The sequence below is a fragment of the Nothobranchius furzeri genome, chromosome 3, assembly GCF_043380555.1.
Source record: "Nothobranchius furzeri strain GRZ-AD chromosome 3, NfurGRZ-RIMD1, whole genome shotgun sequence".
Classification (NCBI taxonomy): Eukaryota; Metazoa; Chordata; class Actinopteri; order Cyprinodontiformes; family Nothobranchiidae; genus Nothobranchius; species Nothobranchius furzeri.
Window position 1 is genome coordinate 74,730,261 of NC_091743.1, and position 144,179 is coordinate 74,874,439.

The 144,179-nt window shown below is 42.0% G+C and overlaps 4 protein-coding genes and 1 long non-coding RNA gene across 12 annotated transcripts in view; 3 read left to right on the top strand and 2 right to left on the bottom strand.

The window, feature by feature from the left end:
• The first annotated feature begins 7,412 nt into the window (after positions 1-7,412).
• raly (RALY heterogeneous nuclear ribonucleoprotein) lies at positions 7,413-119,671 on the top strand. Of its 2 annotated transcripts, none has more exons than XM_015958437.3 (9): positions 7,413-7,528; positions 88,967-89,287; positions 103,657-103,729; positions 105,066-105,113; positions 105,408-105,565; positions 106,789-106,911; positions 111,042-111,205; positions 111,344-111,391; positions 117,308-119,671. In XM_015958437.3, the coding sequence occupies exons 2-8, from the start codon at positions 89,032-89,034 to the stop codon at positions 111,386-111,388; spliced, it is 867 nt and encodes a 288-aa protein (XP_015813923.1). In that variant the 5' UTR covers positions 7,413-7,528; positions 88,967-89,031; the 3' UTR covers positions 111,389-111,391; positions 117,308-119,671. The 2 variants fall into 2 exon arrangements, with proteins under 2 accessions (XP_015813923.1, XP_015813924.1); XM_015958438.3 differs by having other exon boundaries at positions 117,315-119,671.
• On the top strand, positions 14,824-17,283 carry LOC139068999 (uncharacterized). The gene is made up of 2 exons (XR_011520229.1): positions 14,824-17,011; positions 17,098-17,283. It is a non-coding gene; the product is annotated as an uncharacterized lncRNA (long non-coding RNA).
• LOC139068998 (spectrin alpha chain, non-erythrocytic 1-like) lies at positions 17,533-22,733 on the bottom strand. Of its 7 annotated transcripts, none has more exons than XM_070549947.1 (12): positions 22,224-22,733; positions 21,606-21,759; positions 20,629-20,751; positions 20,341-20,558; positions 20,152-20,256; positions 19,963-20,067; positions 19,855-19,887; positions 18,875-19,782; positions 18,671-18,762; positions 18,279-18,590; positions 17,972-18,184; positions 17,533-17,889 (listed from the first exon to the last, which is right to left on the bottom strand). In XM_070549947.1, the coding sequence occupies exons 3-5, from the start codon at positions 20,636-20,638 to the stop codon at positions 20,221-20,223; spliced, it is 264 nt and encodes an 87-aa protein (XP_070406048.1). In that variant the 5' UTR covers positions 20,639-20,751; positions 21,606-21,759; positions 22,224-22,733; the 3' UTR covers positions 17,533-17,889; positions 17,972-18,184; positions 18,279-18,590; positions 18,671-18,762; positions 18,875-19,782; positions 19,855-19,887; positions 19,963-20,067; positions 20,152-20,220. The 7 variants fall into 7 exon arrangements, with proteins under 7 accessions (XP_070406048.1, XP_070406047.1, XP_070406046.1 ...); XM_070549946.1 differs by having other exon boundaries at positions 21,454-21,759; XM_070549945.1 differs by lacking the exon at positions 21,606-21,759.
• Positions 119,672-132,004: 12,333 nt separating the features above from the next.
• On the top strand, positions 132,005-139,916 carry LOC129153411 (uncharacterized). Its single transcript, XM_054732679.2, has 2 exons — positions 132,005-132,639; positions 132,751-139,916. The coding sequence occupies exon 2, from the start codon at positions 133,379-133,381 to the stop codon at positions 139,259-139,261; it is 5,883 nt and encodes a 1,960-aa protein (XP_054588654.1). The 5' UTR covers positions 132,005-132,639; positions 132,751-133,378; the 3' UTR covers positions 139,262-139,916.
• Positions 139,917-140,267: 351 nt separating this feature from the next.
• The window catches only part of asip1 (agouti signaling protein 1), a 19,120-nt gene continuing 15,208 nt past the window's right edge, over positions 140,268-144,179 (bottom strand). Inside the window, exons 3-5 of the mRNA XM_015958435.3 lie at positions 142,912-143,083; positions 142,740-142,789; positions 140,268-140,826 (exon numbers count right to left, since the gene is read on the bottom strand). Of these exons, the coding sequence (XP_015813921.1) occupies positions 140,662-140,826; positions 142,740-142,789; positions 142,912-143,080 (384 nt within the window). The 5' untranslated portion in view covers positions 143,081-143,083 and the 3' untranslated portion in view covers positions 140,268-140,661. The remainder of the gene's footprint in view (positions 140,827-142,739; positions 142,790-142,911; positions 143,084-144,179) is intronic.

The following is a 144,179-nucleotide window of genomic DNA, read 5'->3' on the forward strand; positions in this document are numbered from 1 at the left end:
ATGGAAGGTGTATGACCAACAGCCACAAACCCGTATACCTCTTCTCCAAGCTATGGAGGACACATGTGGAGATATAGCAGCTGATTTTTTTCATGGCTGGAGTTGCCATGCTAGGAGATATTTCCCCCGCTGCTTGGCCAGGGACAACATTGCTTGTGATGTGGATGAGGCGCTGTGGCCAGACCGCAACAGAAGAGAGGATGCAGCATAGTTTTCTTTTTTACTGTAACTGTACACAGTAAATTCTTCTGTTGTATGTAGTTTATGTGTGCAACTTTGTGTTGGATGGGAATGGGATAAACATTGTATACAATGTTTTGTGGGAAAAATAAAATAATTTCTACCATGTATTTGTGTGTTCAGAGTGTAAAAACAATAGTCTGAAATAACAACACATGCATGTATTTACTGTCTGTAGTAAGTGTAACACTGAACCAGAAAGGCTTTAGTCATTATGATGAATGGAGAAGACGTGTTTTCCATTCATCATAGTGTTTTACATTGAGCACATAAGTGTTCTGCTGGTTCTTATAAATGTCTATTCACATGATGGTTTGTGTGTGTCATTTGACAACAAAATCACACTGTGAGGAAAAATAACATTGTTTTGAATGTGAAGTTTCATTTAGCAGGTTAATTGAGGGGTTTTGCCCATTGTGAGTGTTTTTTTGGATTTGTGTGTAGAAACAATTGAGAAAAACTGTAATAACTACACAGTCTCTTTAAAGAAGAACAGAAATCCATCGAATAAAGTTAAGTTCACAAATCATGCTAAAGAAAAACCACAAGAAACACAATAAAACAATTGTATTTTCCAGAATTTGTTCTATTTGATCCTGAGAGTTTGAATGATCGGTCTTATAAACGTGCTGTAGCAGAAGTGTAACAAGAAGTTATGATGAGGAGCAGACTCTGGTTTATTACAACTCATAAAAGTTTAATTCCAATCCTGAAGCAATTAATCATTTTACATGCATTAAAATCAACAGTAACTGATGGTTTTAGTAAAAGAAAAATATTTTTTATGCCATAAAATTTGACTTCACTGTAAATTTTGGAGCAAATAAAGTAAAATATGACTTTTTACATCAATGAAGTTAAAATATATAGAGCTGTAAAGTCCTGCTGGAGATATAAGACGGTGTTGGGAGAAAAAGGCCAGATCCAGAACCGTTTCCGCGGACTGTCTGAGGTGATTTAATGTCATTACTGAAGCTGGAGCCATTAACTAGGAATAATAAAACAGTCATAATAGTTTTTTCCTGAGAGAATGTGTGTGTGTGTGTGTGTGTGTGTGTGTGTGTGTGTGTGTGTGTGTGTGTGTGTGTGTGTGTGTGTGTGTGTGTGTGTGTGTGTACGTGTGTGTGTACGTGTGTGTGTGAGATCAATCGATCGCAGTGAAGAACGTAGTCTGTTCCTTTCAGAGATTCGACCGAGCAAAGACGAGTGAAAGAGAATGTGGCATAAAAACAGACGTCTATGTTCCTGAAGTCTGTAAAAGCAGAGCTGATTCATTGTGTCGTTAAAGGTTTCTGTGGTGACTCGTCTCACATGTACTTTGTGCAGATTTTTCAAATATTTCACTCAAATCTTCATCATAATGAATGCAAATGTGTTTAAAGTTAATGGAAATTCTCCTGGTGGAAAATGCCAGCATATTATGCTTTTCCAAAGCAGAAACGTACAAAAATGTAAGATTTCTTCAGCCTTCAGTTCTGACATGAGATCAAAATTAGATAAAAACTGTTGTGATTTGCAAACTTAAAGTTGTTCTCCTTTTATGTGACAGTAGCAGACGTCCATAGAAAGTAAAAGTAATTTTACGTCACATATTGCTTTATTTCAGGATGCTTTTAGTATTCTTTTTTCATTTCTACATCCATGGGTTGGTGATTAAATGAAGCTATTAGGCTCTGACTGATCCCCCCCGAGTCTGGAACAAAGTCCGGAGTCAGGAGAAGATTTTTAGACCTTCAGGAAAATGTTTATCACCTTTTAGAAAATGAGTGGATTGTTTTTCTTTGAAGTCCGTTATGAGTCAGTTAAAGCTAATGCGTCTACCGGTCTGTCGTGGTGAAGAGAGAAGTGAGCCAGAAGTCGAGGATCCTGACGTTGCAACCCTCACTCATGGCCACGAGCTTTGGGTAGTGACCGAAAGAACGAGATCGCGGATACAAGCAGTCAAATTTTCTCCGCAGGGCGGTTGGGCTCTCCCTAGGAGATAGGGTGAAAAGCTCAGTCATCCAGGAGGGGCTCAAACTAGATCCGCTGCTCCTCCACATCAAGAGGAGCCAGTTGAGGTGGCTCGAGCATCTAGCTAGAATGCCTCATGGATGCCTCCCTGGTGAGGTTCTCCGGGCACGTTGAACTGGGAGGAGACCTGAAGGAAGACCCAGGACACGCTGAAGGGGCTATCTCTCTAATCTGGACATTTTATCAGTCTTCTTGCTCTCTGTATAATTACAGGGCTTCTTCTTCACTTTGTGAAACCATGGAAACATTTGACCTCAGCTTTTAAGGTCGTGGCATGACCTTGTGTGTCCTGGAGCGCTCAGGATGGAGGAAAAATGTAGAAAATCTTCAAACCTCATGAAGAAACTGAACTCTGGATGGATCACAATCATGAGTGACTGTGAATATAAAAGCAAAAGGATAGTTTTAGTCTTTTTTTGTTACTTCCGCATGAATTAAGTAACTTCAAGGTCCAACAGTAAAAGAATTTATTTCTTAAGAATTTGAGAAGTTTAACTAAAACTTCTCATTTTGTGTAAAAATAACTTGAGTAAAGTGATGATAAACTAGCGATGCTAGAATGCATGATGCTGTGTTATTGGGATTTGCGCAACAGACACGGACAGGCCCTTTTTTGTTGGAAACATGAATTTTGCTCACAGAAATCCTTCATCTTTCCGTGGTGTGTCGGATGGCTCTTTATGCTCAGCAAGGTTAGATGTCTTTGAAGATGATGAAGTAAAGCAGGAAAAAGAGATTGTGTGTGTGGGAATTCTACCTGAGCTTATCAGTGAACGTGTTGTATGGAAAGGTCAGCCGGAGAAAATTAAACTGTCACGTCGACGCGAGCAAAGCGAAGATGCGGCAAGACAATCAAAATGTCCACGTACAATATGTGCTGTTCTCGTGTGTGTGTGTGTGTGTGTGTGTGTGTGTGTGTGTGTATGTGTGTATGTGTGTATGTGTATGTGTATGTGTGTGTGTGTGTGTGTGTGTGTGTTTGTGTGTGTGTGTGTGTGTGTGTGTGTTTACATTATTTCTGTTGTCACAAAGCAAGGCATGAATAAAGCTTTGAAATGCAGCAACAAAAGGTTTCAGCTTTTATTTGCTGCTCATAAAAGCAGCAAAAACTCAGACAGCACTTCCTGTTCTTGAGTTCAAGGGTCTTTCATTTATTTTAGTAATGCTGGCAAATCAAGCTTTTTATTGTTCAGATACAGATTCTGTTTCAAATTCATGTTATTTTTGTCTCCTGACAGGAATATTTTAAATGATTATATCTGGTGTGAAAATAATCATTTTTGATGAGATTTGTTTGTATTTTCTCATGAAAACAAGCAGCATCGGTCATGAGTGTCAGGGCTGAATGATTATGTCAGTTAATGTAAAGTAAGATTACACATGTAAAAATGAAATTACTGCAAGCAAATGAAATCTTAAGAGATCCAGTGAGTGACTGTTTAATTTCACCAATCTCAGTTAAACCCCAATCATTATTTAAGATCTAAAAATGGATTCAGATCCTATGAAAATCATCACTTTTAGGCTTGATTACATTCAATTTCAACCAAAATTTTTATTTTCCCACCTAAAAAGAGCTCATGGAGGACCACCCAACTGCTGATGGCTGACGGGGGTTTTCAACCACACGTGGTCTTGAATTAAGTTGCAAATGTTTTACTCAGTTAGAAAAGGTCACCTTAAAGGTTGGTTTATGCTTGACGCATCCGCGAGGTCCGCACGGCTCTGCGCGAAAAAGTTGCGTCATTTTAACAACCACGCCCCTCCACCGCGTGCAAAATTTTGTAACCACGTGGACGGTCAGACGCGGAAAAACATGGCAACCTGGCAAGAACTAGTATGGCAGAGGTTCGTAAATACAGACATTTGTATGATTCAGCTCTCAGAGATCACCGTGATCAACATGTTGTTAATAATTCTTGGAGAGAAGTAGCTCGCACTGTCGGAAAAGACGAGGACGCTGTTAAAAATGCTGGAATGTCATGCTGTAAACAGTATTTTTTACTTCTACTATGGTGTAGTGTTGGATGCATGCCGTAGAGCTCCATGCTGCCCCGATCCATTTGGGAGAATATTGGCTCACCACAGAGACAAGCCGCATGAACCATAAACGCTGCGAGTCGTGAAGCGCGTTCCATCCGCGAGCCGCATCACCAAGCGGAAAGTGAATGTATCAAGCATAAACCAAGCTTAACGCTGCTTTAGTGAATCTACAGAACAAGCTAGGTTTTGAACACAAACACAGTCATAAAACAATCACACCTCCCATTGGGTGTCTTCCCTGAGAAGACACCCAATGGGAGGAACCATAAACCCACAGTTCAAGAGGAAACGAGATAGTTCTAAACAGCAGTCGCCGTTTTCTTAGTCTAAACGTTTTGTTGTGTGTGACATCAAATGGTGTTTTTCTTTTTGGGACTCTGGTAGTTTGTCCTTAAGTTTTATTTGTGTATTTATTCAACCTTATTAAGTCTTTTGAGAACTCATTCTAGTCCACTCAAGTTGAACTGGTAGCAGCAAAAAGCGTTATTGGCAGACGTTTTCAGACAAATGCGAGTTAATCACTTCTTTCATTTTTCCCCCATGTTTTCAATCTCAGTAGTATAGCTATACTATGTTCGAATGTTTTTAAAGGGACAATGTGTAGTTTTTATCGTTAACTATGGAAACATCCACCAGAATGTTGTTGAAAATTAATGAAATGATGCCCAGCTGTTGAAGATGCCATGTTTCCTTCTACATGAGCCCATGAGGACAAAATGCATTTACCAATTTGTAACAAGCGGTTACTAAACTTTCACCATTCATAAACATTGTTATTTTACACATTTACCTCTTTACTCATTGCCAATGATGAAAGGGAGTCTGATGTGCTTGTTGTTTAGCTGAAGTTTGCATGCCCCAGGTCTTTTTAACCCTAATGGGCATCCGTTGGTAAGGTCTTATTCTAACACAAAAATACAGCTTACTTGAAACAATTCAGATATCTACTGCCCCCTATTGCCAGGAAAAATACACACTGTCACTTTAAGAAGCCTGAAAAATGTTTTAAGATAATTTGTTTCCCAAATTTGCCATTGTACCTTTAATGGTGTGATTCACTGAAAAAAAAATTCAATGTTTTTTTCTGATTATGATGGGTCACTCTGAGAGCTGAACATGAGAATAGTCTCCTACACCTCCTTCTCCTGCATTAGCTTCTGATTGAAACTCTAGGATTAGAAAAGCCTGACGGATCGACGTCACTTAACATTCTGCAGCTGTTAGCAACTACAGCTAAAGACACAACAAAGCGGAAACGTGTTCTTTTGGAGCTGGAGTCACACAGAATTGGTTTGTAAAACACAAAAGTTAAGACTTTTTTTTACAAATGCAAATGTTCCTGCAATTAAGTGAAGCAGCATCTCAGTTCAGTCTCATTTATTTCATGTTTTATTGTAATTTTACTTTAAAATTTTCCAAAGTTGTCTGAGATTTTCTGATTCACAGAAACTAAACTGAAGGAGTTTTGAGCTCAGCTCTATTTCAGCGATGGCCACCTGACTGAAAGTAAAGAATTTTTTTTTTAAAAGACACATTTTCTCCACTTTCTTCATTTCTACTCAGAACAAGTACCGAGACTAGATGAGAACATATGTGTTGCACAATTAGAAATATTTGATTCATCCTCCAGGTCACTCCCACACCTCTGACCTGCAGCAGTTTGTCTATGGGTCTTTTAACGTGTCATAATAAGGTAATGTTTTCCTCCCACACCTGTTAGCCTTCACAGAAGGAGCCAGCAGTGGGTATTAAAGTGGTTTTAAGGCATAAAGGGAGTGACTAACCGCAGCAGACAAAGCCCACCTGTTCACACAGCACTTCCCTGGCTCATTAGGAGACAAAGTTACCATCCAAGATGTGATTTAAGATGTGAACAGTAACTAGTTAGGAAGCTGCCAAGGGAGAACATTTAAGATGTGGGTTTTCCTACCTGATCCTCTCTGTTTGAGGAAACACATTAATTAGGGCAAACTGAAGAGGTAATTAGGTCTTTGTCTATAAGATCTGGTAAGAAAATAACTGACGGTGTTTGGATTCCTCTTCTCAGGTCAACAGGTTGGCCTCCTTCCGGCTAACATTCTGGTGTTTCTCTGTACACTTTATGTTTAGCTCAATTTTTTTTAAACCATTGTGTTCTTCCAAAAATTTCCAGAATTTTTAATTAACTTTAACTTTTTAAAATCTGATGACTGAATGAATCAATAATAAATAAATAAATAAATAAATAAATAAATAAATAAAATGAAACTACTTTGCCAGCGTTCGTATAACTGTTACTCAACAATCTGTCACAGCTAAATATGTAATTATATATTAATAAAATTAAACAAACCTGGCACTTGACAGCTGCAGTTTTCACAGCTCTCACCAGACCATGAACGATTCAGCAGTGTTTCGAGGAAACAGCTAATCCTGTTAAGTAGTTTAAAGACCAGGGGCCTCAAGCATCAACTGTACTTATGTGCAGATGTGTGCGTTTATCCTGTGTAGGAACTCACTTAACCCTTCCACTGTCTTTGTGGGTGACCCCGCGAGGAAAGTTGACCATTGAGCAGGATTGATGGTTTATCCTTTGAGGTCCACGTGGCAGAGGTGAGGTGGTGCTCACTCCTCACCCCTGCCACATGGACCCAAGGCATAAACCATAGGAAGGACTCCTCTGATCATCTCCCTCTCTAACCCCTTTGGATTACCACCTGGATGACTGAGAACCTTCACCAGCATTCTCTCTGTCTCTCTCATATTTCCTTCTTCACTCACTCTTTTTACCTCTTTCTGCCCTTGAAGAAGACAGCTGGACCAAATGGGATGGCAACATAAACATCCTTTTTTTACCCTGAGTTTGCATCACTCCTCACCCTGTCTCCTCTGAAGGTATTTTACAGATAACTGAGCATTTCTGTTTGTACTCAAGACTTTACTTTGGATTTAGAAGAATTTAAAGAGTTTGAAACTTCACGATGTCAGGAAAACAATGTGAGTTTGTAGAGTCTCACTCTGCAGTCTCCCCCCCCCCCGAATAAACAAGTAATCATGGTATGCCCCTTTAAGAGTTGGGGGTTGACGTTCCGGTATGTGTCCCCTGCTATGATTCGGTGGTTCGGTCCAGTCGGCACGCTGCCGCTGTCGTTTCCCGGTCGAGGCGCAGTTGGAGCTGCAGACCGATTACCGAGCGCACGCTGAGCGTCTCCTCCTGCGTCTCATCTCGTCTTTTTCCCTCCCGCGGTGGAAGGTCAGTTCTCCCCTTAACTTCTCTTTCTGGTTCACATCACTTTCCATTTTTCTCTTTTTTAATTTTTGTTTTACATTTCAACACGTTTGGGGGGATTTTACCGGAGCTCCGTGCGTTGGACTGATCCTGGATCCGTTTCTGGTCATATTCTAACGGAGGGAAACTCGTCTTCCTTCTTATTTTCTTAGTTTGTCTTGATTTCTTCTTGGAGTGCTTTTCTCTTTCTGCTCTTTCAGGTAAAACGTTTCATTTTCCTGCATTTTTGTTCTCAGAGTTTTACTTCTTCGTTATTATTTAAGTTTGTTTTGTTCTGGGACTGTAACGCTAAGCAGCCTGAGCCCATGAGGTGGTGATATGATGATGATGATGATGATGATGATGATGATGATGATGATGGTGATGATGATGATGGTGGGGATCAGGCATCAGCATATTGTTAAACTGAACTTTTCTTAATTTTTCCTGGATGGACGGTGGTGATCTCTGTAGTGAATCTTAGTGAGTTTCTGTGGCTGATCAGTATTTTTTTCTACAGTAGCTACACACACACACACACACACACACACACACACACACACACACACACACACACACACACACACACACACACACACACCAGCAGATCAGACTTCTGTTTTGGGCTTACAATCCCTGCTGCCGTGTCCATCTTCATGTTTGTTCTCATCAGATAAATTGTTTTGGATTTTGATCATTTTAAAATGAGTAATAAAGTTTGTTGCTTCAAACTGACTGAATGAAAAAGCCAGTTAGATAAATCTGACCAATCAGGGGCTTTAATCTCCTAAAACCAAAAGGTCTGTTTGCAAAAGTTGCTTTGAGATGAGAAGGTGGATCCAATAATTTGACAAACATGGAACAAAATGTGGGAAAAATTATTTTATCATATGAGATTAAACCTAAAACAGCGGAGCTATAATCAGTGTGAAAAATTCAATTTCCTCCCCCCTAAGACTTTCTGATTTAATTTTTTACCACTCTCCATGCCTACGCTACCTTTTCATTCATTAACACTCCTGAGAAGCGGATGTTTGACTCGTCTGTGTAGCATCATTAGAGGAGAAGGCAGCTTTTCACAATTGTCCGATAAAAGCTTGAAAAAAATAGTTGAAATCCCACAATAATGATTCTCACACCACCCCCTGCAATGCTAATTTGTGTTTAATGTGCAGATTTTGATGCACTTTGTGATATGAAATGAGTTGGGATGCAGCTGTAGGCGTGATTCAGAGACCTGTGGAGCACAGTGAGGCTGCAGACTGCTGCTTTGGCTTCTGAATTGGTCACATCTGTATTTTTACGCCCAGACAGTACAGCTGTTTCTCTTTATTTTGACTGCATTTAAAATATTTATCTTCAGTTTGGGTGAATTCAGAAAGCTGTGATAATGGACGAACTGCTGCCAGTCCAAAGGTCACGTGTGTTTCTGAGGAGCAACAAACACAGATTCATTTTTAAGTGTCAGGTTGAGTTATGACTCAAACCTCCTTCCATCCACCCTCATATGGATTGATCATGGCTACAGCAGGATGCTCCAGACTTCCACTTCTACCTTATTCAGGCGAGTCTCGGATGTCCCCTAGGCCATTTAGCAGCCTCAATCTCTAACTCCTCGGACTGTTGTCCACTCCTCAGTGATGAAAGCAGCTGATGCTTGCCATTAAAGTTGTTAAGACACATAAAAGCATCAATACTTAATTGATCATTGATCAGTTCCATCACTTAACATTTCTCAGATCAAAAGGGACCCAAACAAGACACTCTGACTTAGTAACTTAGATATTTTTCAGATTTCTTTCCCTTTCGTTCCCTAGTTTTGTTTTCATTGGTGCAGTTTGGCTTTTATCTTTAAGACCCAAGTCACAGAGGTGTAATCCAGGGTGGGATCAGCTAGTGAAAGCATCACGTTTGTATACCAACCTAAGAGAATGGTCCATTTCTGCTTCAGAGCAGACCAGAGCACTCTTAACACACCACGCACAGTAGGAATATGTGAATAAATATTTTTAGCGCAACAATGGTAATCAGGCCATCCATAACTTATTCACTGCCATTGACAACTTAAGTCGTCATTTTAAATCCAACCGTTTGCTAAACTAAAGTCGTCATTGGCATGTTTTTACTGTGTGGGCATTGGAACGAGCCCCCGCACCGTGAGAACAAACATCTCAGCTCTAAAGCCGATCTTCATCCGCATACGTCACACGTCACGTGACCGGGAAGCAGAAAATACGTGTGTTAGGAGATCGTTTTGGGCCGCTGCTGTAAAAAAAAGTGAGGCGCGAACTGGAAAAGCTTCTGCCGATCACAGTTCAACAACGGATTATGAAAGAACGAATAACGCTCGAAACACACGGATTCTCCCTGATGTAAGAGGTGAGTCTCCGCTTTGTTTTGGTTGTTTTGGTGTCAACATCATCCTAGCACGCAACATTCTGACTCTTTAAAAAACAGTAAAAATGGTGAGAAACGCTGGCAGCGAAGGGCTTTACCAATCAGGAAACGGCTGGCAGTGAATGAGTTAAAGACCAAGTTTGCTCGTTTTTCAACACGGTTGCAGTGGTCCCTAAATGTGAGTCAAGCTATGGTGCTCCTGTTTCAGGAACTAGAAGTGAGCCCATTCAGAGTTGAGCTGAACACAGCAGGATTTAGAGTCTTAATTCCTGATAATTATACGTCTTGACTCTGATTGGCTAACTTTAACATGACTCTACCACCGACGCTATTTGCTTTGCAACACTGATGTTTTATCTCCTCAAATAACACAAGACTGAAGGAGTTCTGGGGTGTTGTAGAGTTGCTAATGCTAACGATTAGCTTCTAGTAGTTGAGACATGCTCTGCTCTCTCCTGGATGTTAAACACTTCCTGCTCTAGTCATGAGCCAAGATGGGTGAGCCCATGAATGTTAACTTGGCATTATTATAATTTCTAATTGAATGTTTTTTCTAATCCCAGAGTTTCCCATTTTGGCAGCTATTGTACTTGGAAATAGGGGTAGAAGACTTTTGTCACATTTAGCCTTCATGTGAAACTCAGAGTGACCAATAATATTTCAATTGAACATGTAAAACACAGTTTCTCAGTGAACTTTCAGATTTTTGGAAGGGGAGGGTTTGGTCAAGAATTAGCATGATTATCCTGCTGTGTGAATTGGGCCTTACCGGTAAGCTAATAATACAAAGATAGAGGGTGAAACAACCAATAAATGATAAATGACCCACACTTGTAAAGTGCCTCTCAGAGTAAGGACTCCAAAGCACTTTACACTACAGTGTATCATTCATCCATTCACACACACATTCACACACTGATGGTGATGAGCTACGATGTAGCCACAGCTGCCCTGGGGTGCAGTGGCGGATTTAGCAATTTGGGGGCCCAAGGCGAACACAGACATGGGGCCCCTTACACAAAATTTTTGACAATCTTACCTTTAACTGGATTTGCGAAACTCTCCCCTCTTCTGACATGAGTTATTTTCCGTTTTTATTAGTCCTCCTATTTTTTCCTGTCTTTCTCTCCCTTTGAGTGCTTTCAATAATTGCTCTGCTTTCTTCTTCCTGTCAGTGCTCCTGTGCTTTTGCCTTTGTTATTTTTTTTTCTATTTTCTATTTTGGTCCATGTTTTCCTCCCTTTAAACATTTTCCATTGTCTTTCCTTTCTGCTTCCTTTGATGTTTACATTGAAAAACGACGTCACTTTCAGAAGTGAAAATAAAAGCTTTTATGAAGCATGATGCTTCTTTCTCTTATTGGAGCCACTAGGATAACTCCATTTCATGCTTAATGTTTTGTCTTTCGCTTTGGGTTTGTTATGAATGCTCCTGCCTCTCTTCTTCTTCTTATTTGCCCTTGGCAAACAACAATTTGGTGCATTACCGCCACCAACTGGATTGAAGTGGAATGACTACCAATCACTTCCTGTTTGTGCATCACCGTCTTAATAACCCTCTTATGACCATAATTATAACAGCCTGGTATTTTTTTTTATCTTATGGCTGTAAAATTGTAATAAAAAGTGCAAAGTGTGTGTTAACTCTTCTCCTTTTTTCAGAACAACCTCAGCTTTCATTGTATGGTTTGTATTTAGAATTTATTTCTATGAAAGCCTTTAAAAACTCAGCTTAAAAGTGAAAAAAGCAAAAAACGGATTTTTGTTTTTTACATTTATTACTGAACAGGAACTTCAAAATTACTGGGCAAACAATTTGGAATGAAAAATTTAAACTTTGAACTGTAATGCATCTATTCTTAAAAAAGTAAGAACCTTGGTATCTTTTGTAGCAGTTTTTAAGACCATTTATTTTTGTAAACTTTCACACGTTTTTATTTGATGTGGTAGACCTTGAAGAAGTTTCTCTCCAGCTGCAGGCAGAGTCCTGCTCACCTCACACTGCCATGGGGTGCTTCTCTTGCACACCGTGCACTGCTATAACAAAAACTTTTGTTTTAGCAAAAATAATTATTTATTGTAAAAAGATAAATAATGCTGGAATGAAGCTGAATCTTACAATTAGCAAATAGTTGAGGGTTGTTCAAATAAAAAATAAAAAAGACTGAACAAACATTCATACCCTGGTTCACCGGAGATCTGTCCTTCTTCGTGGTCACTGTCTTCAGATATAAGCCTTCTGGGACACCTAATAGATTGTGTTGATTTTCTTTGAGGCATATCCATAATTTCATGCCGGCTTTTTATGCTGATTAGCTTCCCCGTTCCGTTATCCGCTTTCACCTTAAGTGCTGCGCTCCGCTGTGCTCCGTTTCAATCAGGCTGTACAGCAGGATTTCCATAGCTCCGATTGCTTCACGCTATAGATCGTTGGAAAGCTGCTTTTATGTACTTTTAGGAACCATTGGAATTTTTTGAATCTGATCAGCCATTCAAAAGTTATAAAACGGAGCATTTTGGATGACAAACAGCACATCTCTGAATCTGTGTTGTGATTGGTTGCGCTCAAGACAGGGAATTCTGGTGGCTACCGTAATGTAGCACTTTTGGAATTTTACAGATATCTTGAACGGTTCAGGAATTATGGTAATGAGAAGTGCGCATGTCCAATCCCGTTGGCGGTGGCGACAGGTTGGTAATAAGAATATTGTGACATTAACAGAGGGGTGCCGGCGGTCACGGCTAGAGTGCCCCCCAATACAAGGAGGCCCCAGGCGGTCACCGACCTATGCCTAATGGTAAAACCGCCACTGCTGGGGTGCACTGACAGAGGCGAGGCTGCCGAGTACAGGCGCCACCGGTCCCTCCGACCACCACCAGCAGGCAAGGTGGGTTAAGTGTCTTGCCCAAGGACACAACAGCAGAATTCTCTGTCCGGAGCCGGGATCGAATCCACAAACTTCCGATTATTGGACAACCCGCTCAACCTGTTGAGCTACTGCTGCCCTATCCAATCAGATGCTTTGGTTTTCAGCTCAGTTGTTTTCATGATGGCATACAGGTAGCACCCTAATAAATACAGACGCTGCATCAGTTAGCCGGGATTTTCTTCTTTTGGGCGGAAAAGATGGTCAAGAAATAAATCCAAACATCCAAATCAACAAAAGTAATTTCAGCCAAAAATAACATTTAAACAAAAGACACCCAAAATTAGACAGTTGTGTTTAAAAGCATCAACAAATTGATAATATTGAACAAAGAGCTTATTTTGAAAAAATGTTTAAAAAATGAAGAAATGAATGATCAAGTTTGGGGAAACTACCCAATCACCTTAATGAGTTGTCACCTGAAGTAACACCCAAGGCAGGTGTCAGCGAACAAGCTCGCTGGGAGCACGACCCACTTTCAGTGTGTTCAGGAATGATGGAAAATGCTTAAATTGGAAAGAAAATAAGGTCTGGATGCAAAAATGTTTCTATTTAAATTCATATTTATTATCAAGCTCCTCAGTTACACTTTCCAATCACAGCCTGATAAAAGCTGCAGACTAGTCAGTGTATGCAGCAACACACTTTCTCCACCAGCAGTTACACACAGGCAGCACTGTAAAAACTGACTTTTAACATTTCCCAAAATAGTTGAGGCTGAACTGATTTTGTACATTTAGGGAACTACCTAGTATTTTGTGTGGAGAACACGTGATGATAATTACATTTTTGTACAGTAAAACTTTGCAAATTGAAATTTGCATCATAAAAGGTGAATTTAAAACACAAGTTAGGAATATGATCTAACCACTGGTTTCCTACTGGTGAACAAAATGAGCAAATATTTCAGGTTGAGGATTGGTGAGTTGACTAAAATCTGAGGTCCGAACAGACCTTCATGTGAAGAACCTGCATTTTGTAGATCGGGTCCATTAAAATTCTCAGTTATCTTCTGCAAGAAGAAAATGTATTTGTCAGCAGAACTGTTATTTGCATAAAGACTCTTCCTAAACATGATAAATGACATTTCTTCACAAGTTCTGCCTCAAATCTTCACACCATCAAATGTAAATATCAGGTTTATCTGCGTCACACATTTTACCACACCCTCATCTACTCCTGTTCTGATAAAGTAGTTGTGCTGCTCAGATGTGGTATTTGTATTTTTTATGTTAATACATAAAACATTAGGAAGATACCACTCTAAGACCTCAGTGATGCAACAGATCATTGTACTGCTTCTTTGCCCTTGATTGGTCTGACTGCTGAGCTCATGAAAATGCTCTGGTGCAGCAGACTGACTGACTGCTGACGTTCATGGCTGACTGGTTGTTTTCCAGTCAACCGAGTCACTCGTCTTCAGTCCTCCATTCAGAATCTGAGTCAGCATTTTTCCTCCTACTTTTATTGTGCTCCTTCTAGCTTTGCCAAAATGCTCAGCTGCATTCTCATTAATGTAAATTGCCTCTGTTCGCCTACTTTGCTTCTTTTACACAAGTCTGGAGTCAGGAGAAGTTCTGATGTTTGAAACTTTGCAACCTTCCAGATTCAGCAGAAACTGATGAGGATTTTCATCCTTTCTACCATTAGCTGAGCTTCCCTTTTCCTCTACTTTATACCTTGTTTTTGGTGTAATTTGTGTCTTATTAACTAAAGTTTTCTGTCAGTAATCTTCAGATCTAATCAACTGAAAGCTCCCATTTATTTATATGCAAGTGTATATGCACATAATATATTTGTGGAGTGCACTTTACAGAATAGAATAAAAAAATAAAAAACTTCTTAAGAAAATAGAAAAGTGATTAATACTCCTCTTCTTTGTTCCACTCATCAAAGGGTGTTTGCAGTGCTCCAAAATAATTTTAAAAAGGGGTCCAGTTATCTGACAATTGCCGTATGTTTCCTTTAATGGAAAACCTTATTTTTTTTCCAGTTTCAGGAAATACATACATCCCTTCTTCATTTGGTAAAACTAAGTGGAGTCCTATTGTTTCCAACTAAGCAATTTTGCTCTTCTTGCAATGAGCCTTTAATACAATCACATCTTTAGCCTTCTCTGACAGAGTAAGTTGAAGTAGTAATCTCAAATGTTGCACATGAGGAGTGGGAGGGGCATGTTTTCCAAAGGCTCTTGAATCAGCGTCAAAAATACTGAACCAAAAGGCTGAAAGGTGAGGGCTGCCTTTTCTTTTTGCTAAAGTTAGTGTATTTAGTTTTTCAGGTAAAAATGTCTCTCACCCGATAATATTCAGTCTCTGTCATGAGCTGAACTCAGAAGACCCGTAATGACGCCAAACACCGTTAAAGTATATTAAAAAAAGTATTTTATTTTTGGTGGAGTTACCAGATGGGCGAAGCTGGAGACAGAGTCAGAGACAGGCGAAGGTCAAAATGGCAGGCAGAGTACAAGGCAGGGGTCAGGAGAAAAACGAGGTCCGAAGGCAGAGATCAGGCAGGGTGGATGGCTGGAGAATTTACTGACACAAAGTTTTCAATAATCTGGCAGAGACTGGGTAGCTGAATGGATCTTTTATAGCAGGGGAAGCAGGTGTGTGAGACAAGCAGAGGAGTCAGGAGCAGGTGAAGTGGATGAAGCTGATTACATGAACAGGTGAGATGAATGGAGTTGGTGGTTGCCAGGGAAACAGGGCTTGTCAGGAGCTTGGTGAGGGGACCAGGTGAGCTGAATGAAGGCTGAAAAATGAGTCATGACCATAGACTGTACATATACTGGACAAACGGATTCCATTGGCTTCAATAACACGTTTGTTGTCTATAATGGGAGGTGGCCACCACCGCCATTTTGACCGTGTCACAGGTTCCGTCCAGCCCAGACAATTCCATAAAAGGGAAGAGAGGAGGCGCTGAGGGTGTGGCTGTAAGGCTGGGCTCGAGTGACGACACCCAGGCGAACTAGCTACGAGCTAACCTGAAGCTAACCCTGGCTAACCCAAAGCTAAAGCGGAGGTGGGAGCCGAGCTAACGGATGTAGCCACCTAGCTTCAACCCAACCGGAGCTAACTGGAACACCCATCGACCTGAACCTCACACGGAGTTTAGGTGGAGGTTTTCTGCACCTGTTCGTGAGAAGTACCTGTATTAAAAAAGTTTTAAATCGGTAAGTTTATAATTTATTTCCGTAATGAAAACATTTTGCTTTGAGCAAGTTTTCAGTACAGTTTTTTTCGGCGCTATCACTCCTGAGTCGCACCAGCCATTAAATGTATCATGAATAAGAGAAAATATATTTAAGTCGTATTTTGGGGGGACATTTTATTATCTTTCTTACAAAATCTGAGACCAAGCGTTTCACATTGCAACACAAGCACCGGTAACCATAACAGAATGAACAACAGCCAGCAGAGGAGAGGATGGCGGTGTTTCCACCCCTCCCGGCCGGCGAGGAGAGCTCATTCCTGGGCTGGAGCCGGCCCTCAGCACCCCGCCACAGGCTCTAACAGATGCTGGCGGTGTTTGAAACCCTCCCAGCGGGACAGGGGAACTCATTCTTGTGTGGGTCGGAGTCGGCCCGCAGCAGCGTGGTGTAGCCTACATATTTTGTTATATAAGTCGCTCCGGAGTATAAGTAGCAGGACCTGCCAGAAAATGTAAAAAAGTGCGAGTTATAGTCCGGAAAATATTGCAGTTATTAGTATTCGAGCTAAATTAGCAGCCTAAATACATTTCATATATTTCCAAAATGTTATACTTGTTTGTATCTTGTACAGCCAACTAGTCTTTATTCTGGACTCAGTACAATTTACCAAAAGTAAAGAGACATTCTACAGATGAAGTAAGCACAAGATAACTTACTGGAAGACACGGAATTATCATCAGAACCAGAACAAGAGAGCCTGATAACAGTCGTGAAAATAACAGTTAAAAAGTATGTATGTATAATAGAAATAAAAATATATTAGAATTAGTGTAACTCACTGTGATCCAAACAATAAATCAGCCATAGCTGATTAGTAAATATGACATGAGGTCTTGGAGTTTTTAATTTTCATTTTTTTCTTAGATCTGTTTAAATGTCACCATGGCAGCCTGTGTGTCTCCAACATCAGCTACACAAAGCAGCAAGTGTAAGTTCCACATACCTGTCTCACCACTTCATGTATGGTTTTGTACTTTAAACAATTATGACAAACCTGTTATTTTTTCTCCATAGCCATTTGGATCATTGGAGACAGCTGAGTGAGGCGTGGTGCCCAGAGAGCTGCAGAGACAACCTTGGCCTCCCTGACGTCTGTGTCTCCTGGTTCGGTTGGGGTGGACCATCGACATACATACATGTGCCGACACTTTGCGCCCTGTTTTATAAAATGTAGTGTTAAAAATAAATGTTTTTGCTCAATTACTGGAATTTCTTTGGTTAAGACAAAAGTGAGGAATAATCATTTACAAGTTATTTGTACAACAGGCCCATTTTAAATCCCAACAGTTTCTTAGCAGACAATAGAAATGTGTTCTTTACTAACTTTACTTGGTTTAAAACTCTTACTAAAATAGTGCCGTATTGCAAAACCCAATCATACTTGTTATGTATACATTAGCTTTGTAGATATTTTTTACAGATATATATTTGTGTGCAACAAATCCAAACTTAAATAATTTGTCATTCTTTATTGAAAAACAACAAAATACAGTTATACAGAAGTGTGGGAAAATGATAATGTGAAAGTATTGCTATTTAAATGTAATCCTATTTATCTTTAAAAAGAAAAACTCTAAAAATGTCCTGTACAGCATCATGACAGAAGAATGGTGGTCTGTCTGTCAGAATGTGCTGAACAGATTTGCTCTTTGAGGAGGAGTGTCATGTTTGGAGGAAGGTACTTAACCCAAGACATGCAGAATACAACACTGACCAAAAACTGATGGAAAAAATGATTTCTTTATAAGGAGGAACTTAAGGTGCACAGATAAGTCTGTGGTTGGAACTGCAACAACAGCTCAGCATCTGGAGGAGGGAGAACACAGGTGAGCTTAGGTTCTGGTTTCAAAATCCATTGTAGGCAGGCAGAGGTGTTCAGCAGACTTACTGTGGTGGGTGTATGTGTTGGCTGGAGGAGGGAGAGGTAGAGAGCCGGGGGAAGCGCAGGAGAGGGAGCAGAGGTGGAGAGAAGCGGGGCGTCCTGGTGGATGGGGCAACGGGTGAGATGAGAGGTGGGTTATGGAGGGTGGTGATAAGGTCCGTGTGTTGAATATCCAAATCCTGGAGTAGAGGTCAGTATCCAATGAGGTCGACAGGAATCCTGAAGAATGGTAAATCCAATATAAGAGCAAAAACACTACGAAATAACATTAATCCTAGGAACACTAGAGGTAACACGAGTGGCTGGTTACTACCAAAACTGAGGCAATCTTCTGGCGTCAAATTTTGTCCTCCATCCACCTTAAATAGGAAAGCACCCCGCTGATCGCTGATCAGGAACGGCTGGGGTGGAGTCACCAGAACCATGAAGAACGTGTCTCCAGAGACAACTCGGGTCCTGGTACCGATCAGGAAAGCGGACCTTATCACCCAGAGCTGCCAGGTCACGCTCAAAGCCTTCATGTTCACGCTGCAGAGCCTGAACGCTGGCCAGGTGGTGGCCGTAGTTGTCTGTGTTCAGGGCCTGGTTCTTCTCCTCGATCCACTCTTTGGTCTCATCAGCGTCTCTGAGAAGACATCAGAACTCCGTCTGAGTGTGGGTCCAAACTCTACTGACCCGTAAGCGGCGCATAAGTGTGCGGGGTACCTGTGGAAGCGCTACACCTCATGGGCGCTGCCCAGCATGTTGCTCCGGTCTTCAGCCAGCTGTTGCAGCGAGCGCCAGCGGTTGTTCAGCTCCTGGAGAGAAACCAAACCCAGTGAGATGAAGGTGGACGCCAGCGGGCTGGACGCCGGACAAGGAAACCTGGAGACGGATTGCTCAGACAGGAAGGGAAGAGCTTCCTCTTACCTTGATGGAATTAAAGTTAGCCGTCGTCTGAACGCCCAACCGTACGGTCTGAGGTCAAAGGTCACAGGAAACACACACCAGTCAGCAGTCATACAGATGCATAAAGATAACTGTAGCCATGGCAACCAGCTGACATGTCCCCACTTTCACCAGCACCTGGTGCCTGCCGGGTCACCTGAATTCCTGTGTGATTTCAGCACGGTCGGCCGTGACTGCGGCCATCAGAGGTGACCTCTGATCAGCTGAATGAACTCACCTTCCAGGGTGACGCCGTGTTACCCCGGGTTTCCACGGGAGCCGTCAGCAGCACGTTACTGCAGCAGCACGTCTTGCTCGCGTAAGCTGCTGCTCGGCCCTTCCCACGAGACGCGAAGCAGCAGGGGAGCAGCTGTCACCGACCGAGCACGAAGTCACTCGAGTGACTTCGTCAGTAAACACAACAACAAGCAGGAGAAAACTACAACATGGTTTGTGTTTTATGTTCTGTCCGTTTTATAATCGCCAATACGGACCTGAAAAACAAAGGAGACCGCTAGCTAGGTGATAACTTCTCACGGGGCCGCTCAGTTAGTAACCTTTTTTAAAAGTAAAGCAACCGGAAGGCAGTACGTTCTTTATTCTGAAAATCTCGGTAGCTTCTCTCAATTTCCGCGTCCGATTTCCTGTCTTTCCTTCCCCAAAAATGTCGAACTTGACCCGTTTCAGAGGCGTCGCGCGTAGAAAATAGAACCGGCGCGTAAAGGCCGCGACATGCTGCTCCTGAGACGTGGCCGACTCGCGCTGCTGACGGCTCCGGTGGAAAAGGTTCTGTTGACCACAGCGGTTCCTATCAGCAGCTATGACGTGCTGCTGCAGTAACGTGCTGCTGACGACTCCTGTGGAAAGCCGGGGTTAGAGTCGGCTTCATCCTGTAAACAAACAAATGAGTGGTAACAAAAACACCACGTCTGGTTCTGGTGGAGGCGGAGGACAACACGCACCTTTCCAGGAGCAGAACCCAGATGTTCTTGTTGCTACAAACAGAGACGAGCAGAGTTAACAAACCAGGAAGTGAGAGGGACCAGCTGCTGCAGACAGATGACGCTCACCTGAGCCTGAACCATAGGAGCCTCCTCAGCCATCAGACCTTCTGACTCCAGTTCAGATGCCACCTTGTTGATGTCCCTCAGGCGGGACTCGTTGGCCTTCAGGTCCTGCAGGACAAAAGCACCTGCTGATTATCACCTGAGCTGATCTGACAGCTGCTGCTGGAAGACGGAGAGGAGGAAAAGTCCGACCTTCTGGAAGTCGTCAAACTTCTTCTGCAAGACCTCGACCTGCTCCAGGTCCGACCCATCTCTCCATCCTCATTCAGCTAAAGACGCGAGTTCAAGTAAAACAACCTAAAGTCACACAAACACAAAGCAGGTGTGGAGATGTTCGCTCTGAGCTGGAGGTCGTTCCTCGGCTGTGAAGGGCACACGAACCTTGTTGGTGCTGTTGAGCAGCGTGAGGATGTCGCCCTTCTTCATGGTGACCTCTCGAGGACTCTTCTCCTGGTAGTCGTACAGAGCCAGAACCAGCTCCTTCCCGGTCTCATCGTCAGTTGGAGCCACTTGTTGCTGTCGGGTTAACAGGTCTGGTGTTAGAACGTGGTGGATAAGAATGTTCTGACGGGCCGAGGGTTCTGAACCAGCGAAGTGACCTGGACCCAAACAAAGTGAGCCAGAACCTGCAGACACCTCAGAAACATGTCAGGACCAGACCTGCTCTACCTTCCTCCATTATGGTCTCTCCTTTCTGGGTGACAGCCTTGATGCGAGGTTCATGACCTGTGATCTCAGCCTGCAGAGCCTCGTGCTTCTTCAGCAGGTTCTGGACACCAATCAGGTCCTTCCCTGAGGACACATGTTAGAGTTCAGCATTATGCAGTAGACAGACCAGTTTAACCCAGGGGTTTCTTTCTTCTACAATCTGCTCTTTAACTGTATTATTTCCTGCTATTTCAGCTGTTAACTTTATTTTTTCTCTAAGTGTTTTTCTCCCCAGAAGAAGCTACAATGATGTTCTGCTGAGCTGTGGTGGCCTCATGGAGGGGGCCATCATCTAGCACACTGCTGCTAACCACTTAATCATTCTCCCTCTCCTGATAATAACATTTTACTTTCTTTGATGTTGGATGTACTACTGCTAGTTTACCCGTTTAATTATAGATTCACTAGGATAAATACAATAAAATTTATCTCTCGCCAAATAGAATATTTACTAAGAAATCACAATGTAACGTGTGTGTGTGTGTGTGTGTGTGTGTGTGTGTGTGTGTGTGTGTGTGTGTAAAAGCCATGTGTGGTGTTTATTTATAAAGCATATGTTGTTGGATTTTATCCAGAATCGAGACTTTGAAAATATATAGTTTAATTACAGTTTGATTTATTTGACATCTGTATAATGTTTATTATTTTGTTTTTTCCCCCTAAATGCCTAACGTTTGAGTTTAACATGAATATCAGTCATTCATCCCAATACATGAAGTTACACATTTTAAATTTTAATAGGGGAAGACTGCAGGAGGGAGCGGTAAAATCATAGACTGTACATACTTGCTACCCGCCGGCTGTGATCACAAGCGACAACATATTAGTTCCCGCTGCTTCTTCGGTAAACAGCGCCAACAAAAACAAAGAAACTTGGGATCTTGTCGGCGTGGCGGTGGGATTTAAGGGAAACGCTGTATGCCCTATAGACTTCTCACCGAGCTGCAGTATTTCTCCGGTCAGATCTGTCTCTGAGAGCTCCACGAGCGGTCAGCCCGCGCAGAAACTAGCCGCCGCACCGGTCAGGCTGCCTGGCCTGACCGCTGGGGATTACCAGATGGAAGAATGGACACAGGTGTCACTCCAAGCCTGCTGGAGATTTTAAGGGTTCAGATGAAAACACCCTACCACTCAGGCTGCTTACACATCGATATTAAGTTGTCGCTGTTGCGCTCACGCCATAATACAGTATTAGATGCGGTTAAAGTCAGACATGAAAAACTCCACGAGCGGTCAGACCACGCAGCAGCTAGGCGCAGCAAGTAGGCGCCGGATCGGTCAGGCTGCCCGGCCTGACTGCTGGGGATTACCGGGTGGAAGAATGGACACAGAAGTCTCCCTCTTAGCGCTCCGTCATATTTCAACCCATTTTGATCTTTTACCATATTACCCATCTAAATATGCCCTATTAATTATTTTACCGTATTTTACATTTAAATTTCATGGTTAAACAGTAAATGCTACATGTTAAACTGATGGTTAGCTAGCTACTTCGGTAAACTCAGCTAGTTTAAAGGCAGCAGTGACATAAAATACGAATATAGATTTTAACTTACCGAAAAAAATGAAGTGGAGACTCCTTGGACGCTCTATTAGTGCAATTAATACCACTGCAAGTCATTTTGTCCAACAATTGCACCAATAATATCCAAAACAGAATTCACAAGCACAGAGACTCAAAATCCCGAAACAGCTTCCAGGAGGGGCCGAGGCTGTACTGAGGCCTTTCCACGGAGCTAGCTCTGTGGTCACGTGGGTCTGAGGCGGCGGTCACGTGTGTCGGATGCTCATTAATTATACAGAATTTTAGGCTTTCAATACACTTAAACAGAAGAGTGAGAAAAAAATTCACCCCCCTCAGAGTTGTCATGAGTATAAACTAGATAATTTAGACAAAAAACATGTTTTGGCACCAGGCTGTAAACATGTTTATTTCTGCTGTGAAATCGGCATTTTCAACATGGGAGTCAATGAGGATTTGCTCGCTTCTGGCACCAGCCCCCAGCGGATGAGGGTGGAACTGCAATTTTTCTTACTTCCGGGTTGGGACCATTTTCTGAGCGGCATTGTGGGGGCTTGGTCATGACAGAACCCCCCCCAGCGGATTCAAGACGCCCACAGGAAACCAGAGCAGGGCGGGAGGAGGGGGACCAGGAAGGAGGGCCAGAAGAGTCTGGGGGGCCAGCGACGGGGAACCAGGAGCCGGGACTGCGGGAGTCTGGGGGGCCGGCGACGGGGAACCAGGAGCCAGGACTGCGGGAGTCTGGGGATAGAGGACACTGGAGGACGAGGACTAAGAGGGGACTCTGGACTAAGACTAAGAGGGAACACTGGACTACGACTAAGAGGGGACACTAGACTACGAGGGGACTCTGGAGACTGAGGGGACAGAGAAGACACTGGACTACGACTAAGAGGAGACACTGGAGACTGAGGGGACAGAGAGGACACTGGACTACGACTAAGAGGGGACACTGGAGACTGAGGGGACAGAGGGAACTCTGGACTACGACTAAGAGGGGACACTGGACTACGACTACAAGGGGACTCTGGAGACTGAGGGGAGAGAGGGAACTCTGGACTACGACTACGAGGGGACTCTGGGCTAAGGCACTGAGAGGAAACTAGGCTTAGACTAAGAGGGGACACTAGAGGATGAGGACTAAGAGGGGACACTAGAGGACGAGGACTAAGAGGGGACACTAGAGGAGGACGACTAAGAGGGGACACTGGACTAAGGCTAAGACACTGAGGGGACTCTGGGCTAAGAGGGGATACTAGAGACTGAGGGGACGTAGACTCTGGGACTGGTGGGGACGTAGACACTTGTGGGGTCTCTTGAGACTGGAATACTTGGGACGTGGACGTCGACTCCGAGACTTGAGATGTGGACGTAGACTCGGGAACAGGAAGGACCGGAGCCTCTTGGACGGGCTGGACCCGAGCCTGTGCGTCCTCTTGGACCACCGCCGAAGCAGGATGTGATGCGTCCTCCCGGACCACCGCCGAAGCAGGATGCGATACGTCCTCCTGGACCACCGCCAGAGCAGGATGCAATGCGTCCTCTTGGACCACCACCGAAGCAGGATGCGATGCGTCCTCCTGGACCACCGCCAGAGCAGGATGTGATGCGTCCTCCTGGACCACCGCCAGAGCAGGATGCGATGCGTCCTCCTGGACCACCGCCAGAGCAGGATACGATGCGTCCTCCGGGACCACTGCCAAAGCAGGATGCGATGCGTCCTCCAGGACCACTGCCGAAGCAGGATGCGATGCGTCCTCCGGGACCACCACCAAAGCAGGATGTGATGCGTCCTCCTGGACCACCGCCGAGGCAGGATGCGATGCGTCCTCCGGGACCACCGCCAGAGCAGGATGCGATGCGTCCTCCGGGACCACCGCCAGAGCAGGATGCGATGCGTCCTCCGGGAACACCGCCAAAGCAGGATACAATGAGTCCTCTTGGAACACTGCCGAAGCAGGATGTGATGCGTCCTCCGGGACCACCGCTGAAGCAGGATGCGATGCATCTTCCGGGACCACCGCCGAAGCAGGATGCGATGCGTCCTCCGGGACCACCGCCGAAGCAGGATGCGATGCACCCTCCTGGACCACCGCCAGAGCAGGATGCGATGCGTCCTCTTGGACCACCGCCGAAGCAGGATGCGATGCGTCCTCCTGGACCCCTGCCAGAGCAGGATGCGATGCGTCCTCCTGGATCACAGCCAGAGCAGGATGCGATGCGTCCTCCGGGAACACCGCCGAAGCAGGATGCGATGCGTCCTCCGGGACCACCGCCGAAGCAGGATGCGATGCGTCCTCCGGGACCACCACCGAAGCAGGATGCGATGCGTCCTCCAGGACCACCGTCAGAGCAGGATGCAATGCGTCCTCCGCAGGATGCGATGCGTCCTCCGCAGGATGCGATGCGTCCTCTTGGACCACCGCCAGAGCAGGATGCGATGTGTCCCCCGGGACCACCGCCAGAGCAGGATGTGATGCGTCCTCTTGATTAAAGGTGATACAAGCCAGCTTGTGGGCTCTAAATTGGAAACTGAGCAAAGATTAAAGATCTGGGGCCTCATTTATGAAGCTTGCTTACGCACAAAACGGGGTCAGAAAACTGCGTAAGCAACTTTCCATGCAAACTTTGGGATTTATGAAAGAAAAGTTAGTGGAAAAATGTGCACAACTTTAAGTTGACTAAGGACCTGGCTTACGCACATTTTGGACATGGAGAGCACCTGCAGTGCTGCTGCTGAGAAGGATAAAATTATGAAATCTTGCAGCATTATCACTTGTACTGCTTTGTTTTCACACAGAACAAGACCCCCCCCCCCCCCCCACACACACACACACGCGCGCACACTCACACACCTATGCGCCCGTGCACACACACAGCCCGAAGCGCAGAATACGGAGTGCAGAATATCAGCAAGGGGACAGATTGAGACAGAATGTCATGCGTCTGTGACAGAGTGTGTCCTGTCACTGTGACCCGAATGATCATGTGCCCTGGCTACTTGGACAAGGGAGATCTCCGTTTGGCTGACTGGCTAGCGCGCGACTATCACCCGGGAGTCTGGGGATCGAATCCTAATCGGATAATTTTTTTAATATCCGCCACAGATCTCTCTGAAGAACTCAGCATTGACGGCTTCAGCAACGCTGTGCCACTCCATGGATTTTTTTCTTATTTGTTTTGCAAAAGCACTTCCTTTCATTTCTCCACCTCACCCACAAGTACCTCAATTTCTGCTTCTGTGAAATTGCGCTTCCTTGATCTGCCTTGATCTAAGGTCGGGATCGAAATGCTGCAACAAGCCGGCTTATGTAAATGCATGAGATCCACAAGGCACTTTGCATTGACTATTTATGGCAGTAAGTGGGTGTGGTGAGGGCAGGATGTGACTAAAATGCAGCTGAGAAACATTCTCGTTAGTCTCCGATTTATGAAGCGGAAATTGTGTGCAGCAGTGCGTACTCCATGTTTGATAGATCACAAACCTACTTGGCGTAAGTACATTTTTTTGCTGAGCTTAAGTACGGTTTTAGTAATGATTCTACGCAAAGTTTGATAAATGAGACCCCAGAGCTCTTCTTTCAAGCTTAAAGAAAGCAGGTGAAGTTAAAATCTAGAGGATTAGAAACAAAGGCTGCACAGTGGCGCAGTGGTTAGAGCTGTTGCCTTGCAGCAAGAAGGTCCTGGGTTCGCTTCCTGGCCTGGGATCTTTCTGCATGGAGTTTGCATGTTCTCCCTGCGCTTGCGTGGGTTCTCTCCGGGTACCCCAGCTTCCTCCCACAGTCCAAAAACATGACTGTTAGGATTGGTCTGTCTAAATTGTCCTTAGGTGTAAATGTGTGTGTGCATGGTTGTTTGTCCTTTGTGTCTCTGTGTTGTGATGGACTGGCTCTCTGTCCAGGGTGTACCCCGCCTAATTGCCCGTTGACCGCTGGAGATAGGCACCAGCCCCCCCCCCCATAAAAATCAAAGTTAGAACTCATCAGATTTGTATCTGATTTAGGACCACCGATGATGCATATTCATAGTGTTTGAATCTGTTCTGAATTTTTAATGCACAACTCTGCAGGTTGGCGCCACACAAGCACCCACGACCACAGAGACAGACTGACAGCTGATTTAATAGAAAACACAGAAATCAAAGTAAGAAAAGTGACTTTTTAATTGTTTTAACTAGGGCTGCCACAAACGACTGTTTTATTAGTCGACTAGTCGCCAGTTTGGTGACGATTAGTCGCGACTAATCATGTCATTCATAAAAGTATAGCTTATTGCACCAGGATGCTCTAATATACCCATCATTAGCTTCTAGTTCTATGTGTGATCAGTTATGTGGCATCTAATAATAAAGACAATAGCTTATCAAACTGCTTTTAATGAATTTTGTTGCAACATGTTAATACAAATGCTACAATGTCAAACAGATCAGATGTGTGCAACTAAATACAAAAATACAAAAAAGAGGCCCATCCATGTTTCCCTTCAAGCAGTCTCATTGCTGCCACCATATTTGACCCACTGTCATGAACTACTGCTTTTATTTTAACAGGCAGGATTTCAAACTTAGCTAAAACCTCTTCTATCCAAGTCATTATATTTGTACCAGTGTGCCTCTCCTCTAGAGGCATGGTGGCAAGGTTGAAGCTTTTCATGTTCCAGTCTTCGCTCAGAAAATGGCAGGAAACACCAAGGTACGCCTCTGTAGCACGGCTGGTCCGCACGTCAGCAGTCAGAGTCAGGGAACCAGTCACAGCTCTGAGGGCCTGCTTTACCTTAAAGATAAAATATATTAACGTTAGTTCATTTACCGATATATTGTTGATTCATAAAGCAGGTTAGGATTTAACACGGAGAAAAAAGTATATTATGCTTTAACTTATATTAGATTCTAAACTGCTCAGTCAGCAAACTTGATTCTATCATGAAATGCATAAAATTCTATTTTTTATTTGTATCCAGACACACACACACACACACACACACACACACACACGCACGCACGCACGCACGCACGCACGCACGCACGCACACACACACACACACCTTTTCAAAGGTCGTCTCATATTTCCTTTACATCAGTGTGGTGAAATGTGATCGGCCTGGTAGATACTTCTTAGTATTCTTGGTTGAACATCTTGATCATATCTTTAAAACCTTGATCGCCAACCATGGAAAGGGGTCTCATGTGCATTACCAGCATGTTCAAAATGGCCTTTGTCAGGGCATTGGCTTGTTGCGGTGTGCACTTGGTTGGCCTTGTGAGAAACTCATCCATTGTAGAAGAGTGCTTTCGTTTAGCACTGTAACAGCGGTATAAAATAAATCATTAGTGTCTGTAACATTAGAGCTAATACGTGACATATACTTACATGTTAAAAGTATAATCACCATCACTACTGCTGTTGCTACACATATGATGCTAGCAGCTAAAAGGAACATTTACAGAGGCGACTCTTCGTTCTCCGCCATCACGTGCTTCCTCTCAAGATGCTCGTGCATTGCCGATGTGCTCCCGTGAAACGAGAGTTTCACCCTTACAGAGTTTGCACTCTACTTGCTTCTCAGTTGTTTTCATAAAATGCTCCCAAACCTTCGAGCTCCATTGATTATTTGCCGTGATGTGTTTTTTCTCCGGTAATTCTGCGCGAACGCTGAGCTGGAGTGGGCACTACAGCGCATGTGCCTCCACTTATATAAGCAGCAGGGCAGGAAGCAAACGTGCCGAACGTGCTGCAGCAGGCAAGATTCTTAAAATGCTCATACAGTAAACGACGCGTCGACTGTTAAATTAGTCGTCGACTGTTTTTTTTTGTCGACGTCGTCGTGACGCATCGACTACTCATGGCAGCCCTAGTTTTAACTAAATGCAATGTACAGTGGCTTATTAAAGAAAAAAATCTGGATTTGAAGACATGGTTTTATTCTCTGACTTTTTGGGCTGCTTCTTTTAAGTGGCTGTTTATACGATGAGCTAAATAGCTTTAATAATTGTTTGTGTTGTTACATTGTTGAGATCACAGGTTGCAACTTTTTTCATATTTTTAAATCATTTTCTTGAGTCTTGTGCTAAAATGACCCTTACCAGACCTTATCTGACAGGCTTATTATCTACTATAATACATTAGACTATGATGAAATTATTCTTGAATTTTGACTCAGAGTTATTGTTGATCTTCCTTTAATGTTAGAAATGTTTCATGTTCCATTTGGATGCAGCACCAATGTTTAGCCATGACAGTTTAGGACCGAGGTAGTCCGGATCCTACTCCTGCTCGTCTGATTTAAGTGATCAAAGTGAAATCACGTAGTTGTTTTTTTTGTGCATTTCTGCCTCAGAGCTTGAAGGTCAGCTACACCCAGCAGTGGGATTTAGCCTTGATTTTTACATAATGAGATCCCATCAGAAGGGTCTACTTTAGCTTATGAGTGCTGGACCACCCAACTTCATAATTTACATAGAAATGAGTTTTCGTTAATAATTTTATTAAACAATTCTGATAGTTTATGGACTTTGTTTTACTGAATCATGTCATGAAATCCTGCCAACAGCTAATGTGCAAACTGTGTAGGCTTCCTAAACAATCTCACTTTTCTAACCTTTTCACCATTTTTTATTTTTATTTATTTGGAAAACCTCTGATCTTTTTCAACTAATAAACACTTATTTTACTAGTTATACTACTAACTCCTTGTTTGTTTCAGTCACATAACAGATACTGTGTGTATTTTTATGATTCACCTACTGTCATGGCTGCTGCCACTCTGCTTCGGGTTCAGGACCATGGACAGCACCGTCTCCTGCTCTCTGAGCCAGCACCAGGGACAGAGGCACGATGGCCTTTGGCTGCTGCTCCTCCTCCTCCTTTCTGCCATCTCAACTGCTCTCGCTAGTAGTCACCACCTGAGAGCCTTTAAAAGAGTGGCTGCCAGAAGCATAAGTAGAGGTGGAGAACACAGATCTGTGCTGCTCTGTGTAAACAGTGACTATGTCGCTCCTTTGTTTTTGTTTATTATTTTAAGAGAAAAACTGACAAAACACCTAAATTAATATTTTTCTTCATTTAGAAGCAGGACATGCTGACATTTCATCAATTTTGATAAAACGTGGACTAAATTTTTAACCCTCTGGAGAAGGGCTGGGCGATATGGCCTCAAATCTATATTGCGATATAATCTGAAGCATGTGCGATTACGATATATACTGCGATATATTCTTTCCTTTGTTTATTATATGTCAAAATGACATGCTTTAAAAAAATCCTCAAATGGAAAATAAATTGCAGCAGAATAAAGATGTCCAAAAAGTGTAGAATGCTCCTCCTCCTCCTCCCGCTACATGCTTGCAGTCACTGCCATTCTGTTGTTCCAATGTCGGCGTGGGTGCACATTTTAGTGACATCATGTGTTTTCGCAATATTGCTGTAGAGCAAAAAACGTATCATTACCCAATTTTATATAATTTCTACCTTATGTCATTTATATTGCCCACCCCTACTCTGGAGGCAGGCATTGCAGATTTGCAACGTTAAAACCTACCTACCTGGTTACTCCACATACATATTCCATGAACATTTTTTAACTCAGAAGTACCCCTGAAGGACTTAGTTCATCTTTTTATCAAAACTTATTTTGAGCCTGAGTGGGTTAACATTTTCATTGTTTATTTTGTCATTTAAGGGACAAACTACACTTTTATTTAGCATTTCAGGTTTATTTTTTTTATTGTAGAAACAAACTGCACTAGTTGCCATGACATAAGGGACTACAGTTGTGTTCCAAATGGTGTACTTGTACTCCTATATTTGGTAAAACAGACTTTCTGCCTTACTTTGCAAGAATGTAGCGTACTTGGGTATTAAGCATCGACATATGAATATTGGACAATGGGTTTCCATAGGCTACAATAACACGTTTTTGAAGAAAAATGGGAGGTGGCCACCACCACCATTTTGACTGTGTCACAGGTTCCGTCAAGCCCAGACAATTCCACAAAAGGGAAGAGAGGTGGAGCTGAGGGTGTGGCTGTAAGGCTGGGATCAACTGACGACACCCGGTTGAACTAGCTACAAGCTAACCTGAAGCTAACCCAAAGTTAACGCGGAGGTGGGAGCTAAGCTAACGGAGGTAGCAACCTAGCTACAACCGGAGTTAACTGTGCACAACACCAGAGCTTCTGAGTCAGAGATAACGCCGGGCTGACCGCTGGGTAAAACTGGGTGGAACACAGAGGTCTCCGAGAGCTCCACAAGCCGGCAGCCACACAGCAGACAAGCGCCACTATGATCTGAGATGTGCAGAGCTGCCGCTGGGGAGAACCGGGTGGAAAGGTTTCCATCCCAGAGCTCCACAAGCCGATAGCCTGCGCAGCAGACAGGAGCTGCAATCAGACAGAGATGCGCCGAGCTGCAGGGAGGGGAGAACCTGGTGGAAAACAGGTCTCCCGAGAGCTCCACAAGCCGATAGTCGGAACCCAGCTCCACCAACATGTTATATTTCAACCCATTTTCTAAAGTGTAGCATTATGTTAAATGCACTGGGTTTTACCCTATTACATTTAAATTTCATGGTTAAACAGTACATGTTAAAATCTAAGCTCAGCTCGGCAGTGACCTAAAATACATAAATATACTTTTACTTACCGAAAAAAATGAAGTGGAGACTCCTTGGACGCTCTATTAGTGCAATTAATGCCACAGCAAGTCATTTTGTCCAACAATTGCACAAAAAATATCCAAAAAAGAATACACAAACACAGAGACTCAAAATCCCGGAACAGTTTCCAGGCCAGACCGGGGCTCTACTGAGGCCTTTCCATGCAGCTAGCTCTGTGGTCATGTGGGTCTGATGCTCATTAATTATACAGAATTTTAGGCTTTTAATACACTTAAACAGAAGAGTGAGAAAAAAAATCACCCCCCTCAGAGTTGTCATGAGTGTAAACTAGATAATTTAAACCAAAAACATGTTTTGGTACCAGGCTGTAAACATGTTTATTTCTGCTGTGAAATTGGTATTTTTAACATGGGAGTCAATGAGGATTTGCTCGCTTCTGACACCAGCCCCCAGCGGATGAGGGTGGAACTGCAATTTTTGGTACTTCCGGGATTGCTTCAATTTTAGAGCCGCAATGTGGGGGCTTGGTATTAAGAAACGGCCCATGTGTTTATGTGTTGTGCTCCCTCATAATTGGTCCTTCTACTGCACATTGTGCACATGAGCGCTTTGTGATTTATATCTGTGAAAGGCGCTGTATAAATACACTTTTACTTACTTACTTACTACTTACATCCTCACTTTAGAGTTCCACCTGTTGCATCTCTCCACAATTATTTGTTTATCACCATAAATAATTTAATTGTGAACTTTTTAGAATCGTTTATTTCTCAATGCATCAAACTGTAGATTTTACCACCCACACCTACCAACGGCATGTTATAACAATCAAAAGTCTCCTTGAGCAGAAAGTGTGAAAGTATTTTTGAAGCGTCCTTGTTGTCTCTTTGGGTTCCAGTTTATCATGTAACTCAGCAGCTCTCCATCATTAAGATTACCTTCATGACAGGGACGTGACTTTAAATTATGTCAATATGCAGAGTCAAAGTCTGCTGTCGAGTTGTGAGAAATGAATACACAAAAGCGTGACATTCATAATAACGACGTGAACGGGGTGATTATGGATTTCTCAGTCAAATCCATTTGGGAAGGAGGTTATTGAATTTAATCCACGGAGTAATGTGTTTAGGCAGCGAAAGACTCGTCATTGAAATAAGAAAGCCTTGACCTTTCTGGATGCATCTGATTACTGTCAGCTTCACTTTATCAAAGTGTGTGTATGTGTTTCTGTGTTTGACTCGAGAAAAGGTTTCATTTGCAAAATTTGAGCAGCAGTGAACTGGATTGGTATAAATAAATTAAGACTTGTGGTACATAAAGAGACATGTTTACACACACACGTGCCCTACTTTACCACCACAGACTTCCCTCTGATTCATCACCTAGTGTGTAATGCTGATACATTCAGACTTCCTCAAACATCTGTCTGGATCCATTTGTCAGTCAGACCAGAACAACCTTCTGCTCCACCTTTGTCCTGCAGGACATAAAAGAGACGGTGGTGACGGTGGTGAGTTAAGTGGCTAGCTCAGAGTCTTTGTAGTGAGGCTGTGGAGCAGTTACGAGCTGTCATCATCTTACCTGCCGGTGTCAGCCGTCAGTCATTTTGGTTTTGGAGAATCCACGTAGTGTTTCACACAATGCTGCAGTGGAATGCAGACAGCTAGATGTCAGTGTAAATAACCGTCCATCCATTTTCTTTACCCATTTGTCCAGCGGGGGGGCTGGTGCCTATCCCCAGCAGTCTCCAGGCATGCAGGCAGGATACACCCTGGACAGATTGCCAGTTCATCGCAGGGCAACACAGAGACACACAGGACAAACAATGAAGCATGCACACACACACACTCAGGACAATTTAGAGAGACCAGTCAACCTGACTATCGTGTTTTTGTGGGAGGAAGCCGGAGCACCCGGAGAAAAGCCACGTATGCACAGGGAGAACATGCAAACTCCATCCAGAGACCTTTTGCTGCAAGGCAACACCGCTAACCACTGCACCACTGTGCAGCCCCTGAAGTTACCGAGACATGTGGTTAGTGAAGCATTTACTGGAAGCAGCAAATAGTTTAAAGGGTTTGAGTTGAAGATGCTGTAAACGCAGCACAACCATGCCTCAGATAATCTATGATAAGGATGACGATACAAGTTTGATCTGATCAGTAACATTGATGATAAACACAATGCTGTTAAAGTAAACAGTTTCAGTTTAGTAGCAAAAATGAAAATACAAAAAGAAACAAATACATTTTTTAATACACAAAATTAGTATTCTCTTTTCTATTTTTATTTTCTATTTAAGATAAATTACTTTAATTTCAACTAAAGTTGACAGTTTTTAAAAAAATCTTTACATAACTAGAAAAAAAAGATTTCTTATCTAATTACAAAAGATGTAGGGGATTGCTTCAAAAATTAATGTTTATTTGGATTTTTAAGGCTGCCTCATACAATCATTTTAATAGTGGACCAAACGTGTTGTGCATAGAGTGTAGCTTATTGCATCAGGATGCAGCTGCTCTAGCGTACCAGTCGTTGGCTTCTAGTTGGATGTGTGGTCTGTCATGTGACATCTACAAACAAAGACAAGATTATATTTTATCAAACAGCAGGGGTCTAATGTCCGTCATCAACAAGTTCAAAATTGCCTCAGTCAGAACGTTTGCTTGCCGAAGCGTGCATGTTGTTGCCTTGGTAACAAACTTGTCCACTGAAGAGGAGCACATTTTAACATTGTAACGTAGGGTTATACATGAAATCGTTAGCATTTGTAATGTTAGAGCAAATACGTGACATGTGTGTGCTAAAGGTAATGAAATAACCATCACTACTGTTGTTGCTATGGCTATAAATACAAGTAACTCCCTGTTGATGTTAGCAGCTAACAAGAGGTAATCAGCGTACAGAGCCCTCCTCGTTCTCCACCACGTCCTTCCTTTTAAGGTGTTCATGCATCGCCATTCTGCTCCCATGAAAGTAGAGTTCTGCTTTGCAGATTTTGCACTGTACTGTACACCATGTCTGTTTTTTCTGGTGATGCGACAACGACCGCTTTTTTAGCATTTGCCTCGAGCAGCAGTGGTGCTGCAGTAGGCATAAAAAAAAAAGATGCTTCATAGAATAAATTACATAAATTATTTAATTTGTTGTCAACTATTTTGTTTTTTCGACGCCATCGCGATGAATCGTCTAATCGTGGCAGCCCTAGATTTTTATAAGTGGAGGTGCAACTGGCGTACTGACACCATGCTTTCGTTCTTTTTTAAACACAGAAACAGTTTTGTTTACCTGTTTGTAGCTACGGTTTCGCCGACAGCTGCCGGCTTCTTCAGGCTGACGCTGATGGTGGCGCGTCACTTCCTTCTCCGTTTATCTGCGGGCAGCAGAGGACGTTGTCGCCCTCTACTGCCCGCTCTCCCCTCTCCGACGATGCAGTCCCATGCGTGGTCCAGCGTGTAAACTCCGTCGTCCCTGTTCATGGTCCCACATCCACGTCTCCTTATCTCTATTGCTTCCTTGATCCATCTTTTGTATTTTTGTTGTTCAGTGGTTATGATCCGTGTGCTGTCCCAGTCCATTATATGGTTTTCTCTTAAGCAATGATCTGTTACGGCTGACTTTTTTATTGTACTTTCTGCTTCTTCTTTTGCTGCTCTTGTGTGTTTACGATTTGCCTCTTTCTCGCACTCCTTTCTGTGTTCTATTGTCCGTGTATTGAGTTGGCGTCCGGTTTCTCCTATGTATGTTTTATTGCATATTTTGCATGGGATTTCGTAGATGACTCCACATTTTTGTCCAGCTGATATTTTGTCTTTTGGGTGTACTAGTCTGTTTCTAACTGTTGTGTATGGCTTTGTTGGTGTGTTTATGTTGTGTTTTTTCATTGTTGCTCTTATTTTTTCCGTTATGCCTCTGATGTATGGTAGGGTTATCACTGGTTTTGGTTCTTGTCTTTCTGGGTTTCTGGTTCTTTTTTTGGGTTGTTCTTTGCTTTCTGTTTTTGTTTGTTGTTTTCCTTTGTTTATTGCCCATGTCGGGTATCCGCAGGTCTTTAAAGCGTATTGTATGTGTTTGTCCTCTTGTTTACGGTCTCTCTCTTCTGTTATTATGTTTACTCGGTGATATAATGTTCTGATTACTGACATTTTGTGTGTGGTGGGGTGTTCTGATGTCCATAATAGATATTGGTCTGTGTGTGTTGGTTTCCTGTATGTGTTTATGTTTAGGGTCCCGTCGGTCTGCCTGGTGATTTTCATGTCCATAAATGCTATGCTGCCTTCTGTTTCTAACTCATAAGTGAATTTTATGTTGCCCGTGTCGTCAATATTGTTTAAGTGTTGTGTTGGTGTTTCTGTTTGGTCTTTTGGTATGATTTCCAGTATGTCATCCACGTAGCGTTTCCATAGTTTTATTTTGCAGTTTGGGGGGGCGGTGGCTATGGCTTTTTGTTCCAGGTCTTCCATGAAAAACTCGCACAGGGTGGCTGATAACGGGTTACCCATGGCGAAGCCTTCCAGTTGTTTGTATATTGTGTTGTCGTATGTGAAGTAAGTGGAGTTAGCTACCAGTCCTATCAGTTGTGCTATGTCGTCTGCTGTGAGGTTTGTCCTTTTATGTAAAGTTTTGTCCTGTCTGATTCTGTTAACTACTATGTCTATGGTTTTTTGGGTTGGTGTTTTTGTGAACAGAGATGTGACGTCATGTGAGATGAGTATGTCGTTGTCTTCTATTGTAATTTCCTTTAGTTCTTTTGCCAATTCTATACTATTTTTGCAGTGTTGGTCTGTATTTCCTAATAACGGGCTGATGATTCTGCTGATATCTTTTGCCATGTTGTATGTTGGTGTACCTATGCTGTCAACTATTGGTCTAACTGGGGTGTTTTGTTTATGTATTTTTGGTGTTCCATATATTCTTGGTGTTATGTTTGCTGTAGGAATCCAGTGTTTGTACATTTTTTCTGTTATTTTGCCTTTTTCGTGCAGTGGCTTCAGTAATTTTTTCATGTTTTTCTTAATGTTTTCTGTTGGATCTTTTTTAAGTATTTCATATGTATTTTTGTCTTCTAGCATCTGTTTCATCTGTTGTTTATATTTTTCTCTGTCCATAACTACTGTGGTTCTTCCTTTATCTGCCGGTAGAATAATTATCTGTTCATTTTTGGATAAAGCTGTCATGGCTGATTGTTCTTCTTTTGTAATATTGCTGTGTTGAATTTGGCTGTTTTTTAATATCCCAACTACGTTATTTCTGAGTTCTGCTTTCTTTCCCTCATGTGTGATCTGTTGACATGCTAGTTCTGTTGCTACAATAAATTCATCATATGGTATTTCTTTTGGTGTGACTGCAAAGTTTAAACCTTTCTTTAATATGCTCTCTTCTGCTTCTGTTAGTTTGTATTGTGAAATGTTACATACCCATGAGTTTGGTGTGGAGTTGCCTTGTATTTCTCCCCTCTTTTTCTTGTTTATGAGTCTGTTTAACTTCTTTATGTGTCTTTCTTTCACTTTTATGAACTCTTGTTCCTGTTTTTCCATCATGTGTCCTTTAATTAGTTCTTCCATTTGTTTATCAAGTTTGTAATTCCTTTTCAAGTCCAGGTGTCCTCTTTCCAGTTCGTCCTCCACACGCCTCTGTTTGGTTATGACGTTCCTTATCCTCTCCTTGAGCAGTGCTCTCTGTGCTCTTTCTATTATATTTTGTGCTGTCTGGGTCCGGATCGATGTTTTCAGCTGTAGGCTTGTGGGTGTGATGTTTTCGTCCCGGCATCTTAAACAGAAGCGAAGGTGGTTTCTTAGACGTGCGCGTTTCTGGTGTAATCGTTCCAAACGGCGGAAGTCCTTCGTTCCTTGTTGTCCGTATTTCTCTTTGAACATCTTAGGTGTGTTCTTGCTGTGTCTTTGTAAATCCATGCTTTCGTTCTTTTTTAAACACAGAAACAGTTTTGTTTACCTGTTTGTAGCTACGGTTTTGCCGACAGCTGCCGGCTTCTTCAGGCTGACGCTGATAACTGTTTCTGTGTTTAAAAAAGAACGAAAGCATGGATTTACAAAGACACAGCAAGAACACACCTAAGATGGTGTACTGACAGTTTATTGGTGTGGATTACTCATTTAACCAATACAGTTGCAGTGGTCTCTAGTAGGAATGAATGCCTTGCAGGCAGAACTCAGAGCACAAGAAAGCCCACAAACCTTCCCAGTGACCCAGTGGTAGAGTGTCCGCCCAGAGACTAGGAGGTCAGGGTTAAAATCCCAGTCGGGTCATACCAAAATGGCACCCTGCCTCTCTGCTTGACACTCAGCTTTAGGGGATTGAATTGGGGGGTTACACCACCAAATAGTTCCCTGGTGCAGCCACAGCTGCAGCTCACCACTCCCCCTGGGGATGGGTCAAATGCAGAGATGAATCATTGTGTGATGATGACTACTGGCCCAGCTGGACCAGGTCTGTGACGTCAGAGCTGTGTTTTAAATAGGAGGATTTGGAGTCTTATTTCCTGATATTTAGGCATGTTGACTTGGATTGGATAAAAGCAACGAGACTCTACTGCTAACTCTGTTTGATTGGGGACATGGATGTTTCATCTCCACAGAGCTTCTGCCCTGTGAGTGAGTTTCTAATGCTAGCGGTTAGCTTCTGTTGACCGAGACATTCTCTGCTGATTCTGGACCCTAAAGCAACTACAGCCTTCCCTGTTGTGAGTCAATTTACAGTGTGATGGAGATCTGTCAGGATTTTCTAATCCTAGAGTTTCACTGTCTGTTTTCTATCAAAAGCTAATACAGGAGATGGGTGTAGGAGACTATTTTCATGTTCAGCCTGCATAAAAAACTCAGATTATAATCAGAAATAACCATTAAAACATTGGTTTTTATTCAACCACTCCTTTAATAGCTAATAATACAAAAGTGTTGTAAGCATCATCCGGCTCTTTAACCAAACTAAACCTGGAAGTTGAGGCTGAAACGAGTGGCAGTTCCCGTTGGTTCCAGTACAAATTATAAGTCCCGCCTCCGTCACGTAAATAAATGAGACAGTTTCCATTTAAAAAAAATTGATGTTTAACTTTTTAACTGTGGAATCCATCCAAATGAGCATCTGAAGAAGAAGAAGAAGAAGAAGAAGAAGATATCTTTTCTATAGCACCTCTCAAAATAAAAATCACGAGGCGCTTCACAAAAACAAAAAATGTAAAAAAATATATATATATAAAAAAGATTTTAGAAAATGAATAAAAATATATTTAAAATGAGCAAAAAATAGACAATTGTGATTAAAAATGTTAAGAAAGAGAGAGAGTGAATAGGAAAGAGGGAAATCAGTGGATCCTGAGGAAGGTGGAATAGGTAGGGAGAGCAGAGAAGTATAACTTGTAGGAAGTATATCCTGGAAATGCGGATTTCCTTCTTCCAAAAGGTATAAATAATCAAAAGTGTTTTTTATTTAGAGTTTTCAGTTGTTATATTTTTTTTCATAAATGCTTTAAACTTTCCAGGATTTGTTTTTTTTAATAAAAGTGTTTTTATTTGAGAAAAAGGATTTAAGTGTCAGAACCTAGTGATGATGATCCATCTGTCAGATACTTTCCAGAAGAAGACGCAGAGGCAGAGACACTAAGTTATTCAGCTCTTTTAACTCGACACATCTGCTGTCACATTTCTTGCTTGTATCAAATAATTTCCTACCAACCACTTGAACTTCAGCATATTTGTTTTGGTTGAATGACTTTCCCTTTAATGAGCCGGTCTCGTAAAGTTCTCTAACGAGCTCTTTCTGCCGCCGAGCTCTCTGCGTTGGACTGCTACCCTCATGCTGCTGCTGTCAGCTCATCTCTGCTTTAGTGCAGCTCACATGTCAGCAAAGGGAACCTCATCTTGGAGCAGGAAAATATTCTCAAATTAAGTCGACTTCACCTGGTAAAAGATGAATGAATCTGTTATGATGAAATGCTGATGCTTTCGACACAGGTGATGTTATTTTATTCCAATTAAAGTGGATTCAGACATCTGGTTTCATCTTTTCGTGTTTGAAGGTCTGCAACAAGATTTGGTGACAGGGCTGCAGCGATTGGTCGACATATTCAATGAAATAATAAAATCATGGGTTTTATTGCTGATGCACCGTTACACACCTCTGGTTCCAAACAAAAATGTATTGTTTTTTGTAACTGCAATGCATGTTGTGACCTCTAGGGGGTGGTACCTTTTATTGCTGTTAGCCAAGTCTATCAGAACTTGTGGGTAATTTTCCCAAACCTTAACAGCATGTGCCTCCATTTCACCAGGTCGACCTGAATGGACCGTTTTGCGGCTCCTTTCAGGGACTGACGGAGTATCTGAATCTGAGTATGCACTCGGCAGATGAAGCCAGCATCCGGCATTGGTAAAAATGGAAACGTTGCTGGAGAAAGTGTTCACGCTGATTTAAAATTGTTTCTAAACTTTCAAAGCTGAAAAATGCCGTGGAAATCTCTCCACAACACAACGTTTGGCTGATTAGTGGTCTCCTGCAAAAATGCGGTGCCGCTCAGAGGCAATAGGAGGATCTTCTGTGACTTCTATGTTTATGTTTCTCACAGAGCATCACATGATTGTGTGGAAAGAAACAACATATTTAGCATATAATTCAATTGTTTTGCATGTTTTGAGGAGGATTTAGTGAGGCAAATGGATCATTCTCACTGTGTGGGTGATTGTCCGGCCCGTGTGAGGCTTGATACAGGTTTTCTTTGTAAAGGAAAAACGAGAAGAGGTCATAGCAATCACTCGGACTCTGAAGAAAGCCTGGATTCCTGCAGCAGCGGACAGTTTGTGAGACTCATTTGGTTCGTTACAAGTCCTTGTGACTAAGTATTTGTTATTAAAAGAAGCTGTTTTTATTCATCTTCGTGTATTTTTAAATCCACAGAGTCATGTTGTTTTCACGTTCTGGTTCAGGTGTCTCAACCTGTGATCATAATAATAAATAAAGAAATAAACAAGGACACTGACTGATGAAGACCTACCCGGCTTTGCAGTCGCTGTGAGGATTTGTCCGTTTTCATTGGCCATCACCCAGAGGTGATGAGAATAGCGCTGTACTCGTCGGAGCGGGCTCCTGCTTTTAGCAGAAGAGATCGCTTCAACTTGCCTTGAAACAAAAAAAATGTCCTCCAGATGTTTGAAAGTCTGAGTGAAGGGTCCAGGGCTTTCTGTTAAATAGGAATAAATGTCTCCCCGCAGATTTGTGGGGCAAACACAGATGAATTAGACAAACGTTTTCCATCATCCCAGAGATCATGCAAGTTTTGAATATCTTCAATTTAGTCCTGAATACAGATTTTAATTTTTTCTCTAAACCTCTTCCCATCTTTCGGCATGAAAGCGTTTATATTTGGGCGGTGTACACTCATGATAGTGTACACATTGACCGTTTCGGCAGTAAGCATGTAGGTGGGATGTGATCCAGAAATAAAGTTGTAGAAATGAGGCCCCAGCTGGTTAAAAGTGAGAGTGTTAAAGCAGAGAAACATGGTCTAAAAATAAATAAAAGGGTAAAGCTTTCATTTAAATGGGTTTAGACTCCATAAAAGCTCTTTTTGTTCCTTAACTTTTTCTCATTTAGTTTTCAAGTTAAAGACAAAGTACATCAACAAAAGGTAACACCTGAAAGGAAATGTCTGAGTTTTTTTTTATTACTAAATTAGGAAAACTTTAACAGCTTGGCAAACAGTTAGGGAAGTTAGTTTATGTTGGTTTCATCTGGTGTTTCAGTCAGATGTCCTAATAAATATGTACGAAGGGTTGATGGAGTCTCCCAACACAAGGACACAAGATTTTATTGGTAAAATCTTAGTATTTTATTTGGTTGTCCAAGAAAAAGAAAGAAAGGAAAACGAAAACCTCTCTGAGCAGTCGGCTCTTATTGATTACAAGTACGACCTGGAACATTAAGCCAAGTCCTTGGTAAACAAAGAACTTGTGACACATTGAGTCTAAATGCAACCATGTTTGGAATCTATTTTGGATTTGTTAAGAAAATAACTTTAAGGAAATTTTTTTCATATTTTTCTTTAAAGGAAATAAAACGTAGACCCAGCTGGTTGTATTCCGAACATGCACATAAACACCTACACTTCATCTTTGTCTCGTTCAGCAGTGTTCTGTTATCACACACACCCATGCACGTGCACACACATGCTAAAAGCACTTCATCACCTTGCAGCATTTGCAGGAGTTTTTAAGTTTGGGGTCAGGACTCATTTCACCCGCCTCTCTCTTCCCTTTCCCATTGCCTCTTACAGTGAAGGAGGTAAAGTAGATGCTACAATGCTTAAAAGGGCTGAGTGAAATGTTAGCAACATCAGGTGAAAACTGGAGTAATTCTTATCTACAAGCCAAAATTATTGAAGAAACAAGTCAAGAAAAATCATATTCACTTGTGAATTTCATATAAAGTTTCTATGTTCAGCCAATGTGTCCCTAAAAACGGTCCATGAAAATGCATTGTTGGTTCTTTTTTTAAACACGGATAAGCTTTTTCTTTACCTTGCGGATGTTTTGTATGCGGTTGCAAACATCTTCAGAGCTGACGCTGAACGGTGGCGTCACTTCCTACTCCGTTTATCCGCGGGCAGCAGAAGATGTTGTCGCCCTCTACTGCCCGCTCCCCCCTCCAATGACGCAGTCCCATGCGCGGTCCAATGAGTAAACTTCATCGTCTCTGTTCATTGTCCCACATCCATGTCTCCTTATCTCGATTGCTTCTTTAATCCATCTTTTGTATTTTTGTTGTTCAATGTTTATGATCTTTGTGTTGTCCCAGTCCATTATATGGTTTTCTCTTGTGCAGTGATCTGTTACGGCTGACTTCTTTATTGTGCTTTCTGCTTCTTGTTTTGTTGCTCTTGTGTGTCTTCAACTTGTTTCTTTCTCACACTCCTTTCTATGTTTTATTGTTCGTGTGTTGAGTTGGCGTCCGGTTTCTCCTATGTATGTTTTATTGCAGAGTTTGCATGGGATTTCGTAAACGACTCCACATTTAAGTCCAGCTGATATCTTGTCTTTTGGGTGCACTAGTCTGTTTCTAACTGTTGTGTATGGTTTTGTTGGTGTTTTTTCATTGTTGCTGTTATTTTTTCTGTTATACCTTTGATGTATGGTAGGGTTATCACTGGTTTTGGTTCTTGTCTTTTTGGGTTTCTGGTTCTTTGCTTTGGTTGTTCTTTTCTTTCTGTTGTTGTTTGTTGTTTTCCTTTGTTTATTGCGTTTATAGATGTGGATGTGGGACTATGAACAGAGACGATGGGGTTTACACATTGGATCGTGCATGGGACTGCATCATCGGAGAGGGGAGAGCGGGCAGCAGAGGACGACAACGCCCTCTGCTGCCCACGGATAAACAGAGTAGGAAGTGACGTCACCATCAACGTCAGCTCTGAGGATGTTTGCAGCCGCGAACGAAACTGTCATCAAAGTAAAGAGAAACCTTTTCTGTTTAAAAAAAACCCCAACAATGCAGTTAGAAAAGCAACACAGTAAGAACATACCAAAGAGGTCCATGAAAGCGTTGATGATTACAAAAGATCATCAAAGGAGAAGAGAGCAAATTCATTTTTTAAATACATTTCTTTTGAAGCTGAGAATAGGTCTTGGCTGATGTTTTGAAGCTTTTGTTTTCATGCTTGAAAAAGAAAAAAAAACTCTGTTTAATGTGCTGAACAGAATACAGAGGGTCAAAGGTCAAGCCAGTATTAAGCGCAGCCTTGAGCTTGTAGGATTGATTTTATGGTACGAATGTTGACATATATGTCACAAGTAGCGGGTGGGGTTGCATTTTTCTCATCAATTTAAACGTTTAGAAGTTGCTGCTTTAATAATGAAAAACTGCAGCTACAAAATAAGAAACTTGACTTGAATTTGAGTCACATTTGCAATTTATAAATGCGTTATTCGAATTTAGAAATGATAACGCTCCAGCTGAGTTTAAGAATGAAGCTATTGGGCAAAAGGCTTGCTGTGAAACTACAGTAAAACCAAGCATTAATCAATATAACACAAAAGAAACTGCCCTAAATAAATTTAATATCAAAAGATAGATAAGATTCAATAATTTAGCATGAAATATAGCCTCTTGAACAACTGCAGTGTTATAGATCCTGGTCCAGCTCCAGGCATGCAAACAGCATTTTGTAGTGCACATTTTTATACTTTCCTCAAATAAACAGTACTTAAATAAATAATAAGCATCCTACTAAAATTTTAATGCAACGTTAATATGGGTATCGGCAGTGGAAAAGCATTGTTTGGTCAGACTGTGCTCACATTTCCATCTAGCTGAAATAAGAAGATGAATTATTAAACTCATCCAAACAAAAACAGAAGTCATCATTTCTCCATATCACATCTCCATCACCAGTGAAAATAAATAAAGATTACTCACGCATGTTATATGTTGAAAAAGTGTTAGAGTATGTGGACAAATGAGAAGAAAACTGCTAATTTGTGAAATAATTTGAATAAAATGGATCATAATTTAGAAAAGTGCTGACATTTATTTTAATAAGTGATCTAGATTTGTTTTTCCTGCAGCAAAATTCAAATTAGAAAAATCTATAATGCAAACAAAGCAAGCCATCTTTTGCTGCAAAGTTTTCACAAAATCCAGAAAATATCCTGTTTGAGGTGCAAGTAAAGACCAATTTCACTTGTTTTTCCAACATATTTGCAGTGGTCTCTAGTATACATGAATGCCTCGTGAATCTATGTCTGTGGAGAAAAAAAGCCCTGGCGCTCCTTTTTCAGGAGCTAGAGGGGAGTTGGAGCAGAGATGAGCAGAAGACGGGAGGATTTGGACTCTTATTTTCTGATATCTGGTTATCTAACCGCTGATTGGATAACAGCAACACAACTCTTCCGCTGCCATTTGCGCTGCAACGTTGATGTTTTATCACTACAAACACTGAAGGAGTTGGGCCATGTGGTGGAGTTGCTTATGCTAACGGTTAGCTTTTTCTAGCTGAGATGTGCTCTGCTCTCTCTTAAACGCTACATCAGCGACATCCTTCACCGTGAGCCAAGAGTGATTCCTTGAATACAGCATGAAGTAGAATTGACTGGCTTTTCCAGACCGAGCGTTTCCTTGTTTATTTTCTATTGGCAGCTGATGCAGAAATGAGGTAGAAGTATATTTTCACATTTAGCAAATGTGTTAAACTCAGAGTGATCGGTCATATTTAAATCATGACAAGTAAAAAGGATTTAACCTAAAGGAAGCTGAGCTTAGCTGTGAGATCCTGTGCTTCAGGGTGAAAAATCAACACAGCAGAAGCAGAGATCCGAGTTGATTGTCAACCGTTTGAACGGTAATCCCAACATACAGCAGCATCAGTAAGAGATTAATCACCCTTTTAATTTAAAACTATGTTTTTTTAGGGCAAATGCAGTGAAATTGTTTATATTTTTAAAGCCAACTTTGCTATTGGTTAAATGATAGTTTTCTGCCCAGGTTTTGGTTTGGGTCAAATCCAAGTTCATCATGAAATGTTTTTACTGGCACTCCTTCCAACTTTTTATTTTACTAGAATTTATGCAAATTTCTCAGCATTTTTCATACTTAAACTTAGCGTTTTAGGGAAAAATGTGTTCATAAGCACAAATGTTAAATTAAATATATAAAAAATCTAAATACAAAATCACACCAAAACTATTTGTGTAAGATGCTAATTAGAGATCCCCCTGCTGTGTGCAGCCTTCTTTCTTTATAAAGAACACAAAAGGAAACTTGTGCAAAACATGATTTTCTGAAGCTCTCAAGATAATTGTGTTTTCTGGTCGAGATAATTATCTTCTGTTCACAACATAATTAAGATAAAACGGTACTATCAGGCCGCTTGGGGCTCAGAACTTCATGTCTAGAGCTAAAACTGGAGCTTTTACGAAAGTCCAACAATGTTTCATTTAATTTACTCAACCAGCTCCCACAACACAATTATAACACATTTAACAAACGTTTTAATATGTGAACCATATAGGAATGCATTTTATTAATGCATGAAAGTAAAATGTGTTTGCATATTAATATCTTGAAGGTATTATGCACAATAATATTATGTGTTCATGGTAGAAATGGGCGACATGACCTAAAATCTATATTGCAATAAATTTTGGAAACACAAGTGGCAATGATATATATCACAATATATACTTTTCTTCTGTTTATACATGTAAAAATGAATGTCACGTACCAGATAGATTGTAGAACAAATCATTCTAAAACATATAGAATACAGTCAGCATGAATTATTACTATAAATTACATTTATTTTCAAAACTTATTTAAGTAAATACAAAATATCTCAAATAGTTTTATGTTAAGGTTCTTTCTTCAAACAATGCAACATAAAAAAATCATAAAATGAATAAAAATGAAGATATTTTAAATAAAATACAAGCTAAATGTGATGAAAACACAAATAACATTTTTCATGATTCATTTTTCACACATTTTTGCTCATAGAAGTTCATTTTACTTCAGGAGTAAATAATTGCAGGTACAATTTTCCAATACTATTACAATAAAGTTGGAGGTTTACCCAGTTTCTTTCACTTTTGTTGAACTGCACGCAGATCAGATGATCTGCGGCGGTCTGATCTACCACAGTTTGCACCATCAGCTCAGAGCCAGAGGGAGGGGCTGGTTTCAGTCTAGTCTAGACTTGCAGTGAGAAGGTCCTGGGTTCGCTTCCCAGCCTGGGATCTTTCTGCATGGAGTTTGCATGTTCTCCCTGTGCATGCGTGGGTTCTCTCCGGGTCCTCCGGCTTCCTCCCACAGTCCAACAACATGACTGTTAGATTAATTGGTCTGTCTAAAATTGTCCTTAGGTGTGTGTGTGTGTGTGTGTCTCCATAATTGTTTGTCCTGTGTGTCTGTGTTGCCCTGCGAGGGACTGGCTCTCTGTCCAGGGTGTACCTCGCCTGATTGTCCATTGACCGCTGGAGATAGCCCCACCCCCACCCATCCCGCGACCCCACATGGACAAGCGGGTTCACAAAACATATGGATGGAAAAAGCTGAAACTGGGAAGGTCGGAGGGAAAACTGTTCACAATGAATCACAGGAGATGTCCAATAGGTTTGAAAGCCCTATGTGTTCATCATGTGTTAAAAATCAAGCAGCGTTTTAGGGATTTGGCATTAACGAGCTGTTAACGCTGATACGACTTTACTCCATGTTCTCTGCTGTTACATTCAGGCAAAGCAGGAGCCGTGCACACTCGGCCACACCGAAGCGGCTGAAAACGAGGAAGGGTGACCAAGCATTTGTTTCCGACGCCCGCAGCAAAACGGACATTTCACCGACATTTAACCTCTCACCTCTACCTATTTAACCTTCCCCTCACCCCCATCCTAACCTTCACCCAGTTCCTATTTCTAAATTTCCCATTAACTGTGTTTGAGAGGAACGATGCAACAAGAAACAAAGCTTTGCATGCACAAGTGGGTTAAGGTTAGGATGGGAGTGAGGGGAAGGCTAAATTGCAAGAGGGTAAAGGTCACAATTCGTTAAAATCTCTGTTTTACCGTGGCCGTCGGTATGCAACGCTCTGGCACAGCGCGTTTGGAGCCCCAGCACGTCGGAAACAAACGCTTGGTCGCCCTTCGTCAGTTTCAGGTGTTTCAAGTGTGAGAATGTGTTGCATTGGAGCGCTAAACTGTCTCGCTCCTCGATGACGTCATCAGCAAGTGTAACCGAATAGCTGGTCAGGCCAAAAACATACTGATCATATGTTATACCAGTGAAACCATGCATTACGAGTTTACGCTGTCTTGTGTACAGAAAATGATTTTTTTAGGTGGCACAGAAGAGATCTGTAGGCGATGACAGTTATTGGGGAGTAAATAAATAATTTTAGCTGAATTTCTCTTTAAATACATGTAATTTTTGTTTCAAGTTTTTGTTTCTGATACAGTAACTCTCTCTCTCTCTCTCTCTCTCTCTCTCTCTCTCTCTAATCCTCCCCCCCTCTCTCTCTCTCTCTGTCTCTCTCTCTCTCTCTGATCCTTCCCTCTCTCTCTCTCTCTCTCTCTCTCTATAATCCTTCAAGGAGGCTTCTCCTCCTCGCTTGAATAAACCCTGCTCCTCCTGTTCTTGTTGTTGTTTGAGAGGAATAAACAAGCTTGTTTGGATTTATTGTGATGACAAACCAAAGGTTTTATTTCTGCACTGACTGTTTGACCTTGTCAGCATGTGACAACAGAATTGGTCTTCTGAAAAGAGATCTGAAGGTTTCCTACCAGATAAACAATATTTAGATCACAGAAACTGAGCTAAAAACTCTACATCAGACAACTGAAAAGGATGAATTTTATAAGCTGCTACAAGTTATAGCATGTTGTTGTTACAGCATTGGATTGTTTTATAGTTTTGTAAAAGGTAGTTTGTAGTCTAAGTCGTATTTTATTGAAATTTCAACTGGAAAAAGAAACGTTTCAGAGCATCAGTCAGTTTCTGACTGATGACGTTCCTTTGAGCAACGTTTATCTTAAACACATATATTTCTCTGATCTTTGGGGGTTCAGCACAATGGCTCATTGTGTCCAGAAAACTTTTAAATTGAGGTTACAAGGCTTCAGCAGTGCATTGTGGGACATGTTGTATGAGGGCTCATATCAGTAAGTGTTATAGGATGGTCAATCATTGTGACACTGCTGGTATTGTTTCTAGTAACTCTGTGTGTGTGTGTGTGTGTGTGTGTGTGTGTGTGTGTGTGTGTGTTTGGTGTTTGTGTGTGTGCGTGCGTGTGTGTGTGTGTGTGTTTGGTGTTTGTGTGTGTGCGTGTGTGCGTGCGTGCGTGTGTGTGTGTGTGTTTGGTGTTTGTGTGTGTGTGTGCGTGCATGTGTGTGTGTGTGCGTGTGTGTGTGCGTGTGTGTGTGTGTGTGTGTGTGTGTGTGTGTGTGTGCGCGCGCGTGCATGCGACATCTCTAGTAGTGAGTCCATCACATTGTTTGTTATCTAATAGCATTTGGGGACAGTTTGAAAGACAACTGTAGATCCCGTCTCATGAGCCGTTAATGGATCGTGTCCAGATTCACTTATATACAGTGTTCAGCATAAATGAGTACACCGCCTTTAAAAAGTACGAATTTAATCAGCAGCTCAATGAACAAAAGAACGATTTCCAGATTTTTCACAAGGCTGGGTTTTATTGAACACTTGTTTATCTCCATAAAATGAAATTAGGGTAATAATATAACTTAGATCACAAAATCTTCAGTTTTACTAAAATCGATTGAAGCAAAAATGAATACAAACTGCAACAAAGACTAACACATCTAGTGTTTTGTACGACCACCGTGGTTTTCAAGGACAGCACCAAGTCTTCTAGGCATGGAATGAACAAGTTGGCGACATTTTCATCATTTATCTTTTTCCATTCTTCAAGAAGAACCTCTTTTAGAGCCTGGATGCTGGATGCAGAGTGATGCTCAACTTGCTGCTTCAGAATTCCCCACAGGTGTTGGATTGGGTTCATATCAGGAGACAGACTTGGCCGTTAAATCACCTTCACCCTGTTCTTCTTCAGAAATGCAAGAGCAGCTTTAGATGTGTGTTTTGGATCATTGTCGTGTTGGAAAAGTGCACGACGACCATGTGCATGGAGTGATGGCAGCATCTTCTCCTTCAGAGCAGAGCAGGACATTGTTGAGTTCATGATACCATCAATGAAATACAGCTCCCCAACACCAGCAGCTCTCATGTAGCCCACATAAGGACACCACCACCACCGTGTTTCACTGTAGGCACCATGTATTTCTCTTTGAAATCCTCACTGTTTGTTCAAAAAATGAAAATTTTTGACAAATGTTTAATTTGTTAGTTGACGTCAGTTTGTGATGGGTATTGCAAGCAATATGGCAAAAAATGTTCTAAAATATCTCTGACTGCACCTTTAAGAGTAAATTGAATAAGATTATTACAGAAAAAAGAGAATGAGGTGAACAAAAGAGGTGCAGAGGATGATATTAGAAAAATAAAAGTGACAAGATGAGATTGAGGTTAAGTCCTTATTTCTTATTTGACAGAGCATTCAGAGTCTTTCACCCCAGGGCTTGGTCCGTTCAGTCGTGTGTGTGTTTGTGTTTTTGTTTATGACAGAAGGAGGTAAGACTCACTCGGGACGCAAAGAAAATGCTCATTGAAACGTGGGAAGAAACAAAAAAATAATGGATGAAAGGGAAAAAAAGTTTAAGGGTCAATAATGAATCAGATGTGATTTATTAGAAATATTTTGAACAAAATATTGTTTTTAGAAACATGATTTTAGAAACCTTTTCACTTCAATTTCATATCACATGATTTTTATCTGGTGGAATGTCAGAAAACTGATTATTACAAGTTACTGAACAAAGCAATAAATGAAAATATAATAAAATCAGATCAGGCTTAAAGGCAAGACAGCTTTATTTGTACGGCACATTTCAAACACAAAGGCAATTCAAAGTGCTTTACAGAAGCAAGAACAGAAAACAGTAAATCAAACAAAGAAATATTACTTCCAGGTTTAACAAATAGATAAAAGGTATTGTCAACAGGATGAGCAGTTACAATGCAGAAGGTGCAGCATAACAAACATCATTCAAAGGCTGATGAAAACATGAAGGTTTTTCATTTTGATTTTAAAGTCACTAGAGTTGGGGTGCATCTGAGGCCACGAGGAAGCTGATAGAATCTGTGTGCAGCATAGTAGCTAAAAGCAGCTTACCCTGTTTGGTTCTGGCTCGGTTCTACCAGCTGACTGCTCCCCAAGGATCTGAGAGCCCTGCTGGGTCTATATACTGGATGGAGATATTTCACTGAGAGATTTATAGACTAGAAGAAGCACTTTGAAGTTGATTCTGTAGTTTACTGGTAACCAGAGATTTAAGAATGGGGTAATGTGCTCGGTTCTCTGGGTTCTTGTTAAGACTCTAGCAGCAGCTTTCTGAATAAGCTGCAGTTGTTTTACAGCTGTTTTGGGAGGACCATTGCAACATTCCAGCCTGCTGAAGATGAATTCATGAATTGTTTCTCTGGGTCTTGTTTTGACATTGTCACGTTTAGGAGCAGGAGGTTAGGACCCAAGATGCAGACCCAGGATGACACGAGGCAGGAATTTTAAATAAAGAAGAACCCTTTATTTTGGGATGACAAAATAAAAATCCAAAAGGGGCAGGAGGCAAAAAATCCAATAACAAAATGAAGCAGGGAAAAATCCAAAAGATCACTTCATGAGCAGAGAACCAAAGACCAGGAGGGAGAGACAAAAACAACGCTGACATAAAACAACAATGGACCAACAAGAACAATGAGACAAGGAGGGCTTATATAGACAGGGAGGAGCAATTAGGGAAAAAAGGAAGCAGGTGTGTGGAGTGAGGCTGGAGGGAAGGCAGGTGATAATTATCTGGATGGGGAAGAGAACCAGTGGAGGGCAGATAAACCTGACACTATATAAAACACAAAACTAAACCTAAAGACTAAGGGAAGGACTCACACAAACACATACACATACTGACACACACAAACTCATACACACATACTACAATGAACTGGGGAACAAGAGGCTGGGGCTACAACTTAAGACACACAACAGAGATGCAGACAAAGGACACATGAGGGCGCTAAGAGAACACAAAAGGGAATCCAGAGAGGGATGGAAAAACGTTAGGAGACACATGGGGAAAGACGCAGACAAAGGACACGTGAGGGCACCATGAAACACAAAAGGAGAACCTGGAGTGGGAACTGGAGGGGCTGGGGAACAAAGGGACACAGAACATGACAGACATGAGACCTCTGAGTAGCGCTAATTGATGGAGATTATACAATGGTGATCTAGTTATAGTTTTAATGAACCAGTGAAGCTTAAGTCTGAATTAGGGCTGCAACAACGAATCGATGAATTCGATGAAAATCGATTACTAAAAGCGTTGGCAACGAATTGCGTCATCGATTCGTTGTGTCGCACAACTCTTCCAAAAGCGCCCCCCCCCCTCCCGCCCACCGTTGCGCGCAGACCAGAGCAAGTCAGATCAGCGCGAGGGAGAGCCGCAGATCAGCGCGAGGGAGAGCCGGTACCGGCAGATCAGCGCGAGGGAGAGCCTGCAGACTTGCGCTGCTGCGAACCGGTTCCGCATTGTTGCACAGCGATCCAGGCAGCTGCTTCCAGCGCACGGTCAATTCTCAAAGTGGCGCAACCAAAAAACTATAATTAGCACACGATCGTTCTTGTCTGCACATGTTCTCTATTTTCTGTCTTATTTGTGCCTGAAGCGCTCTGCTGCGGAGGTCATCACCTGTGCTGTGGTGATGTCACCTCACGCAGCATCGAAAACGCGCTCTCCGCTTTGCGGTCAGGAGATCTCTTTGATCTGCTCAAAAGTAACTGATGAGGTGAAAAAGTAAGAATCCAGGCAACAGATTTTCTGGAGAATTATGAGGAGATGCAGGAAGATGAGAGACAGACAGGACAGGAAAATAGTTAAATAAAAACAAGAAAACAAAGTGAAATGTAGGTAGATTTATCTCCACTACACGTTTTTACCAGTAAAAAACAATAAGTTATACACATGTCATAGTTATACATCTGATACAATTCAGATCACCTTCAAAACTCAGTCACACACCCAGGGCCGTTTCAAGACATTTTGGGGGCCAAGGCAAAATGTCCCCCCCCCCCCATAACTGGGCTCCCCAGAAGCCTCTGTGTAATTGATGCCCTCTCCAGGAGTATTAGTTATACAGTGTTTGTAAAAGCCCCTCAGACATTACTGACATGTTCTAATATATCAGATGAAAAACTAAATTATAAGACATGCTGTCTCATCAGCTTCTTTTCTAAACTTGCAAAAAGTAACAAAACCATTTGAAAGCCACTATTTGTGGATTATCTGAAAGTTTCCATGGAGTGTGTGACAACTTATTTTATCATTGATCCTATCGTCTAATCTCACAGCTGAAACAAGCATCCTTAATAATCTGTGCACAGGAAGCTTACCGATGCTGTAGTAAAACAAAAGGTATAATAATTTATTATTAATAAAACCTTGTTGCAGCACTAAAGCATAAAAATGAGATTTTGCATTAAATATGCAAAATATTTACATATGAATTGTTTTAGAGCCCTTTTATTGGCAGAATCTGATATTAATTTAGTTCTTACAAAAAATGGGTCCCAACATGGTTTGTGTGGTGTTGCCATAGTGTGACATCATAGGCACAGATCCCCTGTCCTCTTGTTTGGAAATGGAAATATGATCACCCTACATTGAACAAACTGTCCACCCGGGCTTTGCGCTGCACAGAGACGCTTTGCTGCCTATGACTTCGAATGTCAGTTGAGAGTCAGTCTCATGCAGACTGACCAATGAAGAGAGGGCCTCAAGTTAAGACCCTCTCCTCATTGGTCAGTCCACACGAGGTGGGTCAAAGGTTACTCTGGCCGGGTTACGTGTTGTCAGGCATTCAAGTATTGAGTATATTTACTGCATATTACAGTAAAATATTCTGTATGTGACCACATTATGGTGATCCTCGGGTCGTGATGATGGAGCCCTTGAATATTGTTGCCCAGGGTACAACAAAGTGTTAATCTGGCCCTGGTTCCGCCGTCACATTCCCGCAGAAACTGGTTGATCACACCGGGGCCAGACTACTAGCATGTGGTTTTACAACCACAATGTCCTCGGAAGCAAAAACGCTTTTAAAAGGGAGGGAGGAGTCCTAACTGTTGCTGCAGGCGTGTTGTGTGAGAGTGCAGTTATATACTGGTTAATATATTTTTGGGTTCAGTTGCTTTCATGTGGCCTAATGTGAGTCTATTTGGGATCATTGGAATGATCAGCAGCATTTCTTGATGTGACTTTATGGCAGTTGCCCAGGGCATCATCGCAAGGAGAATGGCATTCATTTACTTTTGTTTTATTTGGTATTTTTTCAGTCATTTTTGGAAATAGTGATCAATTTTGATTAATTCACAGCCTATGTTTAATTACATTTAAAATAAATGTCAACAGATGAGATCAAACAAAACAGATGAGAATTGCCCTTAAGCTGTTTAACTTGGACCAAGCATTTTAGGTCACAGATAGATGTAGCTTAGGGTCTCTGTCTATACACCTTATAAGACAATTTAGGTGATGGCATGTTGTTTTTCTGCTATTGAACTGTTTTCTAATAATGTTGTGTTAAATAAAGTGAAGGAAGGAGAGAAATAACGTTTCCCTAGCAGTTTTTAAAAATTTCCCCATGTAATCCGATTAATCGATTAATCGTGTCGAGACCCCATCCGATTAATCGATTATCCAAATAATCGTTTGTTGCAGCCCTAGTCTGAATCAATGGTAACACCAAGAATTGTAACCTGAGCCTTTGTCTTTTCTCCTTTGGAGCTAAGTTGAGATATAATTTCCACCCTATCCTTATTTCGAAAGACAATAACTTCAGTCTTGTCTTTGTTTAACAGAAGGAAACGTGATTGCATCCAGTCATTAACTTCCTCTAGGCACTGACAAGAGTGAGTCTAGGAGACCAGATTCATTAGGTGATAGAGCTAGGTAGATCTGGGTGTCATCTGCATAACTATGATAGGTGATGTTATTGTTTATGACTTGGCCCAGTGGGAACATGTAGAGATTGAAAAGCAGTGGTCCAAGTATCGAACCTTGGGGGACTCCGCATGTCAGGGTGATTTGTGTTCACCAATGGAAACATCATAACTCCTGTCTGCGAGGTATAATTGAAACCAACTATGGACTGTGCCTGAAAGTCCCACCCACTTCATTAGTCTATCAAATAGGATGTTGTGGTCCAGTATCAGAAGCTGCACTGAGATCAAGCATCACTAAAACAGATATTTTGCCTGAATCTGAATTAATATGGGTACCATTTAATACTTGAATAGTGCAGTCTCCATGCTGTGGTGTTGTCTAAAATTCGACTGAAAACCATGCAGGAGGTTGTTTATTCTCCAAGAAGCAGTTCAGCTGGGTGATATCTGCTTTTTCAATCATTTTCCCAATGAAGGGCAGATTATTACTAATCTGATGGTTATAATGTTCTTATTGAAAACATGCCTTCTCAAGGCCAGGGATGAGGTCCTGTCCCATGTGGAGGAGTTTAAGTATCTCTGGGTCTTGTTCACGAGTGAGAGGAAAGCTGGAGTGTGAGATCGACAGGTAGATTGGTGCTGCATCAGCAGTGATGCGGGCGCTATAGTGATCTGTCGTGGTCAAGAGAGAGTTGAGCCGGAAGGCAAAGCCTTCGATTTACCAGTCGATCTACATTCCTACCCTCATCTATGGCCACGAGCTTTGGGAAGTGACCGAAAGTACGAGGTCGCGGATACAAGCGGCCAAAATTAGTTTTCTCCGCAGGGTGGCTGGGCTCTCCCTTAGAGATAGGCTGAGAAGCTCGGTCATTCGGGAGGGGCTCGGAGTAGACCTGCTGCTCATCCACATCGAGAGGAGCCAGTTGAGGTGGCTCAAGCATCTGGTCAGGATGCCTCCTGGACGCCTCCCTGGTGAGGTTTTCCAGGCATGTTCAACTGGTAGGAGATCCAAGGGAAGACCCAGGACACATTGGAGGGTCTCTCATCTGGCCAGGGAACGAGTTGGGATTCCCCCGAAAGAGCTGGCCAAAGTAGCTGGGGAGAGGGAAGTCTGAGTGTCTCGGCTTAGGTTGCTGCCCCCGTGACCCGACTCCGGATAAGTGGCTGAAAATGGATGGATGGATGGTAAGAAAATACTGACATATTTCATTATTTGGGGTTATGACACCAAGTCAATATAATTTTTTATGAAGAATCTCCGTGCAAGCATTGACTGCTTTTTAATGACATTTTTTTGTGTTTGGTGAAATTCATATTCCGACTGCTAGGTGGCAGCAGTTTTTACCGTCTTCATTTTGACAGAACAATGAAATCTTGTGGTAACACTCGATATATCTTGGAAGTAGTGTGGTAGTAGTAGTGTAAGTAAGACCATATTTTATGTTCTTGGTATCGTCTTGGTTTCAAGGGCATTTAAAATCAATTTAGTCTCGGTCTCGACCTCTAAATGTCTCGGCCTTTTCTCCGTTCTCTCTGATATTGGTAAAGCCTTGGTCTTGGGTGGTGTGGTCTTGACCACAACACCACTTGGAAGTGTCTGGCCTGAGTTTTCTAATTAAATTCAGCTTGGCTTTGGTGTCACAATATGTAACGTCTTCCTGTAATGATATACATTGTATCGCCAGATTCTCACCAGTACACAACCCTATTAATAATTACGATTTATTATTAACTTTGTTTCTAATCTGATGTGTTTTAGGAAGCTTTAAACAAAAAGTAAAATATGAAAAAATCATTGCCAGTGTTAGAAAGGAAGACAAGTTTTGATCCAAGTCCGAGTCAAACAAAGGGGCATGTTTCATCTCTTTTCCTGTTAGAAGAAGCAAGATGATGTTTGTGTCCATTTATATGCCCTCCATGGTGAAAAGTCAGATGTACCATTTCAGCCTGCGGCAATAAAGATAAAAATCTACTGACAACGCAAAATACTTCTGCCGATTTTCATAGTCCTGCATGAAAATTAAAATTCTTGCACAAAAAAAAAATGTCCCAAAGTTCCCATCAATTACACACACACACCTTGTCCAGAGTGCAAACGTTTCCTCGGGCTGTGGTTTCCATTAACATCCTGTGTGTGCTGCAATGTTAACCACCTGCAGCGCCAATCAGCTGAAATGCCAGTCTGCAGCCAGTGGCAGGAGTCCGAGGTGTTACTTCACACTATCGTGGTGTTTTTTTATCCTGCTTCCTGCAGGGTGAAAAGCTGAGCGGCGTGTGCAGAGTGGTGGAGTTGAAGATAAGGAGACAGAACAGATGCAAACATGAGTAGCCACTTCTGCGACGGGAGGTAAAGGAAACATGCTCCTGGTGATATCCAGTTAGTATGGGTCCCTTAACAATAAAGGAAATGGATATTTTAGAATAAATACAGCATGAATAATCTTCATTATCTCAGTCTGAGAGACAAAAGTATAAACACAGTTTGTCTTTACAAACAAATTTCAACAAAACAGTGTATTCTTCTAAGCATCACACTGATTCAACACAGTACTTTTCCACAAAGCGGAATTCAAGGTTTCTAGGTATTCTCTTCAGTCAGATGTGTTATTTTCTAAACCAGAGTATTTCCTACAGTCGAGAACAATCCGTGAACTAGATTAAATGCTCTTCGTGATCTTAGTGTGTGTTAATAAGCTCTGTGAAATTAGATTTGTCTCTTTTTTGAGCTTCCTTGGTGTGGCGTCAAATGAGCTTAGAATTTTCATCAGCCAGCTGTGTTTTTCTGTTTGTTTGTTTATTTGAGTCTAATTAGCAAAAACTTTGACTTCGGTTTGGCGCTGAGGTGAAGGAAGAAGAATCACAAAGAAGATTCCCAATAAGCCAAATTCAGAGGAGGGGTTCCGGTTCTGGTATGGAGTAGACATGTTATGTGAGAGCTCTTCTCCGACCTCGTCTTTTAAACTGTGCAAACTACGTTTAGTAACCTTGGCCAGCAAGACAATTGTCCTGGAGAAAAGGAAGCTGACGATTGGCCCTCGCTAGCCGACGCACATGAAGCTAGAGCTAGCACAGCTAGCCCCACACGTGAGTCTGCCGCTTTTGTCACCATGGAGGACATTCTGACTGCCATAAAAACACTTGATAACAAAGTAAACATGAGGTTCACAGAGCCCAATAGTACTATCACGGACTTTAAGGCGACCCTAATCGAAATCGGTGAACGGGTAACGGCCGCGGAGGCTACTGTTGAGGAATACGAGGGGTGTCTGGCGCAGCTAGAGAAGTGAGCGGAAGAGCTAGCATCCCAATATAAAGTGCAAGAATCTAAGCTAGAGGACCTCGAGGCCCGCTCACGTCGGCAGAACATTCGAATCGTTGGGATTAAAGAGAAAACGGAAAATGGCCGGCCCACAGAATTCGTGTCCAAACTACTTCCAACGCTTCTCGGAGGTGATAACTTCCACTTTCCTATCGAAGTGGAACATGCCCACCGGAGCAGGGCTCCAGCAACAGAAGTCAGAGCGAGGGTCATCATCGCCAGAATACACAACTATCAAGTGAAAGAGCTGATATTGCGGCTTGCCAGGGAGAAGGCTCCTCTACAGTACGAGGAGCGCCCAGTGTATATTTTCCCTGACCTCACCTCGGCCACAATGAAGAAACGGCAGTGCTTCCAAGCCATTCGAGAGAAGTGCAGAGCCAAATCCATTCACTGTGGATTTTGACAACCAGCATGCTTTATTGTTACAGTCAACAACAATACCTGCACATTCACTTCACCGACTGAGGCCGAAAAGTTCCTGAGCCGTAATTAATGGATAAACAGCTCATATCCTTTTACATTAAGTACAATAGAAACATTACCTGCTGGTGTGGCTTCGTACTGTTTGGCAGCTAGCCTATTGGATAATTTGCATACTGAGTTTGCGTAGAGATTGCAAAGTGTCTTGTTTTCTATTTCATTCCAATTTGAGACGGGGGGTCGGGCTTGGAGCTCCCCTGGTCTGGAGGGAGATGGTAAGCTACACTGCTAGTTTGAGCCACCAGGTGGCTCCCAAACATAGTCATAGCAGCTTTACTCCAATGTTTAGAATGGGGGTTCAGCGTTCTCTGGGCTGTTTTGTCAGCTCAACTTACTTTTTATATTTGTTTTTCTCATGTCACTGTTTGGACAAAGATGTTTGGGTTCATGCCTATCATAAAAATGTTTCATGTCGGTTAAACCTTCGGGGCACGCAGAGCGTGCAGTTAAAATAACAAGCTGGAATGTGAGAGGAATGAACAGCCCACAGAAAAGGAGGAATATATATGCTCATTTACGTGCACTTAAGTCAGATATATGCTTCCTCCAAGAGACCCATATTTAAAAAAAAACTGCAGCAAAAATACTCTGTCCCTCATGGGCCTCACACGTATTCCAATCTAATTTCAATAAAAATCCAGACGAGTTGCAATTTTGATAAAAATAAAAATACCATTTGTACACACCAAAACAATTCCGGAACAGGGGGGATGATATGTAATAGTTAGCGGGACTTTAAACTCCACACCATTAATACTAGTCAACTTGTATGGGCCAAATTTTGATGATCCACTTTCTTTCAAAAACTTTTTAACGCACTGCCAAATTTGCTAGAATCATCTGTATTGGTCGGAGGTGATTTTAATCAGGTTCTTGATCCAGTCCTAGACAGGCAACACTCCCTGTTTAACACATACAAAAATAGTAATACACTTAATAACCTCATGCAATCATACAATTTGTTAGACATCTGGCGGCTTCTTCATTCTACTACAAAAGATTTCTCTTATTTTTCAGCGGTTCACAAATCATATTCCAGGATCGACTTCTTCCTGACTGATTCCAAACTGATGCATTCAGTAGTAGAATGCTCATACCATAACATATTAATATCAGACCATGCCCAGTTTACACTAAGTCTAGACTTAAACCAAAAGAGAGGTGATTATAACTGGCACTTAAATAACACATTACTTAAAGAAGAAAGCTTCTGTAGTTACCTATCAGATAAAATAGAACTATACTTAAGTACCAACGATACAGGGGATGTGGATGATTCTACCCTAAGGGAAGCCATGAAAGTGATCCTTAAGGATCACATAATATCATATAAGCCGCAGAAAAAAAGAAGTCCGAGTTGAGACTAGTGGAAATCGATCATTCTTTAACTAGGCTCGAAACCTCATATAAAAGTGTCCGCAAGATAGAAACACTCAACAAGATAACTGCCCTACGATATGAATATAACTCTATCATTTCAAAAAATACATTAAAGTTACTTGACAATGTTAAACAAAAATACTTTGAGTTAGGGGATAAACCGCATCCACTGCTGGCAAGACAACTTAGATAAATTCAGGCATCCAGAGCTATACATGGTGTTAGGTCTGAGAGGGGTGATTTATATACTGATCTAAAGAAGATAAATACATGCGTTGCTGATTTCTATGCAAACGTATACCGATCACAGGCCATTTTGGACCTCATGAGTTTTTTGAAAATCTAAACGTACCTAAATTAACGCCTGATACGGTTGAAATGCTTGACAAAGATATTAAATTAGATGAAATTGTGCAGTTATTGCCTCCTTTCCCAACAATAAAGCCCTAGGCCCAGACGGATTCAATGTGGAATTTTTCAAAAAATTTAGCCCAAAATTGTCGCCATTGTTATTGCAAATGAGACAATACCTGTACATTTAACTCTTATTAATAAATTTGGCAAACTCTCGGGTTTCTCTATTAACTGGGAGGAAAGTGAACTCATGCCTATCTCAACAACAGTCGATGAGACATACTGATCAGTCCCATTTAAAAATCACGATAAGTTCACATATCTCGGTATCACTGTCACTAGAAATCCAGATGTTTTACTTTGGGTAAATTGGCAGAACAAAATTGAACAGCTTAAAACTAACTGATTTTTGGAAAAGCCTCCCAATATCCATGGTGGGAAGGATTAATGCAATTAAAATGGTGGTATTACCCTGCTTCTTCCACCTTTTTCAGTCTATCCCGTGCTTTATTGCATTATCATATTTTAAACAGTTAGACTCTATAATTACTCCTTTTATCTGGAGTTACACAACTTCCAGAATTTCTAAGGTGCATCTATCTAAGCCTAAAGAAAAGGGAGGTTTAACCTTGCCAAATTTCTGATTATACTATCTTGCAGTACATTTAACCATTTTCTCCTGGTGGAAAAAAGGCCCTGTTTCAGATTCTGTCTCTTGCCCTGCATGGCTGCACATTGAAAGGAGAGCTTGTAATAAGATATCCCTACTTGCCCTACTTAATAGCCCCACCGCAGTCAAAAAAGTACAGTTTAACAGCAGCTTCATTGTAGGTAATGCTTTGAGAATCTGGAAACAAATTAAACATCATACTAAAGCTCCAAACGTTTATCTAGACTCCCCTATCTGCAAAAATCACTCCTTTTTACCAGGCCTAACAGATAATCATTTTCAGCTGTGGAGACAAAAAGGTATTCATAATATCGGGGACTTGTACATCAATGGGGCATTCGTCTCTTTCTCACAGCTCAGGGCTAAATATGAGCTTCCTGGATCCAGTTTTTTTAGATTTCTTCAAATCCAAGATTTCGTCAGGACGCATATTTTGGACTTTTGAGAGACCTGAGGCAAATGAGACTTTAGAGCAAATAAATAAATTCAAGCCAGATTCTAAGGGAGCAGTCTCCTTTTTCTACCAAATCCTATATGACAACACTCTACCACACACATCTAACATTGGACAAGCATGGAGCGATGAGTTCAATAAACAAATAGAAGACGATGAGTGGGATGTTTGCCTGAAAAACATACACAGTTGTTCCGTTAACGCCAGACACAACCTCTTGCAATTTAAAGTAGTCCATAGACTCCATTGCTCAAGAGAAAAGCTGCATAGTTTCTATCCGGAGGTTTCACCCTTTTGTAATAGATGCAAATCAAATATCGGAAACCACAAGCACCTATTCTGGTTTAGTAGAAAGCTACACACTTTCTGGGAGAATATTTTCCAATGCTTCTCCTCAGCCTATGGGAAAGACTGCAAACCCCACCCGTTGGTCGCTATACTTGGGGCAACAACTTCCCTACTGGACTTGAACAAACATCAGAAGAAGGCAATCCTATTTGGAACTGTGGTCACCAAAAAAACTGATTCTAAGAGCATGGAAGACGGACGCTGTACCCACACATGAAATGTGGCTAAGGGAAATGGCAAATGTGCTTCATCTCGAAAAGTTGAGACTCTGTAAGGAAAATAGAGTGGATGTGTTTCATGACACGTGGGACCCGATTCTACAGCTGCTTCGGAGCTGAAACTTTATGTCCTCACCTTCAGTTGGTACTCCGCCATGGGTTTGTTCCACTGCCTCTTCCAGCGTAAGAGATTCAGTGTTAGAAACCCAAGAGATGGAGATGTCCATCACATGAGAAGTCTGAAAATGTGAAGAGCTGACTAATTGCTCTTGTTCGGTTAAGTATTCTATTATGTTTAAACCTTTCTTTATTTTTCCTTCAGTCATGTTTGAATGTTTAACTTGTAAGTCGATAAAAGCAATAAATATATTTATCAAAAAAAAGCCAAATTCAAACAAATACCAATTTATTTACTTAGCACCATTTCAAAATAGCATGGCAGCTAACCAAAGTGCTGTACATAAAAGAGCCAAATGTTTGAACAAATCAACAAAGCACAATGAAAGCAGGTAAAATACATAAAAACATAGCATAAATAATCAAGGATAAAAATTCCTACTAAACACAATAGAATAAGAGAAAACATGGGAGCATGACAGATACAGAAATGAAAGAAACAGCAAGAAGAGAAGATAATTCTCTGCAGATTTGCTGCAAGCTATCCTGTTGTTGGACTTCTACATTTGTTGTTACAAATTCCGAAATCCCGTCTGTCCCATCACAGGTTTGCCTCCGAGCCTCAGCCAAGTCCAGTTCCATCCTGCTGGAGGAATAATCCTCATTCTAGTTATGATTCAGAACTCTTCCATTCAAGCAGAGGCTTCCTGGAAGATGAAGCATTTTATGATCAAAGCTTTTTGTTTTTTTAACCCAGGAGCTGAGTTGAGACAAAACCTTAGATTTCAACTCCTTTTCCCTTTAACGTGTTGTTTTAAGGAGCTGCACATGCTTCCATTCTGGGTTTACGCTGATAAAAAGCAGTGCAGCAGGTCTTGTTCCATTAGTGGCCCAGAAGTTATTCCCTTCTCACCTAAAAAAGTTGCCGTGTGCAGATATGAGTGTAAAATCAAAGTTAAGAGCAACACTGTGTGAATAGAGAAGGCTTTCAGGTACAAGGATAGGTCAGTTCATGGTAGTTTGTTTATTTGATTTTAGTTCTGACTTGTTGCCTCGATGAAGAATGAAACAGGATTGTCCCACAGCTGTTCAAATCCTTTCTGCTGCAATATTTAGGAGGAGGCGATACAACCTAAAATCTGCATCATGAACAGGTCTCATGCAGTTGCTTTCATTTGTACTTCCTGCTCACGAGCCAGATCACTTCCGGGAAACTCATTCAAATATTTTATCATTCTAGAACCTCCAAAATGTGTAATAGGGTTTGAATTTTCATAATAAGGTTGCATTTTGCACCTTTAACATACTGTTAGAACGTTAACATGCTGCACCCACCTCTCATTTAAAGGTGGAAAACGGTTTCCGGACAAAAATTTCAGATGTTTAATGTGACGTAGCTAATTCTCTCATCTGTTTTAAACTTAACACTTTCAGGACTTTAGTAGCAAGGTAAAAATGAGCTCATATTTACGTTCACAACATAAACATGAGCTTGTTTGTCAGACTATGTACTTGTTTGTAAATTTAAAAAAGAACTGCAAAAAAATGCACAAGTGTTTTGCACATGTATTTGAAATTTGCCATTGCGTTTGTGTGCACCTCTCTTCCTACGCACATGACAGTGGAGCATTTTTCTCTGAGCGTGTTAATGTGATGTTAATGAGTTTTAATTTATTGCTTTAAAAACAGTATTTAGAGTATTTTGTTTGATTTTTGTGACATTCAGCTTTTGCTCAACGTCTGACCTACTAAGCTTACAAATTAAAATCTAAAATCAGGACAAAAGATTTACGTAGCTTAGAGTCCGGGGTTGGGTTGCAAGGGCAGTAGCCTAAGCAGGGAGGTCCAGACTTTCCTCTCCCCAGCCACTTGGACCATCTCCTCCTAAGGCGTTACCTGACCAGCTGTGAGACATAGTTCCTCCAGCGTGTCCTGGGTCTTCCTTTAGGTCTCCTCCTGGTTGTACGTGCCTGGAAAACCACAGCAGGGAGGCGTCCAAGAGGCATCCTTACCAGATGCCCGAGCCACCTCAACTGGCTCCTCTCGAAGTAAAGAAGCAGCGGGTCTACTGCAAGCCCCTCCCGGATGACTGAACTTCTCACCCTATCTCTACGGGGGCAGACACTTAACCCACCTTGCCTGCTGGTGGTGGTCGGAGTGACCGGTGGCGCCTGTGCTCGGCAGCCTCGCCTCTGTCAGTGCGCCCCAGGGCAGCTGTGGCTACATCGTAGCTCATCACCATCAGTGTGTGAATGGATGAATGATGCACTTTAGTGTAAAGCACTTTGGAGTCCTTACTCTGAGAGGTGCTATATAAGTGCGGGTCTTTTATATTTTAAGGGAGAGCCCAGCCACCTGCGGAGAAAACTCATTTCGGCAACTTGTATCCGCGATCTCGTTCTTTCGGTCGCTACCCAAAACTCGTGACCATAGGTGAAGGTAGGAATGTAGATCCACCGGTAAATCAAGAGCTTTGCTTTCCGGCTCAGCTCTCTCTGCACCACAACAGACCGGTACAACGCCCGCATCACTGCAGATGCAGCACCATTCCTCCTATCGATCTCACGCTCCAGAGTTCCCTCACTCGTGAACAAAACCATGAGATACTTAAACTCCTCCACTTGGGGCAGGACCTCATCCCTGACCCGAAGAAGGCATTCTGACGTTTTCTGACTCAAGACCATGGTCTCAGATACAGAGGAGCTGATTCTTGTCCCAGCTGCTTCACACTCGGCTACCTTTTTAGATCTCATATCTTATTTTTAAAGGGGACATATTATGCAAAACTCCCCTTTTTCATCCTTTTTACTGCCACCTAGGTCTCTGCGGCCTCAGTTTATTTTCTATCACTGTTTGGTCTTAGGAATTATTTGCTGAAAACAAGCCATTTCTAAATATAGAAAGTAGAATATAACCACCTCTCTTGTGTAAGAGAGGGCTGCTGCTGGAGGAGCAGCGGCTCTACTCTTAACCCAATCTGGATATTGGAGCTTCTCAGCTTATAGCAGCCTGAGCGGGGGCGTGGGTGGGTGTGGTCAGCTCCAACTTGTTACCTTAAAGTGATAGAGCCCTGACACGACTCATTCTGGAAGACAGTGAAACTGTCAAGAATAAATACTGCTTAAATAGCTTTATATGAGAGGGGCTTTATAAGAACTTAATGAATATATAGAACAATTATAACTAAAGAAATGTATCATAATTAGTCCCATTTAAAATGTAAATTTATTTAGAGAATTTTGTGTTTCTTCAATAACTTAGTTCATTTGTGCCATAATCACTGGCACCTAGTCTTGGTCTCTTTTCTGTCCTCAACAACAAATCCTTGACCCTCTGCTAGTCTGCCCAGCCCACATGGAAAACAAGGCACAATTAGAAAATAATTACATAGAAAAGGGTTTCATACTCCGCTGGTGTGAATAAGAAACAGCTGATGAGTGCTGCATCTAAGCTGAGATTTGATTGGAGTGGACTCAGATGAATTTGTTTGGACACGGAGGGAGTTGGCTGCCGATGACAATTCACTTAGAGCGGCGCTGATCTACAGGAGACAGGAAACTCTCAGACGATGTGCGGTTCCAGATCTAGTGTGTGCATGATTAGCGATTCAATTAAGATCGAGTCAAAGTGAGAATACGTGTTTTCATGAGGAAATGTTTTATTTTGTTTCCTGAATGTGACATACACAGTGTAGACGGTGTTTGACTGCAGTAGTGTTCTAATCAGAGCTTTTTAAAATTCTCATTTATGTTCAGGTTATAACAGGATGAAACAGTGATCTTCTAAATGAAATCTGTTTGCTTGTGTTGATGCTGGTGTAAACTATATTGGAGCCGCAAATAATGTGTAGGGAATGAGCTTTATATTTAACTCAGCTGTGGAAAGTGATGTTCTCTGTCCCTTAAACTGAATTCCAAGGATTCTGACTCCGACTGTGGCCTACTTCACACAAAGCTCATCGCATATGGCGCCCCCTTCAGATGGAAGGTCTACAGGAGAGTGCATGGAGACTTTATGGGCTGTACCAGACCAGACCCATGATGGGACACCACCAGTAGTTTTAACAGGAGTCTTAGTTCCTCAATTATTTTCTGAATATAATGGTTTCTGAGTCCTCTGAGCAACGTTAAATAGAAATATTGAGCATCATAAAGAAAAGCCAGCACATCCATCGGATCATATTGCAGCTTTCTCCCTTTATCTATCTTTGCCCACTTTTCCTCTTCCTTGTTCTGATCTTAGCAGCCAGCAGGCATTAAAGTACACTTTAGAAGTAAAGATGTGCAGATCTGGCATTGCCACAGTTACACCTGAGCATTCAGGGCTGCAGTTTTCTGACATTGCAACATTTATACGCATCTCTATACTAGCAGGACTTGTACTAAACAAATGACAACTCAAATTTGTTTGCATGAAAACAGAAGCATGATAGGATTTGTTTTCTGCTTGTGTTTTACTTACTCTCCACAGCTGAGCCATTGTGCTCACCCCAACATGATATATAATGATAAATGACCTACACTTATAGCGCCTTTCAGGGTTCCGCCGATGTCCATGAGAGCATGTGAACAGTTCTCTACTCAGCTCTAATCGTTCACTTTGAAAATCCGTTCAGAAGATTTGATTCGTCTGTGACCGTCACATCACTAGCCTGGTCTGGTGCAGAATTTATGTTAGGAGACAAAAGCATGGAGGACATATTTAAACAGCTCAGTCCTTAAACAGCTTCAGCAGGAGAAGTTAAAAACCCTTCAGTGATTTATTGTCATTTATGTTTGTAGTTGTTTAAATCTCTTCCTCTCTTTACACCATCTTCCCTTCAGCATTGATGCCAAAACCCACGTTTAAGCTGGGTAAGGGAAGTCAGAGAAACTCAGAATCATTTCATTAAAACAAATTACATTTCTCATGTAAATTTAGGTCCAGGGTTGCAGATTTTTTTGTTGTTAAAATATTAGCTTTAGTTTGTTTCTGGATATCAAGTGGATGTGAGTAGAATATCTGTGACCCTCGCTGACTCTGATAAAGACACCAGCAGGTCTTTTTTTTTTATTTCCTTCAAAGTTAATGAACAAGTTCATCCTTTCAGAGCTGGATCAGCTTGTCACTTTAATTAAAGTTGTCCGACAAAACCCAGAGTGTAACTTTTTGTAACCTTCCACTAGCTGTACGGTAACAGAATCAGGAGGGCAATCCATGTTTTTTTTCTCCTGTGATTGATTGTGGGACTGTGAATTCAACCTTGTACTTTTTTTTTCTTGAAGTCTTTTCCCCCTCCAATTACACCGTCTTTCAGAAAAATCAATGCTGTGCAGTTACTGAGGAACCAGGGTCATCAGATCTCACCTAAAAATGTAATTCAGAGCAAACTTTGAGTGGGAAAGGTTCTGTGAGGGGTTAGAGATGAGAAAAGGAGGAAGCAGACACGAACAAGGTGAAGAATGTGGAGTACGTTCTCAAAGGAGTGTTTCTCTGTTCTTTAAACCACGTTGACTTCTTCTAACCCCGTAAAAAAGTTAATGCAGCGATGGTTCCTTACAGTTCGGGAACAATTACCTCTGACAGCACCTCGGTGTTGTCAACAAGGTTGTGTTTGCTGTAGCAGAACTCCCTAAGAACCACAATGTATTGATCTATTTCTGAAAAGAAGATGCTACAACAGCTCCTCAACATTAGCAAACACTATAACAGCTAAAACTCAGTCAGATTTACAGGAAGTGGCCTGAAGGTGACGTTTACTGAGAAACATGATCGGTCACTCCGAGTTTCACATGCTCGCTGAATGTGAAAGCCCCGAGTATGCCTGATTAAATGAGTGTTCCACACCTTTAAATTGTAAAACATTAGAAAAATCTAAAACCTTTGTCATTTTATTGCCATGTTTAGACATATGTGTTTGTGAGCCTTGAAAACGTAGTCAAAGGTTTAAAAGAAATGACTAATAAATGGCAGAGTAATTCTCTGACTGGAAAAAGCAGGCTTCAAACCGGGAGAAGGCACAAGAAGACGGTGCAGCGTCCTGGGGTCTCATTTATCAAACATTGGTAGAATCGTTACTAAAACCGTACTTAAGCTCAGCAAAAAAAATGTACTCACGCCAAGTAGGTTTGTGATCTATCAAACACGGAGTACGCACAGCTGCACACAATCTCCGCTTCATAAATCGGAGACTGACGAGAATGTTTCTCAGCTGCATTTTAGTCACATCCCGCCCTCACCACGCGCACTTACTGCCATAAATAGTCGATGCAGTACCTTGTGGATCTCATTCATATACATAATCCGGCTGTTGCAGCACTCCGCCAATGACGATGGCGACCGTAGATCAAGGCAGATCAAGGAAACGTAATTTCACAGAAGCAGAAATTGAGGTACTTGTGGGTGAGGTGGAGAAATGAAAGGAAGTGCTTTTGCAAAACAAACAAGAGAAAATCCGTGGAGTGGCACAACGTTGCTGAAGCCGTCAATGTTGTGAATTCTTCAGAGAGATCTGTGGCGGATATTAAAAAAAGGTCCAATCAGGATTCGATCCCTAGACTCCCGGATGAAAGCCACGCACAATAACCAGTCAGCCCAGCAGAGATCTCCCCTGTCCAAGTAGCCAGGGCGCATGATCAATCGGGTCACAGTGACAGGACACACACACACTGTCACAGACGCATGACATTCTGTCTCAATGGGTCCCCCTGCTGATATTCAGCATTCCGTATTCTGCGCTTCAGGGTGTGTGTGTGTGTGTGTGTGTGTGTGTGTGTGTGTGTGTGTGCGTGTGTGTGTGGGGGGGTGGGGGGTGGGGGGGTGGTGGGGGTGGGGGAGGTCCTGTTCTGTGTGAAAACAAAGCAGTACAAGTGATAATGCTGCAGGATTTCATAATTGAATCCTTCTCAGCAGCAGCATTGCAGGTGCTCTCCATGTCCAACATGTGCGTAAGCCAGGTCCTTAGTCAACTTAAAGTTGCGCACATTTTTCCGCTAAGTTTTCTTTCATAAATCCCAAAGTTTGAGTGGAAAGTTGTTTACGCAGTTTTCCGACCCCGTTTTGTGTGTAAGCAAGCTTGATAAATGAGGCCCCTGGTGATCTTTCCTCTGAAATAAGTAAAAGTAAATCCAGCATGCTTTGCAGTCAGGCTATAATGAAACAGCTATTATTTTAGACCGTTTTATATGTTTTATAGGTCTGAAAGATTGACACACTGTCCCCAGACAAGGAAGTAGCTCTTGGGCCAGTTCATGTGTGTGCACAATAATGAAAAATAAAAACTAATGATGGGTGTTTCGACCACGCCAGTCACAGATTTATGGTGGTTCTTTCCTCCCGAAGGAAGGATTATAAGTTCGCTGAACATACAGCCATTTTCCCTCTGTTTTTCTCTGTTTCTGGTTTCGTGAAGCGCATTTGTACTCCTGGACTGATTTTCAGACTAAACCTAAAATAGCACTTCCCCCCGTTTGAAAATAAGCGAGTTCCAGTATGAAAATGTGTCTTTAAAATCCACTGGCATCATATGTGAAATCCACGGCACATAACAAGTGGAATTAGAAAAGAACATTCTAGCACCATTGACTTGCATTCATTTTTTCATTCTTCCAGGGTCCGAAAGTAGATGGGTGTGACTTTGGCGCCCTATGGCTCCGTACCATCTTCTTGTGCCTTCTCTCCTTTTGAAGCCTGCTTTTCCAGTCAGAGAACCACTCTGCCATTTATTAGTCATTTCTTACAACCCTTTCACTGTTTTCATGGCTCACAAACACATATGTCTAAATAAACAATTTTAGATGATTAAAAATTAAATGTTGGTCTATCTTTTATAACTACAAGATCCTGAGATACTATCTTTTTCCACAGAAAATCATATTTGTCCCACTAACACAAGTTTAGACTAAATCCAAAGGAAATTCAAATTTCCCAGCTTCCACCGAGCATTCAAACGCACCATGTACGCACAAATCAGTCAGGTGTTAAAATAGCCTCAAACGGATTTTAACTGATCTGTGTGTGATGTAGTTTTGTCCGTGTTTACCAGGTGATTTGTGTGTGTGTGTGTGTGTGTGTGTGTGTGTGTGTGTGTGTGTGTGTGTGTGTGTGTGTGTGTGTGTGTGTGTGTGTGTGTGTTCAATGATTTGTGTGTGTAGGAGCTGAAGTTACACACGGAAATGTAAACATGTTACAAATCAAGAGTTACACACACACACAAATCTAGATACGCACACTCAAATATAGACACGCACACACACACACAAATCTAGATATGCACACACAAATATAGACACACACACACACACACACACAAATCTAGATACACATGCACAGATCTTTTGAAACCTTTTTTTCCTCATAGATAAAGAAGTCCTGCGTCTTGCAGCCATGACATATGCAGGATTTGTGAAGAATATCGGCTTAAGTTCATCTCTTCATATGGCACCATGGTGTCAGCGTGATCTGTGAGAAGAAGTTTGGCCAGTAAGTTCAAAGTTCACTTCTGGTCATTTAGATGAAATACTTGGCCTTTTGGTACACTACACAGGTGAAGCAGCATCTTGCCATAGGTATAAATTCTGAACTGATGCTTAATCTGGAAGGGAAAATAAATTAGCAGCTTTTAGCTTTTAGGTGAAAATGAAAAAAGTGGTTATGGTGGTCAGGATGTGAAAAAAGGAATGTTGTAAAATCTGTTAAAAAGATGACTTCAGTTTGTAAATCTTGCTTTAGAAATGAAGAATACACTTTCAGACACTCAGGCTTCCCCTTTGCTAATGGAAAAGAGCCAGCGTTGACTTATTTTAATGTCTTCTTCATTTGCAGAAGAGCAGATTTTCACCTCTAGAATGAATCGCTGCTGAAGAGTCAGATTTAACACACTTGGTTATTTGGAGTTTTCTTGTGTTGTGTCATACTTTACCTATTATTCTTTGTCGACACTGAATTTACGGCACTTCTTCATATTGCTTATCAATAAAGCTGAGTGTATAATGGTGGACCATTGGGGGTGCTGCAGGAAGGACGGGGTGGAGAAGGTAGAGGAGGAGAGGTGGAGCTGCAGTGAAGGAGCTATTGATTTCCTATAGAGGCTCTTTAATCAGAAGCTGTACTGACAGATTCTTGTGTGTGTGTGTGTGTGTGTGTGTGTGTTGGGGGGGGGGGCAAACTCATTCAAATTACACTTCATCTTTTTCCCGGTGGAGTATGTGTGTGGGCTACATGCTGTTTTGTGTTTGTGTGTTTCCTTATTATATGAAGCGCGCACACGCGCGCGCGCGCGTGTGTGTGTGTGTGTGTGTGTGTGTGTGTGTGTGTGTGTGTGTGTGTGTGTGTGTGTGGGCAGGCAGAGATAGATAGATGGGGCTGCCCAGTAGATGGATGAGTGGAACAACCAGTCGTTCATCATCTGGAGAACAAGAAAGGAAGGAAGAAAACCCTGTGATGGAACGATGAGGCAGAGGGGAGAGAGGAGAAAGATGGGGTGTGGGGGGTGATGACAAAGCTGGAAGAAGGTAGAAAGAAGGTGAAGAGAGAGAGATGGATGTAATAAAAATGGCAGAGAAGAGGAGTAGGGAAGAGATCAGAAGAAGCTGGAAGAAAACAGTGGAAGAGCTGCAGAAAAGTCAAATTGCAGAGTTTTAGATGAATAAATCTGAAGTCTCTCGCTCTTTTCTCTAAATAAAGATCAGAATTTAAGGAAAGAAAAGAAAAGAAGATTGGGGTGGAATGATTAAGACAGGATCGGAGCTCAGGAAAAACAGGAAATTGAAAGAAAGCAACATTTGATCTGAAGGGAAAACGAAGAATAACTCAAAAAACTTGTGAGATTTCATAATTTTCAGCATGTTTTCTTTTTTACATTTGTAAGAAAATCTTTAGAATGCTACCAGTTCATCCAAACCATCAGTATCTGCTGTCAGGACTCCTGGTGTCACTTATCACTGCGGACGACAGCTTCAGCATTAAGTTTTTATGGGCTTGGTAAGCGTGGTGAGAGACCTTGTGAGGGGGAAGAGAGGTCATCTGACACCAGCTCCTCAGGCCAGCCAATGCTGTATCATGACATTTATTTAATTAAAAAACAACTGGTTTTGTTAGTGGGTGAGATCATCACCGTTAAACTGAAAAAGGTTTATGATTGGTCAGTTGCTGCATGCGCTTTCACAGACTTTTGCTAATCTGCTGAGAAAATCGATAGAATCTATAAAACGTATCTATGGGTCGGCATAATTGTTGTTTTATGAAAAAACTGTTGTTAAACCAGAGTTTAAGTGTGTGTGTGTAAACACTTAGAGTGGTCTAGAAAAATGCTTCACAATTACAGTTTAATAAAAAAAATAAATGCCTGTTTGGTCTTGTGCATCTAAACTTGTGCATCTATGTTTTGATGCATTGCTGTAAAAATCACTGACAAACCTAAAGTCTTGATTTTCTCTAACAATCATGGACTCACCCATCTTGACTCACAACGGGGAAGGCTGTTGTTGGTTCATTGGTCAGGAAACAGCACAGAACGTCTCGACTAGCAGAAGCTAACCATTAGCAACTTCGCCACACAGCAGAGCTCCTCCAGGATTTAGTTATTCGTGGAGATAAAACATCAACATTGCAAATCGGTAGTAGAGTCGCATTGCTATTGTCCAATATGAGGTGAGATGTCCAAATATCAGGAAATAGGACTCCTAATGCTGCCATCTGAAGCTCAGCAGTGAAGCTGTTGCTACATGGTTGGTGTGAAAGAAATGTTCCATCTTTGAGAGTTTCGTAGACGTTCTTCAGCATGTTTTTATGGGCTGGGTAAGCGTGGTGAGAGACCTTGTGAGGGGGAAGAGAGGTCATCTGACACCAGCTCCTCAGGCCGATGTCGTGATATTCAAGTCAAACTGAAACATATTCTTTAGTTTTAACAGTTAGATTACTCAAAACAGATTTCTATTAGTCATTCACATCATGTTTCTGTCGATTTTCAATGCATTCTGGGAATTAAAAGGTTTATTATAAATAAAAAATACTGTAATACAGAATGATACTTTATATTGGAGAAATATTTTAATTTCAGGGTTTTTTAATGCAGCTTTGGGGCTTTATTTTATAAGTTTTTTTAATGTTGTAGGCTATTTTGCATCTGCTCAGTTCAGCAAATCATATTTTAGGATTGCAAATGTTCAACAGAGCAGATGAAATATTGTATTCAGTCAGACCAACGCTTGTCTCTGACTGCTAATGTGGTCTCCACTTCATTTCTTATTGGGAAGTTTAAAGTATCAGGAGTTATAATCTACGAAAAATGTGAATATACAACAGTTTATGATTTTCTAAAAGGTGTGTGCTCTGGTGTTCAGTTTTAGGTTATTGTTGGAACTTTTCCTGACATCCAATCAGGTAAAACTCGTATTTTTTTACATAATTTTCCTCTGTGTTAAGATAAAAAGTCTCTGAGTATTTGCAGAACTTTGACTATTTACAAATGATAAAAATGACCCTTGATTAAGGCCCTGACCTGGGGCCTCATTTATAAAATTTGCTTATGCACAAAATGGGGTCATCTGACCACTTCTTCAAATGTTTATATTTATTTATATCCGCTGATCGATGCGTGGTTCAAAGCTCACCGCTGGAGCGGTGAGGTGCCACTCAAAGGGAACAAAAAATTTTTTGCATGCCTACATCACACCCCAGAGTGTGAATATTATCTTGGTTGTCATGGTTACCCGTGACATGTGTAGCGTTGTGGTTTTATGCTCTTTTATGAAAGAGGAACCATGCTACGTATTAATTCGGAATATTAATTTTTAATATTCAATAACCAAGTTTTATATTGTTCAGAAGACTCAAAGGTTGTTTTCATCGATAAACTGCCGATAATATCTGAGTGTCTGTGTTTCAGTTCAATGAGGAAACCAGTTTGACGATTAAAAGTTTTAATTCTTCAAATTAAACTAAGGATTTTGAAAATTGACAAACAGGAAATAACAATCACATTGGCAACTTTGTGGGACAATCTTTAACAGTTGATATGCTGTTCTTGCTCAAATAGACCTTCTGGTGAATTTAAGAAGATTGAGAATGTTGTGAGTTGTGAGAGTGATATGATGTGATTATGGATGCGTGTGTGCATCTGATTTTGCTTCAGGAAGAAACAGGTGTCTGAGTGAAAAGTGATGGTTTGAATAAACTTAGGTTTAGTTGGAAAAGATGCATCAAAACGCTAAACACCGTGCTGTCTCACCGAACTCTTGTGGACCCTCTTTCGGATCCGGGCCGTGGAGGATGTGGTGGTTCATCCAGATGACACCGGCAGCTGACAGGAGACGTAGGTGTCGAACGGAACCGGTCTAGAGTTGCCCTCGGTACACGTTGATGGTAAAGCGTTTTGTCGACACGCTTTCTTAAGTTAATTCACTCAGAAATCAAAAGACTCGGTAATGAGTCTGCGTTAGAAGTCGCGATTCAGCTATTCTGCCTGGCTTGGCAGGAACAGCGTGAAAGGGGGGAAGAACGAGCCAACAGGCTCTGCCCCCCCTTTGGTTTTCAGGTCTGTTCTCTTTCGTTGTCAAGCACGAACTGGTTCATAAGACTGAAACTTACCAAAAACCTTTCTCTTCTCAAAGCAAACGTGTGCGTCATCAAATGTGTCTGGAGTTTACTGTGGGAAGATGTGTGTGGGTGTGTGTGAAGGTCAGTACCAAACATTCAACATTATCTACTTAAGTGTGGATTCATTAATCCATTATAATTACCCCAAAGCATAAGAACCATTCATTTGATTACACACATTTATAATGAGCAAAATGATAATGGTTACTTTAACATTAAAATCAAGAATAAGAAGTTTAAACTTTATGTTTTGGCTTGGTCTGGGTACAACTCATGGAAACACATCTTCTGGTAGACTGCAGGTGGCTGATGTTATGGTTTCCTCCCAGACTCGCTGGCGTTCAGGTCTTAATCTGTGGGTGAAAGTTCTCAATGACCCAGCTTTGACACAGCTTAGTCCAGCACCACCATTGTGCCAGAAAACCCATATTTCCTCACGTTACACATGCCATCGGTAGAAATTTGGTGTGCAGGAAGCGGGATATGAGTTTGGGACAGGTGTGATTTATAAAGCAAAAACTGCACGGAGCTGTTTTATAGGTCGGAAAATTTGTTAGCTTAACAATTTTTTGGCACAGTTTTAGTAAAGAATCCGCACAATTTTATAAGAGAGGCCCATGTACGTGTTGCCTATGCCACCATAACATTTGTTGTTACGAATATTAATAAAAAAGGAGAAATATGACACTAAATGTACTTTATTTCCCAGAAAAAGCAGTTTTTGAAAGAGACATCCAGTCAGTCATAAAAGAGTGTCCTGTCTTGAGTCTGGCTCACACTGAGAAATATTCAGCTATCATAAAGGACCAGTGTGATGTTCAATCTTTATAGTATAAATTCTCAACCCACACAATGTTCCCCAGAAGTTTCTGAGGTGAAGCTTTTCGTAGGTTGTCTGAATCCGCGGTCTGCGAGCCTGGATCACCACACATCACCAGTTGAAGCTCACAACCAAACTTAAAATTTTTTTTTTTTCGGATTCTTTTATGGATGGCCAAGAATCGTACAACGGGAACCCAGCTTTAGTTTTAAATGTCTTGTTTGATGTCTTTAAATCATACAGGTACAAGTCAAGTTAAGATGCAACAACCCACAACGTCTGTATGTGGGGCCAGCTGGCCCGGGCCCCACTAGATTGCGCTGTGGAGCTCTGTGCTCCCTTAAGAGTAACAGTAAAAACAAAACACATTCAGACGCCAAGATTATTAACATTTTTGTGTGTATATCTCAAGCTCAGTAGGTGTAATCCTCCTGAAAACTATGAGCTGGTAAAGTTCCATAGTCACAGTCATTACAATATTGCTCCAATGTATGATACGTCTCGTCTCGTCTCGTCTTCCTCCGCTTATCCGGGTCCGGGTCGCGGGGGCAGCATCCCAACTAGGGAGCTCCAGGCCGTCCTCTCCCCGGCCTTGTCCACCAGCTCCTCCGGCAGGACCCCAAGGCGTTCCCGGACCAGATTGGAGATGTAACCTCTCCAACGTGTCCTGGGTCGACCCGGGGGCCTTCTGCCGGCAGGACATGCCCGAAACACCTCCCCGGGGAGGCGTCCAGGAGGCATCCTGACCAGATGCCCAAACCACCTCAACTGGCTCCTTTCGATCCGGAGGAGCAGCGGTTCTACTCCGAGTCCCTCCCGAATGTCCGAGCTCCTCACCCTATCTCTAAGGCTGAGCCCGGCCACCCTACGGAGGAAACTCATTTCGGCCGCTTGTATCCGCGATCTCGTTCTTTCGGTCATTACCCAAAGCTCATGACCATAGGTGAGGATTGGGACGTAGATCGACCGGTAAATCGAGAGCCTGGCTTTCTGGCTCAGCTCCCTCTTCCCCACGACAGATCGGCTCAGCGTCCGCATCACTGCAGACGCCGAACCAATCCGCCTGTCGATCTCCCGATCCCTCCTACCCTCACTCGTGAACAAGACCCCGAGATACTTAAACTCCTCCACTTGAGGTAGGACCTCTCCCCCGACCCGGAGGTGGCAAGCCACCCTTTTCCGGTCGAGAACCATGGTCTCAGATTTGGAGGTGCTGATCCTCATCCCAGCCGCTTCACATTCGGCCGCGAACCTACCCAGCAAGAGCTGAAGGTCAGAGCTGGATGAAGCTAGGAGGACCACATCATCCGCAAAAAGCAGAGACGAGATTCTCCTGCCACCAAACTCGACACACTCCACACCACGGCTGCGTCTAGAAATTCTGTCCATAAAAGTGATGAACAGAACCGGTGACAAAGGGCAGCCCTGGCGGAGTCCAACCCTCACTGGGAACAGGTCCGACTTACTACCGGCTATGCGGACCAAACTCACGCTCCTCTGGTAAAGGGACTGAATGGCCCTTAACAGAAAGCCACCCACCCCATACTCCTGGAGCGTCCCCCACAGGGTGCCCCTGGGGACACGGTCATAAGCCTTCTCCAAATCCACAAAACACATGTGGATTGGTTGGGCAAACTCCCATGCCCCCTCCATCACCCTTGCAAGGGTATAGAGCTGGTCCACAGTTCCACGGCCAGGACGAAAACCACATTGCTCCTCCTCTATCTGAGATTCAACTATCGATCGGACCCTCCTCTCCAGTACCTTGGCGTAGACCTTTCCAGGGAGGCTGAGGAGTGTGATCCCCCTATAGTTGGAACACACCCTCAGGTCACCCTTCTTAAAGATGGGGACCACCACCCCGGTCTGCCACTCCCTAGGAACTGCCCCCGATGACCACGCAATGTTGTAGAGACGTGTCAACCATGACAGCCCTACAACATCCATAGCCTTGAGATACCCAGGACGAACCTCATCCGCCCCCGGGGCTCCGCCGCTGTGTAGTTGTTTGACTACCTCAGCAACTTCTGCCCCCGAGATCGGACAGTCCATCCCCAGGCCTCCCAGCTCTGGTTCCTCCTCGGAATGCGCATTGGTGGGATTGAGGAGCTCCTCAAAGTATTCCTTCCACCGTCCGACTATAGCCTCAGTTGACGTCAGCAGCTCCCCATCCCCACTGTAAACAGTGTGAGCGAGTTGCTGCCTTCCTCTCCTGAGGCGCCGGACAGTTTGCCAGAACCTCTTTGGAGCCGATCGATAGTCTTTCTCCATGGCCTCACCAAACTCCTCCCACGCCCGAGATTTTGCCTCGGCAACTGCCACTGCTGCACCCCGCTTGGCTATCCGGTACCTGTCTGCTGCCTCCGGAGACCCACAGACCAGCCACGCCCTGTAGGCCTCCTTCTTCAGCCTGACGGCTCCCCGAACCTCTGGTGTCCACCAGCGGGTACGGGGGTTGCCACCACGACTGGCACCGGCCACCTTACGGCCACAGCTAGCAACAGCCGCCTCGACAATCGCAGAGTGGAACAAGGCCCACTCGGACTCAATGTCCCCCACTGCTCTCGGGACGTGGTCAAAGCTCTGCCGGAGGTGGGAGTTGAAGACCGTCTTGACAGGTTCTTCTGCCAGGCGTTCCCAGCAGACCCTCACTATGCGTTTGGGTCTGCCAGGTCTACGCGGCATGTTCCCTTGCCATCTGATCCAACTCACCACCAGGTGGTGATCAGTTGACAGCTCCGCCCCTCTCTTCACTCGGGTGTCCAAAACATACGGCCGCAGGTCAGATGATACGACTACAAAATCTATCATCGACCTGTGACCTAGGCTGCCCTGGTACCAAGTGTACCGGTGGGCATCCTTATGTTCGAACATGGTGTTCGTTATGGCCAAACTGCGGCTTGCACAGAAGTCCAATAACAAAACACCGCTCGAGTTCAGATTAGGTGGGCCGTTCCTCCCAATCACACCCCTCCAGGTCAAGCTGTCATTGCCCACGTGAGCATTGAAGTCCCCCAGCAGGACAATGGAGTCCCCTGATGGAGCACTATCTAGCACTCGTCCCAGGGACTCCAAAAAGGGTGGGTACTCTGAACTGATATTTGGCCCATAAGCACAAACAACAGTCAGGACCCGTTCCCCGACCCGAAGGCGCAAGGAAGCTACCCTCTTGTCCCCCGGGGTAAACCCCAACACACAGGCAGAGAGTCTCGGAGCTAACAAAAAGCCAACCCCAGCCCTCCGCCTCTCACCCGGAGCAACTCCAGCAAAGTAGAGTGTCCAACCCCTCTCCAGGTCTCGGGTTCCAGAGCCAATGCAATGTGTCGAGGTGAGTCCGACTATATCTAGCCGGTACCGCTCAACCTCTGCCACAAGCTCCGGCTCCTTCCCCGCCAGCGAGGTGACGTTCCATGTCCCAAAAACTAGTTTTCTTGTCCGGGGATTGGACCGCCAAGGCTCCCGCCTTGGTCTGCCACCCGATTCGCATTGCACCGGACCCTTCATGTTCCTCCTGCGGGTGGTGGGTCCACAGTTGGACGAGCCCATGTATCCGGTTCGGGCTGGGCCCGGCCGGGCCCCATGGGCGAAAGCCCGGCCACCAGGCGCTCGCTCACGGGCCCCAACCCCAGGCCTGGCTCCAGGGTGGGACCCCGGTAACCCTCCGGGCCGGGTACTCCGACTCTTCATTTTAACCGCCATGAAAGATCCTTCGAACCGTTCTTTGTCTCACCCTTCACCTAAGACCAATTTGTCATGGGAGACCCTACCAGGGGCACTAAGTGCCCCAGACAACATAGCTCCTAGGATCATTAGGGCACTCAAACTCCTCCACCACGATAAGGTGACGGTTCAATGTATGATACGTGTGTTAAAATTACGTTATTTAGTACGAGTGTCACCTTTAAGAGAGATCTAGTCTCATCCCGGTGTGAGAGCAGCAGCTGAACATGCGGTGACATCACCAGCAACAAAAACTAGGAGGGATCCGGGCATTTTTTTAAATCAGTTTCGGTGTAAAGTGAAACGCTGTTTATAACACAATGCTATAAATCCAGTCGGGTGAATTTAGGCAAAGTAGGCAGCTTGGTTACATCGATAAACAGCTGCAGAGAGAACTTAAGCTAACGTTTGTAAGCTAGTTAAGAACACTTAACTTTTGTAAATACCGCTCTCTCTCAGCCCCATCTAGGTGCGCTACTTCTGATAACTGAACATGGGCTTGAACTAGTAGAGGGAATGCTAAAGATCGCAAAAACAATTTCAGGCTCTACTTTTCCCTTTGTTTAGTACTCATGTCGCTCGCTGTTTACATATTTTTGCCGTCCAGTATGGCGGACCCACGTGATTAGGTGACGTAGGTGCAAAGGGTCAATAAGGTCCGGACGCTCTGGCCCCAAACTCAAATCATCCAATCAAAATACGGAAAAGGCACACATGGCATTGTGTTTACAATCTGTGGGACAGCCGCCTGCAGGCAGCCATGTTGACGCCCTTTTTAAGATGAATGCTGTCAGACAGGAACTGTATAGAAACAACATGAACTCTCAGCTGAATCATTTCTATAAATAAAGCTGAGATTATAAAGCCAAAGGAGGAGCAGAAGGTATAAAACCTTCAGTGGAGGCTCAGACCCAAGTGGAGGATACATTCACTCTTAAAGCTACTGTAATGTTCTTATTTAATGAAGCGTTGATCCAGTAAATTTGTCCTGGTATTAATTAGCTGGACCGGTACCGGGGCTGATGTCGGGTCAGCTGTGAGTGTGGAAAAGAAAACAATACGGTATCGATCTGTCCATCGGCTGTCCCGGCTCCAGCAACAACAGTTCATTAATGCAGTCTAAGAGGGACTATCTGTCTCTATTACTGCCTGTTGGCATGCATGGCAAATGATTTATAGGCAACCTGTGGAGACAGCGGAGACAGCTAATGCTGCCCTGAGTGGGAATGCAGGGTCCACTGAGGCAAAGCAAACAGTAAACTGGGGGGCTTTAAAGCATGAAGGGACCACCTCTAAAGGCTCAAATGTGGTCAGAATTCTCATTTTAGATGAGAAAATAAAACTTCGTTACGTCCTACTTCTAGATGTGTTTGTGCAGCAAGACAATTCAGAATTTATTAAGAAAGTTTCTGGAATCGTCCCAGAAGTTAAAGTGACTTGTAGCTTTTGCTGCAGTTCTTTTGTTTGCAGTGTTGGGAGTAATGCGGTACAAAAGTAATTAATTACTGTAATGCATTGCTTTTTGCTGTAATGTGGTAATGTAAGGCATTACAGGGAAAGAAAATGATAATATTTACTCGGTACAATCGTCAGTAATGCGGTAATTACAATGCAGTTTTAAACCCAGAATCAAGATGTGGGTTTCCTAAAAATTCAAATTGCGGGAAGCCTGAAAAAAGATCCAGTATCCACATATATTACGTCATTTATGGACTCAGCTTTGCGGGCATTCTATGAGCAGAGAGGACGCAGCGGTAATGGCTCAAACACTCCAGCTGTGTCCTGCGCGTGGCCGCTGTTATATTCACAAAATCGCTCCACCAAAACAAAGTAATTGGTTTGCGATTGTTTATATCAGCCCATATTCTCTGGTACTTCATGTACTTTTCAACTGAGTTCATAATCTGTGCCCCAGTGATTTCAACTCATTGCTGCTGGAGCGCAGCGCATATTAAGCTTTATTTATTTATTTAATTATTTAATTATTTATTTATTTATTTATTTATTTATTTATTTATTTATTTATTTATTGAGTTCAGTAGAACCCTTTGGCTGATTAGTTTGAAAGTAGGAAATCTAGTTTACAGTTTTTCTGGAAGACGGAGAAAACATGCAGCATGCAGGAAGGTTAGAGAGAGAAAGGGCAGGAAGTTATTCAAATAAAATCAAGAAAACAAAACAAAGTGCCTGAAAAGAAAACAAGTAGGTAGATTTATCCCCAATACACATTTTTACCAGTGAAAAGCAATAATATATAAGCATTTAATATTTATACATGTGATAGAATCAGAGCACCCCAGATGTCAGTCCCACATCCAGGGCCGTATCAAGTCATTTGGGGACCAGGGCAAATATAGGCTTGGAGCCCCCACCACCTCACTCCCTTCTCAGTTAATATAAGACGGCAGCGTGCTGAGAGTACAGATTGTTGTTGCTTTTATTTAATAAACAATTATTTTAAAGCCCTGTTATTAAATCTGACTGTTTTTAACAGCAATCCTAGCTCAGACACCACCTTCCACATATATGTCATGAGCTCACTGAGCGTCAGATTACCAGATTCATATTGAAGTTGTTTTGGTGGAAGTAACTTAAAGTAATGCAAAAGTAGTTTATACATTTTAAAATCAGTAATATTGTAATGTAATGAATTACTTTAAAATGAGGTTAACAAGTAATAAACAACGCATTAGTTTTGAAGTAACTTGCCCAACACTGTTTGTGAATTCAAAGTAAGCAACTTTTATACAAGACATTTGTTTCTTTTAACTCTGAATCGCAGTTCAGTTTTAAAGCTGCTTGATTTTTCATTTAAACTTTTCCATTTTCCAATAAGTTTTATATTCTGATATTTTTAATAACGTTTTCTTTATACGTTTTTCATCCTTTTATTTTTCATTGTTCTTGTGAAGCACCTCGTGATTTTTATCTTGAGAGGCACTACATGAAAGATTTCTTCTCCACTTCTTCCTCTTCTTGTTCTTTTTCTAGTCCCATAGAATATTTATAAATAAGAACATGGCATAAATAAAGATCTCAAAGTGTTTTCTTTCTGTAGTGATGAAGGGCTGGCCTCTTCTGCTCTCTTCTAGGTCTTAGAAGAAAAACAAACTACCAAACAGGAAGTGAACAGTGAATTTCTCACAAGCTTTTCCAGACCGAATCCATATGGAAAAACACGCCTTGTTTTTTTATTTCTGTGTTTTTGTCTCTCTGTGTGTCCACTTTGTTGTCACAATAACTAAGTCAGTCAGGAAGTGAAGCTTTAGTTATTTGTTGTGATTTTTGTTTATTTATCTCAACTCTATCCTGGAGAGTGGTGTGCTCTCCAGCCTGTGTTTCTCTGTGTTTGAGCCGTGAGGTCTAGTGTGTGTGTGTGTGTGTGTGTGTGTGTGTGTGTGTGTGTGTGTGTGTGTGTGTGTGTGTGTGCACCAGCCCAGCCTGCAGCCTTGCTCGGGGGGCTTCTAGCTCAACTCCTCAGTCATGCACCAAGCCAAGAAGCCGACTGTGAATCTGCGTGCCCTTCACGGATCCCAGTTTATCCCTTTGCCACAGCTGTCACCTAAAGCAATAATTCAGTGTATGTGTGTGTGTGTGTGTGTGTGTGTGTGTGTGTGTGTGTGTGTGTGTGTGTGTGTGTGTGTCACAGCATATGAAGTAATGTAAATGGAAGCTGGGTTAGAAACAGGTTCCAGTTTTAGGTCCAAACTGGAGCTGTAAGGGATTATCTTTTTTATTTGAGATTTAATTAAAGATGTTTTCATGAATCTACATGGATTCTGATAAAAAATACTCAAACATGAGAGAGAAATGGAGTTAAACTGAGGAATCCCCTTGTCTAACAAGGTTTACTCCTGTAATTCACTCTCAGATGTGTTTTTGTCAGTTTCTGACAGTTTGAAATGTGCCATCTGACTTGACATTTGGAAATCTGCCTGCAGTCATGAATAAAAACGGTGGTTATCAGAAAACTGAACTTCTAACCACACCAAAGAGGAATTAAATTGTCAGGTTCAGTGAAGTTCATCAGAATGTGCCATTATTTATTTGCTTTTAACCTTTCTCCAGCTGTAAGTGCTTTCCAACATTTATACCAAGAAAAGGGGACTGACTTTTATGAGTCCGTCCTCTCCAAGGCTGGAAACTAGCCGTAACCATACCCGTTAACTGGGTTTAAATGGATTTTCTAACATGTATGTCAGGATAAACTGTGTTCTATCTCTATTTTTATATATGTTGCACATAAATGACTGTGAAACTCACACATTTAATCTTTTCTCCTTTAATTTCATTTATTCCAGGGACAAAAGTGCCCTGATACAATAAAAGGATAAACAATAGAATAATTTAGAAAAATATTACTCCATAAATCAAAATTTTATATAGTTATGATATGGTCTATGTTGCTCTTCATTATGAATTTAGTTTCTATCTGTCTGCCCATCAACACCAGTTGAAAGGGCTAACTGTGATTGATTGCTCTGGTCTGAATAGGAGTCTTTTCGAACATAGCGGCTCCATTTATGAAGGCTTTCTAACAAGTTTGTGAGAGACATTGGTTAGGGTTAGGGTTAGGGTACAAACTGAAAATACAGACTCATGCTGATCCAGGATCTGTGGTAAAACAGACGTTATTTATGAACAGATTGTAGACTAAACTTAGAAGATGTTTTCCAGCAATAGACGCAATGTTGAAATATGTTACATCATCAGATAAATACTTTTTTTTATCATTTAAAAACTATAGATAACCAAATTATTAATTTTATTTCTGTCACGTTCTGATTAGGAGGAGTAGGACCCAATATGCAGAGCACCAGATGACATGAGGCAGGAGTAATTGAAGAAAGGGTAGAATCCTTTATTTGGAAGTCTTTATCAAAAAAAAAAAACGACAGACAGGAAGTCAAGCCAGGTATCCAGAAAACAGGAGCAAGTTCAGGAGTCACAAAAACAGGCAGGAGTCTCAGATTTTACACGGGGGAACAAAACACGCTGACAACAACAATGGACCGACAAGACAGAGTGACAAGACAAGGCTTTTATAAACAGAGAAGAGCAATTAGGGAAACAGTACAGTTATTTAGTTTGGCTTGCCAGGCTAGTCCTGATCACCATTTTGTAAATAATTTCTTTCTTCTTTGAAATGACAAAGAATTAGCCTCCTGGTGCAACTGGAGCAATTAGTTGATTATTTTATGTATTTATACAGGTACTTCAGTAAACAGGTCTGATTCTTCATGTTTTATGTTTATATATATATATATATATATATATATATATATATATATCTTTAGATTCTTATTCTACTTTGTTGTTTTAAGGTGGGTTGTGTGTGAGGGACAGTAATAGCAACTAAAGTGAACTACTCGCCTCTTGACATGTTAGTAAATGCGCATCAACAAGCACAAACAACCATTTATGATAAAGTGTCAAAATTCCCCACATTCGTAAATTGTGATTGCCGTTATATGCAAAACGACTGGCTCAAATGTTCCATTAATTTCACATTTTAACTATTTAAAAACTATATTTTTCGGGCTTTTAAATTAGCCCTAGTTTAGGTTTTAACAGAGGCAAAAAATCACAGCATCTTAAATTAACATTATTATTAATTTAAGTGTTTTCTGTTGACAATCTATATTAGCATCCCAACCAATGTCAGAAACAATCTCCTTTAAACTTCCATCTCAGCTCAGAGAGTTGGATTGTTGTCGTTGTTTGTGCTGAACTGGTTGTTGTGATATTTCCAGCCGTGTCTGAAGCTTCTAATCACAACTCAGCTCCCTGCGGTGCTCGCTTTAATTGCGTATCCTGTGCACAGCGAGCAGCAAGCAGCAGCCTGAGTGATTTACTTCAATGGGGTGCGTGTTATTTTAGCTAAATTAATTAAAGTCTAATAAATGTATCTGACTTCTATGTAATGATAGATGTGTGAATATCTCCCTGTGCAGCGCTCAGTGGGTGGATATTTTATTGCATACTTATTTTTAAACATAAACATGGGACTGAACTAGAGTTCATGAGAGGAATACTGCTCAGTCTATTTTGTTTTCATGAATATCATTCAGCTCCATTTAAAATATTTCCTTATCTGTCATTTAAAAAAAATGTAAATAAATGATTGTTTTCATTCTTACTTACGTTTTATCTTATGCTCACACATGCTGAGATCCATAAATCCAAATTCTCTTTCCTTTTTGAGAATTAGTGTCCTGGGTCACTATCATGGACCTCATATTCAGCAAAAATTACTCATTTAAATACCAGAAGCAAAACGATAACATTTAACCAGCATTTCACTCATTTGTGGATGTTTAGAAAGAGAACATGTATTGAGGATGGAAGTCTCCAGAACTTTTCCAGAGGTTTGTGAGGGTCTCAGTTTCCTGTGTGTGAAGCAGAGCCTCACTCTCGTGTCGCAGGAATTCTGAACACATTCAACAACTTTCTCCCAAAAAGAACTGTTACAAACTTGCCAATGAATTTTTAAATAAATGAATGTGACAAAAAGATTTGCAATTTGTTTCCATCAATGTGTCACAACGTGCCGGTGAGTGAGGCAGATACAAGGATCCCCATGCGGGTGAGGGAAGCAGGCAGGCAGACAAACTGGAACGAGTAACAGTCTTTAATGAGGAGAGCACGCAGGACAATGAAACAATGAACCAACCATAAAAAATTGACTAACAGGGTTTAGAGGCAGGTGGGAGCAATTAACATGGACACTGGACTGAACAGAATGGGGAGACAGGACAGGGTGTGACAGTACCCCCCCCCCCCCCCCCCCCCCCCAAAAGGGCGGATTCCAGATGCCCACAGGAACATAGAGCAGGGCGAGAGGAGGGGGACCCGGAGGGAGGGCCGAGAGGGACCGAGGGACCAACGGAGAGGAGGCAGTGACCAGTAGAGTCCGGGGGCCTGCGCCTGGGGCAGAGGAGGCGGCGACTACGGGCTCTTGGGGCCCTGCATCTGTGGCAGAGGAGGAGGCGACTATGGGCTCTTGGGGCCCTGCGTCTGTGGCAGAGGAGGAGGCGACTACGGGCTCTTGGGGGCCTGCGTCTGTGGCAGAGGAGGAGGCGACGACGGGCTCTTGGGGGCCTGCATCTGTGGCAGAGGAGGAGGCGATGATGGGCTCTTGGAGGCCCGCGCCTGGTGAGGGCAGGACTGGCGGTGACCGGAGGCAGAGACGCCGGAGGACACGTCTTTGACTTCTGGACCACGGGACTGGAGACGGCGTCGACCACGGGACTGGAGATGGCGTCGACCACGGGACTGGAGACGGCGTCGACCACGGGACTGGAGATGGGGTTGGAGACGGCGTCGACCACGGAACTGGAGATGGCGTCGACCACTGGAATGGAGATGGCGTCAACAACGGGACTGGAGACAGCATCGACCACGGGACTGGAGATGGCGTTGGCCATGGGACTGGAGACGGCATCGACCATGGGACTGGAGATGGCGTCGACCACTGGACTGGAGACGGCGTCGACCACGGGACTGGAGACGGCGGAGACGTTGGACTGGAGGGGACGTCGACCTCTGGACTGGAGGGGATGTCGACCTCTGGACTGGAGGGAACATCGACCTCTGGACTGGAGGGAACGTTGACCTCTGGACGCGGGGGAGCGTCGACCTCTGGACGCGGGGGAGCGTCGACCTCTGGACACGAGGGAGCATCGACCTCTGGACACAAGGGAGGATCGACCTCTGGACACGAGGGAGCGTCGACCTCTGGACACGAGGGAGAGTCGACCTCTGGGCACGAAGGAGCGTCGACCTCTGGACACGAAGGAGCATCAACCCCTGGACACGAAGGAGCGTCGACCGCTGAACACGAAGGAGCGTCGACCACTGGACACGAAGGAACGTCGACCTCTGGACTGGAAAGAGCGTCGACCTCTGAACTGGAGAGAGCGTCGACCTCTGGACTGGAAAGAGCATCGACCACAGGAATGGAAGGGGCGTCGACCACAGGACTGGAAGGGGCGTCGACTTCAGGACTGGGGGTGTCCACCTCCATCGACTTCTGGTCCGGAGGTGTCGACTTCTGGTCCGGGGGCGTCGATTTCTGGTCCGTCGACTTCTGGACCGTCGACTTCTCGGAGACCGGCGAGCTCTGCTGGGTGGACTGCGGACTCGATCCATTGGCCAAGAGATGAGGGAGCTGCAGACTGGACCGGAACCTTCTCCTGGTGATTCTGGGAGGATAGGGTGTCCAGCTGGAACTCCTGGAGGCTGACGAGCTGACGGATCCGGCCAAGCTCTGCCTGGAGGCCGGCGAGCTCCGTCAGCTGGGCTGTAGGCGTGGTCCCTCCGCCTGCAGATGACGAGGTGCTGATTTTACCAGAGACGGGACTGCTGGTCTGACTGGGGGCGGGTCCAAGCAGGCGCAGGGCGAGCCGGAGCTGCGGCGAGCTCTCGGCTCCGTCCCGGTACCAGGGGTGACGGTGGAGCCCGGCATACTTCCCGTGGGCCAGCTCCGGGGGAGCACACAGCCAGTCTGGTGCCCACATAGCAGGAGCGGTCTAGCTGCGTCTCCTAGTCCAACCTCACATCTAGCTCCGGGAGGGCGGAGGCGCCGGGGTTCGGCGACGGCATCCGTGGTGAGACGAGACCAGAGGAGGAGAAGCCGGCCGGTGATCTGCGGTTAAAAACTGGAGCAAACACTCCCAAGGAAGAACCTCCCCGCTGGATCCTTTACTGGGTTGGTTCATTCTGTCACAACGTGCCGGTGAGTGAGGCAGATACAAGGATCCACATGCGGGTGAGGGAAGCAGGCAGGCAGAAAAACTGGAACGAGTAACAGTCTTTAATGAGGAGAGCACACAGGACAATGAAACAATGAACCAACCAGACAAAATGGACTAACATGGTTTAAATACAGGAGGAGCTGGGACCTTGGGTGATTGCGAGACGAGAGGCAGGTGGGAGCAATTAACATGGACACAGGACTGAACAGAATGGGGAGACAGGACAAGGTGTGACACGATGTCTGGGCTGCCCTGTACACTAGTTAGAGGGAGCTAAAGGAGGCTTCAAAACCAGGGGCTGATAGCGACCTGGCTTTGTTGCTACTGGACTTGTCCAACAGAGTGGATCTTTGTAATTTGTGGCTTATTTAGTAAAACTTGGCTCATGTTAGTGTTAGCTCGTTAGTGTTAAGCCAGCAGGAAGCCTGTGTGATAAGCTAGCTGTAGATCACTAGCATGTGATAGAACAGCCAGAAGATTTATTACCTGTTTTCTGCCTCATTTATCACCTGATCTTGTTGTATTTACTTAGTTTCGTGGCACCAGATCACCTTCTGTGATTTCAAATGCAAGTCCACCCTGCCAAGGTTGCATGGACGTGCAGATCACGTCGGTCCAGACCACCTCTGTAGGACGTCCAAATTAGGTCTTTGCAGCTTGACAACATCTTCCTTTGTTTGGACTTTTTTCACTTCACTCTAATTTACTGTTTGTACTCAACACCGCGTTTACTAAAAATAGAGTTATTAGTTTTGCATCAGGAATAAAATCTCATGATAATGAAGTACATAAAAAATACATAAAACATCCAGATGAAAGATTCAACAGTGTTGTAATGGGCCAAAACATTATGAACACTGAGAAGTGATGAATATTTACCCCTCATCTCCCTTAATGATCACGCCATGAAGCGTTTACAAAGTTTTACTTTCAACTCCAAATATTTTAACTGTACCTTTAATGAATTGTGTTTGTTCATATCTGCTCATTGCTGCTTTCCATTCGTTTCCTCATAATTTACCAGAACATGTTTTTCTGTGATGTTTTCCACCTGCTGAACTGTGAGTCTTATTTATAACACTGTGAACTTTCTTCCTCCTTTCTTGTTTGCTGACTCATGAGACAGATCCCCCCCCCCCCCCCCCCCCCCACTGCCATCAATAGTCGAGATGAATCATTCCTCACATTTACACGAGTTTCTTTGGCGTTCTGATTACACTTCATGTATCTGAAAGTCAAGTTTAATGAAGTGGTCATAACAAATGAGTCATGATCTCCCCCGGAATGTTGAGTCAGGCAACGAGGAAAACAAATGCAGGACGCGGACGTCGATGACATTTCTTAAGCTGTTTGGAGAGGAAATTTGTCTTGGGATGGTTTTTGAATGTGTTTGAAATTCAAGTGACACAATAGAAAGGCCTGCTGACTCACACGGGAAAACTGAAAACTCACTAATGTTTTAGGACATTTTGGAAAATTTGCAAATGCTCCAGTTGCAACCCAGGAAAATACACTTCATCCCAAATTTCCCACACTGAGGATGATACTCATTTTGCTCCTGCTGGAAGACGACTCTGTCCATCAGTGGCAGTGTGTGTTTGAACAGCAGCTCCGCCTCCATTATATATACTTTCCTGCTAATTTGTTTCTGAACCTTTCTTGACTCCTTGTATGTTTTCTTCTCTCCTTATTTCTACTTTGCACTACTCTTCCCATGTATTCTCTCCATCACTTTATTCCACGGTCCTTATTTTCCTTTTCATTCCCCGGCGTATCATTTCTTCACCCTCCTTCTGCTTACTTACACTTCCTTCCCTCCATCAGCTTAAATCTTTCACTTTATGTTAGTTTCCTCCAATTACTCCAAATCTCTGCTCGACGTCTCCGTGGTAACATTCCCTGCCCTTGTGCTCATTAGTTATCCGGATGGAGTGTGTAACGTTTAGTTTCAGATTCTGCTCTGATTGACTGAGCTTGTGTCCGTGATAAGTGAACAGCCACCAGAGCTGCGGCAGCTCACGTCTTCGGAGCTAACTTGGTCATTATAAGTTTACTTTCTCTCCTGTGTTATCGCAGAAACTCGTCATACTCAGTTTGTTTTGTATGAAGTAAAAGAGGCTTGTGGTTATAATAAGCTGAGCTGTCAGAAAACCCAGAGTGTTGCAGGTTTCTAGAAGAATATGTGGAAGTTTAACACTTGTTCAGAAGGTTTACTTCAATGAAAATGGCTGTTTTTATTTGGCAAGTGCTTTTTGTCTAATACACATATTTACACTGATTAGTGACTCTCATTATGGATCAGTCATAAATACAAACCTCCAGTAAATCTGTTAGTTTGTTTCAGTTTAATAACATTTTTTTTCCTCCCATTCTCTCCAGAATTGAGTCCCAACCTTCTGGTTCTGGTAGATTCATCCGTAGTCTCAGACGTCTACCCCCCCAGCATGTCGCTGAAGGTTCAGACCAGCAATGTGACAAACAAGACTGACCCCAAGTCCATCAACTCCCGGGTTTTTATTGGCAACCTGAACACAGCTGTGGTAAAGAAGTCAGACGTCGAGAGCATATTCTCTAATTATGGCCGAGTTCTGGGTTGCTCCGTGCACAAAGGCTACGCGTTCGTCCAGTACGCCAGCGAAAGGCATGCTCGGGGGGCTGTGGTCGGGGAGAACGGAAGGGTTCTCGCAGGACAGACACTGGGTGAGTGAACGTTGTTTTTCAAGAGTTACATCCTTTTATTTACTTCTACTGAAACTAAATAGATGAAGCGTTACTAGAAGAAGGGCTCTACAAAAAACCAATGGAGTAGAGGGAGGTGGAGTGTACAGTCGGTAAAGACAACTCTCCCTTGCCCTGCCTCCAACATGCATCCATCTAAAAGGCTAGGTTATCCAGAGTTATCTCTGTAGTTATGCTGCTATAGGCTAGACTGCTGGAGGACACACTGACCACTTTCCACACTCTACTACTTTCTTCTACAATTTGCTCTTTAACTGTATTATTTCCTGCTATTTCAGCTGTTAACTTTATTTTTTTCTCTGTAAGTGTTTTTCTTCCCAGAAGAAGCTACAATGATGTTCTGCTGAGCTGTGGTGGCCTCATGGAGGGGGCCATCATCTTGAACACTGTTGCTAACCACTTAATCATTCTCCCTCTCCTGATAATAACTTTTTACTCTCTTTGACATTCAATGTGCTACCACTAGTTTACCCGTTTAATTATAGATTCACTAGGATAAAAACAATAAAGTTTATCTCTCACCAAATAGAATATTTACTAATAAATCACAGTGTAACCATAGAAACATTACTTGGTGTGTGTGTGTCAGGGGGGGCAAACTCATTCAAATTACACTTCATCTTATTTTCCGGTGGACACCTTGAGTATGTGTGTGGGCTACATGCTGCTTTGTGTTTGTGTGTTTCCTTATTGTATGAAGTGTGTGTGTGTGTGTGTGTGTGTGTGTGTGTGTGTGTGTGCATGCGTGCGTGCATGTGTGTGTGTGTGTGTGTGTGCGTGTGCTCTGTCTTCTCGATCCCCAGTGAGTCGTGGTGGATGGCTGCTTATACTGAGCCAGGATCCTCTGGAGGTTTCTTCCTGTTAAAAGGGAGTTTTCCTCTCCACTGTCGCTGCATGCTTGCTTAGTATGAGGATTGCTGTAAAGACACTGACACTAGTCAGTGATTCGATGCAACCTGCTGGGTTCCTTATATAGGAAACTTTTTTTCTGATTGGCTTAATGAACTGACCTGTATTGGAATGTTTATTATGTGAAGGTCCTTGAGACGACTCTTGTCATGATTTGGTGCTATATAAATAAACTCCAATTGATTTGAATTGAAATATTACAACATTTTAAATGATGATACTGAATCGATTTTTAAAAAGAGTATTGATTTATTATTTACAATTTACATGTAAACATTTACTGTATTTCTTTTGAGTGGTGCAATTCAAACTCTGACAAATAGGTGGCAGCAGATCTCACAGTAACACTGGATGTGTCTTTGAAGCATCTGGTTTGAGTTTTCCAAATGAATTTAGTCTTAAAAATGGCAAATATCATCTGGTTTTTCGTATTTCATTTAATCAAATATTCTCTTCTGTATTGTGATTGATATCATATTGCCAGATTCTTGCTAATACATATCTTAAAGTGAGACTAGGCAATTTAGGCTTGCTTTTAGCACCCCCTAGTGTCCATGTAGTAGAACCAAAAGTAAAACCTATCTCCTCGATGTGTGTCTAACAGCTGAAATGTCTCCCCAGCCTTCATTAGTTCCTACAGGAGTGATTTATCACTACATTAAACAAATCAGCTGTGTTCATGATCTAAAACATGTAGGAAATGTGTTGGAAGCAGACTGCAGCAGCAGGTATGTCAGCTCAACCGTCAACAGACCAGAACAGCAACTCTGAAGTTGCAAGTGGAATAATCTGGCCACAGGGGCGATCTAGGGTTGGGTGGATTTTCATTAACACTGTAAAGAGTCATCTTAGCACATACTGGCTCACGAAAATTATTTTAAAATGTGGAAAAGTTGCACAGTGTCTCTTTAACTCATTCGCTGCCAACCGTTTCCTGATCGGTAAAGCCCTTCGCTGCCAGTGTTTCTCACCGTTTTTACTGTTTTTTTAAGAGTCACAGAACGTTGCGCGCTAGGATGATGTCGACGCCAAAACAACCAAAACAAAGCAGAGACTCACCTCTTACATCAGGAAGAATCGGAGTGTTTCAAGCGTTATCGGTTCTTTCATAATCCGTTGTTGAATGGTGATCAGCAGAAGCTTTTCCGGTTCGCACCTCACTTTTTTTACAGCAGCGGCCCTAAACGATCTCCTAACACATGGATTTTCTGCTTTCTGATCATGTGACATGAGACGTATGCGGATGAAGATCGGCTTAAGAGCTGTTTGTTCTCACAGTGCTGGGGCTCGTTCCGATGCCCACACAGTAAAAAATGCAAATGACGATTTTAGTCGTTATTGGCAGTGAACGGCAGTTCACAGAAACCAGAAAAGTGGATTTAACGGTTTGATATGGCCCACCCCTAGTTAACAGGGTTTGATTGTCATTGTTAACGCTCTCTTGCTTTTCCATGACAATCCCAAGGCATTCCCAGACCTAAGAGGATGTAATTCCCAGTGGCACATGCTGAAAACCTTAAGCGGGAGATGAATAGAGCTCCGGACATCACGTGACTCTCAGAGAGTAGACGCCATGTTGGCAGGCACGAAAGGTAAACAAAATGAATGGGATCGGCTTGAATTTTACGCCGTCGGAGTTTACTTCACACTTTAAAACCGAAGAAATTGTTTTATTTAGTCAGAAGTTAAATAGACTAAACATCTCCGACCCATACTATGCTCCTGGGGTACATTTTAAAAATGCCAGAAACTGTCGGAGCGGACCTGGCCAGGGAACGCCTTGGAATTTCCCCGGAGGAGCTGGCCTAAGTGGCTGGGGAGAGGGAAGTCTGGGCCTCTCGACTTAGGCTACTGCCCCCGCGACCCGACTCCGGGTAAGCGGATGAAAATGGATGGATGGATGGTCAAATAACATAGATTTACATGTAAGTAGTTTAAATAGAGTGCTGTGCTCAGGTGTGCAGATAGGGTGGGGGATGGGGGGATCTGTCCCCCCCAGATTCAGATCGACCCCGATCCGTCCCCCGCACTAAGGCCAGAAAGAAAACAAAATCAGAGGTTAAGCGATTGAAGCTCCTTTTTCCAATTACAGTGAATGCAGCATGATATAAACAAACACCGACTCCAGAGGCGCCAAAGTGGTTGCTGCTAGGATGCAGGATGAAGCGAAAAAGGCAAGCAACGAGTACTGCATATTTAAAAAAGACCAACAATGAGTGCGTTTACATGCAGCCAATAACCCTTTTAAAACCCAAATATTCACAATAACCCGGTTCCGCAGGTCCATGTAAACACCGCCAAAAACCTGGATATGCTCATCACCGGGTTTTTAAAAACCCGGCTACTACACCTGGGGTAACCCTTTTCTAACCCGAATGTTTGGTCGTGTAAACGCATATCGGGATATCCCCATCAAAGCGTGTGTTCTGCGCACGCTCTGTTCACAAGGAATTTTGGTCTTTTGAGTAGCGAGACGTCTTGTATGCGCCAGAACACCGGAAGTAAACAAGTTGGGAGCAACATGGCGAGTCGCGGCACAGCACCACACTTTTGGAGTGACGAGGAAACTAAAGCGCAAACAAACGCGGTCGCTATCTCTTCCGAACTGGGAAACATGTTGTTTTCACGGATACCGGATCGAGAAGAACCGGAAATGACGCATATTGCGTCTGGACGTAGTCCATACGTCCTGACGCTACCCCAACGTCCGCATTTACATCGGGTTATGCAAGTTAGAGGTAACTCTTTCTATTTATGCTTGTAAACGGGTTATTCTGATCAACTCAGAAACCCGAATACCGACCTTAACCTGATCATAACCCGAATATTGGCTGCATGTAAACGTAGTCAATGTAAGTAGGCGGGACCGATCTGTTTGTTTATGCATGTTGGTTGTAGTTTCAATACATTGTTGTCAGTGTTGGGTCTAAGGGGCTCAACACATGGGAGGCGACAAACGACCGCAATCAGTGAAATTCGTCGCTGTCGGTTTTATTACCTGACACGCGGGAAGCGACCCACGGCAGCGGCCAATGGCAAAGCCCTCTACGAGTTCTGTTCCATGGCGAAATAGAAACTTCCGTTGTTTTGTTTGGCTGTGTCAGGTTGAAGGGAATTAAGGTTATTTAAGCGGTTCAGAGTTAAAAAAAAGTGGTAGATATGATGTTTCACAAGGTGCTGCTAGAGTTATGTGAAATCTTACTTCTGATTTTACTTTATAAAACATAATAATAATCAACTTCTCTTCCATGTTTGCTCAGAGATGTACGGAGCATCCTGTCTGCTCATTGGTCAGTGAATGAAACCTCCATTGATTGGTCCTTGTCTGAGCGACAGCGATGAAAAGTTGAAAATATTTCAACTTTCTGGGATCGCGTCGCTGGGTCGCCTGTGCACGACATGTGCACGAGTGCAAAATTTCACATGCACGTTTTTCGCATTTCGCTTGGTAGGAGGGAGACCCGCGATTATCGCTTTGGCGCGCATGTCTCATTGAAAATGAATGGAGTAGAGGCGATGTCGCCTCCCGTGTGTCGAGCCCATTACTCGTTATAAGCGCCAAAGCCTCATTGCTGACTTTAACAAGTCTCATCTCCAAATATGATCCCTCATGAAGTTACTACTTTACACCAGAAGATAGTGGAGATCTGTAACCTTCAGGCTGAGCAAAGTTTTCAAGTTTTTAGAGTTTGAAAAATGCCTCCCGCTGAGAGGCTCCCAGTCGGGGAGAGGAGGAGATGTGTGCAACATGATAAAATGTATATTAGATAAAACGCATAATTGCCGGCAGGTCTGGTCTTTGTTGACTGATCACTTTGTCTGGTAATGACTGACTCTGATTATGAAGCAGATTATTGACTCTGATGAAGAAATTCACTCATCCAGCCGGGAAGATTGATGCTGCTGCAGCATCAGACAGCTGGTGCTGCACGAGAGGTGTGTGGCGTTTTCAAGCTCCAAACGTTGGGTTTGTTGTTGGTTTAACCTTCTTTGGGACATGATGGATGTAGGAATGATGGTAAAAACACCGCTAACATGACAGACGTAGCGACAAAGTTAAAAAACGGGGGCAGATGCCGATGCGTTATGTATGGAAGTCAAAGTGTGTCACATAATCATAAAAAAGGTCAAATATAAAATTTAAAAATTGATGTATATATTTATATATAAATTAAAACTTTCCAAATATAATAAAAATTCTACATAACATAAAAATACGAAGGAACATCTGTTGATCAGGCTGAAAAGTTTGAGAACTACTGCTCTAAGTGAAAAGTGAATTTCATTTTTTAAATATGTTTTATGTGCAGTTTTTTAGGGGTTTTATGTTTTCTGTAAAGATTGGTATGCTGAAAATCATTTAATGTTTTGCATAAAGCATGAGGTTTTGGTTAGTAATTGATTGGAAGAATAACAAATCACTGAATTAAATAGTGGAGCACCTCTGTCAGTGCACCCCAGGGCAGCTGTGGCTACATCGTAGCTCATCACCATCAGTGTGTGAATGTGTGTGTGAATGGATGAATGATACACTGTAGTGTAAAGCGCTTTGGGGTCCTTACTCTGAGAGGCGCTATACAAGTGCGGATCATTTATTATTTATGGTGTTGATCAGGTAGAGCTTTGTTGCCAGCGTTCCACTGCATAATGGCTTCAAACACGTATATAACAGTTAGTTTTTACGTAAACCATTGGAGGAAATTACACAAACTGACTGAGCTCTAGTTAAGGTGCTTGCAATAGTTTGTGTATGTGTACATGCGTGTGTGTGTGTGTGTGTGTGTGTGTGTGTGTGTGTGTGTGTGTGTGTGTGTGTGTGTGTGTATGTGTGTGTGTGTGTGTGTGTGTGTGTATGTGTTTGGGGGAGGGTACATTGGAAATTTGTCCCCCCCAGTTTGAAAATCCTATCTGCGCCCCTGGCTGTGCTGTTTGTATGTATAAACTGAACTCCAAGAGAAATCACTAGTCTGAGTTTTTTCCGTGAATAAAGTAAATATGTCAGGCAGGAGCATCTCAGTATCTGTCTCGGTGAGACAGATAATAGCAATCCAAAGTGCTTTTTATGTGTGATCTGACAATTGATCAACCATTGGTTAAAAAATGAAATACAGCTTAACCGATTAATTGCTGTGATCATACGACATGTAAATGGCAGCACGCAGAAATCATGAGGCAACGTTTTACGTGATGTTTACTTGTTGCTATGAGTAATAAGACAGAAAAAGCCACGCCAAAATAAGTTTAGGAAGCCCACTAAGAATCGTAATAAAAGCATTTAAAATAAATACCACACACAGTTGAGGAAATGTTGGTTTAAGTACCTGCTGCATAAGCGAAAACCTTTACTCTCGGGATCCCACAGCATCATTTTAGCCCGGTCACTAGTGTGTTTCATTGCGATGATCCAATGTTTGCGGCATTCCAGATCTTGGGGAATCCAAGGCTCTTCCCTTATCTCGTCCGCGTCTGTTCTGGCATCCTGGGGCACAACAGGAATCTACCATATTTCCCGTTTGACTGAGTTTTCTGACAATAACAAATAGCCCAGCTGTGGCCTTCTGCCTGTCAAGATGGCGCCGCTTCGATTTGAACTGTTGCATACCGGGAGAAGTGACTTCAACTCCCGGAGCTCTATAGGATACATCCCATTTGGATGTTTGAGCTGAGGCTTTTCGATGAGGAGGAGCTGTGACTTTATTTTGAGCTCTTCTCATAGGAAGTGCAATACCGCCGCTTGTATCCTAGATCTTGTTCTTTCAGTCGTAATCCAGATCTCTAAGCTGTAGATGAGGGTTGGAATGCAGACAAACTAGTAAATCAAGATCAGTTCCTTTGGTTCAGCTCCTTCTTCACCACGACACACTAGAGCAACATCCTGATTCATCTCTGGCGTCATCTTAATCGGGAAAAACACACAGAGATAATTAAACTGCTTCCAGCTTTGGGATGGAGCATTCCACAATTTTTTCAGAGCAGGAATGATGACCTCAGACTTGGAGGAGTTTCAGTTATTTTTCTGAAATTTCAATTTTTTAGGTCACTTTCAATAAAAGCTTCTGCTAAATACATAAACAATATAAAATAAAGGGCATTTTATACTTAAAAAGGCAATTTGAATTGTACTTCCTCTGCCACCCTCCCTTCCTGGTATGATGCAGAGAACACATCCACAGGGGAGTAAGAGTTAATCTGAATGGGCCTTTAAGCTGCTGGAGTGTTTTTCCTCCATCTGCCTGCACCGCGCAATGCAAGAGGCGAGCTGTCAGCCGGCTGCGGTGAAGAACTTAACTGGTTTATGGCGAGTCTCTGCAGAGCTGTGGGCGCATTTCTTTAATAGAATGAGTCGGCGCACACCACATGGACAAGCCAGGCAAAGAAATTAGTATAATTGGAAATCTGTGCCGATTATTTAAATTCAGTTCTGTTATGTTTTCAGAGAGCCATTTAACAACAGGTGGTCTTCAGAATTGTTTGCAAAGAAAAAATAAACAACCATTGGGTTTACAATCAAATTAAATCTGTTCAGATCAGCAAAAGTCTTTCAAGCAGTCACATATTTTTCTATTTTAGGTAAACATTGTTCTCCAAATTAAATATAACAGCTAATTACACCAAACCTCTAATCCTATTTTTGAAATATCAAATACTCTGCTATTATGACTGAGAAGAGAACAAAAGCAGATTTTGCATCTCATTTACCTCCAAAATGTTGCATTTCCCAGAGTTCACTGCAACTAGATTTTATTTTCTCATGTTTTGTTGGTAGCTGCTACATAAATATTGGCTTGGGCAGGTTGTTTGCAGTGGCATCCCCAAGGGGTGGCCAGGGGGGCCATGGCAACCCATAGTAAATTGCTGGCCACCCCACTTCTCCCCCAGGGAACACTTTAGTAAATCATTTTCACATTCACACAAACCATACATTTCTTTATTCAAGGCCAAGAAATAAATGTAAAGGCCAGTAAATAGATTTATAACTATTGAGCAAATAAATCAGAATTTCGATAAATGTTGCTGAGGTTCACCATTAAAAAATTATATATATCAGTAACATTTGTGGGTGTGTTTATTAGGAAAGCAACAGGCAAATTAAACAGTTCTAAAATGCTAAAACAACACATTTTGGTGGGGATGTCCCGATACAACTTTTTCACTTCCGATCCACGAGGATCGATAATGCTTTCTGCTTTGATGCTCAAGTCAGTGATGTGGTATCTTCCTCTTTTAATCATCTGAGGCATTTGGTTGAAGTGAAGCCCTTTTTAACTTGACGAGACCTTGAGATTGTTGCTCATGCGTTCATTACATCACGCCTTCACTACTGTAACTCTGTCTTATTCGGTGTAAGTCAGGGTACTGTGGCTCGCTTGCAGCTTGTTCAAATGCTGCAGCAACATTTTTGGAAGGCAAGAGAAAGCATGAACACACGACTCCCTTTCTGGCTGCCTGTTAACTTTAGAATTTGTTTTAAACTTCTTTTGATGGTGTTTCAGGCAATAAATGGGTTGGCCCCACCTATTGTCAGAGGTGTTGCAGCCACATGGTCCTGGTCGGGCACTACGTTCTGTGAACCAGTTACTGCTCTCTGTTCCCAGAATTGGCTGAGGACAAGAGGGGACAGGACGTTCTCTGTGGCAGGTCCAAGACTATGGAATCCCCTTCCCTTAACCATTTGGCTTTCCCCATCAGTAGATTTTGTAAAATTAGGTTAAAGACCTATTCGTATGATCTGGCTTTTAACTCTATGGGTTAGCTGTTGCTGTTACGTCTACATGCTTTTATGCTGTTCTGTTTTAATTGTTGTTTTTTTAAGATTTTTACTGGGTTTATGTGTTTTTATTTTCATTTGGTGGCATGTTTCATGCCTGTAAGGTGCTTTATAAAAAAGGTGATTGGTTGATTGATTGATTGATTGATTGATTGATCGATTGATTGATTGTTGATTGATTGATTGATACAACACTGATACCGCAGCCTTCAGTATTGACCGATACCGATTTCAATCCGATATGGTATTGGCACACATCATACATACTTTTACCTATTTTGTAGTGTGGAATGTATGAAAGGCTTGATCAAGAGATATTACTCAATTGGTGAACAAGAGCCAAAAACAGTAAGAATGAAAAAAATTACTATTGTTTTTAACCATTGGTTATTTCGGAGATTTTTGATGCAGTCCAATATAATCCGATACGGTGTTTTTGATCCGATATCGAATTACTTTTGATATCGGAATGGGACATCCCTACATTTTGACACATTTGAAAGAAATGTCTAAAATTTGTACTTTTACTCTACAATATTTGTGAATTAAAAATTTGAGGTAAATCGTTTTGATGAATGTTGTTGTTTTAGGAAAATTAATAAAAAGAATAAAAGCATTGCCACAGGCTAAATGCTCCCAGAGTTACCACAAGGACCAAGATGGTGTACTACCCCAAAAATTTCACTGCCCCCTGAAAATGTTCTAGGGTGGCCAATGTGTTATTCCTTTATTGAAATTACAAAAGCTTTGAGTAACGTGGTGACAGCATGAACATAAAACATGATTGCACAAAGAGTTTCATAAAGCGCTTTACACTACAGTGTATCAGCCATCCATTCACACACACATTCACACACTGGTGGTAGAACCAGCTTCCAGGAACTGAAAGCTGATGCACTGGATGTGAGAGGCCAATTGTAATGGATTTTTCTGTCCTTTTCATTATGGGTCTATGAAGATAACACAGCTGAGCTCGGCGGACACGACGAATCAAAAACGTCTGCTTGATAGTCTTGTGAACTCACCTTTTTCTCTGGAAGGAACCTGCAGCTAGAAGCAATATTAGATGTGAATTCTGATCTCATCATAAAACGAATGGCTGCTGGGAGAAAGTTGTGCCTGACATCAAAACAGCTTTTGTGTTGCACATTAACAAAATAAATTATCATTCAGGGTGTGTCCTAACTACAGGGGGATCACTCTCCGGAGCCTCCCTCATAAGGTCTATTCGAGGGTTCTGGAGAGGAAGGGCCACCGGATTGTCAAACCTTGGATTCAGAAGGAGCAATGTGGTTTTCTTTGTGGCTGCAGAACACTAGAACAGGTTTCTATACACATTTTGCAGGGTCCTGGATGGTGGAGACATGTGTTTTATGGACAAGTAGAAGGGTTTTGTACCTCGAAGAGCCTTGTGGGGGGTTACTCTGGGAGTATGGGGTACCAGGACCCTTGATATGGGCTGTTAGGTCCCAGCCAGAGCTTGGTTCCTATTGTGGCCCAAGTTGGGCTCGTTTCCAGTGAGAGCTGGACTCCTCCAAGGCTGCCCTTTGTCAACCTTTCTGTTCGTAACTTTTGTGGACAAGATTTCTAGACAAAGCCAATGTGTTGAGTAGGAATGTACAATATATCGCAAATATATCGTTATTGTGATATTAGCATGTGCAATATGCATATCGCAAAGAACAGATAAATATTGTGATAAATGGTCAGCTCACATGTTTGCAGAGGTGGAAAGATTACACAAATTTCCTACTCAAGTACGAGTACCAGTACTTTGATAATTTTTTACTCAAGTACAAGTAAAAGTACTTGCCTAAATTTTTACTTAAGTAAAAGTAAAAAGTATCGTAAATAAAATGTACTCAAAGTAAAAGTTACTTAGTTACATTTTTGTGGGCGTAAAGATGGTTACATCAGAGCAAAACCACCACACTAGTTCACAACACGCTCGTGTGTGTGTACGCGCACGCACACACACACAGTTTGATGGAGGGATTTCTGTCAGTGAGAATAGGACGTGCACATTGCTACTCAATTACAGTAACTTGAGTAAATGTAATTCGTTACTTTCCACCTCTGCATGTTTGCTACACATAATGCATTCTGTCAATCAAACGGAAGCATGATTTTTTTTTAACAAATCAAATAGAGTTCTTCACCCATTTGGCCAATTGAATGGGTTCTCATAGGTTAGATGCCCGCCTCCAAGGCGGATGGCACTTAATTTTGATGGTTAGCAAACACCTGAGTTAGCTTTGTTCTGCTCTTTCTGCTGATTCTGCTTTTCCCAGGATCCACTGGTTGCCTTTTCTTGTTCATTTTATTTTTCCCTTTCCTCACATATTTTACTTATTTCATTTTGATGATTTTTTGGTCATTTTTTGAGTTAAGTTTTAATTTTATCGCAAGTAATATCGTCATCGCAATATTATGTTTATTTATTTTTATTTACTTGGCAGATGCTTTTATCCAAAGGGACTTACAATTTATAACCTATAGGGCATGTTGTGATCTGTGGGGGAAACCGGAGTACCCGGAGGAAACCCACGCATGCATTGGGAGAACACTCAACTCCACGCAGAAAGGCCGCAGCCGAGTTTCGAACCTACGACCTTCGTGCTGCAAGGCAACAGTGCTAACCACTGCACCACCATGCAGCCCAATATTAATCACTGTTATAGCATATCGCAGGTTTTCCTAATATCGTGCAGCCCTAGTGTTGAGGGTATCCTGAGGATCAGGTCTCTAGCCTAAAAATCTAGACACACTAGCAGAAGCAAAATAATGTAGCTCTACATTTTGGTCTAGCCACGCTCCACTGGAACTGGTGGTGTGCCAATCACAGTGCTCTACCGGTTTTGTGGGCGGGATGTTATTGCGACTGAGCGAACCTAAGGTGGCGGCTTGTTTAAAACAGCTCTGGCATCAAATTTGGACTATTTAAACTTGAGCTTTTCTTTTAGTCAAAAGCAGATGTGGTACTTGAATTTATTTACAAAATTGATGTATTGTGCGTCTTCTTTGACGATGGATGGCAGACTGCCCCGTTGACAGACATTCGTCGTGCTGGGTATGTCATGTCGTTTGCTGTCCAATTGCATGCCGAGACAACCATAGATCCCACCCCATGACTGAGATTCATCAATGAGTCGTGTCCAGACTATACTTTCACACTTATAGGATAACTTGCCAGGCTATCAGGTATCTCCTTTTGCAGATGATGTGGTCCTGTTGGCTTCATTAGACCATGATCTCCAACTTTTGCTGGAGGGGTTTGCAACCAAGTGTGAAATGAACGGAATGATGGTCAGCACATCCAAATCTGAGACCATGGTCATGGGTTGGAAAAAGGTAGAATGCTTTCTTTGTGTCAGTGACGAGGTCCTGCCTCAATTGGGGAAATTTCTGTCATCATAAAGAGAGAGCTGACTTGTAAGACGAAGCTCTATTTGCTAGTCAATCTACTATCATCCAACCCTCATCTACGGCCACGAGTTTTGGGTAGCGACTGAAAGAACGAGATTGCGGATACAAACGGACGATAAGAGTTTTCTCCGCAGGGTCGCTGGGCTCTCCCTCAGAGATAGGGTGAGAAGCTCGCTCATCCAGGGGGGACTCGGTAAGGATTGTAAATAAACAAGATACCACGATTCACTTACTTGGTGAAAAAAGTGACATTGTTTATTTGTTAAAATATATTTTAGCACATTGAAAAACAGTATAACACACATGTAAAACTATGCAAAAAAAACTACTGACTTGAATACAAGAAAACTTTAATAACAGAGTTTCCAATACTAAATAAATCACCAGTAAATCACCAGATTAACCAGGAAGCTTGTACTGTGGGTGAAACCTGATTTGTCATGAAATTAGCCTCGAAGTTGGGCTTCATGGAAAGCAGGCGTGTCTGAAGTGCAGCCCAGGGACCATTTCTGGCCCACAGTGATTTTGGGCTGCCAGCAGTTGCTTAGCTAAAATTATGAATTTGGTCTCTCCAACAGGTTGTTTTTGTAGAGAGATACTGTTTAATATTTGTATGTTCTAATTTTTACTACTGACTTTAAAGCTGCTTTCACACAGGGAAAAAAATCATAAAGTCACTCTTGCATATTTTAAATAAAATTTAATTCCAGGTTTGTGGCCTGCAAGGACTGTTGATTTAAATTTTGTCTTGAAACACCTCTTTTCATGGCCAAAATGAATTTTCTATTAAGTCATCTGATCACTCTTCAAAACACGGAGGCTACAAAATTAGAGACAATAAAAAACCGTTTGGCTCACAGCTGTTATTTTTGGATCCATTTGCTTTCCATCACAGCTTTGCTGCCTGGATTTCTGCCCTTTTCTTAGTTAAATCTCAGTTTGTTTGCTAGTAAAGTTCTCCTCTGAGTCTCTGCCATGAATCTACACCACTAGTTTCAGGAAGAAGCATCAGACACAAATGAAAATCCATGTCTTCATCACAGGAAACTCAGCAGCTTCACTATCTTTATATATCTAAGAGCTAAATCAGTGTTATAGTTTTGGGTGTGAAACTTCAATAGCAGTTTGCAGTAGCGACTGTCAAGAACTATAAATAATTATGAAAACCATAAAATAAACTTCAGAGCATTATGACATTTTGTTTGAAGTGAAAAACACAAAGGCAGCGGTGACTGCTGATGGTTTGAAGAAAACAACATCAGATGAGTGAAGAATTGATTCATAAAGTCTTTAGAATTTCTCACGTTTCTCCATCAGAAGATGATTGGATGGTTTTTGGCAGAATGAACCAACTCATCGCTGAATGAGGCATCGGAGGATTTGATCAAGTGTGATTTCGAGTTTCTGCGCCGTAGTCTGATTCTCCCTCTGTGAATAGCACCACCCTGCAGCTAAAGTCAATGAGGCAGATGGAGCAGCAGGTGGACTGTGTGTGTTTGCACTTTCTACCCTTGGGTCGTAAAGAGAGGGATTGATAAGTTTCTGTTCGATGAGACGTGTGTTTGGGTGTTTGTCACCACGCAAACTTTGCACCTCTCCTTTTAATCAGAGTTCTGGGTCACACACTCTTTCACTGTGATGTTAAAAAGTAAAACTTTTAATATTCAAGTTAAACAGCTAAAAACACAGTTGTCATATCAAGGGATGATTTAGAGTAACAAAGTAAGCCAGCATGCACATTTCATGGGAAGAAAATTGGAAGCCAGTTAAAACCTGTACAAAGAGAGTGCAGATATAACCCAGCAGGGAGTTGAACCCAAGACCTTCCTGCTGAAAACAAGGTTTTGTTTTTGAAATAATTTAGGATTTAAAGAAGTTTTAAATTTCCGATTAAACATTTCTACCCCTTCATCATTTTTCTAGTAATAATCTTTGACATTTATCCAAAATCAGGTCATTTATCTGGTAAACGGTTCTTAGAGTTCAAGCAACAGATGCATTTTAAAAGGCTGTTTAATGTGAACGCTCACAGCTTTTAAAATGGCTCAACAGCATCCTCTAGTGGATTTGACCAGACTCTACATCAGGTGGCTCAGATAACTGTGTGTTTCTCATTTAGGTGTCTTAAAGACTAATTTGTATGTATGTTAGTGTTCATTTGGAAGCTTAAAGGTTTAATTTATAGTGAAATATCACTTTTTAACGTTATATTTTGCCCTTTTTTCAGATGTCAACATGGCAGGAGAACCAAAACCAAACAGACCCAAAGGCCTGAAGAGATCAGCTGCGTCCCTTTACAGGTGTGTGGTTCTGATGGGTCCACTGAGCTCAGTATTTTAAAAAATACCAGTTAATGTTCAATATTCTGCACATTTTCAGAGATTTTAATGTCTTTTGACAGGTTTTGTGTCGTATATTTGTTCTCACTAGCTACCGTAGCACATACAGTAGTAAAGCCGGGTTTGTGTTGCATTCTAACATGGAGGAGGGCACACAAACATCAGTCGCTGCTAGCTAGATGGTGTTTTCATCTAGTTGAAGAGATGAACACTCAACCTTCAAACTTCTGTTAGCCCCGCCCTCAGACTGTCTGACCAAGCGACAGACTCAAACCTTCTCACCTAGTTTGTAATGTTGGAAAGTAACCAAACCAGAGGGAAAAACTATTATACTGTAACAGGTTTGTTTATTTGTGGCCTAGTGGTAGAGCATCCGCCCTGGGACTGGGAGATCTGTAATGGGTATAACCTGAAGACCCGCAAATTCAGCCAGAACACAGCAGTAAAACGTTAAAGGTTTTTTTATTTTAAATGTGGGAGAATCAGGGAATTGCAGACCATTCTGCTGATAGGAAAACAGGGAGAGGGGGCGGGACTGTCTCGGTGCCAGCTATGGGAGCTCCTCTTCGGTCTGTGGATTCAACTCATCTCCTCAAAACGACAGACAATTAGTACAGCCCACAGAAGTTCAAGTATCAAAAAATCCTATGTCAGAGTGAGGTACAGGCAAGGTCATACACAAGCAGGCAGAAGTCAGCAATACTTATCAGGGGTTGAGCAGGGATCAGTAGTCAAGTTCAGAGGCAAGGCCGGGGTCCAGATGACAGACGGGCGAGAGAATCCGTGAGGGGCACGGCAGGCAGAATCCGTGGACAGAAAACGTGGTCAAAAGTCAAAAGGCTTGGTTGAAACTACCGCTGGAGTCTCTACTGGCACAAGACTGTCGATAATCTGGCAAGGAGACAGAGCCTGAGCTTTGCTTAAAGGAGGAGCGCACAGGTGAAGCAGGAGACCATCAGGCAGGGCTCAGGGGAACTGGGTGAAGCTGATTAACAAGAGGACTGGCAGAAAGGAAAAAACAAACATGACAGGCATGGCAGAACAAGATGGAATCATTACAAGATCGAGGTTCAAATCCTGATTGGGTCGTACCAAAGACTTTAAAATGGGACCCAGCGTCTCCCTGCTTGACACTCAGCTTTAAGGGGTTGGATTGGTGGGTTAAACCACCAAATAGTTCCCAACCACAGCCACTGCTGCAGCTCACTCCTCCCCACGGGGATGGGTCAGATGTGGAGAGGAATTTCACCAGTGTGTGATGACTTTAACTTAGTTTTGTTGTGGTTGTTTTTCCTAGTGGATACGAGTTTGACTACGATTACTACAGAGAAGACTTCTATGACAGGTAAGCTAGAAGCAGTAATAACATTTGACGTTGTTCAGTCTGATTTTTACTATTTAGCTATAATAATAATTATAATAGATGTGTTTTAAAGCACTCAATTCAAATTAATACAATTCCCAATAGTAATGTGCAATTTTAATGTCACCTTTAAAAGATAAAATGATCATTTTATTCTCATTTTATTCTTTTTAGCCTTCCGTATGTCTCTGATCTTACTTCCTTCTGTTTTCTGTCTAAACAAACTTTGATTCCTTTTCCTTCCGTACTCCTCACCCCTCCCTGAACTCTGATTAGGTTGTTTGAGTTTCGTAGCAGAGTGTCTCCAGTGCCTCGAGTGGTTCCAGTCAAACGCCCACGAGTGGCGGTTCCCCTGGTCCGGCGGGTCAAACCTCTGCCAGTCAAAGCATGCAATGCCTCCATCCTCCCAGCCACCAACGGCACCAAAAAGAGATGCAAGTTCTTTCCTTTTCAAACTTCTTCTCTCTTCTTTATGTTAGAAATAATACAGTTGGCTCTGAATATCGATAACGCAGGTGGACAGGTAGAACCGGGGTTTAAAAAGGGGGATGACGGAGTGTGTACCAACTATCGGTGGATCTTACCAGGCAGTCACACTTCCGAGCAATTCACAGCTGAGTACGCAGCAGTCTGGATGAAATGCAGCTCATCCGAGCCTGAGGTTAAGTTTCAGGGCGGGGAGTGAGTTTCAGTCTGTTGTGGTAGGAGAAAGCTCAGCCAAAAGTGAGAAGCTGTCCATGTACATTCCAACCTTCACTTGTGTCCATTAGACCTGGATCTTCACCAGAAGGGTCGTAGATCCCATGGCTGACATGAGCTTCTTCTGTACGTTCTGATTTGAGCGTAATTAGACATATAATATTCTAACAATTTACATTGATCCTAATAATATATGTAATAGTAACTTTGTTTTTTCTTAGGTGAACCAAAGTCCTATTTGTCTTGTTTCCTCTTTTCTCTCTCTAAGCTTCCCGACCTCCTTCATCTGTCTTCTACGTTGTGTGCTTACACGTCAGCGAAGGGTTCAGACATCAGGGCCTCTGTTGTCACTCTATTTCTATATTTTTGCTCATTAAACATTCAGATCAAACTGTGTTCACGTTCTTGGATGTGAAGAAATATGTCAGCGCCCCGTCAATCGTTCCACGTCTGACTTTGACCTTTTCATCCATAGTGGGTATTGTTTTGTTGTTTGTTTTCTTTTCATCTTCCTGCTGAGTCGTGATGAATTTCATTCACCGGGGATCATGGAGCGGTTAGCCCGTCTCACACTTTGTTTGGTTTTTGATCTTCTCATTCAAGCTGCATTTCAAATGGTTTTCAATTGAACGGTGGGGTGGGAATAGAGCACAACATTGTGTCTTCAATAATCTTAAAAAAGAAAAAAAGAAAACACCAAAATAGCATCCAATCTGCATGATTTTTTTATTCACCTTTTGCCCCTTATTACACTCTGCAAAGCAGTTATATAATAATTATAATTATAATAATTATTATTGATAACTGCCAAATCTGAATAAAACTGAAAGAGCCAGAGTTATTTGGTTTTTTTTAATTCAAGAATAACCAATAAAAACCAAAATGAATGAAAAATGTATGTTTATTGCTGTGGTACTCTGATTATTGTGAACATTTTTTTCTCTCATCTCCTCTTCAGCTGCAGGAAAAGGCACGGAGCTGCAGGCCATCAAGTCAGAGTTGACTCAGATCAAAACCAACATCGAGGCTCTGCTAGGCCGACTGGACCAGATCACAGAAGAGCCTCACATTGCCACCACGGGTAAAGAGAATAGATGACAAAGGAAACACGTTCCTCACTCATCATTACTGACACGCATCAGGGTAAAGGGCAGCTTTCAGACCTCTGAAGATTTCCCTGATCTTACATGTAATATGGCACCAAAACAGTTAAATTGAGCCTTGTTGTTCCTGAGTCATTTTCAGTCAGATCTGTTGAAAAGCAGCCCGGGGTTCAGGCGGTAAAACATAATTTTTTGCAAAAAAAATTATAATAATTTAAAGGTTGAATATGAATTCATTTGATAAAAAGGTATATATTCTATTAAAAATACCTTTGTGGGGTGTTTAGCGGTGTGCTGAATGAAGGTACAGTAAAAAGCTTTACAACTTTACTTTAAAAGCTATGTTTTAATTTTAAATAATCTATGATTATTTTTGACGGACACAACACTGGATTTATGTTTACATCAACTAGCCAGTAGAGGGCACTGTTGCATTAAAAAGTCTGCTCGGCACAGCGAGGCTAGCACAGTGGAAAATGGCGACATGGTGCGGGTCACTTCATGTACCGGCAGTGAACCTGGTTTTGCGACAGACGGAAACCTTTTTCTATTGTTGCAACTACAACCTCCACACACTAGATGTCGCTTTGGTGTGCCATATTCCACCTTTAAGTCACAAGATAAATGTAAAAAATAGAAAAACGAACTAAAAACTTATAAGAAGAAGAAATGATAGAAATTTAAAAACAATGATCTAAGTATGATTATTTACAAAATTATTTTCTATTGAAACAAGATTTTAATTGGGTTTTATTGGCATTAACCTTCTTTATAACATTATATCAGACATTTGCTGCACAAAGCAATGATTGTTGTTCCTGACAGGTGGCACCAGATACTTGTTTCTTGGGGGAGTCTGAACCGTAAATGGAAACTGTATTGTGTGTGTGTGTGTGTGTGTGTGTGTGCGTGCGTGCGTGCGTGCGTGCGTGCGTGCGGGTGGGTATGTGTGTGTGTGTGTGTGTGTGTGTGTGTGTGTGTGTGTGTGTGTGTGTGTGTGTGTGTGTGTGTGTGTGTGTGTGTGTGCGTGTCATTAGTTACGAGACCACAGGACCAACTGTAGCATGTTTTATACCTAACTTCACTATTTTACGTGTTACATGTGATTACTGTAACCAAAGAGTTTTCTGTGTTACGTCCATGTTGAACAAGGGGTTGAGGGAGTAAAATGAATAATTTTCTAACATGCCAAAAAATAAAAATGTTCATGTCATGTTATTTAAAGGTTGCAGTTTTCAGATTTTTCCCCCATAATAGAGAATCTATTTACAACTAGCTGAATAAATGATTGAAGACACATTTTAGATTTAGATAATGAGACAAAAGTTATTTTAGATTTGGATTATTAAAATTAAGGTTTTATTCTGATAAATCCTGATGTGACAGCTGAGCGACATAAAATCATGAAAAAACTGAAAGCCTCCATGATGCGAAAGCAGAAAGATCATGGAAATGTCACATTTTACTTAATAGAAATACTGACAGCAGAACTGTTACCGCACTGACCGTTTTAAATGAGCCTGATCACTTTGGCCCACTCCCAATACTTGCGCTTCCACCCTGTAGCTCCCTTAAACTGAGGCTGTCCTTAGTGCCAAGGAACCTTGCCTTGATGTCTTGGCCCCACCCCGATTGCCTAGGAGATATGTCATTGGGAGCTTTCAAGGCACGATCCAATGTTCACGTTCTACCGAGGCGTGTGTAAATCAGTTTTGTTAGCCATTTTGCTAGCTGAGCAAGGATACACAGGAGGTGTCTTGTAGCCTAGCCTTGGTCGAGGCATTTTCAAAAAGACGGCGGATCAGAAGCTGGCAGCTACTTCGGGGACAAGTTTCAAGTTTAAAAGTAAGTCAGCTAATTTAAAATGTTTTTTTTAATCCAAAGAAGTTATCTATTGTTGGTTAGTTGCTTAGTAGTTGCAGCTTCGGTGGCTAGCGAGTAGTAGCTCGCTTATATTTTTAATTTAATGAACATATACACAATTTAAAAAATAAAAGGCTCATTATATATTTATATTGAAACTAATACACATAAAATATAACGTTATCTCCCATGTCACATGACGATACGTTACCGCTGTGGAAGCCGCGGTCACGTGGCGCAAGTCTGATCCATTTAACCGTTTTCTTTGACCAAGGAAGGACAGTGTCCTCGTAAGTAAGGCGCCTGGCCCCGCAAGCAACACATTCTCACACCCAAGGCGTCAAAATATGACACGTGTGACCAAGCGTCAATATATGGCGATTTGGGACGCCCCAGCGCGTCAGGAGACGACGTTCAGGGACAAACAGCTGATGCAGCGTCCCAGAGCGTCGGTATCTGACGCCAGTGTTGAGACGGACATTAGAACTACTTGTGAACTACTTAACCTTCCCCTCACCCCAATCCTAACCTTAAGGTCACGGTTTATGGACCTTAAGGTTAGGATTGGGGTGAGGGGAAGGTTAAATAGTCGAATAATGTCCGTGTGACCGCACGCGTCAAACAGTGACGCCGGCAGAGCCACGTGAACCAGCGTGTCCCTGATCGTCATCTCCTGACGTGCTGGGGTATCCCGAATAGTCATATATTGACACTTGGTCACACGCGTCATATTTTGACGCCTTGGGTGTGAGAATGTGTGGTCGCAAGACATTGCCTCGCAAGGCCAGGCGCCTTGACATTGAGAAACACCCTGTGTGTTCCTGGCCAGGGTTGCGAGTGCATAGGTTGTACCAATTTTCAATTACAGGAGGTGACCATGCCCCTTTTGCGCCCTTGATTTGCACTTCTTTCAAGTCCACATTGGGGCGGGGCCAAGACCCATACTTGAGAATTGAGAAACTCTGCACCCTTGCACCACTGGACGGGAACAAGGTGTCATTGAGGGGTGCAAGTGTGAAAGTGCAAGGATTGGGAATGGGCCTGAGTCCAAAAAAGAAGGAAATATTTACTTAGAGCAGATTTTTTATTTATTTATTTATTTATTTATTTGTCTGTTAATCAGAACATAAAAGGTGAGTTTTTGGTTAATACCATTATGAGGTCAATTACCTGCTTTAGACTGAATTACTAGCATATGCTAACATATCTGGATCTGGAAAAAATCATTCATGCCTTTGTGTCATCACGCTTAGACTACTGTAACGCTCTTTTTACTGGTCTCAGCAAAACCTCCGTCTCACGCCTTCAAGCCATCCAAAATGCAGCAGCCAGACTCCTAACCAAATCCAGCAGACGAGCTCACATCACCCCAGTTTTACAGTCCCTCCACTGGCTCCCGGTAGAATATAGAATTCAGTTTAAAGTTTTAGTCCTGACCTATAGAGCTCTTAACAACCAGGCTCCAAGCTACCTATCTGAGCTTTTATCCCCACACATCACCTCTCAGAACCTTAGATCCACATCTGAAAACCTCCTGGCTGTTCCTCGAACCAGACTGAAAACCAAAGGGGACAGGGCCTTTCAGACTATTGCACCCAGACTTTGGAACAGTCTACCTTCAAATCTCCGTCTTTCTAACACTGTAGAGGTCTTTAAAAATCATCTAAAAACTCACCTTTTCATCCAGGCGTTCCCTCTCTAAATGTTTCAAAATGATGGCTTTGTTCGGGTTCACACCTTCACTTTGTTTATACTCATGATTTAATTTTCTACTTTATCACTGCTATTGTTTTTTGGATGTTTTTATTGGTTAGAGGTATTTGCCCTAATCTTTATCATGTTGTACAGCGCTTTGTGATTTATATCTGTGAAAGGCGCTCTATAAATAAACTTTTACTTACTTACTTACTTACTTACATATGTTAGCTAATTATTAATTACAACTTTTTTCTTTTAGATATCTTAGCATAAAATAATAGTTTGGTTTAATTGTTTAGCAACAAACTGGTTTAAAAATAGTTACAAATTTCAAATAATCAAATATGTTTCTTATTTAATTGTAAATAAATTAGGTTTTTGTCATATCAGAAAAATATAATCTGTTAAAACCCTATTGTTGCTGCATCCATTTGTGAATGTATTAATGTCACATAATGCCACAAACTCCTGTAAAAACATTTGCCATAATTGTTGGTGTGAAGCATTCTGATCACATTTGAATGTGTGTCTGTGTGTGTTTGTGCAGATTTGATCAAAGCGGAAGAGTGTCAGAGTGAGGAGGCGTGGCAGGAAGGGGAGGAGTCCGGTTCTGAGCTGGAGGATGAAGAGGAGCAGAGACCGAATAGTGAAGTGGAAGAGGAGGAAGAGGAGGAGGGAGAACACAGACATGATGATGCTCACAACCACATGGTGTGTGTTTACCGCCAGTGGGAAAAATTAGTAAAAAAAACTAATCCCAGATTAATAAATTTTACCGGAGATTAAGGGTTGAAATCAAGGGAAAACATTTTGTTGATTCTGTTTTTCTTGCTGTGTTGTTTTGTTCAGGAGAGCAGTCGTCTTTCGCCAGATATGGATTCTGTTCATGCATGAGAGGTGAGTCTGTGTAAAACCCGTCTTGCACCAAAAAAAAAATTAATAAATTGCTGAATATTTAAAAACAATCAAGCAGAACTAGCAGAGAAATGTGTCTTTCTGTTGTTCTGAACAGATGAAAATGTTCTTTTAAAATGCTTTTACAGAAAAGCTCCTGAAACCAGAAGAATATTTTGAAATGTAAAAGGATTAGTCTGTAAAAAATGCTGTGATGATAAAAACAGTGAACTCTAAAGTTGCTTTGCAGTTTCCCAGTCTTGGCTGCTGCTCTGATGTTTCTGTCCCGAGGCCGAGCTCTAGCTACTGAAACGTTGCTCGTGCCCTCACACGGTTGACTACCAGATGGTCCAGAGCCAGCGTCTCACTTAGCTGCAGCTGTTTGCTGTGAAAACGTAAACAACATGCACGTCTTAGTTTCTAAAACGTCTTAAAATGCTTGCAGGGGTTTTTAGTTTCAGTTACAGGGAAGACAGATTTCCTCTGCAAAGAGACACAGGACCCTCTTTAACCAGTCTGAATCCCTCCTCACTATCGTTTCTGAAACATTTTTACTTTTTAATCCAGATAAAACAAAATTTTTGTTCGTGGCTCAAAAATCTGAAATCACAAGCCATTTTGAGCTAGGAATGTGCCTAAGCCAAGTTAAAAAACTAATCTAACAGGTCTAATTAGTGTCAGTCTGCTGCAGAAGCAGAAATGTAGAACAAAAATAGCTTTTGATCATTTAAATATAAATAATTTTCTGGTTCATGATCATAAAAGGGACCTATTTTGCAAAACTCAGAATTTGCATTCTTTGCTGTCATAAGTCTACTGCCTCTATAAACACCCCAAATGAGGAAAAATAACACATACCTCTGTCAGTGTTTAGTTTTAGTTTTATGTGCCTATAAAACATCTGTTTGTAAAAATTCCTAGTTTGTGACATCACAAACGGGGGAAAGTGGTAGAGGAGCTGCAGCTGTACTCCAGCTCCTCCCAGAGCTAGGAGCTTCTCAGCTTATAGCAGCCTGAGTGGGCAGTTTGTGTGTGTGTGTGTGTGAGTGTGTGTGTGTGGGGGGTGGGGGGGGGTCATGACCAGCTCCAGCTTGCTTTTTTAATTGAAAGAGTCCTGAAATGACTCATTCTAGAATGTACTGAAAATGCCATGAATAAAACTGCTAAAATCATTCACATTTTGTAATTTTATATCTAAATTTATTTATTTCATGGCAGCAGCTGCAGCCTTTTATCAAATTTGAGATTTGGTAACACTTTACAATAGGGCCTGCACGACTTTATTTTTTTAAAAGTCGACAGTCAAGTAATGAAAGTCGAGTTGACTTCGACTAGTCGTTGATTACGTCATACGCCGGAAGCGGCGGGGGGGGGGGGGGGGGGGGGGTTCGGTAGGTTCGCTGGAGTTTTTGACAATTTAAATTGCGCCCACATTTTCTAAGTTAACGCATCTCTTTTAACAATGGTAGTTTCTGCTTCCTACTTCAGTCCTCTCCCCCCTCCCCCTGCGCAGCAGCCGCAAACTCACTGATGCGCCTGCAGCCTTTCCTGCTGCTCTAAACATTAAAATAATTATTTCATTTTCTGTTCCTCACTTCTGATTACCTTCAGTGGTGTCTGTTTGTTGCAACCACCAGGTACAAAAACTAACTTGTTTTTATTTGACTATTTTTCTGTCCTTTCTGTTTATTATCTTCCTGCATCTCCTCTCAATCCTAAAGAGAAACTGCTACCTGGGTTCAAATATATTCACCTTATGAGTTACCTTTGAACTGCAGTTCTAAAAGATCTACCGACCGCAAAAACAGCGGAGTGCCGCTGCTTGCCGGCCGACTACAACGGGACCGTTTTTGCTGCGGAGTTTATGCCGGAGCGGAGCGGAGATAGTGGAATCTTGGGGGTGCGTCACCGGAGGACAACAGGTGATGCGCCTCGCTCCGCAGCAGCGAAATGCATCAGGCACAAATAACAGACAGAAAACATGAAAGGAAATGAGCCGACATGAACGATCGCGTGTTTAATTTGTTTTTGAGGTGGTGACACCTGATTTGGCGGTGCTCAGGACGCAATGTCTGGAGCGCACGTCAGTGATCAGAGCTTTGCATGCGCAAACTGGTTAAGATTAGGATGGGGGTGAGGGGAAGGTTAAATTGCAAGAGGGAAAAGGTCACAGTTTGGTTAAATGTCTGTTTTACCGCCGGTGTCAGTACCGCACAGCGCGTCGCCTCCGCCTCGATCCAGACGTGCAGGGGCTCGTCACCTGCTGTCTTTTCCGAGGACTGCATCTTGTCAGTCATTATCACGTGACAGCGACTAGTTGATGACAGGCATAAAAAGTCACTACAGAGCCGTGAAGTCGACTAGTCGACTATTTCGTACAACCCCTACTTTACAAAAAGGGCCTCTTTATTAAGGTTACTTCAGGCATTATTAAAGGGGCATTATGGAAGTTTGACAGCCAAAACATGTATAGAAATAATAAATTTCTTCTTCATACATTCTCCTGCAATGTCCTGGTCCTGTAGAATGAGCCCTGGCATTTTTACTGTGATTGCCTGTTTTTCTGTAAAATCACAGAAAAAGAGAGCTGCTCGGGTCGAGCAGGCTGCTTCATGCGGGTTCACGCTCAGGCATAGCCCGTAGCATTTGCTATCAGTAGCTTTAGCAGCAGAGAGAGAGGCAGTGCCACTTTGACGCTGTTCCTAACGCCTAGTGACAAAGCTAGCTACATTTCTGAGGACCCTTAGCTACTTTCTGTAGAACTTTCTTCTAGATATTTCCTGCAAATTAGCAACAAAATAGCTCCGAACCGTTCTTTGAACGTTGTTTCAGCTGTCATCAAGGATACAAATGTTACAGATACAAAGGACATCACTGGTGCTTTAGCTCACTTAGTAAGACGTTGGACTCTCCTGCAGAAGACCTGGGTTTGATTCTGGATGTGAACATAGTTTATTCAGAGTTTCTTTTTTACATTAATGGTATATATTTTTTTTACAGTAAGATGCCCAAATTTTTATTTGAGACTCGCCGAACGACATTGAATTCACAGATAAAAAAGATGTGGGTTTCAACTTTTCAATTTTGGAACAATTTTTCAAGCAAGGGAAGGGAATGATCTGAGCATGCAGGAGGACTGACCCATCATAAACCTTTGTCGGCTGTGCTGAAGAGAAAGGTACAGAACCAAATTATTTAATTAATTAGCTGCGCGTTCTCCTGTCCTCTGTCCTCCGGGCCACACACACACACACACACACACACACACACACACACACACACACACACACACACACAAGGGAATGTCTCAGCTGTTATTTTTGTTAAGGAGTGTGCACGTACAGCATGCACGCCTCATGCACTAGCCTCCTATTGAAGCTGCCGTTATGCTTTTGGCCTGAGGGGGCAATCGCGAGCATAAAAATTCAAAACTCCAAAATGTCCCTTTAAGCATTAATAAAAAAACTATCCCTTAAATAATGTTAACTATTAAGTTACAGAGGGCCAGGAGGGGGTGTCTGCTTAGAAATGCATCAGCAGTTGATGTTGGAATGAAACTCACTCCAGTAGCTCAGATTACATGTCTGACCTATAAATGTATTTGTTAGAGAATAATACTCTATTAAATTTTTTGTAAAAGTAAAAACAAAAATCTGTTGACTAAAACCTAGGTTTTTTTTTAAGAAACTCTAGTGTTCCAGCTGCACCCCTTTCAGCTTTTTGTCCATCTCAGTGTCCAAAAAAGTCATGAAACACAACTTCTCCGTCTCCCGGCCAGTTTATAAGTCCTGTTGTGTTATCGGTCCTCCTAAAATGGCAAAATGAGAACTGATGCTAGGCAGCAAGAGTCAGGCCAAGTTTAAAATGGCCTTGGGCCAGATGATCACATGTGAGACATAAAACTTCTTTTATGAGCAGGTCTCTGTTGTTAGGATTGATCCAGACAGCTCCACCACTCTTCATCTCTTTAATGTTTTAAAGGAGCAAATTAAACAGAAATCAGTGTGGACTTCTTCCAATCTATAAAACTCATTTGTTTTTCTTTCTTTGTCATCTGAAGCTTTTATTGGCGATAAAAATCAGTGAGAACCAGACTCACTCCTACAGGAACAGATTTACTAGGCAGGTTGGGGATTGAAGCTGTGCTTAAGTGGCGATCAGCTAACCTGGATGTGGAGGACATTGTGGCTACTTTAGTCTTAACCTCATAGCAGAAGTTACCTGTGGAAACATCGTTGAAAGCTCTGAATGACTCAGTCAGTCATAAATGAACATAAAAATCATGTGAAAATCTGAACAATGTTGATCTCGTTATAATACGGGAGGAAATTTGCAATTTGTGCAGCCTGTGGATAAAACACTACAATAATAACACACACCGCCATACGTGCTCACACACTCGTATACATAATCCCCTTCATGCCTACGTAAACAAACGTTTATCTGGAAAACGTTCAAGCTTAAGCTGGAGAAGGTGAGAAGTCTGGTTCTGATTTGATGCTGGTCTTTTCAGTTCCACTGTGAAAACACTGATTTATTGTTTCAGACAGTTCAGCTTTCGCTTATCAGTGGGAGAAGCAGATCGTAAGCATACCTCACTCATCCTTTAGGTTGAGAAACATGGCCGTTTTATAAGTTGTTTGATCTTTGTTTGACCGTAAAGGTCAAATTTGTTTTGGATTTGGGGAATAAGCTCACGGCCTGGGTGGTATCTTACCTGGGACAAAGCGAGAAATGTGCAGTTACTGCACAGGAAGCAGCAAAGCTTCAGCATAAGCGATTCCAACTCAGTTCACTCAGGCCCAAATTTACCAAACGATTGGATATCTATTGCAGGCGCAAAACAGCGTTGAGCGTAGTCTAAAGCGCTTTGGAGTCCTTACTCTGAGAGGCGCTATACAAGTGCAAGTCATTTATCATTTACAACAGTGGTTCCTAACCTGGGGGTCCCGACCCCCACAAGGGGGCGCCAAAGCCTCTCAGTGGGTCGCCAGGACCTCTCCACTTTAAGGGGTTAAAACTTCATTTATTACTTGTTTATAGCCCACATGTTGGTCAAATTTTTTTTCATGAGTGAAAAGTTTACTGATATTAAGACAGGAAATAATTAGTTCAGAAAAAGTAACACACTTTTAAGAACATTTTGCTCAGCTCACTGTTTTATTTTCAAGTGTCAAAAGGTCATTAAAGATAGGACTGGTTGATTAATCACAGCGTTTACAGTAAATAATCTAGTATTAACAGTAATATACACATTTAAGTACATTTTGCTCAGTGTATTTTTATGTGTCAAACGTTTATTGAAAGGAATGATTGATTTATCAGTGTTTACAAGAAACAATGTGTTCAGAAAATAAATACAAACTGTCAAGCACATTATGCTCTGTTTGGTTTTGTTTATGACTTTGTTCTGTACTGGAGCCTACTATTACTGTTATCTATTGAATCAAAGCATATTAAAATGTGCTTGAACAATTTTATCATTTCTTAACACTGTTTGTACTGGAAGAGAGAATGGGAGGGGGCCGTCAAAAGTTTTACTGGTAAAAAACGGGGTCCCTTGGGAAAAGGTTGGGAACCACTGATTTACAACACCCAGGGAAGTCACACTCAGTTTCAAGAATGGGGCGAGCTGACCGAGGTCCACTGCACCCACCCTAGACAAAATGCTTGGACCAAAAACTACAACCTCTGTCCTTTTATCATTAAAAAGAGGAAAGTTAGAGAACATCCATTGCCTAACCTCAACAAGACTATCTAAAAGAGACTGCAAAGCATGATTGTGGCCCTCTGTTTGGATAACAAAGATGTAAAATAAAAAGCGAGCTGCAGTTAAGTTTTGGATTTTTTTCAGATTCTTTATCTGATGAAACCTTTTTTGTATTTTTGTTGAACTTTTCCTTCCTGTGTGTTTTGGAGGCTGCAGAGGAAGAGAGTGAAGGAGAAGACAAAGAGCTGTGGACAGACAGAAGGAGGAAGGCCATCAAGCAGCAGGGGGCCACGGAAACACACGTTAACACAGAAAAACCTCTGAAAAACGCAGAGATCGGACTGACTTGACATGCTGTCCAAACCACTGGAAGACACTAAAACAGCAGGAAACTGCCAGAACATATCATTAACAGATGAGTTATATGTACAGACATAAAACAGCCGAGTTTTAAACAAAAAAGAAAGGCAGCAGTGGAGACAGACTCATCTGTGTCAGCCTCATGTGGAGAGACAGCAGGATTTTGACAACAGACACCTTAAACTGGTTTCACAAACATCAGCTAACATTCAGCAGCAGCAGCATTTGGGAGAGCAGGAGCTCCTCCACTTGTTTTTTGTTCTCCAGGACTGAAAACACAACTGACTAATGTTTAATGATCAGATCTTTTATTGATTGTGCTGCTTTAAAGCAGAGCTTTTAAATTCTGGTCTGCCTGTTTTAGTGGCCCCTCTGCTCCAACACATCTCATTCAATTATTGTATTACATTTCAGCTCTTCAGAAGCTGTTTAATCACCCACCAATTCAAACCAGGTGTGATGGTGCAGGAAAAAAATAGAAATCAGGTAGTGCCTCTAACCGATCAGGATTTAATGGCTCTGCTTTAGAAGAATTTTCATGTTGGTGTTAAATCCCAAAAGATGACACGTTGTGGGGCCTAAGATACAGTAATGTCTTGTTGTTTACATATTTGTTTATTTATTTGTATCCATTCCATGTTTGTGCTGCAAATGCAGTAACTGAAGTGCAGAAAAATGCACTACCTGGTGCACCGGAGCTTGTGTTCAAATAGAAGCTGAACGTTTGAAAATCAAAGTAAAACTAACAAAACTAGTAGAAAAGCCAACATTTATTTTAAAATATCCATCGTAATTTTATAAAGGCAGACTTGTAAAGGATGGTTTACTTTGAATCGGGGTTGTGTGGAGTAGGCTGTGGAGAGACGTCTGCATTGAAGGAAGAGTTTTATCTGGAGCAGATGACAGGTGCAGACCGGTGACATTAAAGCTCTTTGCTGGTGATTTGATGCACGATAATCAGTGACTACAGAGCACACACAGCATCTGATATTTTGGCCCATTCTTCCATGCAGATCATCTCTAGAATTGCCTCTGTCAGTGTGCCCCAGAGCAGCTGTGGCTACAAAGTAGCACATTGCCATCGATGTGTGAATGGATGAACAATGCAGTGTAGGGTAAAGCGCTTTGGAGTCTTCTGACTCTGAAAGGCGCTATACACGTTAAGGTCTTTTATCACCATTCATGTTTTGGGGCTTTTGCTGGGCAACAAGGGCATTCACAACGTGCCCACAACAGCGTCTTAGGCGAGTGAGTCGCTGTGTTGGCTATGGTAGTTCAGTGGTTAAGGCGTCCAACCTGGCGCTCTAACCACTGGACTACCAAGTCTGTTACATGACAACAGATGCCTAACACACCTATCCTGTGCTAGGTTACTATTCGCCATGATGAAAATTGGCTCATTTGTGGTTAGTTTTATTTTTAGGGTTGCACATTCAGCACAGCATTATTAGATATCAGTTGTATGTTTTTCTTTCAGACATGATGCAGAACTGTTCTACTGTGAAACCACTACTATTTTACATGCAGCTCAGCTCTGATAAGGGACTGTAGAGGTAGAGCTACAGTCAAGAGGGTTTTATGTTTATCCGATGGCCCCACTACAGGCTAGCAAATGTATCGCACCTTTCGTTTATGAACACACACCTCTAACCGGCCTACAGAGCTAAAACTCATAGTTTTGCAAATATTCTCACACTGTGCATTTTATTCATATAAAGTAAAAAAAATTCCCATCTCACCCTCTGCGGGTGGTCTCATCCTTCCAAGCTCGGGTCTTCTACTTGAGGCCTGCGAGCTTGAGGGTTTTGCTGTATCTTAGCTGTTCCTAGATCTGCACTTTTCTGGACTGAGATGTTGTTCCTGCGATCTGCTTCAGCCACTACTCCAGTCTGGGGGCTACTGCTCCGAGTGCCCCGATGACCACGAGCACCACCGATGTCTTCGCTCTCCAGGATTTCTCACATTCTTCTTTGAGACCCTGGTACTTCTCTGGTGTTTTGTGTTCCTTTTTCCTGATGTTGCATCACTTGGTATCGCCACATCAACCACAACAGCTGTTCTCTGTTGTTTGCCCACCACCACAATGTCCGGTTGGTTCTCTATCATCATTTTGTCAGTATGGATCTGGAAGTCCCACAGGAGCTTGGCTCTTTTGTTCTCTACCACCATAGGGGGTGTTACCCACTTTGATCTTAGGGCTTCCAGTCCATACTATGCACAGATGTTTCTACATGATGCCAGTCACTTGGTTATGGCGTTCCATGCATGCTTTCCTTGCCAGCATCTTACCACAGTTATGTGGTGGATTGTCTCAGGGGCCTCTTTGCATAGCCTACACCTTGGGTCTTGTGCGGTGTGGTAGATCTTAGCCAAGGTTTAAGTCACTCTCAAAGGTATGGTTACTGTCCTGCAGCAACATTTAAAAAAATTGCACCTTTGTTGATCTGTGATTGCAAAATACTTTTTTTATCCAAGTGTAGAAACGATCATGCATTTTTTTAGTTTTAAAGCTACTGTATTTAATCTTTTCATATTCTGTTTTTATTTTTATTCTTTTGAAAAGCATCACAGTAGCCTCAGAGTTCAAGCTCTGAATCAGCTTCTGTGTAAAGAATGCCTCCCATTTTGGGGGAGAGTTGCAAAAACTCCCTACAAAATAAACATAGTGGACCTGTCAGGTTCAGCAACTTGGCTAGTGGAGTTTGTATGTTCTCCATGTGTATGAATGCTATTTCTTCCCAGATGGAAAGCGTGCTTGTTAGGTTGATTGGATGGTTGTTTTGGTTCTATGACTCATGACCCTTGGCCTAGCAAGCCATCTCATACATGTAAACATATAGGATGGCCACGACCAATAGAAAGAGCTCACTCGTGGGGCAGAATCTTTGGTTGTCTTTTAAACTGTCTCAACACATTTGGACAGCACAAGGACCAATAAGAGCAACGAACAACGTGATATTTCCATCGCTATCAAAATCAGTCAACAGAGCAGTCTGCCAGACACCACTGAAGAAGTAAATATATCATTTTTGGAAATACATGGCCCAAGTACCTCTATCTGCTCATGTCTCAAAGAAAAGCCCAAATATAAATCGTTCAAAGTAGATGCTACAGCTGTTTCAAACTAGCGTTGTTTCTGAGCTGAAGACATTTTTCTCCACCACAGCCCTGGTGCCAAGTCCACCCAAAGAGTGCTGTGATTGGTTAAAATATTCATTTTTTTATCCAATGGTAGACCAGCGGAGGCTACAATTGACCTTCACAAAATCTTTTGCTGCTGCTATGCTTTGTCTGGATTTCTAGGCTTGACGACGTGCTGTTAGCTTGACTTGCCAATTAGATTTTCTTGTAAATAAAATTACTTTTCCATCTACTGTACCAACAACTCATAAATACTCCACACAACTCCAGTTAAAATAACAAATTACCCCTTTAAAATCCTGGCTTTGTGTTTTATTTTGCTTTATTTTTCTAAAGTATTTGATAATAAAAAATGTCTATACCTAGATTCCATTAAAGTTGAAAAAACATTTGTATTCGTAAGGAAATGGATGCACATTTATCAGGAAAAGAGGTTTTCTGTTATTTTGACCCCTTTTGAAAGTGTCCTGTTCTATAAAGTTCTTCAACAGTTTGTTTGTTTTACACAATTAAAAGTGCATTTGACTGTAAAATGTTCAAATCAATTGAAAAAATGTGTGGTTTTCCAATTGTAATCGTCTAATCTTTAAAAAGCTTTATTCAAAATTAAAAACAAATTTCATACGTAAATATTTTATTGTCCCTTCATTAAGCATAGTCCCTAAACATATATTTAATTTAAAAGTGACAATGTGTAGTTTTTACCATTAATCTGTGGAAATAGCTATCGAAATGTTGTTATTAATGAATTAAAAGATAATAATGTATAAATATTGGCAGATTCATAAAATATATTCATAAAAATGTGTTCTAAATGGGAGCGGGTCTAAGGGTGTGCCCGAATCCACGGAAGAGTACATTTTGAGGTCGATGACGTCCCCGCGCAGCAACGAGTACTGTCCGAATTCCAAGAATACTCATTCTCGCTTCCTCAAATGCGTCCTCGCTCCGCCCACATTTCGAGGATGGGTCTGTTGTCTCCTCACAGAACAAGGCTATCCCAGCATGCTTTGAGCGCCGGCTGTGGATTTTCAACAGGAAGAGAAAATGGGGAGAGCTACGAAGTTTTAAATGTAAGTTTGTTAAAAACTAGCCGTAGAAACCTAAAAAGCTTTAAGCGTTTCAGTTTATAGAAATTTTTCGTTTGTATATTTGTTTTTTAAATTCCATTTCAGGCAGAAATCAGCCAGAAAGTGTCTGTATCACGGGTCCCAGTTATTCTTGTGTGTGTGTGTGTGTGTGTGTGTGTGTGTGCGTGCGTGCGTGCGTGCGTGCGTGCGTGTGTGTGTGTCAAATTAAACTTGTCATTTGTTTTAAGGACAACAGAGCAAAGAAGCGTTTTTATTAAGCTTAGAGGTGAAGAGTGAAGCTGTTTACACACACAACCACAGAAGTTCTTCTGTGTTCTGCTGTGAAAAGTAGTTTTACATTCAGGGATTTGCACAGCTGAGACGTTTTAATGAAGTAAAAATTGTTTGTGTGAAGAATATAATTTTTATCATCTCATGTGGATAAATGTAAAAATGTGTTTATTGCCTTTTTGTCACCTGCGATCTGATTTTCTCTGTAGGACTGCAGGTGTCCAGGGTCAGGAGAGGCTTTACCTGGTGGTCCTCCTGGGAGAGAGGCATTCTACTGTCATCATGTTAATGTTATTTAGCTGTTTGATATTTGTACACATTTATTAAAGCAAATACGGATAACTCTTTCTGGTCATTGATTTTATCACCAGTTTTAGTATTACAGATGTTTTTGAACATGTTACATGAACAGAAAATGAAAATATGGTAAGGAGACAAGATTGTTTATAATACGTTACACTTATTTACAGATCAAAACATATATGGACCAGTTATGTACGGTTAAAGCAGGATTAACCTGAGTGACTCTTCCTGGATCATTTTTTTAAACTGAGTGAGCCGGAAGTCTTTATCAGTGCAGCTGGATCTGCTGCAGGAGGATCCAGACGTGGATGGAGGGCTGGAGCAGACCCGTGGCTGGATGTTTCTTGTCAGTCGCGTTTCATTGCACAATCAAAACACTGTTGGGCTTGTCTTGTTATATTATTATTATTATTATTATTATTATTGTTGTTGTTGTTGTTGTTGTTGTTTTTATTATTTATTTTTACTTTATCATTATCAGCATTAATATTTTTATATTAATGTTGTGGGAGAATTTTTTTTATTATTGTTTTTTTACTACTATTATTATTATATTTAATGTTGCAAATGATAATAATGATTATAACAATACCCTTATTATTATTATTATTATTATTATTTACTATAAGATTAATGTATGTGTTTAATTACTTATCTTATCTCATACACATGAAGGTGTCATGTTATAGCTACTCACACACTGGGACGTAATTTTGGGGGGGGACGGGTGGGACATGTCCCCCCCCCACTTTTTCAAAAGGCAGTTTTGGTCCCCTGCACTTTTTTCCGTCCAAAAACAATGTTACGCTCCATTAAATGGATTTGGTTGAGCACTAGGACCGAAACGGAAACCGGTTTACTATTAGACCCGCCCAAAAGCTAATCTATTGGCTCTGCTGATACTTGCTAACGTATTATTGGCTGTTGCTGCTGTCACTCAAGTTGGAAACAGTCAGAACGTGCTCACGTTGTTTTGCTAGTTTGGAGCCGCTAGGGAACACCGGTACTGAGTCACCGTCAACTAGACGCTGTGTAATATCAGAGCTCAGCTCAGCTTCCATTACATAACATTTGAATAAGTGTTCATTTGTGAGTCTTTGGTAGTTAGGCACAGCCAGGAGGCAGCATGTCAAGAAAACGAAAAGTGGATATAAGAGACTTCTTTCAAAGTCAAAACGTAAGTTGGAACATGTGACACCCCTGCATTAAGCTCAGACTCACCTCCTCCTTCACACACATACTCAAAACTAACTTTTACAAACTCATCTCCTCCACATAACTGACTCCTCAGACACAATTTATTCGTATTATTATAATTATTGTTTTATTATTATTACTATTATCATCATAATTATTATTACTAGTAGTAGTAGAAGTGTAACTTCAAAACTTTTATCATTTAACTTTATTGTAAACTTATCTATTGCAATGTATATTTTCACATTAAAAAGCTCTGAAAAATGAACAGTATCATCATCGTCAACAGATTTTTTTAAGCTTAATGTCAAAGATGAACACTTTTCATTAGATTTATCTTATTTTTTCCATTTATTTTTTGTGTGTTGAAATGCAACAACTGTTTAAACACTTTTAAGGGGAAAAACATATTTAATATGTTTTTATACACTCAAATGTTAGGGTGATGATCATGTGTAAAACATTAGTTCAGCATGTCCTCTAACACAGCAAATGAACAAACGGCCAGATCTCAGGAGGACCGTTTATAAATAATTTTTATACTTTTGACTAGGCCTGGGAATGTAACACATTTTTCTGGACGATATTTTGTCCAACAAATTGTTGATGATAAACGATATTGTCAACATTATCTAGACCAAAATAAACACTAATATAATGTTAATATATCATAATAATGCAAGTACACCCTTTAAAATGCATCAAATAAACCTTCATTTAACATTGAAATGTCCAGAACCAGAACTTCTAAATGAATAAAAATAACAAACAAAAATTGAATAAAAAAGGAATCTCACTCCCTGTTAGAAAATGTTGCACCAAAAACAATAAATACAATGGCCTATCCATTGTCAACAGCCAAAACTGCACTTCAGTAATGATAATAAATAAAAATAATAATAGAGTTGTACATTTTTTAACTTTGATATATATATATATATATATATATATATATATATATATATATATATATATAAGGATGGAAAAATTATTGAGATGGGCACGTGACGTGTCAAGGGGTCTTTACATAACACCCCCCACCCCAAATCCGCACAAGCCTGCTGTGTCCCCCCCACTTCTGAAATCAAAATTTCGTCCCTGCTCACACACACACATCTATGGGTGCACTAAGGTTTGTCTCATAGAACGTACATGGGCCTGGCTCTAGAGAGACGAGATTAAAAATTTTTGATCAGCTAAAGAGAGTGCAAGCAGACGTAATATTATTACAAGAGACTCATAGATCTGCCACATCTGCAGATGAACTTAAAACACCTGAGTTTCCCAGCATGTTCTCTGCCTGCTATAACTCTAGGCAAAGAGATGTAGCTATTTTAATACACAAAAACATCAGTTTCGCAGTATTGGACACAGTCTCTGATCCAGAGGGTAGATTTATAATGTTAAAAATATCTGTACAGAACCAACGCTTATGTATCATCAGCATATACTGTCCAAATATTGATGACCCTCCATTCTTTCATAATTTTTTTCTCTGTACTCTCCGAACACTTGGACTGTCCAGTTATACTTGGAGGTGATTTTAATTTTTGGATGAATTCCTTAACAGACAGGCTCAGTACAGCTGGGACTCAGCGCAATTGGCAATCCACTAACATAGTTAAACAGTACATGAGTGATTATGGGCTTTGTGATGCATGGCGATCTTTTCATCCTAACCATAGAGAGTATACTTTTTTTTCGCACGCCCATCACTCTCATTCATGTTTGAATTATTTTCTAGTCAGCAGCTCATTGTTGGCTGACATTTCAGACACTGAGATACACCCCATAGCTGTCAGCGACCATGCTCCGGTTTCATTAACTCTGGTAAATAAGAAGACAATCCCACCAAGCAAAAACTGGAGGTTTAATATATCACTGCTTAAAGATGAAGGTTTTATTGATTTTTTTTTAAAGGAGTGGGCTTTATATTTAACATCAGCATCTATTCTTTGGGAGGCAGGAAAGGCAGTGATGAGAGGTAAAATAATCTCTTTCTCATCACATAAGAAAAAAACAGAAAACAAACGTATTCAGGAGTTAGAGGAAATCATCAAGTCTTTAGAGGCATCCACAGAAGAAGAGTTAATGAGCAAATTACGTAAAGCTAAATTAGAACTTTATGGAATTATTGACAAAAAGACACATTTTTTAGCACAAAGACTACGAATAGAAAACTTTGAACATAGTAATAAATCAGGTAAATTCTTAGCTTGGCCCAGGTTCAGGGGCCTCATGTAGACCTTGGCCCCTCTGCTGTTCCATCACAGGGGAGGGGAAGGTCCAGGAGGGGGAGGACCCAACCTTACCTGGATGTCCTATGTCTTATATATTCTGGAAGTTGTGCAAATGCAGGGATAGGCATAGATTTTCTGCTGGGGTGGGGCTGGGTTGGTGCCCTCGGACTCCGTGGGGCTCTGTAATGCTGCTGCTTTGGGCCCTGGCAGGATGGGCTGGGGTCTCCATGCCCTTGGTGGCAATTTGACAACAGAGGTGCCTATTGGGGCCAGTGGGGGAGCTGGCTCCCTGGAGGGCTAAGCCCAACCAGCCGTTCCTCCCCATCCCCGCATATTTCTCTCCTCCTGCTCCCTCACATCATCACACAAACATACACATAGGACCTTGGGGGGTGGACAAGTCAGGGAGTGCAGGTATGGACCCCATTTCCGCATTCCTGTGGCAACCTGCCCCCCCCCCAAATTTTATTTGCACCTTATACACTTCCACCGACGACATTCCACGCAAACACACACTTAGGGCCTTGGGAGTGAGCACATTCAACGGCATTTGGCAGGGGGATTTCTCAGCCTCCTCCCGAGTGCCGGTGCCCACTTCCAATTTTTGACTGCACTTAGACACCAAGGGCTGTGGGTGCAAGTGGGGTGGTGCGGTGGCATCCGCTGGCATAGGCCAGACAATGCCTGCACTGCCCGCTCACCACAGCCATGGAATACACCTCATCAACACACAACACTATAATGGAGCAGGCGGAGGGAGACTAGGGGTCTTAGCACACCTCTGTTGTTGCTTGGCTTCCTGGGGCTGGAGACTAGGAGGGAGATCTGGCCGTCTGGTTGGGGTCTGGGGTGGTGGGTTGCTATGCTCAGCGTTGGGCGGGGGAGCCTGCTCATCAGCACCCCAGCAGAAAGGGGCAAACTCTGGTAACCGGTGATGGTTGTACCCAGTGTGCAGCAGTACCGGGACCAGAGTGAATAGGGTGTGTATGGGGAGCATGAGTGGGTGTCTGGCGTGCATTTTTGTAAGTCTTTGGTTGTATGTGTATGTGTGAGCATGAGGGAGTGTGTGACTGTGTTTGTGTATGACTGTATATGTCAGGTGGGGCCTTTGACTCCTCCCCTCTCCTGGGACCTCCTTTGATGATATAGATCTTCGTCTCCCCTCCCCCTGCCACACCTGGTGTGGGGTGTGGTGCCTTGGTCTGCCTGAGTGTTTGTGGCTCCCGGGTCAGGGGGTTTAAGATCTTTGGTGCCTGCCTGGTCAATCCCGGTGGCTGCCTGGTGGGGTCTGGGTCCCTGGGCTCTGCTGGGTCCCCGGCGGGGGTGGTCGCCCCTGGGTCCCAGATCGCTGGGTCCCAGGCTCGGCCGGCTAGGGGGTGGGAGGCGGCGGGCGGGCCTGTGGGCTTGCCGCTGATATCTCCCGGGACTCTGCCGGCTGCTGGTTGTGGGCCCCCGGGGCGATCCTCTGCACCTCTTGAGGGGGGCGGGGGGCCTTTCTGGTCGCAGTCCCCTTGGAGTTCCTGCGTTCTGGGGCAGCGCCTGGATCTCTGGGACTTGGAGCTCCCCCCATCTCCTACGCATCTTTGGGGGCAGATCTGTGGTCCCTTACACTCTCTATTGGACGCTCCTATAGAGAAACCTTATATAAACAAGTGCGTGTACACACACAGGTGCTCACATGGTGCTCTCAAAAGTATGGGCTTGGGCACGTTCAACACTTGTCTCGAGGCTGTTGTTGCCACTAAATGCACTATGGTTTATTATTGTGTGATTGTTCAGTTAAACAATGTTGATTTTATATTTCATCATCACGTTGACGCAGTGATAGATTGCTCCTGATGTATTGTTGTGTGTCCCATTTTGTTCTGCTCTTCTCTTTCTGCAGGTCTAGAAGCATACTCTTGTTCATTATTGTTTATTTTTGTGGACCCCCCCCCCCCACACACCCCCCCCACACACACACACACACACACACACACCATTTGTCTTTTCCTTTCTCTTTCACCTCTGTCTCCATGTCTGGTCGGAATTACAAAGCATTCAAAAACAATAACAATAAAGTTTGAAGTATCAGGCGTGACATTTAAAGCAGACGCTTTGATGCTCCACCTGAGAATAAATCTGTAAGGCTTGTTACCAGCATTCAGACATCAATTCTGCTTGCTTCACAGCCAGACAGGACATGGTTAAAAAAAAAAAAGAAAGTTAATTTTTTTCAGTAATCTACCTTAGATTGTGTCACACCCTGTCCTGTCTCCCCGTTTTGGTTCAGCCTTGTGTCTCGTTAATTGTTCCCACCTGCCTTTCGTTTCCCAATCACCTTAGCTCCCTGCCCTCGTGTATTTAAGCCCCTTCTGTTCTGTGTCTTGTGTCGGTCCATTGTTTCATTGTCCAGCGCGTCTCATATTAAAGTTAGTGTAAGATATCCTACCTGTCTGCCTGTTTCCTCCCCGGTCTGGATACTCGCCTCACCTCGGCTTCATTCACCAGCACGCGTGACAGATTGAGAGACAATCTAAAGGCTCGAGAAACGTTTGCAGGTAATTTAGATCAATTAGCTGATTAGACTGTGACACGTTGAGTCTAGTCAGTATCCTTTTCTTATTCGTTTTTGCCTTCCTTCTAGTCTTTTACTTAAAATCTTTTTCATTTTCCAAATGTTTGCCTTTCAATTATTGTATTTTTACATCAAATAACTAAGTAAATTAAAATTTAAAAAGTGTTTTAATTTATTCACATAAACATTATTCTTTTTTGTTGTTGTTTTTGTTTAGTGCCTCGTATTTTTTATCATGAGAGGCACTATATGTTTCTTCTACTTTTAGGTTCTTGAACTTTTTCACAATATTCTAACAGTCTGAGATTTAAAATTTGGGGTTTCCATCAGCTGTTAGCCATAATCATCACAATTACAACAAATAAAGGTTTAAAATAGTATGATTTGAATGTAATGAGCCCATCCCATATATCAGTTTCACATTTTAAGTTGACTTCTGAAATAACTTTTAGAGTTTCACCTGTATCTGATAAATCAATAGATCTTAATTCAGAAAAGACTTTAAAAGGGATCATTGGGTGTTTAAAAAAGTTAAAAATTGGTGCGTTAGCTGCCAAGAGTACTTCTGAAAAATGTTCTCAGCTCATATAGTCTGACCAGTCAGTTAACCAAATATCTCATGATAGCGCTGGACAAAATTTATTGAAACTCCAAGCAAGTCATCATTGGATATTTTATGTTTATATGATAGTTTGTTCATATTCATCATGCATCCTCTAATTGCACCAAATTGTTCTGGTGTTCCACAGAGTTCTGCACTTGGTCTGAGTGTTTTTACATGCTTCGAATCGGAATCATGGCATTGATTTACTTCGTCGTGTAGAAAACGTCTTACTCTACGAACTGATTAAACCTTTTAGATGAAACTCAAAGCTACAAACATGTCTGGTGGACAGTAAATCCTGGCTGAACAGTACTCATCTATGTTCAATTTAATATAAAACAAAGATTCTTGTTTGCTCCATTTCCAACCATCTGCTCTCTCACCTGTTTTAAATTAGCCTCCAGAACCCATGTCAGAGACCTTGGAGTTATTTTTGACCTTTCCTTGAACTTCTTAAGGTCTGCCTTCTTTTACCTGCGCAAAATCTCGAAAACCTGGAGCTTATTATCCCAAAGTGATGGAGAAAATGGGTGCTTGTGTTTGTAGCACATTGACTCAATAACTGCAAAGAGGCTTTAGCTTGGCGTTTGAACTGTTGACAAAATATCTCCTCATTGTTCAAAACGCTACAACAATGCATCACCACATTAATAGCCTGTGACAGTTTGATGCAGGGTTTCTTGTGATTACTAGAGTTGCGAGGACCAGAGTGGGAAGGAGAGCTTGAGCCCTCTACTAGGAATAAGCTCCCTGTTTGGGTCCAGAAATCTCATTCACTTTTCAAAACAAATCCTAAAATAAACCTGCCTGTGGATACTCACTCTTTGTAACTTTTTCTTTATTGTGACACTCTTGCTTAGTTTATTTTTCTTATACAGTGGTTTTTATTTTATTTTTGCAAAAAAAATTATCCTCATGGTTTGTATTTCATGTTTCAGTGCTTTTTATTATTCTTTGAGTTTCACTGCAAACTGCAAAATGAAGTATGTTGAACTAGACTGAAATAAGTGGAAATAACTTTTGAAGTCAACATGGCCACCGCACTAAAAGGGCTAACTTAGGCAGTTTTACAGATAATAGGTGAGGATCTGGTGTGCTAGTAGATGAAAGTGTGGTCCGTTTTTGCATGAGAAAGTGAATTTTTTATTTGAAATAAACATTTCTGAATCCACCCACTTCTCAAGATGATTTTAAATGTTGCCTAATGCATTTCTTCAAGGCCTCATCTGATTTGTTCATGCTTTAAATCCAGAGTTTTGATTAGCAAAAACAAACAGCTCCCGAAACTTCTAATTAAAATCAGCATTAAACCCTTCATCTGACATTCAAGGTCATTCTGCACCCTTTTACCCTTTTGCTCCTGTCATTCTTCACCAAACAACTCTTCTCACAACTGGCAGGAGCGTGAGCTGAAAAGGAGTGAGCTCAAACACAACCTAATGCATCATAACATCTGCTCATAAATGAGTTAAATGAATCCCACGTTGTGCTGCAGCTCATCAGAACTCCCGGAAGGAAAGACACGTCTTGTTCTGATAACTCAAAGGGAAAGTCCCATGTTACTCAATGGGTTGAGTCTCGTGGATCCTGCTTGTTTTGGGTCATCAGGTCACTTTCCTCACAGAAATACACGACTGCTAATGAAATGAAAAATAAATAAAATGCATCCATCCTAATTTCAAATCCCTCATATTGTCTAGAGTGTATTTGTTTATTTTTGATGTTTCGAACTCATTGCTTAGTTTCACTTGTATGTTCTATAATCTTAAACTCAGCAGGTTCACATCCCTTTGGCAATGCTTTACAGCAAAAAAAAAAAAAATTGTATGAATATAAAATCATATTCCAGTATAAAGCCCATCACAGGCTTCTCTGGGGTACACTCAACAGAAGGTGCCTCAGTAAAAACCTCCACATCGAAATGTGACATCTTGCCACATTAACAAAAGGTCCCCAACAAACGAGCCAATTTATCTCACACCAGAAGTACTCTTCCTTTCACAATAAAATCCCTCCACTCCTCACCAAAAAAACACACACTGGTCCTCCCTTTGCAAATCAAACACTAGACCTGAAAATAGCAAAGTGAAATCCTGGACGAGTCCCCATTTATGTTACAACCCCTCGACTCCTAGATCGGGGATTGTAACATGTTGCTGTTGAAATACAACAATGTAACCAGTCTATGTTCACTATAAAAATACAAGTGTAAGTATTTATCAGGAAAAAAAAGTCACATAAAACAGCTATTTCCAAATTTTGCATTTGAGTGTATTCATCCAGTTTCACTTGAGTGGAAAAATAATTGTAAACACCCCAAAGCACAAATAACAAGTATTTTCAATAGAAGAAAAGTTATGTTACTGGAATCATGAAATGCCATTTAACTTTTCACACATATTCTTGGAAAATTAAATGTGGAACTAGGGTTAGTAGTATTACAAATATGCATTACTGAATAAAAAAAGTACTATATGAATATTTTTAATTGTTTTAAATTGCATTCATGATCTGAATAAAGATTTTGGATTGAAATATTTCAGCTAAGTGTTTTACTCATCTCAGAAGGGACAGATTAGGATGACTAAGCTGTTTTACCCTTTTCTATATTTTGGAGTTAAAGTTGGTGTGGTCATTTGCATAAAATTATCACATGTATTGTTGCTTTCCTGATTCTTTCAGTACAAAAACATTGAATTTATTTTTCTTTGAAATTATTGATATAGTTTGTCTTTTCACTCATTGTTTTTCCACCCTACTAAAGGTAGATGATTAGCTAAATCACTACCAGGTGTGTACAGATGGGTGGTTCCTTTAAAAGAAGTTCAACAGCTGTGAAAGGGTTTGATTTTGACACGTTGATGACCAAAACAAGTCAGAGTTAGTTCCATAAGTTGCTGGGCTGTGCTGCACATATTTATCAGCATTTGTCATAAATATTAGATTAGCCACAGTGAAAATAATACTAATGGATTTAGGGATTTGGTGACACAGCTGTTGATACTTAATGCATCTTTAAGAATCAATGCTTTTAGTGCAGATTTCTGTCTGACACAGGCGTCGGGTCATTTTCAGTCTACAGTTAACCACTCAAGCCTTATTTGTTTATTTTTTACTGTGGAGCCAATGTAACCCCATGCAAACTGAGATTGAACCCAGAAGCTACTTTCTGGAAAGGAAAATACAGTAAAACTGAAAGCTTCCATTCAACTGTGGATTGGTTTGCCCAGTCCTGCACTCTCTAATATAACATCTGGATCTCTACAGACCTTGTCCAGCATGCTAATTGTTTTTAATTAGATGAACACTGATATCATCAGTAAACATCTGAGGAGTTTTATTTAAAAAAAAGAATCAGGAGGCATCTTCTTCTGACTTAACTTTTCCAGAGACTCAATTAAAATGAAACAATGCTTGATTTTGTTTCTTTTACACAGAAAATTCTGGGACTCCTCAAACATGTGAGAACGGTTTTCTTGGTAAACAAATGTGACACCAAATGTAACTGACGTTGGAATGTTTGTGTTGGTTGCCATGACAACACCAGCAGCGCATCGGAGATCGGTACGTTGTCTCTGTTTTGTTTTCTTTATTTGGTACTCATATTGTGTATCTGTGCAGTGGAGTTATACGTCTTTCTTATAAGAAATGTTTCTGTTGAGATTGTTGTGAGGTAGTCGCTTCCTGTGAGTCGCGGGAGAGACGACACGGTGCGGTAACACGGCGGACTTTTGGAACATACATCTTTTCTACTGCTGGGTTTTACAAGGCGTACACGGTAAAAAACGTTATACTGTTCTTCGTTTAACACTTGTGCACTTTGTGGAAAGAAATAAGTGGCTGAGATGAATATCATATATGTTATTGATATTAATTTACTTGTTTCTAGTTTTCACGGTGCTCCATGATTGTCAGAGAGAAATAAAATAATTGTGGACATCAGTACGAAGCGTGGATTCTTTCGACCCGAGTAGAAACAGTGAAAACGTTGGCCCAATCCATCTGGAGGCTTCGGTGCGCAGAGCTCTCGTCATCCTGCAGCAAGCTACAGTGAGCTACAGGCTTCAGTGGACACGTTGCTTTGCATTTTGGAGCAACCAATCAGGAGCTGCATATTCAGTGGACACTTCAAGAAGCGGTTTCAAGAAGCGTGAGTCATCAGGCTATATTACGCAGCTGTTATGCCTCCTGTGTTGATGGATAGAACATGAGCTACAAATTTGCTATAATGGACAAGAAATTAATTGTGTTCAAACTTCAGACTGTGTAACAAAAAAAGAAAAAGAAAAAAAAAGGACAATCTGTTCAAGTCCTGGAACTTATTGTTGTTTTCTTACTTATTGTTTGCAAGCTTTAAGAAGGCTGAAACTGAAGTTTATTTACTGTCATATGTAAGAAACTAAGCTAATGTGCCTTGTGTTAATTTTAATAATTCTCCACCTATTGCATCCATTCCATTCTTGTAATTACCTTAGATATCTTGTCCCTTCATAAGATACCCCTTTTAAAGTCTGAAAATGTCTAAAGATGACCATAGTCATCCTAATGTTATGTCAAAAGTCCAAGATGCAGGGGATATGAAAGAGGAAAGAAGTGTAGTGTCTGAGAAATCTGAGACAAAAACAAGAAAATCCTCTCGTGAAAGGCGATTAACACCAAAAATGCAGGAACTGAAAGATCAAGAGTTAACTCAAAAGGAGAAGAGGTTCAAAGCAACATATGAGAAGTGGAGAAGCAACGTAAGAGACATTCGCACAAGGTTAAAGCAAGCATGCTCTGAGAGTGACATGTATAATATGATGGATGAGGCTGAGAAGCAAGAGTCTGAATTAAAGGAACAGTATGACAGAATTCGACTCCAAACCTCACCAAGTCAAGAAATTCGAAGAAAGATTGATGCATGCTCAGCTGTGACAGCCGACTTGCTGCAGCTGATGAGAGTACGTCTCACTGAAGATGAAGATGAGTTTGACACAGTGGCAGAAAGATCAAGGTTACGCATGCTACTTGATAATGAATATGCTAGGTCCATATATGGATCCACAGCTTCCAGAGTTACTGCACCCAGCTGTCACAATTCTAAACATCTCTCAGAGTCACCTAGCATTTCGGCTATGAGGGCGGAAGCGGCTGCTCAGCTGGCTGCAAAGAGAGCTGAAGTTGATATGGAAGCTGCCATCGAAGCTCAACGTCAGCAGTTGAGAAAACTGGAAAACCAGAGGGACATTGATGTAATTCAGGCAAGGCTAAATGTCTACACTGAAGAAGAGGAAAGGGATGGGACACGCAGTCCTCCATTCAGCAAAGTGAGTGATGCACACCCCTTCGCTCACCACATCCCAGATCAAGAACGGCAGGTTGTGCAAAACGAGACATCATTGGTCAAATCGCTACAAGAGTCATTAGCTCTCACCCGCTTGCCAACTCCAGAACCTTCTGTATTCTCGGGTGATCCTCTGAAGTTTACAGAATGGAGCATGAGCTTCAAAGCCCTCATAGAGAGACGATGCTCTGACCCTGCAGACAGGCTATTCTACCTGCAAAAGTACATAGCAGGCGAGGCAAAATCTTCTCTTGAAGGCAGCTTCTACAGAAAAGATAAAGAAGCCTATCAACAGGCATGGGATAGGTTAAATGCTAGATATGGCCATTCCTTTGTAGTACAGCGGGCTTTCAGAGAGAAGTTAAATGGGTGGCCGAAGATTGGAGGAAAGGAATATCTCAAGCTAAGAGAGTTCAGTGATTTCCTCCAAACATGTAGTAATGCAATGCCCCACATAAAGGGCTTACAGGCTCTTAACGACTGCGAGGAGAATCAGAAAATATTAGTCAAGCTTCCTGATTGGGTGACATGTAGATGGAACCGTTACGTTACAGAGCAGCTAGATCGGGGCAACGACTATCCAAGCTTTCATGAGTTTGCTTCCTTTGTCTCTAAGGAGTCACGCATAGCATGCAATCCAGTGTCATCCTTACATGCCTTAAGGCACTCTGCAGAGGCACCACCAAGAGAAATGAAGCGTTCAAAAGCAAACACGTTTGCCACAAATGTGAAACCTTCAATTCCATCAAGCTCCACCACCAAATCTGACCCTGGTCAAATCAAGTTGGGAGATGCAGAGAAACCAAAGAAATGGAACACACCAACACAAAATTACAATAGTGACCAGTGTATCTGCTGTAGTGAGAACCATTCCATACATAAATGCAAGAGGCTTATGGACATGCCTGTAGAGGATAAGAAAAAATGCATACTTGAAAATAAGTTGTGTTTTGCATGTCTAAGAAAGGGTCACAATTCTAAAGACTGTAGAAACAGGTCCACATGTAGCATATGCAAAAAGAGTCACCCAACGCCATTGCATGAAGATCGTTCTACAGCAGGAGAATCATCAATTCAGGGTGCAGTGGAAGAAAGCACGTCATCTTTATCATGTTGTGTGAGTGGAGGTGAAGGTGGGAGTACGTCGATGATAGTCCCAGTGTGGATCTCAACACTTAGTGCTCCGGACACTGAAACCCTAGTGTATGCACTATTGGACACTCAAAGTAGTCACACATTTGTTGATCAGGAGGTGTGCGAAAAGCTAAAAGCAGCAATGGAACCAGTGAAACTTAAACTTTCCACCATGATGGGGAGAGACTCAGTCGTGAAGAGTCAAAGAGTATGCAAGCTCAAAGTTAGAGGATTTTCCTCAAACGTTTCAATCAATTTGCCTCCAGCCTACACAAGGGACTTCATTCCTCTTGACCGTGCACATATTCCCAATTGTCAGACAGCCAACAAATGGAAACACCTTGTAAGCATGGCCCAAGAGATACCCCCGTTGATGGACTGTGGTGTTGGATTGTTGATTGGATATGACTGCTCCAGAGCGTTAATTCCAAGAAGGGTCATCACTGGGGGCGACTATGAGCCTTATGCTATTGAGACGGATCTTGGTTGGAGCATTGTGGGAAGCGCACCACAGCGTGTGCAAGCTAAAGATGTGACTGGTTTTTGCCATCGAGTGTCTGTCAGAGAGATGCCACCCATAACGCCATTTGCTGTCATCAAGGCCCTAGAGTCCGATTTTGCAGACACAAAATCTGGTGACAGAAGCATATCTCAAGAAGATATATGCTTCCTGCAGATCTTGAAAGAGAGGATCCAACAAAATAAGGAGGGTCACCTGGAGATGCCTCTCCCTTTCAAAGCACGTCCACATCTCCCAGACAACAAAAGGCTGGCATTAGTACGGTTGAAGCATCTAAAGAGGAAGCTGGACAGAGATCCCAAATTCAAAATAGACTACGTGAGATTTATGGAAGGTGTCTTCAAGGATGGAGATGCAGAGAAAGTGGAAAACCAAGCAGAGCTGGGGAAAGTGTGGTATATCCCACATCAAGGAGTTTACCACCCCAGAAAACCAGGCAAAATCAGAGTGGTTTTCGACTGCTCTGCAAGGTATGAAGGCACCTCCTTAAACGACCATCTGCTAACAGGACCTGACCTCACAAATAGCCTAACAGCTGTGCTGTGCCGCTTCCGTAAATATCCCATCGCAGTCATGTGTGATGTGGAGAAAATGTTCCACAGGTTTCATGTGAGCGAGGATGATAGAGACTACCTGCGATTTCTCTGGTGGGAAAATGGAGACACAAACTCAGAACCCAGAGAGTACCGCATGAAGGTTCACCTGTTTGGAGCATCATCCTCCCCTGGCTGTGCCAATTATGGCATGAAACACCTTGCCAGCCAATGTGAGAAAGAGTACCCCTCCGCAGCTAGCTTCATCCAGAAACATTTCTATGTCGACGATGGTCTCATAAGTGTAAAGTCGGTGGGTGAGGCAATTGAACTGGTCAAAGATGCCCAAGCTGTGTGTGCCAAAGGAAAGCTGCACCTTCACAAATTTCTCTCCAACAGTCGAGAGGTCCTTGACTCAGTGGAGGTTGCAGCGTGTGCTACGGAGGTGAAGAATGTTGATCTTAATCACAATGATTTGCCAGTTCAAAGAGTACTAGGTATAAGGTGGAACATTGAAAATGATAGCTTCTCCTTCAAGGTGTCACTTGAGGAGAAACTGGCAACGCGCCGAGGGATCCTCTCAATTGTGGCCTCCTTGTATGACCCTTTGGGGTTTCTAGCCCCAGTCATTCTTGAAGGGAAAAGAGTGCTGCAAGAGATGTGTCAGAGAGGCACAGGGTGGGATGAGCCACTACCCAAAGACTTGAAGTTAAGGTGGGAGACTTGGATGAAGGATTTGGAGAACCTGGAAAGAATTGAAATTCAAAGATGCTTCATACCTGACAGCCTTGGTGAGATTCAGAGAGCCGAGCTTCATCATTTCTCTGATGCAAGCAGTCAAGGGTATGGCCAGTGCTCTTACATCAGAGTAGTAAGCAGAGAAAGGGTATGCTGCTCCTTGGTCATGGGCAAGGCGAGGGTTGCACCAACCAAAATAGTCACCATACCGAGGCTAGAATTAACTGCAGCAGTAACCTCGGCATCTGTGAGCAGCATATTAAGGGAGGAGCTAGAGCTCAAGATTGATGACGAATATTTTTGGACAGACTCAAAGGTCGTGCTTGGTTACATCAATAATGAAGCAAGAAGGTTCCATGTGTTCGTGGCAAATCGTGTTCAGAAAATTCGAGAAAACACAGATGCACGGAAATGGTATTATGTGGACACAGGAGAAAACCCTGCTGATCATGCATCGAGAGGCCTCAAAGTAGCTGACCTCATCAAGTCAAATTGGTTCTCTGGCCCAGGCTTTCTATGGGAAAGAGAGATAGCCACCAAACAGGCTACTTCAGATTTGCTGGTGGGAGACCCAGAGGTGAGGACTACTCAGGTGTTGAAGGTTGAGGCAGCAAGACAGTTTGACATCCAGAAGCATCTGCTGCGGTTCTCAAGATGGGCTACAGCTGTCAACGTCATTGCTCGTATCCAGCGGCTGGCAAAGAGGATCAGGACCGCTGAACCTTTAAACGTGGAAGAGAGAAAACAAGCTGCACAGACTCTTGTCAAGCTTGCACAACAAGATGCCTTTCAAGAGGAGTTAAACACACTCAGCCAGAAACTAGGAAGGCTGCCTTGCAACCACCCACTCTTTCAGCTTGACCCATTCCTCCAAGATGGCATAATGAGAGTAGGAGGAAGATTAAGGAAGGCATCTGTGCCTCTCGAGTTAAGACACCCTGTGATCCTTCCTAAAGATGGTGCTGTTACAAACCTCATCATCGCACACCATCATACCAAGATACAACACCAAGGCAGAGGACAAACCCTCAATGCACTCAGAGTCAATGGTTACTGGATCGCTGGTGGAAGTAAGGCTGTGGCCCAATACATCAGGCAGTGCGTACAGTGTAGGAAAGCCCGCGCGCCACCAGAGGAGCAACGAATGGCAGATCTACCTAGTGACCGTGTTGATCCCACACCACCATTCACTTATTGTGGTATGGACTGCTTTGGTCCTTTTCACACCAAACAGGGTCGCAAAGATCAAAAACGGTACGGCCTCCTCTTCACATGTTTTTGCTCAAGGGCAGTGCATATAGAGATGCTGGAGGATTTGACGACTGACGCATTCATCAATGCTTTGCGCTGCTTCATTGCCCTTCGTGGAGCTGTTAGACACATTAGGTCTGATCAGGGAACTAATTTTATGGGGGCAAGAAACGAGATGGCAAAGGCTCTGAAAGAACTTGATAAGGAAAGAGTGACTGCATACCTGGCAGAAAAACAGTGTGACTTCCAGATGAATACGCCCCACTCTAGTCATGCTGGAGGCGCATGGGAGCGCCAAATCCGGACAGTGAGAAGCGTACTGAGCACGGTCCTTGCCTGCAGTGTGGGAAGGCTGGATGATGCCTCATTAAGGACATTCCTTTATGAAGCTATGTGCATCGTGAATAACCGCCCACTCACTGTTGATAACATCAACGACCCCAAAAGCTTGGAGCCACTCACACCGAACCACTTGATCACCATGAAATCCTCAATCCCACTTCCACCTCCAGGTAAATTTGTCAAGGAGGACCTGTATGCTAAGAAACGGTGGAGAAGGGTCCAATATCTGACTGAGCAATTTTGGCACAGATGGAGAAAGGAATACCTGGCCAATATTGCTCTGAGACAGCGATGGCATACACCAAGACGTAATGTGGAGGTGGGTGACATTGTGATTCTCAAAGAAGAAGATGTTCCTCGCAATGAATGGAAACTCGCTAGGGTTGTGGAAGCACATGAGGATGATGATGGACTTGTACGGAAGGTGACAATCCAGACTGGTGATAGGAAATTAGGAAAGAGAGGCGAACGCCTCGTCCAACCATCCATCATTCAAAGACCCATTCAGAAATTAGTGGTCCTGGTAAAAAATGAGAAAAATATGTCATTCATTGATTAGATTTCCCTTCTAAAATACAAGTTGTCATTATGCTGTACTTCATGCACATGTTGTGGAGATGTAAATTCTGTTCATATTGTTGAATTCATTGTTTGAGAAAAGTATATTGTTTATGTCAATGCAAGAGTGTTTTAACATAACAACACGGTGCTTGGGAATTACCATTGATTTAATGAACAATACAAGTGTATTCACATTCGCAATTGTAATAATCAAAGGTAATTGGTGGGAGTGTAACTGACGTTGGAATGTTTGTGTTGGTTGCCATGACAACACCAGCAGCGCATCGGAGATCGGTACGTTGTCTCTGTTTTGTTTTCTTTATTTGGTACTCATATTGTGTATCTGTGCAGTGGAGTTATACGTCTTTCTTATAAGAAATGTTTCTGTTGAGATTGTTGTGAGGTAGTCGCTTCCTGTGAGTCGCGGGAGAGACGACACGGTGCGGTAACACGGCGGACTTTTGGAACATACATCTTTTCTACTGCTGGGTTTTACAAGGCGTACACGGTAAAAAACGTTATACTGTTCTTCGTTTAACACTTGTGCACTTTGTGGAAAGAAATAAGTGGCTGAGATGAATATCATATATGTTATTGATATTAATTTACTTGTTTCTAGTTTTCACGGTGCTCCATGCTTGTCAGAGAGAAATAAAATAATTGTGGACATCAGTACGAAGCGTGGATTCTTTCGACCCGAGTAGAAACACCAAACATTGTGGTGACAAAGAAAAGCACTAAGAAATATATATATATATATATATGTGTGTGTGTGTGTGTGTGTGTGTGTGTGTGTATATATATATATATATATATATATATATATATATGTGTGTGTATATATATATATATATATATATATATGTGTGTGTATATATATATGTGTGTGTATATATATATGTGTGTGTATATATATATATGTGTGTGTATATATATATATATATATATATATATATGTCTGAGATTTTAGAAACGGTATAAAAAAAGTCAAACAGAGAATTTAATTGGTCGAAAAGACACTTTATTCTTAATAGATTCATGTGATTTTAACACCAATCGTATTTAATGGTAACACTGAGAGTCTGTGTAGTCATATGTAAACATAGCATAGATCTGATCATATAAGTTCATGTATGTACGTGTCCTACAAGCTCAGCTCAAAGAAAAATGAAATCTTTTATTTTGAGTGTCATAGCAGTGCTAAAAGCCTCACACCCTGTTCCACTTCAGTAAAGTTTGCCGTGGAGCGATCCTCTGTGATAAAGTGCTTTCATGCTGTGAGTTTTGAGAAAAATTACAAACTAGGTCTGTAAAGTGAATCACCTTTCACCACGTTCCCCGCATGTGGTTTCCTTTAACTGGTAATTGAACCCCATGGACACGGAGCGTCGTTGACCTTTAGCAGCCGGGGTTGCCCATTCGGCAGAGACAGACAGTTTTGAAGAGCCGACACTGGCAGAAAGCGCAGAAATCACAGCACACATTTTCTGGTGATTTACAGCTCCCCCACAGGGGGATGCAGTTAGGGGGGGGAGGAGGTCGCTTCTTCACTGCAAATTTGCTCTGAGAGAAAAGAAACCAGGGGGATGAGTCAGATGACTACTCACAGGTTTAGTGTAAGATAAAACCTAGATTTAGAAATAGCTGCAACATTGTATGGTAAATTTTCAATGCAAGTATAATCAAAATGTGCCCAAATATGAGGATTTTCAGCAATTTTGTGTACAAATATTGACATTTTTTAAGAATCAAAACTGTAAATGGATATTTGAGTGTTGAAAACTTTAATAAAATGAAGATATTCCTTCATTTATTTATTTTTTTTTACCTAATTTCCTGTTCATTTATTTCTATAAATTGCTTTCACTCATGTCTGAGTGAGCTTGTCTATCGTTTGCTTGGCTTGTCTGGTCATCTTCCTGTCTCGTGTTGGGTATTTTGAATCATGGAAGGTTTTCTCTTTTTGTCTGTTTTGCAGCATCTTCTGTACATTTGCTTATCTGACTGTTGCACGGACACTCCCACCTCCTTTCCAGGAGTGAAAGATTGATGTTTGGGAACTAATATGAAGGGAAAAAAAAAACAGGAGACAAAAAGATACCCAAACTGAATTGCCCATTAATGTTGAACTTAACTCATTTTTAACACATTTGCAGTGGTCTCTAGTGGGAATAAATGCCTTGTAAGTTGTGCTCTGGAGGGAAAAAAGCTTTGGTGCTCATGTTTCAGGAACTGGTAGTGAGCCACATCAGAGTTGAGCTGAACACAGCAGGAACCGGAGTCTTATTTCCTGATATTTGGACTTTTCACCTCAGATTAGCCATCAGCAACACAGCTCTGACTCTGTTTGCTCTGCAATGTTGATATTTTATCTCCACAAATATTACAAGCATGAAGGAGTTTTGCTGTGTGGTGAAGTTGCTAAAGCTAATAGTTAGCTACCACTGGACAAGACGTTCTCTGCTGTTTCCTGGACGCTGAACCAACAACAGTCTTCTGCGTCGTGAGTAAAGATGGGTGAGTCCATGGCAGTGTGTCATAGATCTGTCAGGCTTTTCAAATCCTAGAGTCTCACCACCAATTTTCGATCAGATGCTACAGCAGGAGATCGGTGTAGGAGACTATTTTCATGTTCAGCCTACACAAAACACTCAGAGTGACCAATTAGAATCAGAAATGATCATTTAAGAATGAATTTTCAGTAAAGTACACCTTTACATAAAAGTTTTGGTTTTTCTTTTTGGGATGGACACTGATCCTCCTGAAAATCGAGGACCCCATGGTCGGTCTGAGTGGATGGATTTGGAGCTTGGAAATAAAACATTCTCAGAAGCTTGTGGACAGTTTTAAAGCTGCAAGGTGCAACTCAACAAGCTTGTTTTGTGCTAACATCAGAAGCTCTAGATTCAGTTTGGTCTCAGTTATGAATAGGGGTGTAAAAATATGATTGGTCCTCCGAAAACCTATAATGTTTTGTGTTAATGCTGAAGTGATGTTTTAAAGCAGAGTATTGCTTTTTTTTAATTGAGAATTTATATGTAAACATTCACTGAATTTGTTTTGTTAGGTGCAATTCATACTTTGACAGTTTTTACAGCCTCCACTCTGGACAATAAGATCATGCTGGAACACTGACTGTGTCATGGAAGCATCTTATCTGAGTTTTACAATATTAAATATTTAAAATATCATCTGGTATTTAGTTTAGCGATATATCGTATCACCTCCATGTATTGTGATATTTATTGTATAGCCAAATTATTGCCATTACACACCCACTATTAATGAAAGCACAATGGTGGCAACATTTCCAGTCACATTCAGCATATTCATTGTAGAACGTGGTTTTTATTTGTTGGTATATTGATAGTAAAGTAGTGTTTTTTCCAACTCTCAGTTTAGGTCAAGCAGGAAGGATTTTAGATGCTTAACACATAAAACAATTAAGTTAAATTTAGCCAAAAACCTAAAAGCACCTTTTTCTGTTTTCTTGTTTTCTCTTTCTTCTTTGTAGACTTTGCCAACTCTGGAAGAAAAAAAAGGATATTTAAATCAGGAAATTTCGAATTTTTATAAATATGTGAAATTCATTTTAAATTGTACTGAAGTCGTACTTTTTATTGGGGAAAAACTCAAGTCCATATTTACCTACAATAACAACAGGGGGTGTTTCTATCTCAATGCTCTGGGACAAAGCGTTGGACACAACAGCCATATTGGTGGAGAGTCGCTCATCAAGGATCATGTGGGCGGAGCCTAAATAAAACTGCGTTGCAGTGAAGACGATGCAGCCGAGCATCAGGGACGTCAGCATCATTCTCTGGAATTAAAGAGACAAGAGAAGAAGCCCATTTAAACGGGGGAGGGGGGGGGGGGGGGGAAACAACATTTTTAGGACCATTTAAATGTTTTGTTAATTTTAATATAAAAATGCATCCATCGACTAAAAAGCTCTATAATTGGAGCAAAGTGGAAGAATTTTTACAACAATAATAGTATGAAATATTGCATTCATTTATATGCTAATTAGTAGTAAAAATAAAAAAAATAATCCTGGATTTTTCTTTCATTCTTGTTTTTTTTTTATTTGTTATTATTAAAGTTCATTTTAAAGCTTGACATTTTTAGAATAGAATAGACTTTATTGATCCCACAGTGGGGAAATCTGCTTGTTACAGCAGCACCAACACTTGAGAATCATTTGAAGAAATAATAACAAAGGGGTGGATTTATGTAAGAATTGCAGTTCAAGTTTTTCAAAGTCTGAGTTGTTGAGTTGTTACTCAGATGAACCTGCTGAGTTTGGTTTCATTTCCATTAAAAAGGCACATTTTGGGTGTGAAATGGCACCAAAACTAATCGAATCAAATCACAACATACTAGTGCATCATTTCCAAGAACTCCAAGCGGCCCACACCACAGCTAAGATTCAGAAGACAGGTTTTGGAGACTTATTTCCGGAGTTTTGAACATTTATCATGGGATTGGATAACAGCAGTGCGACTCTACCACTGACTTGCAACATGAATGTTTTATCTACACAAATAACGCAAACCTGGAAGAGTTCTACGTTTTTTGAGTCGCTAATGCTAGCAGGTAGATTCTGCTGGCCGGGGACGTTCTCTGTTGTTTCCTGGACTTTAAACCATGACTCCATGAATGTTAGGTGACAGTGTGACGTAGATCTGTCAGACTTTTCTAATCCTAGAGTTTCACCATCTATTTTCTATCAGAAGCTAATGCAGGAGATAGGTGCAGGAGACTATTTTCACGTTCAGCCTAATGAAACACCCAAAGTGACCCATGAGAATTAGAAATTATCATCAAAAATGTTTTTTCAATCAACCACACTTAAGACACAGATCTGAGATCTGCTCCTAAACAAAACACCACAAAGCCTGACTATACGGTTCACA

Coding starts and splice junctions, on each gene's coding strand:
- LOC139068998 (XM_070549943.1), bottom strand. CDS start 18,486: ATGAAGGCTTTGAGCGTGACCTGGCAGCTCTGGGTGATAAGGTCCGCT. Junction 18,185..18,278: donor AGAAGATTGCCTCAGTTTTG/GTAGTAACCAGC, acceptor ACCATTCTTCAG/GATTCCTGTCGACCTCATTG. Junction 17,890..17,971: donor CAACACATACACCCACCACA/GTAAGTCTGCTG, acceptor TCCCTCCTCCAG/ATGCTGAGCTGTTGTTGCAG.
- raly (XM_015958437.3), top strand. CDS start 89,032: ATGTCGCTGAAGGTTCAGACCAGCAATGTGACAAACAAGACTGACCCC. Junction 105,114..105,407: donor AGAGAAGACTTCTATGACAG/GTAAGCTAGAAG, acceptor AACTCTGATTAG/GTTGTTTGAGTTTCGTAGCA. Junction 111,206..111,343: donor ATGATGCTCACAACCACATG/GTGTGTGTTTAC, acceptor TGTTTTGTTCAG/GAGAGCAGTCGTCTTTCGCC.
- LOC129153411 (XM_054732679.2), top strand. CDS start 133,379: ATGTCTAAAGATGACCATAGTCATCCTAATGTTATGTCAAAAGTCCAA.